The 144179-nt window shown below is 41.2% G+C and overlaps 3 protein-coding genes and 2 long non-coding RNA genes across 6 annotated transcripts in view; 4 read left to right on the top strand and 1 right to left on the bottom strand.

The window, feature by feature from the left end:
* Positions 1-1021, top strand: part of ackr3a (atypical chemokine receptor 3a) — a 5518-nt gene extending 4497 nt beyond the window's left edge. Inside the window, exon 2 of the mRNA XM_003455435.5 lies at positions 1-1021. This exon is cut by the window's left edge and continues 1588 nt beyond it. The gene's annotated coding sequence lies outside the window, so the exon portion shown is untranslated.
* A 25976-nt stretch (positions 1022-26997) lies between these two features.
* On the top strand, positions 26998-31145 carry rpe (ribulose-5-phosphate-3-epimerase). The gene is made up of 6 exons (XM_003455458.4): positions 26998-27175; positions 27528-27607; positions 27685-27824; positions 28005-28139; positions 30288-30374; positions 30477-31145. The coding sequence occupies exons 1-6, from the start codon at positions 27054-27056 to the stop codon at positions 30597-30599; spliced, it is 687 nt and encodes a 228-aa protein (XP_003455506.1). The 5' UTR covers positions 26998-27053; the 3' UTR covers positions 30600-31145.
* Positions 31146-38131: 6986 nt separating this feature from the next.
* igsf3 (immunoglobulin superfamily, member 3) lies at positions 38132-119071 on the bottom strand. The gene is given in 11 exon segments (XM_025903914.1): positions 38132-45079; positions 46244-46690; positions 48415-48825; positions 59517-59942; positions 62450-62857; positions 68949-69335; positions 72343-72549; positions 72552-72761; positions 98898-99278; positions 118114-118269; positions 118358-119071. Coding segments are annotated over 10 exon segments (3168 nt in total). The 5' UTR covers positions 118154-118269; positions 118358-119071; the 3' UTR covers positions 38132-44828.
* LOC112844158 (uncharacterized) lies at positions 57118-59604 on the top strand. 2 transcript variants are annotated; one of them, XR_003216797.1, is made up of 3 exons: positions 57118-57998; positions 58152-58293; positions 59479-59604. It is a non-coding gene; the product is annotated as an uncharacterized LOC112844158 (long non-coding RNA). The 2 variants fall into 2 exon arrangements; XR_003216798.1 differs by having other exon boundaries at positions 57118-58058.
* A 5297-nt stretch (positions 119072-124368) lies between the features above and the next one.
* On the top strand, positions 124369-140473 carry LOC112844169 (uncharacterized). The gene is made up of 5 exons (XR_003216812.1): positions 124369-124480; positions 135153-135246; positions 138545-138603; positions 138744-138795; positions 139760-140473. It is a non-coding gene; the product is annotated as an uncharacterized LOC112844169 (long non-coding RNA).
* Positions 140474-144179: the final 3706 nt, after the last annotated feature.

The raw sequence follows: 144179 nt of genomic DNA, 5'->3' as shown, positions 1-144179 counted from the left end.
TTTTCCTCTTAAATGTCTTCACACACTGATTTCTGCTCAGAGCTCCACTTCATACAGTGCTGCTTCAGTATTTAAGTCCTGCTGTGTTATTGACCACAACCTCTTCTCATATCAGCAAAAAAGCCTACAAATAAGACAAAAGACTTTTTTAGGTTTCTACCTATTAAAGGAACACTTCAACTCTTTTGAAAGACAGACTTTTCACTCTGACTGAATTTATGATATTAATGCTATTCTCACATTTCTAAACTAAACATAAACACAGCAAGTTGCTGATTAGCTCAGCTCAACTTAACCTACCCTCCTACTTTAACCTCACGGCTCAGTTTTATTTTGGTCGTAAATCTTTCCAGACCATCAGTCTGGAACCATCAGCTGTGACTACTGAGCTCAAAGAGGAGATGCATGTCGCTTCTGACTGTTCTGGAAGGCATTATACAGTATTCATTGCTGTCACTCTTATCTTGTATCTGTGCTAGTGAGATACACATGTCCATGTGGTATTAATCCTGCTGGGTTATCACACAGGCCGCAGACAGCGCAAACCTTATGACCAAAATAAATGAAAAGCTTTATTCCTCTCATACAGGCAACACCCAAGTGTTTATTGGCAACCAAATAACAAAAACATCATCATGTTTGCATGTGCGTACATGTGTGTGTGTGTGTGTGTGGAGGTGTCCAGGTATTACAAATGCCTATTGCTGTGTATGAAAGGGCATGACAGCAAAAGATGACATTTTACATGTTATAAAATGTAAATAATACAGTCGACCTGATGTCTATTGTACGAATCAGGATGTTTTCTTTCTTTCTTTCTTTCTTTTTTTTATATGCTGACACAGAGCACATCTTCTCATGTGATTGGTTACATATGTAAGCTGTTACACTGAAATGTTTTTTTCATGTGGCAATTCGAAAGAAGCTGAGAAGCAAACATGTGTCTACAAGAACAGAGGCATTCCTTTGACACGGTAATGTGTAACATGTGTATTATTCTATATTAAATGCAGACAAAATATTTTGCTTCAGTGATTTCTTCTTCACCCCAAATGATTGTTTATTTTTTCTTAAACTTTTTTAAAAAATGGAATGTGGTTGAGAAAAAGCTTTTGCTACACAGTTTGAATAAATCCATCCAAAGAATCATCAATCTTCAGCTAAAAAGACAAGTAAGTATCGCTTTTCATCGTTAATCCCAGCTGCCACGTCTAATATACGCTAAACTCTTGGACAGGCGTGGTTCAGCTATAGTTCATGAGGTACGATTTAGTATAAAAAGGAAAACACATTTTCCAGTTATTGTCATACTGAAAAACCAAAGGAAAAGGAAACAGATTTTATTTTCAGGGTCAGATGAAAAGCCTTGATTAGTTCACGTCTTTTCGCATTAAATGATGCAAGGACAAACAGGAAACAGTTCAAGTCCTTCAAAAATGCCACCAGATTAATATACAAATGTAGATTTAATATCTTTTTAGCAGCCGTGCTGCTACCAAATTGCAAAACTGTTCCAAGATGATGCAAACTAAGCAGTTTGGGGGATTTTCATGCCCAGTGCTTGACCTGCAAACTTCCATGTTCATGCAATAAATTCTTTAGCCAGTGCACACCCCTCTAATGGGATGACAAGCTCATTAAGGAATATCATCTTGATGGCCAAGAGGGAGGTACCTTGGCCAAAGTCAATGCTCATTTTGCCTGAGGGCAGAAGTGTTGATGCAGTTCCTTCCAGTGTTCCCTCCTATCCTGAGGAAATGGATAATATTTTTTTTTCTCAATAGTCACTGATAATGTTATCCTCATAATTGAAAGTACCAAAACTCTAATATTTTTACCTATAACAATAACTCTGTGTTAGCTTTGTTTCTGAGTATGTGCCTACTCTTTCTAACGTTTTAAAACAACTCATCAACCCTTGTCTACATATTTTCAGTGTCTTGACCTCCTTTTATAGCGTTAAGTCACGCCACCAGCTGTAGTAACCTTGGGACAGTGTAGTCTTGCTGACAAGCTGTGTTGCTGTTTTATATTGGGAGCTGAAGAGCAAATCAGCAGTCTACGTTGTTGAACCAGGAGTGCATTTATGTCAGACTATAATAAATGACTGCGATAAGAAAGCTGTGCAGGGATATCCAAAGGTCAACCTAGTCAGTGCTCTGCTAATGATACTCTCCCGGCCTCCTTCTTGTCTGAGAGTCTGCCGTGATCTTTCAGCACTCAGCGTGTGGTAGTCGCCTCACCAGAGCTATGGCCTCTCTATCTGTTCTGGTGTGAAAGATTTTCCACACACAAGCCCAAGCTATCTGCCCTGAACTTTGTCAATACATTCCTGATGTTAAAGCCTAGTTATGGCTCATTTCACCCTTGCTAACTTGCTCATCTGCAGTGAAAGAATGAGACAGCTTCTGACTAACTGAGAAATGGATTCTTTTGTTCTTGATCATCCTGTATGCAGGTCCCGATCAAGCATTTATGAGCATGTGTGCTCCCAAATTTCAATGTCTTGTGAGATGATTTAATTGAAAGGTATTCAGAAACATCAGAAACTAAAGTCGAGCAGTGACTCAGAATAAAAGAGCAGTTGGCTTAAAAAAGAGCTGATTTGGCCTCGCAGTCCTGTAACACTGTCAGGCTCAGGATCAAATACTAGATAACTTGTCATTTTTTTTCCCTATACAATACTATTGAGTGCTAATAGATTTAGATTAGGAAAAAAATTAATGTTGGCAAGGATTGTGCATTTGCTTAACGGGTTTTACAGGTTTTAAACTGTTGGTGCTTGACAGTTGGGGCCTTTTTGTGTAGCGTTTTGCATATTCTCCCTGCACTTACATAAGCTTTCTAAGGGTCCTTTAGTTTCCTCACAGTGCAAAAACCCGCTTAAAAAAAAATTATTAGGTTACATGTTGATTCTCAGTTGGCTGTAGCTGTGGACATGAGCATGAATGGCTACCTGTTCCTCTGCAACCAGCTCAGGGTGCAGCTGGCCTTTCACACACAGTTATACACTGCTATTTGCCCTAGCACCCCCTGCAACCTTAGTTGGATATATGTTTAAAAAACTAAGTGCAAATAAATCAAAAATTTTTTAGCTGTTCCACTTTAAAACACATGCCATTTCCAGATCACCATAAAAGTAATTGCTACACAGTGAGTCTGGGGGTCCCTGCAGTCCTGTGCCTTCAGGTCCAGCTCATTCTGAGGCTATAAACATCCCATGCGCTGCTTACTTGCATGACGGCAAGCAATTGTATTGCCTCGATACTACACTTACACATGGAAGATGGATGTTTGCATAGTTAAGTGCAGTATGTGCAATTCCAGATGAGGCTCTAAGATGTACTGTATATATTTCAGTCCAGTTCCTCAAGCCACCCCGGTGAGCAACACAATTGCTGGCTGGAGTTTGTTATAGGAATCTTTTTTCTTTTTTAATTTACGGGGTTGCCACATTTATGCACTGTATAGATGCAGAAGAGGTTTTATGGAGGGATACCCACACGTCTGTGGTTAGCTTTTAAGCAACAAAAAGCAGGACGTTTAAGGTTGGAGAAACATTGCGGTTTTGGTTCAATATAGTTGAACATGTTGTCCCAATCAGCCCAAGACTTTTCCATATAAAACTGCACCATAATCATTTTTAAAGAGTGCTGTAACTGTAACCACAAGAAAGTTTAGATTACTTTAAACTGGATATTTAGTGGGGGTGGGCAAAGTGCCTGACGTCTTTTGACATCGTACTGATGTAGTCTCATCTAATTAGAGGCAAATACTGAAGCTCACCTTTTCCTCATTATATATATAGTAACATGCAATCCATCGAAATTACATTTCCTTCGTGATTTCTGGCAGTTGGGGCTCCCTTAGAGTCAGAAAAGTAATAATATATATGTAAATTTCCCTTCTAGCACTCTGCAGTAGAGTGTCCTATATTTTACTTGAACTGTGCTTATGCTGTGATCTGATGTGCTTCTACTACTTCTGTTAGATGCTGCTTACACCAGATCTGTCAAACATAATGAAACAGTGCTCTATGCAAAGCCAAGCCCTGAAAAATGTTAAGAGATTCCCCTCTTAATGCTGGTTTTACAAGATAAAGTGTTTGTAATTTATTGTTATCACTAAAGCACTTAGGATACCTCAGATTTGTGCGATTCTCACCACCAAATGGAAAGAGTTACAACAAAATTTATGAGATACAGAAAGCCAATATCCTGTTCAGCCTTTGCTTCTCTTACAGCAGGGTCATATGTGAGTTATGGTACTACAGTACAGTGTTAATGGGGGTTATCTGTTTTAGTTTGATTTAATAAAACAGGTAATGGGCCAGAAATGAACACCATTAGGGGAGTGTTTTTCCTATAGCACCATTGTCTCCATCTCGTGCTGGAAAGAGATAACATTAATGAGTTATGAAACAGAGGGAAGGTGCAGAGGTAGGGAGTAATTTAGAGCATTTAGACATCTTTTTAAAATGCTTTCTATGGGAAACACTTTACAAATGTACATATTTTGCAAATAGTATTCACACAAACACAAAAAGCTTGTGCAGTCACTGCAACTGTCACATCATTTCTGGATTTCCAGGTATTTAAAGTGGGTTCATATCTTAGTCAAGCCCGAGCTTGTTCCATTCACTCTGGCAGGAATTTTGCATGAGGAGTAAACAAGGAGAAGGGGTCTTGAATTATTAATGAAGCAGAATGGGTAAAAAGCAGCTGCTTTTGCTCAGAGGGACTTTTTAGTGCGAACAGAAAGAAAATTAGAAGACCGGGGTCAGTTTAGCGCGTCATGACTTCACTACTGTCAGGAGAGGGCAAGTGCTGTGCCCAGATGTTGGACAGATGGTAAGTAAAACGACCACTGAATGTGATTTTGGTTCAAGCACCACCACATGTCCGTTTACAAAATCACAGCTTATATAACCTTTTGTGATTGCAAAAAAATTTAAGGGCATATTTTTGTGTGGGCTGGAATACAGCAAAAGAAACTGAAAGATAACAAACGCTAAAGTTTACGTTGCTTAGATGAGGAAAGATGAAGATACTGTAACAGCAGCTGGTTGGTCACCAGACATTTTCTGCTTCAGAGCAGAAGAAAATAAATAAAAGTCTGGTAGCATTTCATAGTGTTTACAAAATGTCACTTAATGTTATTAGTATCTGACCATGAATTGTTTGCTTGTTGCTCTTTTAATCTATGCAGAAATTTCTGACTCAGCCAAATAAAATAAATAAATAAATAAATACAAATAATGGAAATGAATCAGCACTTTCAGTGCCGTTGCACTGGGCTATAAAAGACTTTATCCAGAGTTGACTGGGACTACTGATGAATACTGATGATCTGCATGCTTGATTTGGCAAAGATTTTACAACAGATGCCCTTCTGTACACAGGCCTCCACTTTATCCAGGTGCACAGGCTGGAAACCCTCCCACCGTCTATAAATATATATATATAAATATATGTATTGATGCAATATATTAGCACCGTGAGAGTGGAGACCTTTTAGACACTAATTAAAGTTTTAAGAGAGCATTCGTTAGCATTTATGCAAAGATGATGGAAAAGAAACGTCCTTTAGCTCTGGTTTGGTGTCCTACAACCCTTGAGGTAAATATCCTGCTCCTCCACCACATCCACTGACTTGTTGTTTATCTGTGTACAGCTGGAATTTAGAAAGTTTCTTGTTGAAAAAGCTGCATTTTGCTGTTTATACTTCTAAAGTTTATGAAGTTAAACAAAAAAAATGAGCTGAAAGGTGCTTAAAAGTTCTCCCGACGAGTGTGTTTTCCTTGGTTTCCTTTTAGTCACAGAAAAACTGATTGATTTCCTTTAAAATGTAAAAAATATGGAGGACTCAGTGTGCCATACTGCTTGGCTGCAACTTGAATTTATGGAGCAAACACAGATTAGACACAGATTAGAGTGCTCCAAAATAAGCCTCGCATGAACCTTGAATAATGGGATGCGATGTTCTCTCCTGTTACCTACCACTCCAACCCCTCATAAACTATCCTGTGGCTTATTGTTAGTGTGAAAGCTCTAATCTTTTCCAGATTCTCAAATGTAATTGTATAGGCACAGCACACATGGCTGTGAAGGCTTGATCTTTTGGGGGGCTGATTTATACCACCCTTCGTGCCCGAGCTACGGATCCGGTGTTTAGACATCACCTAATTCATTCATCCTCCTGTCGACTTTAGGCGCTCAGCCTGATGTGCAGCTTTAGGTTCATCCTCCACTCGATCTTCTCAGCAGCACGCTCGTGTCAGAGCCGATAATAAAACTTCTGAGACGTGCCAGAGAACTGAAGGCAGCTGCTTTTTGGCTTATGGAGGCACACACATCGATACAAAGCACTTTGCTGTCATATATCTTAAGAGCACCCAGTAATATGTTTGGAGAGAAGGGTGATTATAGCGTCTTCTGAAAGTATGTTACTGAAATGTTTATTTAAATCACCTGCCTTCTTATCATATCATATTAAGTGTTTTCTGTCTCTGCTGTGCTGATAATATGCACAGAATAAAAGGCATAACACTGTAACACAAAGAATTCAGGCTAACACCCGACGCTTACAGATCTTGCTTTAGAAGACAGTGTCCATGTTTATTATAGTGTTTCACGCTGTCTAATCACCCCGTCTTTCCTGGATGGATAATGAATGACTTACCAGCAACACTTTGAGACTGACTACAGATAATGAAAGCTTATTTTTGGTCCCAGAGAGGGAGCCATAGAATAAAGGCGATGACATACCTTTACTTCAACTGACAGGCTGTGTTAACAGAGTTGGCAAGAATCTAAAGCGGGATTTGTGTGCCCCTCTGAAGTGACAAAAACACACACATGGCAAACTTTTGGCTGCGTGTGATGTTTTGTCTGTGATGATGTTTGAGCAGGCAAACGTCCTCCTTTGGTTCCTGTCTGGGGTCAGACTCTGGCATGCCACTGAATACACACGCCTGTTATTTTTTCAGACAAAAGCTGGGCGTCCCAGTCGAGCCCACGTAACATCACTGCACTACAACTCAGTTTAATAAGCTTCATAAACTCGCTGCTGCCTCTTCTTTCTGCCTTTGTTTCTTTGTTAGGCACGCCACATCCATCAGAATAATAGCTTATTTTGGCTTTGCAAAGTATATAAAACCGAGGTCTACGTAAGGTCTTCCTTACAAAATTGGAGCATGGTGAAAATCTGGAAATCCCCCAAACTATAGCTGCCAGTCACACATTAATTCAGCACACAATAGCATTTCAGTACGCCTGCATTCTGATATTCTCATTACCGCATTCTAACCCAAGGTGAAATGTATTATTTGAACAATCCCCGCCCCACCTCGGTTCACCACAGACTACAAAACTACACAGCGTGCACTGCGCAACAGCGTGCGCGTTACCAAACATGTTATTCAACTTATCCGAGTTTTCTCTGGGAATTATTAAATGTCATTAGAACACCTGAATTCTTATAGGAAGTGCATGTAAAGCAATATTCCCGAGGGGGTCATCTTCTAAAAACTCACAAGGGGCGGGATGAAAATGATTGCAGGAATTAATAACTGCATATGCTCATTCCCTGTACCTGCCCTTTCCATTACAGAGCCAAGGGGTGAGTATATAGTATTGTTTTAGCAGAAAAAAAGCTTTGTATTTGTAAAAGGTGTTGACGGTTTCAGTTAACACAACAAGAACAAAGACTTGAAACGAAAGGTCCTGCCAGCAGTCTACAAGGAATTATGGTCTGTGTGCTTTATCGATCTATTTTTTTCAACTTTTGCCGGGATTATGTTCCCTGGAAATGTTATTTCTCAGTCTTTACCCATTAACTATCTGACATGTCATTTGACATTGTATGTTAGTTCAGCGCGTCCTGTCACCGATGATGTGTTTATGCCTGTCTGTCACCGAAAAAGAAAGAAAAACATCTCCATCTCCTTCCCTATCTGCTCCCTTTTTCTTCTTGTCTGGATAGCAAGACAGATAGACTCTGCATGGTATCAGTTTACAGGGAGTTTCTCAAACCATCACTAACGCACACACATACATACACACGTGCACAAAATTTACACCCTGAGGTGAATACGAATGTCTGCGTGTCACTCAGCAGCCACCTTGGAGCGTCTTGGCTGAAATGAGAGGTACTCGTCATCCTCCATAACACCCCACTTACTGCCCCCGCAGGAGTGAAACCTCCACTGCCTCCCTGGAACTCACTCAACTCTTTCTCCATTATGTTGTTTTGCTTGTAAGTTCCCTGTAGCTCGAGCAACCTGTGATTTATGTCGTGTACCCTGCCGCGAAAAGAAGGAATTCATAATGAGTAGTCAACCACAAAAAACACAGTCAGCTACCTTTGGCTGTTTCCCTGCAGGTTCCAGCCCAGGTTCTGACTGTGAAACGTCTGCGTCTCATTGTGTTGGAGGGTTGCTGCAGCTGGCCCCAGTACAATAAGCTCAATACCTACAATAAGTGACGGCTGTTCTTTAATCCGTCTCTTTGTCTGAAAAGGAGAGTTTCCTTGCCACTGTTTTCCTAAGCTTGGTTTCACGGGGCTCGAGATGCTTTTATGTAGCTTAACAAATGAGTTTGTAAAATGGCTCCTGAGAAATAAAACAAAATTAGACTGAGATGAATGGGAAAGGAAGTTGTAGTTTCCGGGTGGGAGTGAGGGTGGTTTAAGGTGGGGAAACTGAGCGCTGACACACCCTGCGTGACACCAAATTTCAGCATTCACCCACACAATTGACCAAATGAAAACACGCAGTGGATTGTATTTCCCTCTTGGCATTCAGATATGAGCGGGAGATTTTCAGAAGCTAAACAAGCTTTTTTTTTCATCCTCTGCCCCCTTTTACCCCCTGCACTGGTCATGAGTTGCTCTGTGTATCAGTTGCTGGTTTTATTTCCTTCAAGTCACCATTGTTGTCACAGCTGCAGCTATTGTATTGTTCCAAACGGAACTTTGAAAGGGAGAGCTGTAGGAGAAACCCGTAAGGAGCTCCAGTCTCTAATATCAAGAGCATGAAGCTGTGGCATAGATGTGGTAAATCGGCCTGATTCCCTGTTCAGTAGGCAGAAAACAGCAGGAACCTTTCACCGAGTTTATCTTGCAATAATGTTTCTAAACTAACAGGAGAGCAATCCAAAAAATTCAAGTTCGGCTAAAAGATAAGGCGAGGCTGGCAGACAATGAAGATTTATTTAACATGAAGACACAGGAAAAACAACCCTGCTGCTTTCTGTGTGATCATTTGCTCCATGATCTAATTATATTACTTCAATAACACAAAGCACCAAACAGTCATGATTTGGTGCTGGGAGCCAAAAAATGCCATAAGTATGACAGCGAAGGAGCGAATGAGGTGGAGAAAGCTTTTTAGTTTAAGATTTGCTCATTTTAGTGGAAACCCCCTTAGTTTCATGTCTGGCAATGAAAGGATGAAAATGACTATAATTTATATCAGGGAAGTTTAATTTTCAGCCTCTTTCACTCTTCTCTTTATGTCTGTTGCTGAATTGCTAGTTTGTGACTAACTAATGACATTCCCCATAACATCAGCTGTACTTTTTTAGTGCTAGTTGGAAAATGTATCACGCTAACAAGTGTTAGGGTTGACCCTCAAAGACATCATCTAGGCCACGGATGTTAAACACATGGCCTGAGGGCCACAACAGGCCCACTGACAATTAGAAAGGGGGGGTAAAGAAAGAGTAAGACTTGTTCAGTTCATCAGAGCCAGATGTCTGAATCTTTCCATTTTACAGCCTTCCTATAGACAAGGTTACACATTTATTTTTTAGGCTGTGGTGTGATGACATGTTCTTTGATTCACTATTGCAACATTTCTTTGTAATGTGGAAACAGTGAGACATTTTATGTGTCTGAGTACATCTGAGGCTGGTCATCTTTATAAACGGATGGTTCACTAAATGGATTCAGAATGAAATGTCTATGCACTAAAAGAAGAAAATATCCTTTAAAGGTAATCACCATATAGTTTGTATTTAGGAACTGTATTTTGACCGTATTTTATCACTTGTGCGTTACAGTGCTTATGTTTTTAAATCCTGTTTTATGTACCTGTTTATTCTACATGGGAAGACCTTGTGCTACATGACCAGTTGTGCAGTGGTTAGCACTGTTGCCTCACAGCAAGAAGGTCTTGAGTTCAATTCCACCATCATGCCAGAGTCTTCTTCTAGTGTTTGCTCTACTTATTCTGGATTTCTCCCATAGTCCAAAGACGTGGGGTTAGGTTGTGATTCTAAATTGCCCATAGGTGTGATTGTGAGTGCAAATGTCTCTATGGGCAGGGGTGTCCAACTCCAGTACTTGAGAGCTACTGTACTGCAGCTTTTAGATGCATCCTTGTTCCAACACACCTGAATCAAATGAAAAATTGCCATCAAATTGGCCTTTACCAAACTTGATGGCATGCTGAAGAGGTAATCCAACCCTTTGATTCAGCTGTGTTGGAGTAGGGATGCATCTAAAAGCTGCAGGATAGTAGCTCTTGAGGACTGGAGTTGGACACCCCTGGTCTAGGGTGTACACTACCTACTGCCCTAAGACAGCTGGGTTAAGCTTTTATATCTCTCAGTTATAAGTCTCGTAATTTAACTCACTCATGAAAGTTTAGTCCTTGCCACAAGTTTGCCTGCTATGAAGGAGGAAATGCACTTCATGTTTGTACTTTACGGTTGCATTCTTGTCTTGTCCTTAGTTGTACTTATTTAGTATTTAGCATTTTACACAGTGTAGGTGGGACTGGAACCCATACATTTCCACATCCAGAATCTGATCTGTTTTCCCCCTAATCCCTGACACTGGTACTAACACTTAACACTTGGAGAAAAAGTATATATTTTATCTACTAGCTTCTAGTTTGTGAGTTTGTTAGAAAACAGTAGTTTTATCTATATTGAAGCACAATCTCACAGAGCTGCATGGCTTTGGACATTTTTTAGTATCATCGGGGTTTACAGCCAAAAAGTTACCAATCAGTTTTCATTCAAGAACACGAAGACGGAAATGACAAAAAACACCCAAAAAAAACAGGGATCAAGATTTGTACTTTTGTTTGTAAGTTATTCAAAACTCTTCCAAATAGAGATGGCTTTGTGGGAATCAAAATTTGTCATACATTTCAAACAACTTACAAGGTATGTAACCGTATACCTGTCTATGCTGTAGGTTGATGGATGAACATTTTCGCTGAGGTTGAAATGTCATGGCTAAAGACCGCAACCCAAACTGAGCTTCCCATCCTGGCCTTACACTTGGTATATGGTTTGTAACTCTATAGGAGGTGAGGGGGGGTTGAACAAACACCTTTAAGGGAGGAGGCTGTATAGGTGTGTGTTTCACTGCTTTCTGCTACAGTATTAAATAGCTTTCCTTCACATGCCTGTCTAATCAGTAATGTTAGAATAACACCTAAAGCACAACAAGCCATCAATAGACATGTACACCCAAACTCATGTACACATGCATGTAAACTCTAAAGCATCGACCACCTGTAACTGTCTAGCAGTTGCTCATAGAGCTCTTCTGTGAACACACTGGAGTTTCTGAGCTTCCAGGCATCATCCATCAACTTGGCCCTCCCACTGGGGCTCCATGGATGAGGCACACAAGCAGCTCAGCCGATCCACCCCAGCTGGGGTGCCCAAATACAAACAAACATAAAACACAGGTCACTTACAGTCACACACAGGTTCCTGCTTTAAAAATAGTTCAGCTCCCTCCCTTTCCTCTCACCCATGTAATGATTTTCACTCCTTAATCCATATTCTTAATTAAATCTTCATACATTTTTCCATTACTTTCAACCCATTCTCTCCAGACTCTTTCTGCTCCCGCTATACGGATTATGTTAGCAGCACACTGTATAAATAGTGCTGAGTAGGTGGCCTGGTAATAGAAACAGAAACACAGAGATATCAAAGGCTTAGACCCATTCTTTTAAATTCTACACTCATTAATCAGGACTTGTGGGTTTCACAGATGTGCCTGAGCATATGTGTGTCTGGACATTTGAGGGTGTAAAGGTGCAGGCATCCATGCGTGCGTGTCTGGAAATATGTGTATGCATGTCACGTAGCAGGTGAAAACACATGGCGGCACAGTTTACATTTTCTCACAGTAACAAGCTCAGTTTTAGGTCAGCTTGAAGATATTAAAGTGAATAGCTCTGTCAAATTACAGATTTGTGATTCCACACAACAACTTTATCTTTAATTCACAAGTTGACTTGTTATGGCCGTGTTCCCATGACGTGGTTCTTGGCAGGGTGCATGGTCTTAGGTTAATGAAAATGCTTTATATACTCTCACTGGCCACTTTGTTAGGTACAACTGCTCATTTATGTAAATATTTAATCAGCCAATCACATGGCAGCAACTCAGAGCATTTAGGCATGTAGACACTGTCAAGACAACCAGCTGAAATTCAAAGTGAGCATCAGAATGGGGACGAAAGGTGAATTAAGTGACTTTGAGTGTGACACGGTTGTTGGTGCCAGACAGGCTTGTATTTCACAAAGTGCTGGGACTTTCCCACCATCTCTAGGGTTTACAGAGAATGGTCCGAAAAGGAGAAAATATCCAGTGAGCAGCCGTTCTCTAAGCAAAAATGCCATGTTGATGCCAGAGATCAGTGGAGATTGGACAGACTGCTACAAGCTGATAGGAAGGCAACAGTAACTGAAATACCCACTCAAAATACCAGGGAAGAGCATGTATGAATGCACAAGATGTCTGTCTGACCATTTCTGCCCATTTCTAACCGCAACGTGGAGTTTTGCATCATGGATGTGCAGCTGAAAAATCAGCGGCAGCTGTGTGATGTTATCATGTCAGTATGGACCAGAGTCTTTGAGGAATGTTTCCAGTATCATGTTGAATCTGTGCAACAAATAATTAATGAGTTCTGGAGAAAAGAAAGGAAAGCACCCAATACTTTAAAAAGTGTCCAAAATTTTCATGAAAGTCTTTGTTTCCTGGATGAGAACTAGAAGATTTTAGCAGAACAGTTCTCTTTTACAGATTTTCTGGAACACTTGCATCACAGTTTGGATGATAACCCATGCCTTGCTATGAAGCTCATACAACACTGGTCCAGAGTGGTGACAAAGGAGAGCCAGTTTTGCCCTTCTTTAGCCCGTCTTTAATAAAAACACATGTTACATTCAGTTAATGACAACAGGGAAATCTGACAATGTCAAAGTCACATTCAGCTCTCACTTCCCTCTAATATCATTGTGTTTTAAGGTCCTGTCTGTGCTGTCATCTCCAGAAGTCGTGAGAGACTCTCACATTTGGTGTATCTGAAGTCTGTCCTGCAGTCCCAGAGTGCCAAAAATAAAATAAACTGTCACTGATTTCTTTCACTCTTAGTTAGTCAGCTGAGTCTTGGCATAGCTGCCACATGCTGCCTGATGAAAACTCAAACCTCTGAACAAAACCATATGGAAAAAAAACTAGAAAAAAAACTACGGGTTAATGTGAATGTGACCTCTTTTGCATTTTTCTCATGCAACGTGATTAGAATGAATTAAGTATGAATCAAGTAAACATAATGTTGTATGAGAAAAATGTGAAAGGAGCCCCTGTTTAGTTAATCATATAGTGACACATACAGCCCAAGTCTTATGAAGACTTGCAAATAGAACATAAATATTCAGAATTAATGGCAAAGTTATTATTAGTTTTATGTTTTTAATTATTATTATTTTTTTTGCTATTTCTTTTCCATGTGGGGAATGAGTACCAGGAGTGGTGAATGCTGTGACGCACAAGAACGAATCAAATAACTGTGACAGTTTGCAATGTGTAAACTTTTGCCTGTTCTGTGCCTTCTTTAATGTCTTGTCTTCTGCGAGTGACAACTGCTGCTCTAAGCAAGCTGAATGCTGTGGTGATGAAAGTAGTGTCACAGTGCGGTGGCTCTGCTGGGACATACTGCTGACTTATAAACCAGAAGCAGAAGTGTGCAAATAACCCTAATCAGCCTCTGGAGCCTGTTAATGTCAACATTTAAGAAGTGGAAAGACACCGTAGACCAAAGAGAGTCATAATACTGCTTGCATATGTGAAGGCCTCACAGAGGATTTCACATATGCGTGATACCTTTGATATGGTGAACATGTCAACACACATTCAGCTCTGTTTTGGATTTCGTCAAGCGTCCATCTTTAACAGCTGTTTACTGTGCTTGAAAAGTAGTGAATGCTTAGTTTCCAGACCTTTTTTTTTTTTCCATAAACACCTTGTCCCTCTGTGCATGCTGCAAAGATAATGATGAATTTGATCCTGTAAAAAAAGCAAAAAAACTAAAATCTACAGTCAAAAAAGTGCTACACATTTTGTGCTGATGTCAATGTGAGAGGAGGTTTACGCACTATGCGTCCCAGCACTCGTGACCCCGCTCTCTTGACTTTACATTACAGCACCATGATTAAATTCAGTGTCCTTTTAAATGACCCTTTTGTAAAGGCAAACTCCATGGATATTATACACTCTCGTGGTCATACGACTGAAAACACTTGAATCCAGAGAGCCAACTGACCTTAAGCAGCGTCTAGCTCTGTGTCTAGAATAAAATAGTACTATTTTACTGTTTGTGGGTATTGGTGGTGGTTTGAGCTGCACTTGTTGCCAAATGCAGTGGGCTGATTGGTCAGATCTATTTATTCGCATCAGAAAAGTCGTCCAGGAAAATCACCCGGTCATTAGAAATGGGTGTATTAAAAATATGTGAGTCTGAAAAATATTTTTAAAACACAAAATATTGGTGTAAAGTTTACACATCCGATGTGTAAAAGCTTCAGGAAGTGTCTCAGTTCTTTTCTGTTGTTATGTATGAGAGGCAACAGTGGGCAGTACCTTCCTCAAAGGCTTGACGACAGCTATAACAGCAGGAATGTGGCAGGTTTGAGCAACAGGTGGCTGCCCTTTCTTCTAGTTTAGCATTTGTTTGCACTAAAAGGAATTCAGAGGAGTTAGCTGCTGTTCAGTTCTGGCAGAAGAAGCTACATTTCATTTTAAGCCAAAACTAGCATCTCATGAGCTCCTAAACATGCTAAACCAGCGCTAGCATTAGCCGATAACTCCACAGCAGCAACACCTTATTACACTTAGCAGCTTAAACAGTTTTTATTTTCAAAAGGCTTTTACGAGTGAAGTCATTTAATTCGTCATCTCCATGAAGTTTGCAGCTGTGCTACACATGGAAGGAAAGATGTCATGCACAGAGAGAATGTATCACAGCGTCCACTGTAACCTGGAAAAACATCTGGACATGATAGCCTACTACCTCATCTCAGTAATGACGCAGCAGGAAACCAATCGTCACACCCGTGTCTCCATTTTCTTGATCTTTGCGTTTCTGAAAATATCAGCCCATCATGGAAGATTTCACACATCTTTACAGAGTCAAGGTGATATTGATTGTAGTCTACATTTACCCATAAATCATCTGGGGAACATGGCTTGAAGACAGCTCTGGACAGAAAGCTGAAAATTGGGCCCTGATGGCGAGCTCATCTTTGGTAGAAAAATAACAAAAGAATCCACTGTGGAACACAGAGGTGCTGCCAAGGCAATGACATGAATCAACTCTTGTTTTTCTGGTGTTTTATGAAAATGTTATTCGCAGGTTTCTCGTATCCTTTGTCTGGAAGTAAACCAATACTCCCGTTGGTCAATACCATAGAACAGTTATCCTGTTTCTTTATGGTTTTGACACACACACACACACGCATACATACAGCATTTCATACATACACACCCAAGGAAGTGGAACACTGGATATGAAAATTAAAGATGCTCTTTCAGATTTCAGATTTTATGTGGATGAACTTTCTCTCACCTCCACAGGCAGGGCAGGGACACAGCAGAAAAAACAGAAGAGAAGGCTGAGGGAAATTCCTGCCAGGGATCCATGAGTGCCTTAATACCACAGGAATGCACAACTGAAATTCACTCGACTGTCAAGACAACTGCAGATAGGGTGCAAGATAAACTCAGGTTGTTCCCGACAGCCTTGTGGTTGTTACTGCTGCCGTTTCTGTTTGTTCCGATTTGTTACTGAACAGCAAAGGACACTAAATGTAGGAACGGTAAAGACTTAAATTTGAATAACTCTGTTGTTTGTTTACAGCCAACAAGTCTTTAGGAAACCACCACAAAACGTGTGTGGTCTCTTATCGTATCTTGGATTATGTTAACATACAACAAGAAAGCAAATTAAAATGCTACGCTATCCTCATAAGCGAGCAAACAAACATTTTCCCAAAACAAACGAGTATTTGTTTGGATCAAATTAATTCCATGAGGAATCTAGTTGTCTAAGTTCAAATGAGGACTGAATACAGTATTAGTGCTGCATTTTCTGTTGCATTCACTTTTTTCTTTTAGGTAAACAGCCTGCATTTACAGTATATTATACATTTTTCCCACACAAGGATTTATACACATACGTTTCTTCTCCTGTCACGCAATTCTGGAGCTCAGTATCTTGCCAAAGGACACTTAAGCATTCAACTTTGATGAGGGGCTCAAACAACAGTTTTCAAAGCTACAACACATCCTAAGGCATGAATTTTAACCTTTGAATCTCTTCCACGTTGCCTTTTTAGATGTCTAACCAGCTCTCCGTTTTGAAGCAGGGCCTCGTATACACTGTTTGTATATTTAGCAGCTTATAAATTATAGATTGAAAGAATATTTTGACATCTTTTGCTCGGTGGATGGGATTTTGCCTCCAGACAAAGACGAGCTAGCCGTTTCCTCATGTCCACGGGCTATTTGCCCCGTGGCTGCAGCTTGATATTTATGACCTTCATAACCTGCAGCAGCTCAGCTGGAGCCAAATCAAAGGAAAACCGCAGCCAGTCATTAACAGCAGGCAGCTACAGCTTTGGTGCTTTGTCGGTCCTTTGTGTTCATCGCCTCGGTGCTCAGCAAGAAAACCAAAGTGCACTGTTTATTTGAAATCCACTGACATTTCTGACAGTATTTTTGGACAATATTATAGTCAATTTCCACACAATCCCAATTTAAAACTTGCAGTTTATTGGTTTGGAAGGCAAACTGTAATGATTCATGTTTCTGCGATAAAAATAAGTTAGAGTAACATAGTTAATTAAACATTTACCCACAGGACTGGTTATTTTACTCAAGGAAAAACCACTCTGATGAACCCAATGAACAGCTTTCATTTTCCAGTGGTAGACTTTATATAACCCAGAGAGGGAACACCCAGTCACAGCCTGAAAAACAGCCTTGATTTGTTACATTGCTGAATTTCATTGCTGGGTGGATCTTCTTCAGAACTGCCAGCATTTCTATTTGTCTCTCAGATAGTTTCTGCATTAGTGAAAAAACTGTTTGTCAAGGCTCGTGTGGATTTGTGGAACTCCCTTTCGTGCCTCCGTTTCTGTTGATGAAGCTGCTCATGAAACCTGTTGGAATAGTGCCCGTTGATCCTTGCTCTTCAATTTTTAGACATATTTTTCTACTTTCTCAGTGTCGGGGCATGTTTCCTGGCAAAAAAACGAAGATAAAGCACTTTCCTCTAAGAAGCTGCTCTCTAGTGTTTGCTCGGAGCAGCCTTCAGGAAGCCAAATGCTCTTAAATATATGTAACTTTTTTTATTATTTGGCTTTTATGGATAGCACTGTGTACAACATTATTCACTTTTATCGCAGTGCTGAGTACATGCAATAATCCAAATTACAGTTTCCTGTCCTGTTCAAATATAGCTGTTTCTTTCTCCTCGCTTTTCTCTCATGTGATGAGCAGACCAGTGTAGCAGAGTCCATTATTAGCTGCTATACATGCTGGCTTTCTGCCAGGCCTCTCTGGTAAGCCACTCAAAGAGGCCAGCAGCAGCCAAAGCCTCAAGCGTTCCCATGCCAAACAAAGATACGTCAGTAAAGTCAATATTAGCCTTTTATGCTGCCAACCAGCAGCAGGAAAAAAATTGAATAAAAGAAGGGGAAAAAAATGTCTGAAAGGATATCTAGAGGCTGAATGAAAACACAGGGATTGTGGAAACGTCAGTGAAGTGCTCTTAAAGGTCTGTGTGCCTCCAGGAGGTCCTGACCCATCACACTCCTGCTCTCACTTCCATCCGTTCCCTGTGTGAGGTTAATTGGACAGTGGGACAACACTCTGTCAGGATGTGTGTATGTGTGTGTATGTGAGTCCACAGAGACATTCACATAGCCCTCTTCTTTTCTATCCATCCATCCATTCGCTTCCGCTTATCCTTTTCAGGGTCGTGGGGGGTGCTGGAGCCTATCCCAGCTATCATAGGGCGAGAGGCGGGGTACACCCTGGACAGGTCGCCAGTCTGTCGCAGGGCCAACACACAACACACTCTTCTTTTCTAATGGAACGTAAAGCAATTTCCCCTGATAATGGTGCTTGGCTGTTACAATGCCAAGCTGAACACTCAGAAATCCATGTTGTTACACTGTCAAGGATCATTGTTGATGAAGTGTATCTGGAGAGTTATTATCATACATTTCGTGTAATTACTTTGGGCTTTCCCTCTCAGCTGAATGTACAGAGAGAGACAGTGTCGTTTACTTACTTGCTCTATGAAACATTAAGACCTAAGGATTTGAGAAAGGATCTGTCTGTTCTTTGCTGAAATTTGCCCTGTGTGACTGTTAAATATGATCTTTCATACAAAAGAGGTATTGATCTCAATGAGATTAACTGACTAAAGATAGGATTAATAAACTGTGGTGAATCTGGAGAGAAAGCCTTGAATGTTTTACTTGGCAACCTGGCATTAAGTGTCAGAGACTGAAAGGGATGAGCATTAGGTACATCAGAAAGATCCTGACATTAAGTGAAATTATCAGTGTTAGATGAGTCATAAGTGAAAAGTACACTAATATTAGAAGAGACAAATATATTATCACCTACTTAAGTTGGTGACTTTGAGAGGCTTATTGGATTTTCCCTTTAGTTTTCTGGCTTCTGCATATAAATACGTTTATTTTTGCTTATGTACAGTACTGTGGAAAAGCCTTTGAACCAACTGTTCTTTATATTTTGTGTCCAAGGAACCAGACGCTCTTGCTATTTTTTTAAAGTGGTCTTGAGCAATAGGTGTCCAGTCTACCTTAAGGTCATCCAACACTGGCTGCAACACTCATTTTCAGTCCAGTGTTTGTACCTTTTGGAATCAAAGGAATGTTTTCACTAATCTATGAATCATGCAAGAAAAAAACAGGCACCTAAGTCAAAGGATGAACCAGTGTTGTGTCTACACATAACTGACAACAGCATAGAACAATTTTCAAATTATATCTTTGTTACAAACAGTCTTTCATAAAAGCATATAATTTATTCATATTTCTTTAGTTGAATCTATGAAAAATGCCAAAGATAACACATTGCTATAAAATAGCAATAGCAATAAAAAGAGCTGTTAGCTGAACACTTGGCATATATATATGATGTGTCCTTCAACAATTTTAAGAAACTGGACAAGTGAAGGGAAAAAAACCCAAGAAGTCAGGTCTAAAAAAGTAACTACAGTAGATGAATGCTACCTGAAAGCCATGACTTTCAGAAAAAAAAAAATCCAGCAAAAACCTGAAACAGGACCTGAAAGATGCATCTGGCCCTTCAACTGACCCATCTCCAGTGGCTGTCAAGATGCTGTCTTAAAAAAGGGAAGGAAGGAGAAAAGGCTGAGGTATGCCAAACTACACAAGAACTGAACTGAAAATCAGTGGCAACAGGTCTTACTGAGAGATCAATTCAATGGTGTTCAATGGGATCATATCAAAATTAATGGAATTTGGAACCAAGAAAAGTATCATCAGATTTTGATCCACCATGATATACCATCTGGAAAGACTCCGATTGGCAACAGCTTAATTTTTCAGCATCACAGACACAGTGCCAGGGTAGTAAAAGCACATCTGGGTAGAAAAAGCACACAATGAAACATTATCAGTCATGGATCGGCCTCCCTAGAGCCCGGATTGAAATGTTCTCAAAACAGCGTGAACAGCAGCCAACATCCAAAGACGAGTTTTGGAATGTCCATCAAGAAGACTGGAGAGCTCTCCCTGAAGACTACGGAGAGAATTCACAAGAAAGCTTGCCTAAGAGCCGGCAGTGAAGACAGTGGTTATCGTTGGTTATAGTAGTCATAGTTTTTATAGTTTTATTTTGAGGTAATTATACTGTTTTATAGGCCCAGTTCAAACCACTTCAGACCCACACTATGTTTTAATGTGTTATATTTTTTTAATGTATAAATTTTTCAAATATTACAAAATAAAATCTTGAAGTCTTAAAATCTACTCCACTTCCTCTAAAACACTGAAAATACCATTTTTCTCAAAGTGAATACTTTTGATGTTTAGAACATTCTGAAGACAGTTTTTGGCTTAAAAACTTATATTTTTTGCTCTTTTTTCCCCCACTAAAGTAGTAACATTCACAAATGATTGTTTTAGGCAGTTTGACATAGTTCACTTACTGCTCTCCTCCCTGGAGAGCCATCATAGTCAAAATCCTGTCAGGAGAGCATTTGACCTGAACGACAGGAAGAGAAAATGTCACAGAGAGTTAGTGTCTGTGTCCACGTAAGATGTGAACAAGTGCATATAGTTGAACTTGTACACACACACATAACTGCATATATATATTCATTCTTTTTACTTACCTTTCCCTGTGCTGCAGTTGAAATCCCTAAATTGCTCCTCGCTGAGAAAAAAGGATTTGGGCGAATTTGTTTAAACTGCTTGGCTCTTTAGAACGCTCCACAGTGGGTCCAGCAGCTGTTCAAGACACCAGATGGGTCAGAATCCATCCTCCCACTTAAATCATGCAATAGTGATGGTTCTCAAATATTTTTCGCAATAAGTTTATTTTGTCCAAAGGAAATGGAAGCTCAGTGCCAAAGAGTTTTCTCCACAGCTGAGTCATGCTTAGCAGCTGATGTTCCTTTTAACATTTAATCTGTTTCCAACAGAGGAGAAAATAGTCACAATTCACAGTTTAGGCAGAATATGGATACAAAAACAAGTTGCTTTATGAAGACCTGGAGGAAAAGTTGGCACACCTTTTTAGAAGAAGAAAGGAATGCTCATATAGTATAGGACTGATCTTGGAAAGCATTTTTATTAGAAGTGGATTTACAGTTTTCATAAACCAAACCTCTGCACTTTGCAGGCACACACTGAGGAAAAATATTAAACTTGGCAGTGTTTTGTTGCATCCAGACTTCAAATATGAAAGATTAAATCAGGTGGATTATATTTTTTTATGAAGTCAGGAGGTGATCTTTGCTTAGATTAACCTCTCTGTGGGCTACTGATATTAAATCACCAAAAATATTCTCTATAAATGCGTTTTTATTCTCCTATAACCCCACGCTATTATTTTTAAAAAATATGCTCCCACTTCTGGTCTTTTGAAGTGACAAGTCCAGCATGAAGCACTAAATTACGACTCATGGAAGACTGCATTTCTCCCTGGAGAGGGGTTTTCACAGGCAATTACTGTTTTATGCTTGCCACTAGTGCTAGGAAGTGTGCTGTGGTCAGGGCACACATGGCGAGGTCATGTCAAAGAATACAAACCATGACGTATGCTGGGTGATGCTGTTTAAATAAAATCCTGTGCACACCCCTCATTTCTGTTTTTCTTTTTTTCCAAGGAGCCAGACTTTTTGGTCATTTTTAAAGTGGTCTTGAGCTTCTAACATTGGCTGCTTTTTCACTATTTTCAGTCTGGTCTTTGTACCTGACCATTTTCAGATCAATGTTTTTGTTTGTTAAGCCACTTAACACTGACCTATGAATCATTCAAGCATAAAACGGCACCAAACTCAAGGGAACCAGTGTTATGTCTACAATAACAGACTTATTATTAGCAAAGAGCCAATTTTAAATTGTATCTTTAGGCACTTTGTTACAATGGCCTGTTGCAAAAACACATAATTTGAAGGCCAAAGACACAGTTTAAAATGGTCTCAGTGGAAGGGTGGCTGTCAAGAAGTCAGTCTGACTGAAGGGAAAAAGGGAGAAAAGACTGAGGTATGCCAAACTGCACAACAACTGGACTGAGAATCTATGGCAACAGGTCTTATGTAGTGATTAATCCAAATGTTAAACCGTTTTGTTTAAATCTTTGTTATTATATAACAGGATATGAGAAGACATGTATAACAGTCAGTGTCTACAGCCATCTGTAAAACACAGTGGAGGCTCTGTTGTGATTTTCAGCCAGTCAATTTGGGGATCTTGACAAAACGGTTGAAATTTTTAATGCAGAGGAACACCATCAGCATTTCATGCCAGCATGTAATACCAACAGGAAATCATCTGGTTGGTAACAGTTTCATTTTCAGCATTAGAATGATCCCAAAGACACTGATGCCATAAAAGCATACCTGGACAGAAAAACACACAATCGAACACCGTCAGCCATGGATAGGCGTCCCCAGATCACGGATTTTAAAATTACTGAAGCAGTGTGAGATCATCTTGACAGAAATAGAACAAAAAATCCAAAGACGATCTTTGAATTCCGAAAAAGTTGATTTGCCACTTGGATGAGTGAAGAGTGAACTGAAAACGCTACATCCAGATGAACAGAATCAACTTTTTGGGATTTCCTTACCTGGTTGGTTCAGCATGCATCAAGACAAGAGCTTTGAAAGGAGAACTATTCCTGAAGACAGCTTAAAGAAATGAGAAAAATCTGCCTACGAGAGCTCAGGCTGTGTTGCAGAATGAAGGTGGTCTTATCAAATATTGACTTTGAAGATTGTTAGAATTACTCAAGCTGTTTTTGTCTGATATACTGTTTTTCTAATGTACCTTTGCCCACATGTCACATAGCATCCTTGTAAAGTGTCTAAACTTAAGATACATACACAAAAGAAGGAAACAAAGTTGATCAGGAGCATTAACCTAGCAGAGGGAGGTAGCGCCCACCCCACCCTTCCCTTTCCACTTATGGACCCCGACCACGATGACATAAAGCCAAGGAAGGGAGAGGCTAAAAAGATATGTTCCACACTGTCCTTCTGACCATCACAAAAAGGCTAATTCCTGTTTGTTTGTTCAGGCCTTTAGAGTTCAACTCCTAGCGAGATGAAGGAGGAAGGTTTCAATCAAGATAATACATAAAAGGTTTGGAGTTGCACCAAGTTCTTAATAATCAACAACAGAACAGGAAAAACGATAAAACACTGAGCAGCATGGTCACCATTTGTTTTCCTGGTCTTAATTGTGGAGGGTTAAGGGTCACAAACCCAGCTTATGCATAAACATGCATATGTGCTGCTGAAATTGCATGCACATACGATATCTGGAAGAGTACTTAAAACACAGACACATGGACTGTTTTTTTCTTTTATGAACACACCATCCCTCCTGCAGATGATTAATTGTTACAGGACAGGCTGTCTTCATTATGTTGTGTTACCAGTATGATGGCATTAGCTGAGGTTGCCTCTGATTTGCTACTGTATATAATTAATTCTGGTACATGATTCACCTCAAAAGGCTGTTAAGCTCTTTAAACACGTTCAGACATGCTCGGGAACACACACTGCTGGGTGCCAGTTAATTAGCAACCTCAACGCCAAAGTCCTAATCTGCAGGGACGTACTGTTATTATTGCTGCCAATGAAGCCGCATGCCAACTTACTGAAAAAGTGTTGACACCTTGAATGCTGATGCGAGGCAAGTTTACTGGGGAAAACAAAGAACATTAATTCCTGTAACTGTCCAACCATGAAATTTCTAAAAATGGCAACTATAAATATGACGGACACACACTGACTCACTAGACCGGGGAATGGAATTGATTAGTCTTCAGCTTTTTTCCACATCAGCTCCTAATTGTCCTGATGTGCTGCTGAAAAGCCATTTTTTTAAACAGTCTTCACAGGCAAGTGAGATGCAGGAACGCATATAACAAGAGAACTTTCATCCACTGGCTCGTTGAGATAACAGCGTGTATTTCACTCACCATGAAGAAGTAGAAAATATAAAGGAGGCTACAGACATGCATTTAAGGATTTTCAGTCATCCAAATAGACTGAAGTAAGTTGTGCTTTGAAGTCTATGGAGAGGTCCACCCTCTCACTTTAGTGTTAAGTAGGTAAGATGAGATGGTGTGGTATTATAAGCAAACAAACATGGCTAATGGCTTCATTCATGCTTTGATGACTACAATGTATCTTAAAAACTTGACAATATGACAACATGAACATTGTATGTGTTGGGAAAATAATATTATTTCTCAAAATGCTTATTGGGAAATTGCATTATATGTAGTGCATAATCACTGATATGCATGTATAATCACATGCATATCAGTGATTATGCACTACATATGTGACATTATGCGGCTGATACAAAGCTGTTTTTTCAACATTTTTTGTTTTGTTTTTAAGAATACATCAAGAATGAGCGAGAACAGCTTGAAAACATCCGACAAATGACTGCAAGTCACATTCCTCACAGTTCCTCCTCCTCTTAACCATAAAAAGGTGTGTGTCCCCAGTAAACAGAGGCTTATGGTTGGCTGAAAGTATGTGCATGGTGTTAAAGCTGTTTAAAAGTAAAGAATGCTTTTCTTTCATTTTTTGTTTTGGTCAGCTGCAGGAAAAAGAATGACTCCCTCTTCAGCCTAAAACACAAATTCATCAGCTGGGCTTGCCGGCAGTAGTTTGACCTTGAGTGTGACCCAAGTAGAAAGAGACTTTTCAAGCACTCCTAAATTTAAATTTTTTCAAAATCACTTAACGAGCTGCAGTGAATCACCTCTCCCATCAGACCTGCTCTTGAGAGAGTGAGACACTTTGCACAGAGAAAAACTGTGAAGGACTGTTGTATGAGCCGACCAATAAAACGCCCCTTTCAACAACTGCACCAGCCCATTATATGGCTTTCAAACCTCAAAGCTTCTTTTTTGTGATGCCTTCTTCAGTTTCTCGAGGCCCCCAGCTTCTCTGCGGCACAAACGTATCCTGCCTGAGCTCTACTTAGAATCTGTGTGTATCATGACCGCTTGTCAATCAGGATAAGCCATGCCTCTAGTATTTCCATCATTGCGGTGGTAATGCAAAAACTTGGCCAGAACTCCTAAATGTCAATTTCTGTTGAGCCTATCCGGGTATAACAGCGCAACTCTTGTGGCTTCCAGAGTGTTGCACAGAGGCTCAGCTCAGCTTTCTGCTTGTTATAAATCACAGCAGCTTACTCAGTCATCTGGAAAAATATTCAAACTATTTTAGGGGACTGCATCCAGAATGGTGAAAGCAACAAACAAATCACACAATTGGGAGCTATAAGTTAACTGTGATGAATTATAACTCATTTAAGCTTCTATACCAACTTGTGCCAACTAACCATGAATGGGGGCATACTTAATGGGATATAACATGTAAATACAATATTGGAGACGTAAGTTTTCTATGCTGCTGTCAGGTCCTGCGGGACATTTTTAGGAGACTTACATGTATTTTGTTTTTTGGTTTGTTTGTTTCATTTTTGCATGAAGTTTTCTGTCTTTTGAGGAACAGAGTCATAAAATATTTTTGGCAGACGATAGTAACTTGAAAGCCAGCCTATTTCAATAATAACCAACTAAACCTCTTTTCTTCACACTAGCCCAGACAGACTTCTATTAATGCCTTCAAACTAGCGATTGAGTCATGCTAACATATATTTATGACAGACAGAGGTCTTAAGAATACACTTGCTAAATCTAAGAGAGATTCAACCATAAAGCAATGGTAAATTGCAGAGAGAAAGACGGGAGCAGAAAGCATGCTAAACAATCAGAATTCAGAAAGGTTACAAACAACTTAACAATTTCAGGCCTTTTTTACACCATTTACTGCATCCAATTACTTTTTACAGCAGCATCCAATTACTTAAAGTGACTGGGGCAGCTGCAGATCAGGAGGTAGAGTAGGCCGTCTACTAATTGGAAGGTCGTTGGTTTGATCCTTGGCTCCCCTAGTCTGCGTGTTTAAGTATCCTTAGGCGAGATACTGAATCCCGAGTTGCCACCAATGCATCTATGTGAGTCTGTGCGAATGTTAGGCAAAGCACTTAGGCATAGAAAAAGTGTTTGTATGCATATGTGTGAGAATGAGTGAATGAGGCTTGCAGTAAGAAAGCAATTTGAGTGTGCAAATTGAGTAGAACAGAGCTATCTAAGTGCAGCCGATGTACTAATTTGTGTTTGCATAATTATCTGTTGTGATGTCTCAGGAAATGCATTTGCCTTGTTCTAAAAATATACCAAAAAAAACCCCTCCAGATTTGCTAGAAATTGTTGCACCTAGTTATTACATTGTAGGGGAAATAACTATTATAGTTTTTTTCAACCATTTTTTTAAAGAGGCTTTGCTTTTGTGATCTTCTTCCCCCAATCAGCCCTCTGCTGTTCAGATAAAGGCCGCTAATATACGTAGGAGCTCGTTGCCATGAGCTCTGCGCCATCTAGTGTCAAAAAGCACACATTGTCTTAACCTGAAGGCGGAAGTGTGATAACAAAACATGTGAGAGAAAGTTATCAAACTACCCATTGACACTTAGAGCAAAACAGGAAATTAAAAAAAATTAAGATGTTACAAAAATACGTCTTTATTCATTCATGATTTTAGTACTTTATAAAAATGTGAATAGTTGCCTTAAGTTTGTTTAACCATAAAATGTGCTAATACATACATCAACCTATAGACATCGAAGATATAAATCGACAGGTCGAATATCACAAATGAAAAGACAAACGTCTTAAAGACAGTCACACGTTTATCTAGCTTCTTCTTAGCATAAAACACAGACTTGCATACTTCGCTAGGTATTCCAAGCTGCACTTGAAATGCCTAGCGAAATATTTTTTCCACGACACGACGTTTCGCTCCTGTTCTTGGATTTTATTTTGAAAGTCATCAGCGGAAGTTGAGTTTTACGCTACGGCGAGCTTGTCTTGTTAGGTGCCAGGCTGCATGCAGAGCACTACAGCATTAACAGCATGGCTTACAGTGCGAAGATCGGTCCGTCCATCCTGAGCAGCGACCTGTCCTGTTTGGGCAGCGAGTGTGTGAGGATGATGGAGTGTGGGGCGGATTACCTGCATCTGGACGTCATGGATGGGTCAGTTTGTTAGCATGTATTTTACCTGTCGTGCTAGCTGCTAGCAAGCCAATTACAAGCTCAGTACTTGAGAGCCAAAGTTGGCTAACATCAACAAGCTAACCTAGCTTGTCAAAAGTTAAGCTGGGGAGGCGATAGTTGTGTAACTGGTTTAAATGGAAGGTTCAAACCTCCTGGGTGCTAAACTACTACACTACTGTGTTTAAAGTGTTATTGCCTTGTACTTCTCCGTGGAAGTTTTGACATTGTTAGCTTTCTCCACACTTACGCAAGACGTCAGTGTAAGCTTTTTATGCAAGATAAAGAGCACAACAGTTGCAATCTAAAAGTTTCTCTTTGTTTCCTCTTTAAGGCACTTTGTACCCAACATCACGTTTGGCCATCCCATGGTGGAGTGTTTGAGGAAGTCAGTAGGCCAAGACCCGTTCTTTGGTGAGACTTAATGATAAAACAATCACTGTTATTGTATTGTTGTGCCGCACAGTATTGGGACAGTGTGAATGTTGCAGATATGCACATGATGGTGTCTCGGCCTGAGCAATGGGTCAAGCCTATGGCCGCAGCAGGAGCCAATCAGTACACCTTCCACTTAGAGGCCACCACCAACCCTGGAAACCTCATTAAAGAGATTAGAGAGAGTGGCATGAAGGTGAGGAAAAGACCCCAAAAGAAGAGACAGACTTGCTTTACTTATTTACTGCCTTGACAAAAAAGACATCTGCATAATTATAGTGTAATTGTATAATTCTAGTGATAGGGAATTATAAAACCCCGGCATTTGTTATAAACATGCGATTGTTAAAGTGACCCTCGCTCACTTGTATTACAGGTGGGTTTGGCTATTAAGCCTGGTACTACTGTTGAAGAGCTGGCTCCCTGGGCTAACGAGATCGACATGGCTCTGGTAATGACTGTTGAACCTGGTTTTGGGGGACAAAAGTTTATGGAAGACATGATGCCCAAGGTAAGGTAAAGCAAAGATGGAGGAATGACCTTTCTAAAAAAAAACAAACAAACAAAAAAAAAACAACATTATACATAACCAAAACAGAACAAATTGGGTTTGTCATACTTACTGAATTTACAATTTAGCACAGTGCAGTTTCTATACTCTTCATTAGGATATGAGGTGTGAGGTCATTGTTTGTCTTATTTGAGAAGTTTAAGAAAGAAAATTAAAGGAATATGCATTAAAAAATCAGTGTGCGTTTCTCTGTACACTACCCCTAAAATTATCCAAATAAAAATACATAGTAAATGGTCATAGCATTAAAGACTGCACAGGAGAATGTATAATCATGGTAAAAAGAAAGCATGCACTCATACTGCTTCCACATGAATTAAGAGGGTACGTAGCAGCCAGGTGCTGCTAATTAAACATACTTTATTAACCGACCATCAGTAAGTGTGAGCACCTTTGTAAAAGTGGACATTTTGTTAATTTGTTGGTCTGGAGGATTCAGGTGTGTGTTAATTCAATCTCTAGGAGGAAGGATAACAGCATGATCTTACAGAAACGATTATTGCCATCCATCAATCTGGGAAGGGTTATAAGGTCATTTCCAAACAATTTGAAGTCTGTACAGGGAGAAAGTTTACTCATAAAAGGCAAACATTGAAGGCACTTGTCAATTTTCCATTAGTTGATGTCCCAGCAGATTTATCCCAAGGTCATAGAGTGCAATCCTTAAAAAAATTGCAAAAACCCCAAAAAGCTACATCTTAGACTCTACAGGCCTCTGTGAGAAAGTTCATGACAGTAAAATTAGAAGATTGAACAAGAATGGGTTGTTTGAACGGGTTGCCAGGAGAAAGCCTCTTCTCTCTAGAGAGAGCATGACAGCACAGGTCATCTTTGCAAAGTTGCATCTGAGCAAACCACAAGACTTCTGGACCAGTGTCCTTTTGACAGATGAGACGAATGTGGAGATGTCTGGCCAAAGTGCACAGAGCCACATTTGGTGAAAACCAAACACATCATATCAGCACAGTGACAGAGGGGTGACGATTTGGGCTTGTTTTGCAGCCACAGGATGTGGAAATGTTGCAGTCACTGAGTCGACTATGAACTCCTGTGTATATCAAAGTATTCTAGTCAAATGTGACGGCATCTATCTGACAGTTACAGCTTGGCCCAAACTGGGTCATGTAACAGGACAATAATCCGAAACACAATAGCAAATCTGCAACAGAATGGCTGAAAAAAGAACATAATCAAGGTGTTGCAATAGCCTAGTCAAAGTCCAGACTTCATACTGATTGAAATGCTGTGGTGGGCTTTTTAAAAGAGCTGCACATAAATTACCCACAAACCTCAAGAAATTGAAGCAACATTGTAAAGCAAAATGGGCCAAAATTCCTTCAACACTGTACGAGACTGATAAAGTCATACAGCCAACTTCAAGTTATTGCTGCTAGAGGTGCTTCTAAAAACTACTGAATCATTGTCACACGCTGCTTCTGTATTTTGGCTTTGTTTTTATTAAATGAATAATGACACAGTATATTATGCAGTGTATTATTGCTCACCTGAGCTTGTATTAAAATAATTGTAAGCAAGGATCAGATCCTTAGAACGCTTAGAACTGATAGTGTATTTTACCATGACTATTCCTTGTCGCCAGCCTGCTGTGGGCAATGCTGGTTTTCCACAAGCATAGCCCACAGCAGGCTGATACAAAATATTGCATTGCAGACTTAAAAAAAAAAAGCAGTGCAGTGGGCTCAGGTATATGTGAAGTATGTGGTGTATAAGTGCTGCTGGGGCTTTGTAATGATCACATACAGATGCTTTTCAGATGAATCTGTTAGTTCCATTTTGAGGAGGACCTCTTGTGTGGGTGAAAATTGGGTGTAAAAAGCAAAAACCTGATCCAAGGCACATGCTGTATGATTTGTGCAGACTGTTGGTTGTTGACAGTTCTGAAAACATTATTCAGTCATTATTGAAGCAGATATTTACCACAATATAGTGGTTTTGTTTGGCCTGTGGTCTGGTTGAGGAGGGGTGTATGTTATTAAACTGGTATTACGGTGTGCCTTTGCTCTCCTACTAATCTGTGAAAATTGTATTTGGCACATTTTGAGTTCTTTTCTGTGTATGTGTGACCAGGTAAGCTGGTTGCGGAGTCAGTTCCCATCATTAGATATTGAAGTAGACGGAGGGGTCGGTCCTGACTCTATTCACAAGTGTGCAGAGGTAAATGACGCAAACATGACAGGCTAATCAAATAACCATCTAAAATAAAAATATATATGCTTTAAGGTTTTCTTACATTTTGTTTGCTCCCATTTGCTCTAGGCAGGGGCTAACATGATTGTGTCAGGCAGTGCTGTGATTGGCAGTGATGACCCTCGTTCTGTCATCGCCCTCCTGCGCACCGTGGTGGCCGAAGCAATCCAGAAACGCTCGCTGGACCGCTGAGATGTTCTATTTATGGTTTTCACAGGGTTAGTTTACTCACCTGTCCCAGCAACACCACCACAGCAGCCAGCAGAAAGGAATCAATATGGACATTTCTGGGTTAGAGGTTGAGGGTCCAAGTCTGAACAGGGGGCTTCAGTGGAGGGTGTGTGTTGACAGCCAAATCCAAATCACTTTGATGGAGTGAACTTGCGTCGTGCCTCCTAAAACTTGAACTTCATCCTTTTTGCCACAGTCTCCTGAATGGTTAACTCAAAACGAGTCTCACCTCAGCATAGGAACATCTATTTCAGGACTGGAGCTAATGCTACTCTGAGAAACTCTGTAAACATTCCTGAGTATTGTTTTGATTTCCACTGTGTTCTCCCTATGAATCACAGAAATAAAATGGCCCAGATATCATGGTTCATACATCAAAAAATAAAATTTTGACTCGTTCATTGTTGTTAAAATCACAAGCTGTTTACTGTTATACTGAGAAGTATTGTACACCACTAAATCAAACCATGAAATTTGATTTTGCAGATTAAAAAGTTTTAAGTGAAAGGTAGTGTGTGTTCTTTGCAGTTTGACCATAAATGTGTATTATACATTAGGTGCATTCTTCATTGGGTACACTGCGTAACAACACAAATGCCTAGTTAGCCAATTACATTGTATTAACTCACGCATTTAGGCATAAAGAACTAGAATGAGTGAAGAAGAGTGATTTAAGTGACTTTGAACACAGTGTGGTGGCTGGTGCTAGACTGGCTGGTCTGATTTTTTTTTTTTTTTCCCCCCTCCACAAACTGCTGATCTACTGGAATTTTCCCACACAGCCAACTCTAGGGTTTTCAGGGTCCAAAAATATTCAGCGAGCAGCAGTTATCTGGGTGAAAGTGCCGTGTTTGTGTCAGAGGTTCGAGGAGTCAGATGGCTAGACTCATTCAGATTAGAAGTCTGCATTAATTTAACAACTTGCTACAATCAAAGTATGCCGGAACATTTTTTTTCAATGCACAACACGTCCACCCTCGAAGTAGACAAACTATAACAATAGAAAGGCGTACTGGGTGGTGCACCTGTCAGATAAGAACAGGAAACTGATGGTAGAATTCAAACCTGGTCTGATGAGTTTTGATTTCTGCAGCAACATTTGAATGGCAGGGACAGAATTTAGCATAAATGACATGAAAGCATGAATCCATCCTTCGTCTTGATGCATGCTTAATCATCCAGGTAAGTAAACCTCCAAAAGTTGATTCTGTTCATCTGGACGTAGCGTTTTCAGTGGGAGAAACGCTTCGTCACTCATCCGAGTGACTTCTTCAGTCTCAGCTGACTGCAGGTTTCCCCAGGTTTCCCCAACGCTACGTGCAGATGAACAGAATCAACTTTTGGAGAATCCATCCTTCGTTGCATCAAGAATACAGGTATGTGGTAGTGCTGAAATGGCGGGCGGGGGTATTTTTCTGGCTCATTTGGACCCCTTAATTCAGTTGAGCATTGTTTAAATACCACAGCTTACCTGAGTTTTGTTGCTGACTATATGCATGCCTTTATGACCACAGTGTACACATCTTCTGACAGCTGCTTCCAGCAAGATAACACATCACAAAGCTCAAATCATCTCAAACAGCTTTCTTGAGCAGACTGAGCTCACTGTACTCAAATGGTCTCCACGGCTACCAGATCTCATCGGCATCCAACTCGGTGCTAGAAAAGTGTTGTAGGTTGTGATCCTGTATAAATGGTTGAAACTCTTTAAGCAAGTCAAAAATGTGAAGTACACTGAATTTTATCCAGCAGGCACTTCTCTCTATTTGGGCAAATAGAAGGATGTCCATGTTACAGGCTACTGCAAATCCAGTCTAAATACAATAATTCAGTGTAAAGATGCATGTTTCAAAGTAATGCCTGCAGCAGTATGAAAGAGAAACAAATGTTAATAATTTAACACACTGTAAATATTTTAGATATAAAATTGGAGCTGCCTCAATGAGACAGAACTGTAAGGTGCGCCTTAAACATTAATCTTGCAGCAATAATCTTGAATTCAAACCCCATTTTATATTAGTGGAGTTGATGAACAGCAGGTGAACATATTTCAGTTCTTGGGAATGAGTATCGCAGAGAACCTGTCACTGCCGGCACACACCTGCCTGGTTAAGGACGCTCAGGAGTGACTGTACTTCTTAAGAAAACTGAATTTTCATGTCAGGTTCTTGTTAACTTTTACTCAGGAGCAGTGGAGAGCATCTTAACTAGAAGCATCACAAAATGCTTTGATTTTCACCAGCATCCATCTATTGAGCATCACTGTTAACAGTGAGGTATCTGCACACAGCCCAAAGGATACTAAAAAAAAATACCCACCACAGCCACAGCCTGTTTACCCTGCTGCCATCTGGCAAAACGAGGAGGGATCCAATGCTGTACTACCAGATTTCAGAGCAGTTTGTTTCCTTGGGCAATTTGGTTATTATTCTTTGTTAGTGCGATACATTTACAAGATTTGAATTTGTCATAAAACCTTGTGTTGTAAGTTGACAATTAAATCTTACATTTCACTGCAGCAGCCTGCTCGATCTCTTCTACTATTGATATTAAGTCTGTTTTATTAATCCTCACTCAGGTTTTCAGTGTTAGACTTCTGCTTGTCACTGGGTATATTTTCCACAGCTCTTTTAACTCAAGTGGAAGGAGATTAATGGCTCCTCCACAGAGAAAATATAGAGTACATGATCCAAGCTGCGTGACTGGCTTCCACTGATTTTTTCCCCCCTCTCCCATTCGTACACTAGATGGCGAGTTTGGACAAAAACCTTTTTGATTAAATAGTCAGGGGTGTATTTATTCATTTGCAAACACGAACAAATATTTTACAAGCCTCCAGATTAAAAACTCTGTGCTGTAATCTATGGTGCATTCAGGCTTACTAGTGGGAACAGCAACGCTACAAATTCAGCAGATAATTGGACACAGAGTGATTGCTGTGAATAAGAGGAGCCGTCTGTCTCTGTGCATATTGACAACACTGCTTTAACCTTTGACTGCTTTTCAAAGACTTTTATTGCCCTGTCAGTTTCAATCATTACGCTGAAAAAAGGGGGCTATTTTTTTTCAATTGATTTCTGTCTCGCAGTGGTGCCAGTGTCTGATTTGTTTGAACAAGGAGAAATGCAAGTTTACGAGCAGGATGTGTTTCCAGGAATCGATACGTAGCATTGCATTTGTTCGAGTCGGATTTGGATGCAGAACCTCGTTTTTCCCGCACACCCAGAAAGACCAGAGACATATCTGTGGTTTCTCTCATCTCTTTATCTGCTGAAAGAATCCCTCCTGTCAATGAGAATCACCCATGACATACTTCAAACTGCAAGCAGCTCACTCTTAATAATGCAGCATATGTCTTGGAGGCAATTCACAGAGCTGCTGAAATATTGATGCCTAAAAATCTGTATTTTTATTTTAACATCACAGATAACGGCAGATAATGTCATCATCTTTGCTTACAGGGTCGATGCACACGTGTATATAGAGGTTTGCATACTGTGCGAGCGTGATACAGGGGAGTTTGTGTATTATATGTGTGTTTGCACATTATTGGGTGAATCTCCTGTGACCGATTTCTGTTCTAATAGAGGATGACAGCCGTTTTGTATGCCTGTGTTGCTGCCACTTGGAAATGAGAGACAATTCAATGTGAGTGAGTTGTCAGCACCTACATATGCTCCACACTACTTAAGCCATGTCGTAGTGTCATTATTAGTTAATTGACAGTTGCTGTTTCGCTCTCCACACTATCTACATACCATTTGTTGATTTGTTACAAAGTTATAAAAGCAGAGAGAGAGAAATGTAGGCAGCAGCAGTGGGAACAAGGACAGAACTGGTTCGCGGGGGTTACAGGATGCTCAAAGAGGGACACATGCACACACCTCACATACTGGCCCTTAACTTATAGATCAAAGTCAGTCACGAGAAACTTCCTTCTCCGGTGCCATGACAACAACATCCAGAGGTACTGTTATTTGTGGTTAAAGGCCATAATAGATGGGGAATGACTCGGGCACAGAGAAGAATGATCCCAGATCAATCAGCCATTGGCTTGTCCTCCTAGTCACATGTAAAGTACCTATGCCTTTCACAGCATGCTACTGGCCTTGTGCAAAATAAAACAATGGACACACACAGCACACACTGGGAATGGCTGAGAGCGCCCGCGCGAGCAGGTGTTGAAAGTCCACAAAACGATTTTACACTAAAAAAATGAGTCAGACAGCCGTCATGCGGAGCTTTTGATCTTCAGAGAGCTGAATGTCTCAATGCCTGGCAGAGGTGTTTGCAGACTTCAACAGAGTACCACAGGGTGTACAACCAAACAGTGAAGGTGGTCAGATCAGCAAACAGCATGTCCCTCCAGAACCTGTCTTGATAGACTGCAGTTCACAGAAACACATTACCACAACAGGGTTCTGCTTTAACACCTGGTTTGAGTATGAGTATCTACATCTACATCTGGAAATTTTACCCCAGGGTCTCAGACATTCTGATACCAGTATCTCTTACCATATGCATGATCACGAGAGATGAAAAACAAGATAGGAAAGCCTACTACATGCTGTCAAATACTCAACTGGCTCATCCAGAGATGCCCTTTGAAGTAGCTTGCTTGTCACAGGGGAATATGTTTTTTATGTTTCTGTATTTTCCTCTCCTACTCTTCTCTCTGCTGCCATTTATTTTGTTCCATCTATTCCCCGCAGCACCATCTTTGCCTCCTCACTCTTTCCTCCTTTTCTGGGATTATTGTATAGCAGAATTATATCTTTCTGCTCCTCCAGTCTTCTTCAGCACTAAAGGCACATTAGTGAACTCGCTTTGCCTGCTCCTGCTCATTCATAATTACTTGGCATCCCACAGGAGAACAAGATGCACATCACTGATTAGCTTGCTGTTTACCAACTTTACTTATGCATAAAGGGCTCATCTGATTGAACGTGCATCATTATATTAACAATTAAAAACATCTTGCCTAAGATAAATTTACAAAAGATGTTTTTTGCTTCAGCTCTCATCAAGGTGGGCTACTTTATAGAATATACTGTAAATGTATAATGGATATAATGGATAATGGTGGAGGTATGGGTTACCGTTGTTGCCTCCCAGCTCCTGCTATAGGACCTACTGATGTGTGAAATAATGCATTTTCTGGAAGGTGACAATTAGCTTGCATATAGCTCTTTTTTTTTTATATATATATAACTATATGTACTGCCTATGGTCTTAGCTGCCTGGTGTCAGGGTACTACTAGATAGACTGCCATGAAATATTATAATTAGACCCCAGAGAACAAACCCTAGAGACCTAAATGACAATTTCACAGATTTTTGCACTTCCGTGATTTTAACATTAGTGGGGAATGATGAAAATTGGAGAGGAGGAAAACCAACTTATCATGCTATTTTACACTAAGGAACTTACTCTATTTCTACATTTTAACGTTCAACAAAAGATTAAGTTAGATTAAGTCTTTTAGATTTCATTAAAACTGTTATTTATTGAGTTCTTGGTGGGAATGCTTGATGTGTTGCAATCTGTATATGTAGTTTCTGAGTCTGAAAAGTGAAACCAATGCATTTTTCCAAATGGCCAGTAGGAGGCGAGTCTTCTGCTTGGTTGGCTAAATTGATCCACAGCCTCAGAAAACATTTTAATAATGACATCTTCTTTTTTAGCTCATTAAATATAACATATTGCTCAGTTCTAAATTAAATGACCCCATTATCTTGCATTGGCCTTCTCTTATTCAGTCAGTCTACCTCTTACTCATCACATTCAGTTTAAAAATGGTGGTGTAGGGTTATGTCCATCTTTTTATATGCACTGTTTAGTAGGGTTGGCCAATTCCTTCTTCCAAAAGGGTCACATGAAAAATTTGGACTGTTTTCTAAAGCCCCTCCATAACAGTCTCAGCTGTGACAGTAGAAGCCAGCAAATGATGACATAGCAGCCAGTACGTTATGCAAAAAATGCATCAGCTCTGCTACAACAAGCTAACTGCCCAGTTGATTAATGCAAGTAGCTAGCTAACGCTAAAAAAAGAGAAATAAAAATGAAAAAAGAAATGACTCCATAGAAATAGGCCCAAGCAAAATGTAGTTTTAAAATTTTTTTGCAAGTTACAAATCACGACTCTACAATTCTAAATGTATTTTGCTTCTATGTCTCTACAAACATTCATCGCACTCACAGAGAGTGTAGTACAGAGAATCAGTAACATGCTGTCATGTCAATAATGTATTGTGGCTGTTGATTGGTTAGGGAGGATTTTTTCTGTTGGTGCACTGTTGTGCATGTCATGGCATGCATTAAATTAATGCAGGATCCCCCTTCAGAAGGACAACACGAGCTCCTTCTTACATACTTAACAGTATATGCAGAAAAGTGCTGAGACACCTACACATTACATCTACAGGAGCTGCTCGGCTATGGAAATCCATGCCATGAAGCTCTAGGGCACAATTTTTGTGCTGATATTAATGCCTGGAGGTCTGGAGTTCTGCAGTTATTGAGTAAGCAGAGTGTTGGCGATTTTTATGGACTATGCCCCTCAGCATGATTTCAACGTTATCTGCCATATCCTGACTGAATTGCTGTGGTTCCTGAACACTTTCACTTTGCAATGAAACCACTTAACAGTTGATTGAGAGATATCTAGGAAAATATATAGGCCTTATTGCAATGATGCCATTTTATTACAACTACACACACTGAACTTAAGTGAGATCTTTAGAGCTACACATTCTTTCACAACTGTTGTAAAGCCGAACTGCCTGGCTTGGTTTATTATATACCCCAATGGCAAAAGGACTAAAAACATCAATGATTAAGAGGTGTGGTCCATTACCTTTGCATATTCAATGTACACACACCCATGCATACATGCAGACTGTCGTTTCCCCTCCTGCCTTCCCTGCAGGGGTTAAAACAAACATTTTAATCAAAAGTGGAATGGATTATGTCTAAGGAGCAGAAAAAAATCTATAAATTATACTGAAATTTGGGTAATAGTTTATTTCAAGCAATTACTCTTTCATGTTTTGATCTCCTTCATGCCTCTAGAAAACAGAGGAGGAGAAATCTCCTCTGCCTCTATTTAGCAGCCTCCTCTGGCTGACACAGTTTTTATTTTAAACGAAATGATTTTAAAGCTGATCAAATTTGTGCAATACATGCTCCCGCCAACCTCAGTGCACTTGATTTAGGCGCTTTTCATGGTGTAAATGCGACACTAAATGTGTATATAGTAAAGCTTCACCTAATATTTTTGTTGTATGTTACCACCACTGTATTTCCAGCATCATAAAATGGGTAGCACTAGTCTTTTTAAAAACTCTCTCAGCGCTACCTTCACCCCTGCTCTTCCCGCTCACTAAGGCTTCGTTCTAAAATACATCTAATAAACACACCTTCTGATAGTCAAAAGTCCTCTGTGCTTTGAAAAGCTCAAGAGATTAAGTGGACTTTCTTAATTTTTTTTTTCCACAAAAACCAAATATTTTGCAAGGCAATTCCATCCATCAGGCTTTAAAAGCTCATCTTAATTAGGTCTGCATCTGAATCTCCCGGCTTCCTCTGAGAATTGAGAGACTAAATGCTGGGGTCCCAAGCGAATGTTGCAGCAACCTTAGCACCAGTTTACTTCATCTTAGCCGAACCAGTGGAAGTACACTCATTTTGTGTGTATCAATTATGAATAAGATGAGAATATTTCAGAGTGTGTTTGAATGTTTTATATCTATAATGAATGATCTGGGGCCATCGGGGTTTTTGTTGTTGGTTTGTCAGTAGAGGTGTCTTGTTTTTTCTAAGCTGCATTACATCATTTGCCTGTAAGTGTCCATGATAATCTCTTGACCTTTTTCCCCCCAACGGACAACCTTTACAAACACGTCTTGAATGGAGCTATTGATTCTTTTCTCAAGCAGCTTTTACACAGATCACAGATTAAAGACTGCTGCTGAGGCATCAATAGCAAATTACAGTGCAATTTTCAAGAGTACAGGTGGCACATCTGTTTTCTACTTTTACCTCCTCTTGTCCATCATCCACGCTAATGTATCATCTCGAGAAGTAAATGTTACTGTATGCAGATTAACATTTCATGCCTGTTCTTTCTGATTCACCCTTATATCACCGAGTGAGTCATACTACACAAAGCAATGTGGTATCATACAACAGTGAGTGCAACAAGCTGTACACAGTCCTCCTCTACCAATCACCCTTTACAGGGTGTTAATTTTGTAGCTCTGCCTCCCTCATGTCTCTTCTCTAAGAACCGAACAACCTGTCTGTAGCAGATACTAAGCTCCGTGATTAAGCTAACATGTTTTTGCACACAGGCGAATATTCCCTGCAGAAATTCACACATGATCTGTATCCATCTTCAAACATTTTTATCCCTGTCCTTGTTTTTTATGCATCCAAGCTCACCATAGTGCAAGCAGAAGAGAAAATGTCCTTTCTTTGCATTCTCTCCAGCACTTTCTCTCTTCTATTGGTAATAAATCATAATATATTTGCCCGACTACTGCCCTGCTGCTCTGGATCGTTAAGTACTGTCTGCCCAAGTGTGCCCTTAGGTGTCTAGATTCTCTGCAAGAACTATGGATTTGTGATTATTGGTAACTTGTATGCAAAACACATCTTTCCTCATAGAGGGTATGCTTGAGAAAATGGAGACAGACAGCAGAGAAATCCTGAAGGAACTGGGACAGGGAAATAGTGCTCAAAAGGGGACAATTGGTGTTTTGCATCCTGTGAAGTTGCGACACAGCTTGCCAGAAAAAAACAAAAAAACCCCAACAATCAACAACGTGTTAACTGTGTGCTAGCTATCTACATCAACAGATCTTTAACGGTGGCCTCCCTTTCAGGCAAGTTGGGAATCTGCATGAATAACAAACCAGATGAAAACCAAACCACAATTTTTTTTCCCCTCACAGTGAATTCTTTTTCTGTGGCCATGCTTTATGGAAAGAATTTCAGAATTTATTCTTGGCATCACTGGGTATTCTTGTGCATTATAATAGGTAAATATGAATTTGTGAGAAAGTGAGAGAGAATAACAAATGGCATCGACTGACTGAAGACAGTTTACTGCTGCAGTGTTTGAGGGAGTGATGGTAAAAGAGTGAGAAATTCCACCTGTGTTGGAGTTATGTAAGTGCAGAAATGGGTTTTTTTTTTAAGTTGCTGGTTAATTTGCGTGAGGATCTCCAAGAATAACTTACAGTTATGATACAAGCTTTGTAATTTTGCCTCCGTACACCACCACAACACGTTTTTACTATAAATGTGATTGGAGTGCAGAGTTTCAGCTTTAATTCAAGTATAGAACAAACAAAAGTATACAATCCTTTTGAAGCCTAGAACCCGTGGACATCAACCAATCCCATGTTTACTCCTTAAGATGCTTTGCTAGATCTTTACTGCATCCACTTTCGGTAGGTGCTCATCTTTCTGCCTTTAGTTCTGTCTTCAGTAATTGAAAGTCATCCTCTGTTGGGTTTAGATCAGGTGACTGATTTGGCTATTGAAGAACATCACATTTTTTTACTTGATAAATTCTTGGGTTGTTTTGCAGCATGCTTTAGGTCATTATCATTTTGCACTGTGAAGCACTTTTTAAAATCAGCTTTGCAGCTGAATATGAGCAAAGAGCTGTAAACTTCAGAATTCATCCCATCACTTTCACTGGTATTGGCAGTCATACATGCCCAGGCCAAAACACTGCCTCCACTATGTTTGATTTAATGTGGATTCAGACCATGAGCAGTTTCTCTCCTCCACACTTTTCTCTTCTCATCATTCTGGTACAAGTTAATCTTTTTGTCAGTGGTTTCCACATTGTTGTAAAATCTGTATTTCCATTCAGGAAAGCATCTCTTGACTGTAGATTTTGACAACAGTGTTAGGTTTGTTTTTTTCCTCATCCTCCACTTATATCTACATCTTTATGGACCTCACACCTTGCATATATTAGAATTTAAAAACGATTGAACAGGTCATGAAATAGCCTGTCAATTGTCCACTTATTTTTGAGCATCTGACAATATAGGACTTTTGTATAAAACTGGCTGTAATTCCTAAACAGTTAATGCTGTGCATTTGACAAATCAGTTGATTTAAAGCTGAAAGTCTGCACTTCACTTCCATCTTGATTGTTTGGTTAAAATCCACTGTAATAGTGTACAGATGTGAAACTACAAAAAAAGTGTCCAAAAACATATCAATCTACAGTAGATATATACTTTAACATGCTGATTAAATTCCTTTTACTCACAAACTGAAATGAATAAATAAACATTCATAAAATAAACACAGAACATACAGAATACAGTAACTCTTGCCTGGCAAAAATCAAAACCTTACACCAACTACACAAAAACCATGCCTCCTGTAGAGCTAGTATCATTTAAAGCAAATGTAGATGTTTTGCAAGGGTGTAGAAAGCAGTTCAGTAAGTTGTGGCTGTTGTGAAAAGAACTGATAGATATATCAGTTTAATGACACATCTCCAAACACTGCAAAATGTATATGGTTGGAAGCAAAACAGGAAGAGGCAATCAATGTATTTTTATTGCAATAAACTGACAATAGCTAAGTGTCTCTTCAATGGTCACAATGGTAACTATTCAATAGAATAACATAAGGATAAAATAAATTAACCATGGTCATATAAAAATACATCAGTGAAAATAAATCATCACTGAACACATCAACACACACTGTTTTACACCTAAATCCGGAGCCAGCACACAGCCAGAACATGCAGCCCTCAAAACACAGCTACAAGACTGTCAGAATGTGTGGAGAAATCTTGGGAGGCAGCTATGGGTGGTATTATTACCACAGAAACACTAGAGACTGACTGTACAGCGCTATTGATGGTAGTGAGCAACGTGACATGAAAAACCACAACCGCATTCTCCACTTCCTGGCTAAAGTCTAGAAAGATACAATTAATGTTGCATGAATTAAGTCTCAGATTGTGGGATTTACACATTAAAGCCGAAGCAGCTGTTCTGTGGGCACCATTTACCCATCCAGCATCCCTGGAAATGTCTGAGATTCATAAAAGGCGATCACTCAACCAACAAATGAGTTCATGTAGACTTTGTTTTTTCCTTCTTAGCTTTCGATTTAGCGCTGATGGTAACAAGCCCATAAGAAGTGGAAACCATTTTTGTCAAACCACACCAGTTATTTATGTCACTGACTTCCTTCCTGTTGTGACTTTTTTTTTAATCTTGTCAAGAGATGTAGTCGTAAACAAACACAAAAATAATAAGGCAGTATTTTGACCACCGAGGTCTTCGTTAGGCAAGCTCATGTGAGAGAATACTTAGAAAATTAGGACCATTGAGAAATCATAATGCAAAAAAGGGGGAAAAAATCTTTCACTGAAGTCATTCGCTATGTATACAAAACAGGACAGTTTTATGCATGTAGAATTTGCTTAGTTTCAAAAATCTAAATGTTGCCTCGTTATATTGCTGGCCTTTGAGCTGGTACTACTTGTCTCGTTTCCACTGTCCCACTTTTTCCCCCCCCCGAGCACTTTGCACCTGACCCGGGATCGGATATGACACGCAAAAATGTGTTTATCCAATCGTGTTGGCATATGCATAATAATGGATGGACGGCTAGTTGATGCTCCAGGTTCTGTTATGACACTGATCAGGTTAGTTGTAGCTGTATTTGCTGCACATGCATCACATTTCTAAACCCAGCCTCACTCAGATTAAAATGGTATTGTTTACTTGAAAAGGATCATTTGGAGAAAATTAAAAGAACGAGGAAGCTGTGTAGCTTGTGTCACAGTATAGGAAACATACTTGTAGCTTCTTTTTTTGTTGTTTTTTTGACATAAATATGTTTAATGAAATGCTGCATAAAAGCAAAGCATTAAAAAGACCAATAGGAGCAATAATATCAAACACAGTCTCCACAACATCCATTCTTGAAATGGTCTACTTCACAGGCTCAAAGGGCATGTAGAATTGGCAGTCAGATATCGTAAATGATGACTGGGGCCGGGGCTTCGTATTCACTCTTGGCTCAGGAAGTTTGGGGTGGGGCGGGGGCGGGGACGGGGGAGGGGCTGGGCTGGGCTCTGTCACACGAACACAATTCACAGAGAGTTCGAAGTTTACAAAACATCAAATTTCCTCCTGCAATATTGTCATGCAATATACACGTTTGACACGACTGAGACGACAATAATGTCACGTTTCTCAAGAGTTCTCATGTCCAGTCTGGCAGTGAATGGGCGTCAGGCCCACGTTGGATAGAGGATTTCACACCTCCCCTGGCACTCCAGAGAAGGCAACAGAGGTTTTCAATCCTTCTCCCTTGCGTCAGGGGAGCTGAAGAGGATGCCTTCAGCCAGAATCCTTGATTAGAAGACATTTTAAACAGTTCGGCTGTCTTTGACCAAACATCCTACCTAAGGTGTTACATCACACTTCACTAAATAAATGCGACTCGAGCAACAAAAAAACGAAAGAAAGAAAAAAAAAATAGAAAAAGCATTTACGTGAATCTATTTTTGTGACTTGCCTGGTCAACTATTGTACATTTAAAGCCACAGTAAATTTCATTATAGTAATAGATATACAGTGTTTTGACACTGACCGAACTTGACAACCTGGTATGAAATGCTACAGACTGCAATGCGCAGGACAAATCTAGCATTTCTACTTCTACCACATTGTCAACACACAGGCTATTGACATATGTGCTTGGTGCAGTTGCCTGGCAACACAAGCAGAAGCAGTTTTTTTCTTTTTTGAAATTCAAAGCAAAAAAGAAAATCTTACAAAGCTATGCAAAACAGTATAAAACAATAAATAGAAAAAAAAACCTTAGAATAATCACAAAAGTCAAACATTTGTCATCATAAACTGGTCTTCTGATGTGCAGATAATGTGTTTAGTGGTTTATGATACATCTACACATTTTTAATCTTCAGTGTGGCGCTATACAAATCCTTTAAAAAAAAATATGCATCTGATATCTTTTAAAGATGTAGGACTTAGTGGTCGTACGGGGGAATTGAAAGAAATGTGCAAGAATTCAATTTCAGTCAGGAAATGAAGACTGTGGAATTCAACCAGGACAATTCAACTGATTCAACATAAGTACATTTTTTTTGTTTTGTTTTTGCCAACAAGTCCCATAAATCCACAGCAGGAGGTAAGAAGACGTATTTACAATCTGCCTCTGAACCACCCCCCACCCCCCCTCTTTAAAATTTCAAAGAGTAGCTGTTGAGGAAATAAGGAGGACTTGGCACTGAAAAGAAATCACTTGTGTTAAAGTACATATATCCTCAGCAGGAGGGAGCTGTTCATTTATTTTCCATAATTTCCCCATCTCCCACTCTTTCGCTTGCAGTTTCTTTTCTGGGAGAATAAGAGTGGGACAGTCTCCCACTAAGGCCAGAGTGTCTGGCAGTGTTTAAGTGGCACACCAGGACCTGTTTCTGTCTGCCAAGCTAAACTCATTGTGAAGGCAGGTGGGCCAACACACATACACACATCCTCACTTAGGACACAGACTTGTGTGTCCTAGCCTTTGTCTCTATGCAGCCTGGCAACCAAGTCGGCAGCTACGAAGTCAGTGGGCGCAGAGCATCACTATGGCAACCAGCATAGTGGGCAAGGCTGTAGCTGCTCCTGGATCAGTGCGGAGACTTTTTTTTTTTTTTGGCATACTCTTAATGCCAGAGTTGATTATAGAGTTCCTTCTCTTAAATGTTCTTCCTAGATTGGCCCGTGATCTCATGTGCACAGTTTTTTTCCTCCCCGCACTCTTTCGAAAAATAGACGAATATTCAGAGTAAGAAAAATGCAACTAAGAAATTAAGATTCACAAAAAAAAGACAAAACAAAAAGAAAATGAGAGAGCCTCGTGATATTTCCTTTCCCACACTTTGCACGTGCACAGTTAATTGTGCTTACACACTAGACACAACCTCATCCACACACACACACACTTTTTTAACATAAAACAGACAGCCACCAGGGTGTGAATTTTCAAACTGATCAACTGATTGACTAATTCAACACAGCAGTGAACGACAGTAAGGTCTGAAGGTGGAGTCCAGATCTGCTCCCTGGCATAGTGTAGGCTAAATCCACGATTTAAGCGAGGCAGTCGGGCAGGACCCTTGCTTAGTCGACCGAGCCGGGGTGCAGGCTGAGAGCTGGCGGGTCCAGGCAGGTGGGAGAGTAACTGAGGTGAGGTTCTTTAATCCACAGTAGGGGGGCGCCGTTCTTGCCTTCTTGGCTCTTGCTGTTGTTGCGGCTCTTGTAGCGCACTAGCAGCAGGGCGATGAGGAGGATGCCAAAAATGGGGAAAGGATAAAAAAAGACAAAGTAGAAGAGGGAGCTGTTGGAGCACACCACTGACTGGACGGTGGACACTGTTGGCAGAAAATAAACACGTTAGTTGTTTTATTCTTTCAAAAGTCCTTAATTCACGTGTCAAAATATCACCATTTGCTGATATTTATACATACGTATTATATTTCTTACTTTTCCCGGAAAAGCTGCTGTACCAGCATATGTAAGTTGCTATGATGTCACATGAATGAATATGTGGTTATGTGAGAATAAGTAGGGAGCAAAAAAGAAATTGAAAAGTACACCCCTCAGAATTTGTGCAAAACAATAATTAACAGGATTTCCAGCTTTTAAAATAGTTTTACCAAGTTTTGGCCAAAACAGAAGGAACTTAGAGGTTTCTTAGATAAGCTCAGTGCCTTTTTGATCAGCTAGTCTATATCTGGAAGTAAGGAAAATGATGTGGCCCTCTGTAATGGAGAAAAACAAAATGACCTTAATAACTGTAAATAGAGAACATTCAGTTTTTCTCTTTTCTGTCTGTAGTCATAAACTTTTATAAGTTCACCTGGTGTCACTGCAGCACAGATATTTGAATAGGCTAGAATTTACTGAATAAAAGATGTATATAACCAGATTGTACTTGTCAGAAATGAGATTACGCAAGCATTTTTACACAATGAAACCAGGGGAACCAGCAAACAGGACAATGTGAGTCAGACTTCAGAGGGTTAATAATAAACATAGCTGAGTACTGATAACTACAGAGTGCAGGTCTCTTACAGCTTGCACTTTTTGCACTTCTAAATCATCTTCTCTTATTTATTGAGCCTTGTAATTGGATTTATTTTACTGCTTTAAATACCAGCACAGTTTTTGACACTGTAAATGACTCAGCTTCAGTGCTAAACAGTAAGCAGCCATGTCTGGCTCTCATTTTTACTTGTTAATTGGAACTGAGGAAGCCAGATCCCACAAGAAGTTAGGAGAAAAAAAAGTAACTAAGAGCTGCATAACTTGCCTATTATTAGTTTCCATTTGCCTGAACCAAAACACATATTAGGAGATATTAGGACTGCACAGTGTCACAATACATACGATAAGCCTAGATTTCCAAATAAGCAGTAGCTAATTGGTAATAAATTACCAGTATGCTGTTAGAAGGCAGCCAATGATAAAAGTATAGCTTTGTACAATCTTCAGTGTCACGACAGATCAAAAGATTTTGTCTTTTGCGAGCTTACCTTGTTGTAATACATTGACAATAGTGTACCCAGAATTGTTGGTGGCCAGGCGGTACCATACGTTGCGGGGGTTGAGCAGCCACTCTTCGACGTGGCAGTAGTATCGGCCTCCGTCTGTCGGCCGGGCTCCTTGAATGGTCAGGCTGTACTGATCAGAGGCCATCCTCTCAAACTGCAAGCGAGAATTTGGCCCGGGTTCCTCTATGGGGCTGCAGTTTCCATTTCCAAAAACGGCATCATGTCCAATGGAGAACACGCACTCCCGGTCTCCTTCTTCTTCCCCTGGCTGATCCTCATTGTTGTCGTTTTTAGGGCGCTCTACATACCAGGACACGGAGAAGCGGGAGTTTCGGGACGACTGCGAGGGAATGCTGCAGCCTAGTCGGATTGGACCGGACTCTTCCACAGTCATGTTTGACTCCAGTTCTTCGACCTGCAAGCGAACCTCTGCAGGGGTCCGGAAAATAAACAGAAATTGAAGACATTGAAGCTCTCCAAGAAATTTCTAATAATTTCAGCTTAGTTCAAGTTCAAATACAAAACAAACAAATCAGTCAATTAGTAGGTTACCATGCTGCTATTCTGAAGATGGAGTCTTCAGAATAACAGCATATTAATATTATCTTTCCCCATACAAAAAAGGCTTCTGTGATGATGATTTTCTTTTTCCTTTGCTGTCAGTTTGGCATTCGGTAGCTGTATTTCAGTGTTTTACTGATAAAATCATGAAGAGATGTTTTTTTTAAATTAATCAAAATAAATGCCAGTCATTGCTCTAATTTGAACAAATCCAAAGAAATTAACACTACAAAACAGCAAATGATTCTGAAAATGGGACACTAAACTTCCCAAGTGCACAAACAAAAAGGAAAAAATAAATAAATCTCAGAGCGCTGCCCAGAGCTATCACTAGTCTTTCAGCTTCCCAGCAGGGTTGGATCCTACCCCAAGGCTACTGTGTCTGGTGTGCGGGTATACTACAGTCCTTCAGGGGTGGTACTATGACCCAGTTCCACTGCAGTTTTTAAAAAAAATGACAGTACAGACTTGGCATGCCTGGACTCCTCTCACACACAGTTTGGAACGGTCTCCTTGTTAAAGCATAATGAGAAGCAGAAAGCACAGCAGGAAAGCAGGGGGAAAAAAAGGAGAGTTCTGGCACACGTCTCCCCTCATCTTTTTTCTCAACAGGCAGATTTCTGGATGACTTCCTGGGTGAATGTTTTAACACCTTAATGAACATCTACGAAGTTTATACCGCAATTTATATTTAGCTTATGAAGATGTTTACATGTCCATAAAAGTTGAAATCTATAGGGTCATGAATAATAAAAGTTACAGTCCATGTTGCACGATGAGTTTCCATATATATTGTGTTAAATCTCTGAAGCATGAAAGGGACGAGTTATTCTCCTCAAAACAAGCCTTGTATACCATGCACATATTTCAAAATATTTTCATTTGCGTGAGTAGCTGAGTGCTTCAGCTATGCACTGGTAGACCAGATTCAACTTAAAAACATACTACTTTAAGCACTTTTTACTCTACGGGCTTATCACCAGGTGTTTTCATCCTCACATTCTAGTTGGACAGATGCCTGATCAATGATATGAATTCTGCATTGTAAACAGCACACCTGGCAGATGAATACTGCTCCCCGAGTGCCTGAAAAGTCACCTTCAGCAGGACTGTTCAGTTATTATTGGCATTTATGGGGTGAGACAGAGAGTTTCTTTGTATATGAAGAGTAGGAGGGTTTAGGTAAATGAGAAAAGGGAAAATTCAGTTAGGGAGAGGAAAAAGATACAAGTTGGAGTGTTCCTAAAATAACTGTAATGAGGTAGGATGTCAGAGTGTGGGTGGCAGTTGGAACATCATAGCTTTAAGCTGAAGTTTTTGAATTCTGGACAAGAGGATTAGGGTTTTCCATCAGCTGGCATGACTTCAATCCATCTTTTTCCACCTGAGCTCTGGCTGGGGCAGGTGTAAGGTCATTGGAGTGAGACATAGCATGTCATAGAGGGAGGAAAGCAAGTTGGAGGAAGGATTGAGTTAACAATGGTTAAGTGGTTTAAAGGATCACAAAATGTAGGGCTTAAGTGGCAGCTGCTACCTCGCTGCAGTGGGAATAAACATGGATTTGGTTAAAGGGAAAAGCACTGCTTGCTCACCTGGTTTTCTGACCAGAACCTGCGTGAACCCTGAGGAATCCCGGGAGAGTCGATACCAGACTCCATCTGGGTCACTCAGCCACTCTTCCACCAAGCAGTAGTACGTGCCAGAATCGCTGCTTTCAGCCCTGTTCAGCGTCAGCACATACAGACGGGGTGACAACCTCTCAGCCTGCACACGCCGTCTCAGTCTCTCCTCATCTGCGTAGGCGCCATATTCGAAGGCCCCGGAGCGTTCGATCCTCAGCAGGAGCTCGTCAGCCTCCGACCCGGTCGCTCGTCTCACGTACCACATCACGGTATGCTGGGAGTCCTGGTTGGTCTGGGAGGTGATGGAGCAATTGATCCTGACACGGCTGTCTTCCAGGTACACCTGAGACTGGTTGTTCTTTTGCACTCTCAGCTTACTCTCTGCAAGGAATGAAGGGAGATGGGGGGGAAAGGGGAGAAAAGGAGAAGGAGCAGACAGTCATTTCTATGGGTATAGGAAAATGTGAGCGCTGGTGACAGGTACACAATGCAATTTCTGTTTTGTGACAGACGACATGTTGCTAGGTTTATTTCTGGTGGCACCAGGGCAGGAAAAGATAGTGATGTGTGGGTGGGTGCAGCGGTTGATGAAGAAAGAGAGAAAGAAGGGAACGGGAAGGAGAGGGAAATGTCAAGAAAACCAAAGCTGCAGGGATGGGAGGTCTGCTGGTATCAAAGTAAAAATGTATGATAAGATGCAGAACAGGAGAAGAGACAAGGGTGAATGGTAGTGGGGTGGATTGTAAAGTAGGGCTACTTTATTAAGTAAGATATAAGACAAAAGCAGTCGGGGGGTGGGGGTGGGTTGGGGTCTTGTCAGTCTGCCAGAAAGTAAACGAAGTAGGAATCCATTTATAAAGTCAAGCAAGGAGGGAAGAGAGCAGATAGGAGAGGAAGGAGACGACAGTGAGGTGTGACTGAGATGTCAGGAAGGAACTGAGGCTGCCCTGAGTGCTGTGACAGGATTGGTTACAGTGACATCGGTTGTGGGATAGGATTAGCTGCAGGTACATCAGGTGTGACCGCAACCAGAGTCCCACTGTCAAATGCCTGGGGGGGAAAGGGATTAGTTGAGCACAAAGCATGTAGAAAAAACCCCCACACAAATGTGTGGAGACATATACATCCATGTCATAGGATGTATGAAAACACAAGGACACAAATCGTGTGTTTTCATACATCTTATGTCCACCTGCACCTCACAATTCTCCGTTCCTGTCGTGAAAAGCACATTTTTTCATGATGTAAGAGCTTCTGTAATTTACATGAGACATGAAAATACTTGTTATAATGCAGTGAAGATCTGTCTTCAACAATCATAACAACAGGGGTACTTACAAGCAATCAAATATGCATACATTAAGCCAAACAGGTCTGCATAGTTTTGCATTTATAGTTTATTTTTTAGCAGTTTTTCCCAGTGGAATTGGCACACCACCTCTATAACTAGTTTTAACCATCTTATCTGCACAACAACAATTTGACTGGTAAAACTCGTGTGTAGGGAAACAGATTTTTGTACGTGTTGGCAGCTATAGACATGCAACTTGAGGAAATGCCATCCTTCTTCACACCAGAATGAGAGTAAAACACATTTTGGGGTATCAGCTAGCATTATCTAAAGGACATGGGTGATTTCTGGATGGATTAAAACAGCAGTTTTAAAAAACTACCTGTTGTAATGCATCTATAGATGCAGTTTTTATTGTAATTAACAACATAAAGATTAAACAGACACAAAAAAACCCAAAATTGATACTTAGATATCATATACTTGAGGTAACAAATAGCACCATGGATTCTCAAACCTACAGTTTTGGCAATGCTGCAATGCATCTGTTCTACTGAATATCAAAAACTGTCGAGTACCTAAAGCTGGCATAAAATGCTGGATGACATCCATATTCTTTTTGCACTTATCCTCCGTCCGACCATTTCCAAACCTTTTTTATATTTTGAGATGGAAGCACAGTTTGACATTTGTTTTTCTCCCAAGTTAAAAGAAAGATTTTATTGAAAAATTTGTTTTCAAAGGAAAATTTGGGTATTGATGCTTTGAGAGGCAGGCATATCTGCAAAGAAAACTGTAAATAAAAACAGATATGATGTGCAATATACAGTGCATTTGTATTAATTAGATGTTAATGAGTTGTCATGTACATTTTGTTTCCTGTTTGATAACTTGAACTATATCTGACCTCCTTTTAAAGCTTCCTAATTCCTTTTTATGTTTCTCCTTTGTAAAACAACCTTCTGTATCTCCAAATTCATGCACTCTTCTAGCTCACGCTAGGCTTTGCTATGACTGACTGAATGATTGACTGCCTAGGGTCATAGCCATCTGCCTAGAGAGGCTCATCCTTATCCACAGATTGGCAAGCATGCTAAAATGAGAGCCGTTTGTGATATTTCAAAGCTGCCGCGTACATTCAGTATGCGTGTGTTTAGCTGCATTCAAAAGACGCCCGTCTACAAGGCGTTGTGAGACCACCATGTTGCATAAGAGTAAAGCTAGCATCTTAAATTAGTCATCATCATTGCCTCTTTACCTCTGTACCCACTAGACTTGGGAGGAAGCCCGACAATGTCCCTATCCGGAATTGCTGTAGAGCCCTGTGGAATCCTGGCAATCCTTTTTTCTATTTTTTTTTTCCAGGAGAATTACTTCCGAACCTCCTGAAGTGGAACCATGCAGGATTGGATTGGCACAGGACAAAGCAATTCTCTGCCATTTCCATTCTGAAGTTTGAATCGGCAGCCAGGAGAAAAACTGGGGGCTGAAAGCCTTTTTTCGTACATCAGTGTTTACAGATATGCCGTTTAAAAATCGAAAATAGGCTAATTATTTGAGAGCTATTAGGTAGCATCATGAGCTATTACAAGTTATTATTGCTCACTCAAGCATACACTGAAGGGACAAAAACAAACAAAGAAAAAGAAGTAGAAGAAAAAGAAAATCTGAGAACAATGAGCACAAAAGGAGAAAGAAAAATTAAAGGAAAGGAAATGCATCTTCTCATATGCCAAAACAACTTAAGTCTCCGCTCCCTGCAGAATCCTCATGCTGTGAAAGCGACTTCACAGATCAGCCTGTCAAATCCTGACACGTGTCCATTCCCACAGAGAGCGAGGTTCCTTCTGTCAGCTACACTATAGCCATTCCTACCAACAGTGCATGTGCTGACGCAAGCAGCAGACGAGCTAAAAATTCAGTATGATGTACGTACAGTGTGCAGTGCTTTTTTATGTGCAGCACTGATGGGGGAAGATTCATTATGTTGTGGGAAGAAAACCAGCACAGGGAGGCAGTTCAAGCGTTGATTGTTAACAAGGATGCTTATCATCTATGTGCATTCCCTAAACAGCAAGAGTAGTTCTGCATTCTTGTGTGTCAGCAAGGCTGTCGATACCTTTTTTAACTGTCATCACACGTTTTTTGCTACAGCGTTTCTTTAATAAGCCTCAAGGGTTCATCCACGAAGTAAGACAAATCCGTAATTGGAAACACTTGTTCTCACTGCTCTGCATTAGTTCACGTGCCAGTCAAGTTGTTAGTCGGGTGTGAACAGCAACGCACGGCATTCTTTATGTAGCAACACTTGAATTCTCTTCTTTAGACTCATGGAATAAACATCGCTATTTTTTGTTTAACCTTGAGCATTAACGTTGACAGCATCTCGCACTGTTCACCTGCCTCTGTGGTTTCCAGGGCAACGCTGTCTTCATGATCAACAAGGGTGGCCAGGATATATTTAAGAATGTCACTGAGCTCATCCTTGAGTTAAAAAACCCCACAAAAAAAAAAAAAAACCACAACTCAGTTAAACCTTACATCAGGATCCATGATTGAATACGTTTAATCAAAAAGTCTGATTCTTGCTCCACAGAAAGCCTGAAACGAATTTTACTTGATGAAATGGAGATGTAATGAGAGACAGAGCACGGCTCAGTCCACAATTGTCTCGGCTCTACTGGAAATACTGTGTTTCAGCAGTTTGCTGGGCATGTACAGTCATTACAGTACACACAAATCCACACAGTGCAGTCACTAATTGGCTCACTGAACCCTCATCTCATCCCTTCTCCATGTGTGCGGATATTGTCTGGTTTAATAGCTACAGGAAAGTGCAGAGTTGAGACAAAACTGTCTTTATTCCATTTAGTCATCAGTGGAGGCAAGTACATAAAGGCTGCAAACAACAGCCCAGTTTTGATACAAAAAAAAAAAAGGGGGGGGATAGCAAAGTGCACTGCAAATCCCAAAAGCAGCACTGCACAATTGTTGTTTATGAAGCATAGCAGATGAAAACAAGTTTGAGTCCAGGGGGAGGAGAAGTGTACAGCTAAGGATGCTACTGTGGCACATCAGAGCATACCAACCACAGCTCACACAAGCACATGCTCGTAACAAAATTTTAGGATAACTTCAAAGGATCTACAAAACTGCCTGGCCGAGCGCTCAGAAGAGGAGAATACAGCTGGAGATGGTAAATCAAAGAAAAAAGTTATCCTTTTTTCTTTGTCAAGGGAGAAAATTTCAGTTCATTTTCCTTTTTTTTTTCTTTTTTTTTGCGTGTGTGTTTTGTGCTGTCGCCGCTTCAGGTGAAGTCTTTTAATACAGCGGGTTTCAGGTTAAAAAGAAAAAAAATCTGATTCATCCTGTGCCTTCATCACAGTCTTTGTATTGATCAGTCATCACCTCTTTGCCCTACAGTCATTTATGCCAGTCTCTCTAATCACCTGATGCTTGCATGAATATTCAACAGACTAACCTGTAGATACATTAATTTTAATGAGGCATACAGTAAATGAAGTGTGAACGCCAGAGGTGCTGCTGGGTCTCTGCCTAAGACTTTGGCTTCTTTTTTTTTTAAAATAGTCTAATGATTACTTAATGACCACTGAGCTGACAAGCTTTCTACTAGGCCACAATATAATGCCTCCACTTTAAAGGGAGAAAAAGTGGGCAAGAGACAGGGAGAAAGAGCCACACGCAAGAGGAGTGAATAAAAGCAAAAAAGGGCGAACATGGAGAGGGATGAGATTTTTTTTCTTAAAGAAGACAGGATGAGAGAAAAATGGAAAAGTTAAGGGATAAATCATCAGCTGAACAGATATTCACAAGACAAGTGAAAGTGAGGGTGCAGAGGGAGGAAGAGAGCCTGGAAAAGATGAGAGAGATGTAAAAGACAGAAAGTGAGAACATGCTCCTGGGGGGATTTTGGAAAGCAGCAGGCAGCCTCTCCAGCTCCACTCCAGAGGACTTATAGTCTTAATGGCTGCCTGCTCCGCCTTTAGCATTAGCCTTAGCACAGCCTGGGGCTTATCCACAGCCAGGACACCAAGCATGTCAGGACTGAAGGCTTTAGACACACCCCAATCCCCTGCAGGACAGCACGCTTCGGCCTGATGCTACTTGCCAACCCCTGCCACTTTACACACACAACATAAAACGCTGCAAATGCCAGCTTGTCTGGACCTCTGTCAGTGGGGGCATAGATAAGAGTGTCAGAAACAACGAGGGAAAGGCTTCACCCGACTGACAATTGGCTTCTCTTCTGAACCAGGAGGCTAATGTCTATGCTAACGACCATGATATATCTATGATCCCATTGTGTCAAAGGGATATTACCACTTCTCAATTCTACTCCACAACTCCCCCTGAATAATTTCATTAAGACTGGGCCTATTATAGGGATATCGGCACATAAGGACAGCCTTGAACACATCCACATACAGGGCACACAAACCCATGCAATCTATATTCATTGCTAGTTGTAAAACACAATGTCAAACCAAATTCATTTCCTACTTCCTGCCTGCCTGTCTGAAAGACTGACTGTTGTAAGCAGGCTGGACAGCAGGAACAGGATGCACAAGAGGTGTACATCCTCTTGGGGTCAGGGCAACGTTCGGGACATTAATGACCCAGAAAAACTTTGCACAAAGGGGAGAGCACAAGATGTATCAGACTGAGCCATGTGTCTTCATGCTTGCCTGTGTGTGTGTTTGAAAGGGGTCTGCCGATGAGCATAAAACACATTATGCACATTAAACCACAGAACAGTGGTCATTCTGTTAGTGCAGGATGGAGGAGGGCGAGAGCAGGTGTGTATTCAGGAGGCAGCACTGCAGGGCCGTTTTCTGCTCGCTCCTACTATTAGCTGCTGATTTACATGGGGAGCAGCAGCACTGTATCTAGCTCTGAGTTACGACTTCAATTACAGCAGCAGCAGGACACACACACACACACACACACACATATACACACACGGGTGCTTATGAGAGATGGAGAGACACAACACAGAGAATCTCATTGTGTCGGCAGATAGGGCCGAACAAGGAAATGAGCCCGAGATTGGATTGGGTTTGACAGAAAAATGTGCCGTTGTGAGTGCACGAGAGAGAACGTGACGATTCGCTCGCGTGAGAAAGAAGAAGACGCGATCAGAGGGAACCTGACCTTGAATGTCTGAAACAGACGTGATTAATCAAAAAACCTTTTTGCGAAATTATTTTCCGTTTCACCACACCCCTCAAAGTCTCTTAATTTATCACACATCACGACCTTGCGCGTTTATGCGCGTGTGTGCAGACAAACGGCCCATGACTGCACGTTGAACATTTGCATATGCAAAGAACACATTTTGCGTAGAGGAGGCAGGTGATGTGTTGCAGAAATGGATGCAGCAGCCCCGTACGCAGAGTTCTGCCTCAGGTGAGCTTGTGGCAATCCCAAACTACATCCATCGCAGGCCAACAAAAAAAAGAAAAAAAAGAAAGGGACACAAAAAAGATTTACAACCCTGTCACCAGCAATGACACTGTGGTAAAGCCTCTATTGTGCACAAACAAGCAGAGCTTCCATATCCTTATTATACAGGAAATACTAACAATGGTGAAGAAGCTATCTGAAGAATTATGAGGAGGAGGGAAGAAGGGAATTATAAAATATTGAAAATCACAAGACTGAGACAGAAGCTGGGGGCGTTTGCAGGGAAACATGCAGCTAAGTGAGAGTAAAGGGGAAAGAAGACATTAGATACTTATGGGAAGAGTGAGAACACAATATAGAAAGAAAAGGAAGACATGAGGGTGACAGGCCAGGCCCTAAGACAGACAGCTCCCATCTATTCCCTGATGCGCAGCATTCTCCAGTCACTGCAGTGAAGGCAGCATTATCAATAAAAGCCTGGGAGGCAACTACTTCAGTGGCATGAAAGGAGAGCGCACGCGGCATCTCCAACTGCTGGCCCACAAGGCGGGACATGACGGTATGAGGAATATATTCTCTAACTCAAAGCGCAACCACAAGGGAGCAAAACAAGAGAGGAGACTAGGAACAAGCAAAAATAAAAAAGGAATCCATTCCTGCACTGCGATGTTTGATCATGTGAGCGAAAGGTAGCCAGGGAAACGCATGTGTGGGAGATTAGATGAGGAGAAACTCTAAGTGGGACACCCCACCCCATCATCACCATCATCATTCTAACTCAGCCAATAACCAGGCGGCCTTAATATCCCGCTCCTCATACCAGACACACGCACGCATAAAAGTGCACACGCACACACTACAGTGATGAGAAAAATGTATTGATCTCCCCAAATTATCATTAATCTAAATTCTCGTTCCATTAGGGAAGATTCAGCATAATTAGTTTTGTGTTTTTTGCGTACGAGTGTGTGTGTGTGTGTAGTCTGCGTTATGAGTAGATGATATTAGATTGTGTTAGAGAGACTGAGGCTTCCCCGGTGATCTGCCATGCTGAACATGTGTTTGCCATTATTGCGTTTCAGAAAGATACAAAGAGAAAACTCAATCAGGTGAAATCTAATATTACTACCACTGTACGTGAAGCTGTATAGCCACGGCGTGTTTATGTTATTTCCGTTTGTTGGCAACTATACTCTGCTGTGGGGGCTAATACGGAATCATGTTCCATCATAAGATAATTACACTTTTGCTCAGGGAGACAACCCCCCTCCAAATGTGTGTACACACGCACACATACACACTGTGCTCTTGTATAGGATGATGATGGTTGTGCTCCTATGTGAGCAATGGTTTTCTCCATGTAGGTGGTGGATAATTCAAGCCAAACTGCTGCACAGAGTTGCCTCTCACAATGAACATATTAACTGCATGTGTGTGCAGATATGGTGGTGAACTTGTCTGATATGACCCATGGGACAGGCATCGTACTGTTAATGAAATCTGGAAAATGAAGTAGGCCTGGACTGGGCTACAGGCACCCCACTAGTTTGACGGTGTATGACGCTGACCAGCCTACTCCTTCTCAGAGGGTTTGCTCCGGCTTTCATCGACGTCCAGCATTTTTATTTTCTTCTGTTGATCAAGGGCAAACAAGTTTTAAGTCCCTGCTTTTGAAGTTCAGCAGTATTTTAATGAAGAGTGCCATTTCACATATACAAACCTCCCTATGCTTGGCACACACGTACCTTTCTTCTGAATTAAAGATAGCGGTATAATAGACCATCAGAAAGCTGAGAGAAGCTGTTTCTCTGTTGGGTGATTCTTTATACATTGGTAAGCCACTAAAAAAAAATTATATATTATTATTTATTATTATTTGAATGTAGTGGTACATCAAAGTAGGTCAAAGGTCAAAGTAGCCAGATTACAAGGTTTCTTAACAAGTTGATCGGTGTTAATGAACAACCTGTCAGGTATTAAATCTTGTGGATGTTTCACATGAAAGCTTTCACAAGCTGACCATAAGGTGTGCGGCATGCCCATATGCAGTATGTATGTGCGCTGCCAAAGCAGCTCATACATATTGAAAAAGTACCTCTGGAAGCATGGTTTAAAGTCTCTCAATTATGTATCTGGTCAGATGCTGTGTTTGCTCACACCTCATTACACACACTCTCCTTTATCCCACTTCTGTGGGAGAGGAACAGTAAATGCCAGCCGCTCATTTAGCCAGGAGTGGTTAACATTTAGGAAAACAGTGAGGAAAAACAGATGGTGAGGAGAGGCGTGAGGCAGAAAGAGACGTCCTACATTTTGACAAATGAATCATCGGCCTAAATGCAGGTCTGACAACACAACCAAAAAAAGAAATGTAGAAGAAGAAGATAGAAAACCCCATAAGAGGCAGTGGACATGAACACGGTATGACCATGACTGAAATAAGCTTTGCCAACCAATGAGATAAAGGAAATCAGTCGCTCGTCCTCCCTTGTGTGACAGTGCCCTCATGCACAGAATGACTGCATCGTTACGGTTACTGATTGGATTGAAGTCGGCAACTGATCACATCGTCATGGTAACTAATGGCATTACCAAGCTAACTGATCACTTTGTCTTAGAGACAGACACCGCTGGAAAAGAGAGTGGAAGGAGGAGACCCCTGATTGCTATGAAATGTCTGTCTCTGTGTGTTTGTGTCCTTTTACATTTTTCTGGTTATGGATAAACAAAGTAAACTGCACACGGGCGGGAGGTAAATGAGCATTCAGGATGATAAGTCGATTTCCAAATAACTTTTGAAGGGGCCGGAGATGCTGGGCGTTCTGCATGAGCGGTTAAGGTCAGAGCAGAATCAGTCATGCAAGTAAAGCACCATCTCTACACTGTGGTGTTTCTGTAGGTCTGTTTAATATGTGTTTGCATTATGTATTGCTGCATTGTAGATAATAAAACGGAACTCTTATTGCTTGTATTTCTTTCTTACATGTTTTAGTCCCATCTGCACTCATCTGGAGGTGCATGCGTGGGTTACACTGAGGACTGCAGCGGGAGAGACATTAAGTCTGAGTTGAGTTTGAGAACAGGAAGAGAGGTGATGTTCAGCTGGGTCATCTTGACCTTGGATCAAGTATGAAGTGAGTCAGTGTATTGTACTGACTGACAAGAACATGTGCTGATGAAAATATGATTTTGCTGAAATTCTACTGGATGTGGGACACTTGGTCAAAACAGCCAAACTGACTTTCACCATAAGATGCTTTGCTAAAGAAAAGTTTCATCTGTTGCAGTATGACTTTCTGCAACAGCAGCACGGAATGAAAGACTATTCATACTATACATGCGACGACATTCATCTGGCCCACTTGAAAAGTGCTGTTGATCATCACAAAGTGCCTCTGAACTCAATACAGCATCTCACTTATCCCCACCTGAACAGGTGCCTGCAGGCACGCATTGTTCACGGTCACATATAGAACACTGCAGACCAAATCTTTGTATTTCACTTCAATGATTGCTGATATTATTTCAACACGTTGAAAGCCTACTTGTCATCCCACCCACACATCTCGCTGACATTCTTCCTGCTAAATCCAACAAATCTGATCCCCTGTTGTACAGCAGGTGCAACAACGCTTAGTTGGACTGCTTTAAATCCTATGAAAATAGTGGGTTATTTTATCAGCAGGATGAGCTTTTTTACGGAGGTAAATTCACCTGAATAAATGAAGTATCATACTGTTAAGGTACACCAGACTGGGCTAAATTGGGCCAAAGCGGGTTTGTGCTTCTTTGTGGGGTTTTTTGTTGGCATTCGCCCACTAATTGGGCTGTGTCTGAATGGGTTCTGTGCGTGCATGTGAGTGCGCCTGTGAAGCACAGAAGGCCAATGAGGGCAGTGTAGACAGTTTAATGCCTCCGCTGAGGAAAAGGGTTCAAGGACAGATCGCTCACTCCCTTTATCACACTTTCTCTCTCGCTCTGTCTCTGTCCTTTGCTACTTTCTCTCCTCCCTCCTTCACTCAGTTTTCCCTTCCTGTGGGATATTTAGCAATCCATTCACTGCGCTCCATTAGGAGGCTCCACCCTGCCCTGCATAGTCAGTCATACACACACACACACACAAGGACATCCATAGAAACTCCAATTAGTGGCTAAACCACAGACTAAGAGCAATTAGAGCAGGTAGAAATCCTCTAAGCTCTGGTGCCTTCACCCTATTTGAAAGTGTATAAGTCTGTGTGTGTCTGTATGTGTGTGACTGTATGTCTGAATCTGTGTTTATCCCCGTTTGTGTGCTGGTCTGTGTCCATTCCAATTAGGTGTGTGTCAACCTGGCAACACAGCCTTGCAGCTTTACCTGGCTGTAGGACACTGATGCCAAGTGGGTTGGAAGTGCGATTGGCCACTCTGCTCCAGCTGTTGTCGTAGTTCCTCCTCCACAGGACTGCAGTGCAACGATATTTGCCCGCCTCACGGCGCCCGGCCCGGGTCACAGACAGCCAGAAATTGGTGTGGGAGTGGGAGCGGTCCACGGTGGTGCGGGTGCCCAATCCCAGCAGTTGCTCCCCCCACTGCAGCGTGCCTTCGCGCGTGAAAGTCACCAGTTCTTTGAACTCTCCCTCAGCCTCGCCATCGATTTCTGTTCCAGCTGGCTTAAAGTGCCAGGTGACGGAAGTGGGGACGCGTGGGTTATGGCGGGGCTTGACCAGGCACAGGAGATCGAAGGAGTCTCCGAAGGTTATGGATGGTGTCCGCGATGAGGCCGACACCGAGAAGGAGGACTCTAGATGATGGACGGAGAGGGGAAAGAAGGTTAGGCTGGCACACAGTCAAATGGGCTTTTTATTTGACTAATGATAAATCTTTACATAATAAAGTTTAAAAAGTAATCACATTCTGGAAAGAGTTTTTTTTTTTTCATCATAGGTACCAGGAGGAAGAAAGTCCACTGCTGAAAAAGACCATATTTATCTAAGAGTTCACAGGTAAAGCATTTCTCAGTCTCCAAGTATTCTCCAGCATCATTACGGGGCAGGTGTCAAAAGACAGCTGTGTGTGTGCGTGAGTGTGAATTTGTGTGCTTGACTGTGAGAGAGCGCCTCAAAATTAACGGTGATGCAACAAAGAAAACCCAGGGGAGAGATTTCCTCTAAGCGCCGATGTTCGATCTACGCTCAACTGCTTGCCAAGTCTAAACTATCCTCATTAAGCTAAAAACAATCTCCCAACTCCTTATATTACTGCCAACAGACACCTACACTGGAAAACAAGAGTGATCAGAGAGGGAGAGAGAAAAGAGATAGACTGGGTGAAACAAACAAATAATAATAATAATAATAAAAAAACAATCCCTTTTCTCTCTGGCCCCGCTGCACCTATTTCATGGCACTCATTGAATGTGACTGATTGCATTTGAAAATGAGAAAGATGGCCACACACAGATACAACACCAACAACAACTAAAAAAGAATGAAAACGTGAGGTGGAATGAAGACATGTTGATGAAGTTTGACTTTTGCCAGATCGGATAATTCGTTTCCTTGAGACTTTGCGCATTCTCCATTATGTTCTTGTCGACAGCATCGTTGCTTTCTCTCCGTCCCTCACCCTCTCTTGTCCTCTGACAGTCATCATCCTCAGCGTCCTTCAGGATGTAATCAATGGCTTTCTGTCCAGACTTGGCTACAGCTGGGACAGCCGCCTGGGGCCATAATTCTCTAACAGACAATAACTCTCCCCTCTCACTCCATCTCTCATCGCCTGGCAACCCTCTTCCATTTTCCCCTCACAGTCTGTCTGCCTCAGTGACAGAAAAGAGGATTTCACGCTGATCCATTTTTTCCCCATACAACTCTCTGTTTTTGTGTGAATAAACATTGTGTTTCTTTCCATTACCGTACAAAGTGTGTTTGATTGTTTGGAGCACCATGTGTGTGAATATCTACCCTCCACTGTCGTTTGTGTCTGCTTATGTGGGCCACCTGAAACACCGTAAGTGCCCCTAAGGCCAGTCAGCTGGAAATAAGGTCTCTACTGAGAGCCTTTGTCTTCACTGTGGCAACAGATACACAAAAGTCCCAGAGGACATCCACTTGCTATTCTCAGTGGGTCTTGTCAGGAAGCAAAGGGAATTGTGAATAAGGATGATATAGAATACGGTATGGGCACAGTGGCCGCACGAAATTTCACCGACCACACTGTCAGTCACCGTTTTTACAAGCAGTAATCAATCCTGTGTTTGTTGTTGTCAGAGGCTTGGTGGGACAAACCCTGCGAGTTTTGAATGTCCAGTATACATGTCCAATGGTATATCCCTTGTCTTAATTGGAAAATGCTACTATTGGCCTAATTCAAGCTCAGGAATGGAAGCGTAAGGTTTTCGTTTTCTTTTAATAATATTCTATTTAAAAAAAAGAATAACGCTTAATTAAATCAAATGCTCCATTCACATGGTAGGTTTAGGTCCAATAAACATGCTTTTGGAAGCTAAAGTGAGGAAAAACACAGGCCAAGACAAATCAGACATAACACACGTATTGACCGTCACGCTATCATGCCCATTTAGAAAGCCTCTTAATCAGCAAGCATGGAGGAGAAGAGGGTTGTCAAGAAGTGTAACTGAAGAAAGATGAGAATCTTTGGACTTCCTTTTCCTGGATTTGCATAATATGTCCCTTGTTCCTCAAACAAATGTTTCTGTTGTTGCCCAAACTTAACAAATGGCCACTTAAAAACTGACATCTCCTCTCTGCAGCACCACTGTCTGCTGCTGCAAGGAGCTAATCCGTTAGTTGTGTGTCTATGCGTGTGTGCGTGCTGCACCCGGTGCTCCTGCCCTGCCAGCGCCTCACTGCTCTGCTCCAGTGGCTTCCTCCGCCTGTACTGAGGATGTTCAGCTTAAGTCAGCAATGACAGAGGAGACCCACAGACTGTGAAACACATTTCCACTGCATTTCCATTCTAATAATTCTGGCTAATCCAAGTGTGTGTGTGTGCACGTGTGGGTCTATCATGGGTGTCATGGAAGCACTGCTCTTGACATGAGGCAGGTGGTGTGAGTGTGTGTGTCATAATAGCTCTAGCCCCTAAGCAGTGCATGAATAAAACATGCTTTATTCTACCATGTGGCCTCCTGTTTTTCCTGAGCCATTTGTCAGTCTTTAGCAAATCACAAACCATATGCGTCCCTTTGATTCTGTGTACAGACATGCTGGAATTGTCAGGGCATTTACATGCCTCACTGACTTGAAGATATTAGAATACAGATCAGATTGGGATGACATTGCTCACCGACAGTTGTGACATTGACCATCTTGGTGTCGGATCTTTCTTCACTCTTCTCCCAGTTTAGCTCAGGTTCAGAGCCGGTGTGAAGCCACTCAGTGGCTGAGCAGCGGTACAGGCCCCTGTCCCCGGGTAAGGCGTTGTGGATGGAAAGAGAGAATGTGTCAGCTCGAACCTTCTCCACGCGTATCTCCCCATAACTGGCACGCTCTCTGTAGCTGGGGCTATGCCATATTGTGCCATCCCGATCAATGGACGCCACTTCCTTGGTCAGTGAAGCCGTTTTGCTGTCTGTCCACTGCCAGGCAACAGACACGGGGCCCGTGGTAGCGTGGACTGTGCAGGTCAGCTGGATCACGTCACCCTCTAGGACCACTGAGGAGTTACTGGACAAGAACACTGTGATGTTGCTCTCTGAGAGGGAAGAGAAAATACAGAGATAGACAGTGAGTTGATTGTGATGCAGAAAGAAAGCTGACTGAGAAAATATCCACACGCCCATTTACATAAATAATAATACTAATAAGCTGGAGGGGGTGGCTGGGGAGAAGGAGGTCTGCAGTTCTCTGCCTGGGATGCTGCCCCTGTGACCCGCCCCCTATAAGCAAAATAAAATGGATGCGATGGATTACTAAATTCAGAATTTTGCAAAAGTCTATTCAGCATCGCTTGCAGTGTTTTTCAATAAGTTCATGTCTTAACAGACTTAAAATCTGACATCTTCAGGCCTCTCCACGGGTAAACTGTGGTTTTTTAAACTGTGGGCTGTCACAGGGCCGCTCTGACGAAAGAGCTGCACTTTTGTCACATCAGACCAGAGAAAAGTTTTCTTCAGCCCTTTCATCAGAGTCTGTTTGTCATGTCAAATTCCAAGTGGGCTCTAATACATCGAGTCACAACATTTTAACTGCCTGCTTAATATTGTGTAGCTCCCCCACTGTGTTGCGAAAGGTGCTCCATATTGAGGCCATTAACGTTAAGGCTCAAAGTTTGTTCATCTTATTACAAAGCAGAATGTTATTCACTTCACTGATCAGTGGTACTGATGTTGTGGCTGATCAGCAGTCTTTAACTCATGAGTGGCCTTTAAACAACAAGGGCTGTCAAGGTCAGTCATAGAGGGGCTAGCTCCAAATCATGGTAAATATTTTATTGAAAAAACAGGCTTAAATTGACCCATGATTTTTTTTTTTTTTAGAATTATTTGTATTATGATGAATTATTCATACAGAAATACAAACTCTAACTCTCCTACAACATCTTAGAATTAAGAACACTTATATCTAACAAACAAACGAGAAAATGAGGAAAAAAAATGAAAGAATGTATCAGTGGAATTTATTTTTGATGTATTTTTCTCAATATGCACTTTTTTCTGAGTCAATTCCAGAAAAAATGTTTTCTCGCAGACTATTAAAACTGTTTTTTCCATGATGAAAGTCTAAAATTACTCAGATTTCATTAACACTAACAAACAAAACAACATTTTAATGATCAATCTGTTGAAAGATTTAAAAAAAGAAGCATATATATTTAACCACACTTTGCTGTGATGCAAAACAGCTTAAGCCAGATGCCTGGTCGTTGTTTTTCTCTTCAAACTGCAAGTTCAGTGTTTGGTTCAGGTTCTGTGCTGTGAAAATTTTCAGGATGGACTGAATGTGTGCACCAGTAAGAAGACTCCTGTGTGGTGTTCGTCTTTATCACAGAGGAAAGAAGCTAAATACAGTTAAGTGCTGCCAAACATGCAGAGCATTGGAGCAGCTTGTGTGTACTTGAGTGTGTGTGCGTGTGCTTAAAGGTGCTTTTTAACAGTCAACTGCAAATGGATTGCTGAGAAGTTCAAACTTGATTTTCTGGGCTCCAAAGTCAGAAAACTCGCTCTGAAAGCTCGGTTTTCTTTGCTCAGTTTCTCAACAAAAAGTGTAATGGGCAATGCAGCGGTACAGATCTGCTCCATCATCGATTGAAAGCAAGTGACTCGGGTCTCCTTGTAACATCTGCGTCTCCCACGGGGCCAGATTGGCTTTAAAAGCTCTCACATGTTTCCTCGTCACATGGCCCTACCCCTGAAGCTGCCCCTACCACAGTGAACTGGTATTTCGCACCAAAATTCAAACTCACACAGCCATTTTTCATCCAGGAGCTCTTTGGCATCTTCCCCTTTGCTTTCCATAAACTGAAAAGTCTCCTCAACTTGAAACATCTTTCCAGCACTTTCTCTTCATTTAACCATGATGCTTCTGTGTGATAGGGCATGCCTTCATGTACAGACATCATCTCTTAAACCGTTGGTTCATATAATGATAAATGTTGGTGTTACTGGGCTAATTACATGTTCCACTTTCAGGGTTTTACCACACAACACTTACTGGTGTATAAGGCAGTGATAAACTGTGACTTCACCAGTGCGTCTTTCTCCCACACCCTGTCCACTAAGCCACTCTTTTCACCACATATCGCAGGCGGTCCATCTGTTGTCATTCCTTTGGCGTTCCCCCAAAGCAGCTTCATTTAAGTTACGCACTTCGATAACTTCTTCAAATATGTCTTTTCCCGTAGTTGTGCCATTGCATTGATTTAATTCCCAACAGTTCCCCTGGAGTCAGCTCGAGGCGTGAAGATTGAGAGCTGGGCAGTATCAGCTGTCTCACAGGAAGGGAATTTGCTCTCCTTTTTCCATCAGCTGTTTTTGCAGATTGGTGGCAACCTCACATACACAATCGGTAACAGTATTCCTAGTATTTAAAAACGCTCGCTTTTTGTCTGGGATTGCACACTTTAACTATGCAGCGCTTCAAAAACTCTTCCTCGCTTTGTCACCGGGCGGATTTTGCCCTTGCTTCTGCCACAATAAAACTGGCTTTAACAGCAGCCTCTCTTTGAAATTTTGCTTCTGTGAACACAGTCTGCCATGACACCAAACTTCTTTTCATCTCTTCTGCCTTCTGAAGATTCTGCTGTTTGTCCAAATCCTCCTGTTTGTCCTGGTGTTTTGTTTCATAGTGTCATCTTATGCTATATTCTTCAATTATGGTCACATCGGCTCCGCACACAAGACAAAGAGGTTTACCCTTTGATGTTAGTGATCAGATACTCTGCCTCCCACTTCTCTTGAAAGCCACCGGGCCCTTTTGTTCTTTTTTTTGTTTTGTTTTGTTTTTAATTTGACTGGAAATGACTGGTTGATCATGAGGCTAACGAGTATATCAAATCAAGAGGTGTGAGGGGAAGCTGGCACTAGTTTCGACTGACATGCCAACGTGTCAGCCAGCTCGGTGTATACATACTTCTGCTTTGTAAAGCACTTTGTGAATTTTGTTCTTGAAAAGTGCTATATAAATAAACCTTACTTAAAAATCTTATCAGTTGGTAACTAAGACTGATACCAATACCGAGACTTATATTTGTAGATTTTAAAAAAAACTGATTTTCCCAATATTTTTATTTTTAGAAAAGGGATGTTACTTGTAGTTTTAGACATTTAAATGCACAGAAAGCTTTTTGAAAGAGAAAATGATCAGAGCTGTGAAACTGAACTTAAAAAGTTGTGTGTAAATGATCAGTATTCATTCAGTTCTGGAAAAATATAATATAAATAAAATTAAATAGTTTTACTTTGCATTTGTGCGTGGATTGAACCACACATCTGTGAGTACTCAAAGCCTACACATAAATTACTGTGCACATTTGTAAATCTTTACACTTGTGGATCATAGCATATGCATTTGTACATCTTTTTAGGCGTACTTCTCTCCACAGGTTTTACTCCCATGCCAGAATTTTGCTACAATCTCTACACTTGTGTAAAGTAGAGGTTTTTCAGAACATTTTCATCTTTTTTCCACTAGTGCAGCGCTGGGTCCAAATCTGGAAACCAGTTCCATAGTAAAAAAAAGACTGGGGCTGGTCATTTTGTAGTGGGAATGTTTTTCCTTGTATGAAAATTGCTGTATAATTCATGTTTAGTTCCCAATCCTGATAAAATATTGGCTGCTTACAAAACACACATCAAGGCAGAGCTATGACTGCACCAGCACAGTCACTGTGCTCATAGAAATTAAATGATGGAAATTAATGATGTGTAAGTGTCGATTAGGGTTTAAATACACAAAAAGACCAAAAAAGAAGAAGAAAGAAAGCGAGAAAAAAAGTAAAAGTGATCGGCTCTAGATACTATATTTGATACAGATTTTAGGACACAGGAACTTATCCAAAATCTTAACTCCTTCTCAAACTGAATCCAAGAGATAGCTAGAATAACTCTTTCTGTGTCGAACAATTCAGAGAGCAGAGGTGGCCACGGGCAATAAATCAAATTGCTGAGCCTTTCCCTGGAGTGCAACACTGCAAAAGTGCTGTGTGCGTCTGTTTGCATGCTTATGAGTGTGTATGGAAGCATGTGTGTGAGGGTAAGATACTGCAGTTTTGTAACTGGCCCCAGGCACATCAGAGTGACAGCCACAGTAGACACACTGATAAGTTTTGTGTGTGTGTGTGGGTTGAGATTCTCTTCCTGAACCTTGTGAAGCTTGTTCACCAAGTCCTTAATACGCACAGGAAAGAAGGTTCAGATCACAGGGCTCAGTGGCACTTCAGAGGAGAAGGATAAAAGTCTTTACTGACTCTTCTGCTCTGTTTTTCTGCTTTATCTAGACTCACATCACTTCAGCATCCATCAAACATCACGGAGCTCTGGTTGACCCATAAGCTCTCCTCCCCTCTGCGGAGCTAGTGCGCTCTCTTGGAGGGGTGTGGCTTAAGAATTCTCACATTTTTTTTCCTCCTTCCCTTAGGCCAAGCTCTGCTGCTTCCCTCTCAGCTCACCGGCCCTCCTAATAAGCATGAGTCCTCTGTGAATATGAAATGAATTCAATTCTTATTTCTATCAGATTCACATTTGAAAACAGCGAAAATGCTTCATCCTTTTCTTTTGTCTTTCATTCTTATAGCTTCATAGTTTTCTTACACAGCTAAGAATAGATTGTAACATGTAGATATATCTGCCTGCCTACTCTTAAAAATCTCTTGGTCTAGTCAACTTTCCTTTCCCTGTTATTTTATTTTTTTCCAAGTTTTTTACCTACCAGCTCCTTCTCCTTTGTGCTGAACAGAATGCATTTTTCTCTCCAATCCCAAAGAGCCCCAACTCTCTTTCCCCACCTGTCCCTTCCATCTTTATGATAGAGATTCAGTCTGGCAAGTGGGCTCTCCCTCCCTCTCTCATTGCAAAGGTAAACTCCATCCATCAACATTCATTTGTCATGAGTGTTTACCCCTGTTCTTCCTTCGCTGTAACCTCTGCCTGCCGCTGAATCATCAACTATAAACCCCTGTCGCAACCCATTAACAGCTCTCCCCCAATTCCACAAATTAAAGTGATGAAGCACATCTTAGAACTGTGTGTCTGTGCCTGAACGTAAGAGAAAGGAGGCATAAGGAAAGTCTGCGTATGACACACACGCTCCCCAAACACTACTGCTGTGTTTCATGAAAGTTCTCCACCAATAACCATGCCCATTATCTTGTGTAAACCCTATAAACATCCTTTATAGGGCATTAGGGTCTTTTGTTGGAAAAACAAACCTTCCATACAGAGATATTCCCAAGAGACTGCTGCAGGCTCTGGGCCATTGTTTTGGGGTGATTTAACAGGAGCTGCAGAGCGGTCAGAATAAGGTAGCATCGGCTGCTTGAGCAGAGATACTACTTTGTGGCCATTATGTTTTATTATGCTGGTATCAGTTGGCTGGCTCCATGCACTGTTCTAGTCCTCAGAGGCATGGTAGCACAGAGAGACAAGGGAAGGCAGCATATGACACAGATGCTATGAGTGTGTAGAAGAAAAACCACCAGAAGTGATTTGGGAACAAGGTTTTAAAGGTTTAACTGTATATTTGTATCAATCAGCTGCAAGGCTGACATCACCCCATTGGCTAGCCCTGCTTAACCCAGCTGAGGAGGTTTGCCCCAGCAGAACACATTAATTTAGCCTAGGGAGCCACTTAGAGGGCCCTGGAGAGCTAGATGCCATTCTCTGCTTCTTTTCTTTCTCCACACTTTCATTTCATGGCTGTTAGCTCAGCCTCCTTCACTCAGGACTCTTCTGCTCTCCATTATCCTACTATAGTGTTACCCACCCTCCCCATCTCCCCCACTAAGCCAAGGAAATGGGAAGGACCATAATGCTGCATTACCAATCCTTAGCAATCCACTCAAACAGAAAATACATCAGGAATAAGAGTAGCATTATCCCATTCCCTCTTACTCACAGCTAACAATAGAACCTCTGCAGCTATCCGTTATAGCCACCCTTAGAAGGACAGGACACGGGGAGGTGGGGTGGGGTGGCAGAGAAACGCAGCAGAGGATCACAGCACGATATTACATGTGGACTAAGTGAAGATAAAACAGCCATTATCAAAATGTCATCATTCTTAGTGAACTTGACAACTAAGGACAGGACGGCCACACAACTGGCTTCAGTGAACAGATTATTACTCACTCAGTGCCTGGACTGTGATCTGGACATTGCGGGATCTCTTGCTGCGGTCGATGAAGTCACCCGTGGGCGTCTTCTCCCGCTCTGTTACGCGGCAGATATACTTCCCGGCATCTTCAGGGCGCAAATGCTGCAGCTTGAGCAGGTGCACGTTGACGCTCTCTTTGCGCACTGTCATTTGACCGGCGGCCTCCCGGGCGACATAATCGGGGCCCAGAGTAGGCACGGCACTGGGGCCCACCACGGCCACCGGTGAGCTGCTGAAGACCCACGACACCGAGAAGAAACGCTCGGGGACATTCTGCGCCTCAATGGTGCAGCGAAGCTCCAGCGGCTCACCGGCCGTGAAGGACCGTCGCTCCGTGCTCACCTGGATGCTGAAATCTCGGTCTGAACGAAAGGAAAACAAATGAAAACAACAAGGTTAAAGGCTAGTAAATGCACAGAGATTTCAATTAAAGCAGCTCGAAACCGAAGCGCACAGCGCTGCTTCATTTTCTTGGTAAGCTGAACATGCATTACCCAAGAGAAAGGGGTTAAGAAGACTGAGCAGTGGGTGGTAGAGGTGGGGTTTGATGTATTCAGGAAAGCCATGGGGCAATAACATGGCATCAGCTCGTGCAGAGAAAAAGAATATAAATTAGAGATGGCTGAGGTCACTCTGTGGGATAGTGGCATAACAGACAGGCCTGCTCTCTCCTCTCTGGTTTTCACCTCTGCAATTAGGAAAAAAACCCACTTCTAATTAAAATTCTCGTTAGCTGTCTGAAACAGAGTCAGGCACGCTTTTGCTTTCCTGCACGATCTAAAACAACAGAGCAGAATAAACACTGGTAGGGCCCCCTACCTGGCCAAATCATGCTTGTTGTCTCTGCATGTGCAATTGCATTTGTGTCTGTTTGTTATATTAATGTTCAGATGCTGAGTTCTGTACGTATCGGAGACAGCTGCAAAACATCTCAGTGAGTTGGTAGCCCCAAGCAGTAATTACAAAGACTTTAAAGTGAATTTCTGAGAAATGCACTCGTGTGGAAAAGGTCAAAGCCTGCCCCTAGTATGGAGCTAGTTACGCAGAGATAATTATGATGAGAGATAAGAGGATATTGTTGACACATACAAAACATGAATGTGTATGAATCTGCCTTCTGCCATGTGTTGCTGGCAAAAAAATCCAAATATATTATTAAATACATATTAGGAAACTCTAAGCATTCATTATTGGGATTATTTTTTAATTTAATACAGTATAGATCTGGTAGAAGATCATCTTAAAGAGCCAACACATATTCATGTTGGGGTGTAATTAAAAAAAAAAAAAGAAGTAAATGCTAAGCACAAGCAGCCGAAGTGACGAGGAGAGGAGGAAGGGAAAAAAAACTGCAGTGATGAGCAATGTTTGCAGAAAAATGAGAGGTTATGTGAAAGAAGGGAACAAGGAAGGAGATGAGTGGAAAGACCAAAAAAAGATAGGTATGGTGGAAAAAAAAAAGGGGTGGGGGGGAGAAAGAGTGAATGGTACATTAAGATTCTGTCTGTTGCTCATCTCTCTGATGCCGGCAGTGGGTGATTAGCTAGTGATGGGGCTGTCTTGAGATCCACTCCATCTTTTATAATAGGAGTCTAATGGAGAAGCTGCTCCCTCTCCTTTCTAAATTTCCCTGGCTCTCTGTCAAATATGCACTTGGACAGGTGGAACGTCAGATACACCAGTTCAGCCTTAAGGCGTGCAAGTGGCTCCTTCGTCATGCAATAAGCACGTGGAAAGAAAACCAAAATGAATTTACGCATTACACTGAGTTTGAGCAGTTACATTCATAGCCTGCACAACGCAACTGCTTTATTCTCTTTGTCACGCAACAACCCTGCATCCATTATAGATTATAGGGAAGACAGAGAGTGACAAAGGGTGTTTAGAGATGAGCTCTTTGTGCCTTTTGTCTCCTCACTAAAGTAGCAGGAGCTCATCTGACAAACCTGCTTTACATCTGAGTTCTCACTCTCCTTCTCATCCACGCACGACTATCTGGGGCACCATCAAGTCGCATTGGTCCAGAGCGGATCTGATGCTTAATGGAGAAAAGCAAAATGACTCCTCTTTGAAGTGATTTACTGGCATGAGACATTCGCCACTGCGTGCTTTCTTGGTAACTGAGCTAATGTCAAAGCAGTTTATCACCCATCTCTTTGGCCCTTTCTTGGAAGCATACAAAGGGATACTTTATGTATGTGGAGCGCAGGACGATGAATGTGAAGGGCTCGAGTCGGGTGAGAAGCTATAAGGACATGTGATGAGATATTAAGCTGCCTTTTTTTTCTCATCTTTTTGGTCTAGAGGTTGGCTGCCTATTAAATAATTATCATATGAGCCCACTCAACACATTCTTTGTTTCTCCCACACACTTGCACATCACGCAAACCTTGTTACTGCTACCCCCGCTCTACCTCCCTAAGCTGGAAACTCCCTTAATGCTTTCCGCTTTCCATAGGTCTCTTCCTTTACATTTGGCAGAAGCATTAAAAGAAAGCTCTGTCTCTCTCATAGCAGTGCACTCTAGCGCAATCAACACTGGACAAACTGTTGGCAGGAAGTGGCTGAAAAACACATTCTGCCTTCTGAACCATGGGCCACATGTTGCTGGGGAAGCTGCTTATGTGGAAGCCATAGGTCTCCTGTGTCAAACACCCACGCTATTTGGAGCTGGTTACATTTTTCTTGGATGTGCTTGTAATGTTGCCCATCAAACAGACACAAATACAAAAGTAGGGAATCTGCGGAGGTTTAGTTAAGCCCTTTTTAGAAAGCTAATGAGCTTAGCCGGAGATACTGATCAGCAATCAGTGGAACCCGGCCCACATGCATGAGTGTGTGCCAGTCAAGAGGACAGAGGGGACTGACACTAACCAATATCTTTACCCTGCCCACCACCCCTCCTTTTCTTTCCCACAGAATACGATCCCTTTGGCCTATCTCTGAGGTGCAGAGAGAAAGGGAATTAGGTTTCACACCAATTAAAAGGTCGGTGGTTCAAACCCCGGTTCCTCATGTCCGTGTTTCTAAGTACCAACTCTGCCAGGCTCAACTCTGTTTTAGGGTGTTCCATTAGATGATAGTACCTGGTAACAGGTACCTTTTTTAATATCCACTTGGCTGGGGTTCCAAACGACCTGTGTTGAGCCCACCCACATTGCGGTGGTACTCACTTGTAATGGAAAACGACTGAAACAGAGTAGAGTCGAGCCGAGTAGAAGCTAATGGAGAATAAGTATAACGGTCTTGTTGGACGGCAGCTTCATCCACTGATAAATGGCTCAGTGAGAGAGCTGAATGATAGTTGCACTGTGTATGCAAAGGTAATTTTTTTTTTTTTTTAAAGCAGTCCATTTACGATTCACTCACCAGTGGGCTGAATACGGAGCTGAGTCTTGTCGCTCTGCTTGCGGGTCATAGCAAACCAGCTTCCATCTGGGTCCTGAATCCACTCAGCAGCCTGGCAGTAGAGCAGCCCCTGGTCGACTGGCTGCAGCTTGTGAATGGTCAGCCTGTAGGCTGTAGCGCCAGTTTTATCCAGCCTGAGGTCCCCTGCTGCCATTCTCTGCCGATACGGCCCCCAGAGCGCAAAACGAAGTCTCTTGACAATGTGACTAACTCCTGAGGCGGGGCGGTTGGGTCCTCTGGGGACCTTAAGTACCAGCCTACTGACAAGTGAGTGTGCTGCACTGTGGTCCGAGACACCTCGCAGGTAAGCTGTAGCGTGTCGCCTTCCACTTTGGACAGAGTCTGGGCCGGAGCCGTTACCGTCAAAGAGTCAGCAATAACTGAAAAACAAACAGAAGAACAGGGGCAATTATTACTTAGAGTGTATAATGGTAATTATTCTGTAATTACTCAATTTTAGAATAGCATCATCTGCTTCCTTAAATAATATATGAACCCTTCACCTCTCTGAAAAGAAAAAAAAATACCTTAAAAATAGAAAGCTGATTAATAAGGAAAACCAAATACACTCAAAAAGCCATTTTGGGGGGTTTTCAGCTATTATACATGTGATAAAGTCCATTCCACTGTTAGCTATTAATTTTATGCGGTGTGAGAAAAGGTGTAAATGCAGCCCTGCTTTTTTCCTGAGGTGACTGCCCTCCATTTCCTCTTCCATATATGACTTTCACATGTCACTGTGTGGTGATGGTATTTTTTTTTCATCTCACACAGACAGAATCCTCCAGAGACCCCTCTGGCACTTCTTTCAGACCGATTATATCCCATATGGCTGGCTACAGAAAACATAATAAAATGTCATCTTACAGCATCTCACTAAACTTTTGGAACATTTGGATCACGCATAGTAAATATACAAAACAGCAAGACATAAATTTACTGTAATAAATTCAGCCCAACCCCTTCTATCTACAATACAACTGAGAATAAAAAGGATGGGATCCAAGCCAGATGGTTGAGAACAGAAGAGATCAGAGGGGGGGGGGGGGGGTGAAAGGAAGCAGAAGATACATCAAAATGTGATAATTTGAGAAAGGAAGATGGAGTGACTCTACACACCGACAGAAATAAACACGTATAGCCTTAAAAAGGGAACCTGAAATAGCTAAAGAGGTATTTTTAGATAGGCACCAGAGCAAAACATTATGTATGTGTGTCAGGAAGACTGAAATAGAGACAGCATTAGATCTGAGCTTCCAAAACTAAATGCATTACAGACAAGCAAAAACACCAAAAGGCAATAAGGTCAGTCATAGGGTATGCAGGCGGATCACGCTAGAAATAAAGGTTACTGGACAAAATTTAATTGGGCAAATAATTCACACAGAGGATTCTGCGCTTTGCCATGCAGGGACTGTGACCACTTCTTAAAAGCCAGAAAATTGAAGTGCATTGTGTTTGGCTATTCACGCTCCTAAGGGAATGTCACTGTGAAGATTACAATTCAGCATGTTTCAGTCTGCCTCTGCTCAGTAACTTGCTGTGTCTAAGCGTAGATGCACGGGGAAGAAAAGCTTTACTCTGGCATTATTTTGAATGTATGCAAGTAGAGGCCACTATGGTGATGTCTGTCTTGTTTTTAAAAAAGAAAGACAGATATCAGAGGGACAAAAGTGCATAGAAGCAAAGAGGATTTTGAGAGAGACTTGATATATGGTTACCCAGAGTTTAACAAAGCACTCAAAGAACAAGAAAACAATGAGATAGAAATGGCACAAAAATACGGTAAGTAATCAGGTGGCCACAATCTGATAAGATGCTGCCTCCTGAAATGGATTAAGTAAAGATATATAAAAAGTCCAGACGAGAATAAACAGTTTCTGCTTTAGTTTGTGGCATACTTACAAAAACACAGACAAGGTCTGACTCAAGGTAATTTGGAAGTGCACTAGAGGTCATATTGAGTGCTTGAAAAACCACCTAGCAGCAAGGGATGCAAATGGGAGCCTTGGGCAGGAATAATGAAGCTATCCTGCTGATATATTTGTTTGTTTCTTGCAATAATAAAATGACTGACATGGGAATCTTACTGAGCCTGGATTAGTGTTTATATTCAAATACTTTATTTGTAACAGTTTTAGAAACAGAGCAATTAGTGGTAATGATGGTAACTGCTGGGAAATAATTGTTAAATATTATCAGTTATGAACTTCAGCAGAATCACTCTGGTGTGATCTTATGGGACTCTTCTAAAATTTGTGTTGTTTGAATGATGGATTCTCAAAGATGAAATTAAAATATAAATTAGTAGCTGATTATAAATTTTGGAGTTGGTTAGTTAATTTGGACATCAGTTTCATAATCCAGTGCAAGTTACTCCCCTAACATTAATAATATCTAATAATATTAATAATATCTAATATCTCTTCTTTGCTCTGTGGTGTTTTCAATACATGAAAGTTCTGCACTTCAAACACTGGTTGTAGCAATAGTCCTCTCACTCTGACACTCCTGTCAACAATGAGTGAACAGCAACCTCACATACAACACACCTACGCTACAACCTGGCATTGCCATAGCAACCCTCCTACATGGTGCTGAGGGCCTGTGAGAACAGTCATTAGTTACTATAACAACCGCACCCACCAACACAATCCAGAAACCAACTTGCATTCCTTCTGTAGACACACTAATGGACGGTGAAAGCAGTTAGCTGCTTCCTCCTGTCGGATGGCCCGTTTATTGTGGGCATATTTTATATTTTTGACCTCATCTCAAGGCGTCTGAGCCAATCAGAGCCCTACACCAGATATGTCGGGAGGACAGAACAAATCAGATAACACAGAGCCAATCTCAGCCTTTCCAGCAGTCGGGCTGAAGTTGTAAATACACCGGGATCATCCAATAGTACCACTGACCTCAATCTGCAAAGGATTAGGAACAGCGTGAGATGGCATTCTCTGGCATACATACAAAAAACCCCCCAAAAAACAAAACGTGCATGCACACATGCACACACACACACACACACACTTCTGAGGACTTATTTTACCTGTTCTGTCCTTAATTGCAAATATTACAAGAGCCTTTAGAAATGAATCTAAGGACATTCTGTGTTTTTTCTTGAAGACCACACAGCTCAGAAGCAGAATTTGTGAGTGTAGCCAAAGCCCAGCGCTTGGGCAAATAACTCGTTTTATTGAAGAAAAATATTGACTTCTTTTCACTTCAGAAGTTAAAGGCCTCAGTTGTTGTCTGAGCTGTTATAACATCAATACCCACACTTTTGGACCAGGCAAAGTATTTTCATCACAATGAACACAGGCACTGGAGTTCATTTAAGGGTGTCTAGTTTAGTTTTGTGATATTGTCTTTATTTTATTGATTTTTTAAATGTATTGCCAACAATAAAATAGTACTAGCTCAGCTTTTGGGATAAATAACAGTATTTCTTAAAAAGTGAAATAAAATACACATACATATAAATATAAATACAAATACACACTATATCACCAGAAATTATTCAAATGTTTCCTTAAAAAAAAAAAAAAAAAAAAAAGAAAGAAAAGACTTGCAATAACAAAAATTACCATGTCACATATATCCATAATACCAGCATCGTGTTTTGTGTGATGTAGAAAAAAAGAACGCGTTTTCTTCATGATATCAACAATATGAATGTTCCCTTGCTTCCACAGCACCAACACAAGTCCAGACATGTCTGAGAACAAACCCAAAAAGGAAGCCACTTCAACAACCTCCAGCAAAGCACAAAACTTGGAACAAACTTTCACACAAACAGGAAAACTGTTCCTGAATATGGAAACAACAAACTGAAAGCAAAAATACACTGCCGGATACAACTAGGCTATGAAGGCACCCAAGCAGAAGATACTAGCAGCAGGTGACGTGCGACCCTGAAATTAAACAAATGACTTAGACGAGTATTTCTGGAGCACTCGATAGTTATTGGTCTGTATGACGGAAAGATGGATGGAAATTGCAGATGTGGTCACACTGTACAAAAAGGATGGCTGGTTTAAACAAAAAATACAAAATATCTGAATCAAGATATAGCCATGTTAGAAAATACTTTTTAATTTCAATTTTATTATGTGACAATATTTTACAGCAACTTGCTACTGGCACCTTGTGGCAATAGTTTCACACTTTGAAATAGACAGTGTGTGGTCAGTGGCAGTAAAATGCACATAATTCTGTTTGCACTTACGCATGCTGATGTCAGTAAGCTGCAATCACCAATAAAACAAGTTTTTTTCCCCCCTGTATCTCTACAAATATCACTATTACAACTTTCCCTAAAGTGTTGTGGTATCATTTTGGCTATGTTGTCAATCCCACTCATTTATATACTTCAGTACTTGATTGGGGATCCTTTACCATAAATTGCTTGGTAAATAGACTGGTTCTTATATGGTCGTTTAGAACTCAATCTGCTTTATGCAACATTCATGCAAGCACTTTTTTCTGTGTGCTTTCTAGCTTTCTATCTAACATTGACACACACATTCAAACCTGATGCATTGGGATCAACTCGGGGTTCAGTATCTTGCCCAAGGATACTTTAGCATGCAGACTGGAGCAGCCAGCCTACTAACCTACCGATTAGTGGACAACCTGCTCTACCTCCTGAACCACATCCACCAATTTTGGCATCAAAGGAGAGTGGCACCGTTGAGGTTTCCCAGGCTGCTTTGCAGCCTTCAACTCTTCTGTATTTTTGTGTTAGGTGTTTCTCATATTCCACTCCATAGGTTCACATGGGGTCAGGCAAGCGGGCTACCCCAATCAAGCACAGTAATAGTAAAAGTAATAACACGGTCACCAAAAAATTTGGTAGTAGTTTTGGCACTGTGGGGAGGTGCTAGGTCCTGCTGAAAAAGGAAATTGCCATCTCCATGAAGTTTGTCAGGAAGCATGATGTGCTCTAAAATATCCTGGTAGATGGGTGGATCGACTTCGAACTTACAGGGGACCAGCTACTACCGACATCTGCAGGTGACCTCAAATCATTACAGACTGTGGAGAGACTTCACACTGAACTTCAAACAGACAGGATACTGTGCCTCTCCCTGCTTTCACCAGACTTTGGGACCTTGATTTGTAAAAGAAATGCTAAATTTACTTTCATCTAAGAGGACTTTGACCACTGAGCAACAGTCCAGTTCTTTTTCTCCTTAGCCTGGATAAGATGCTTCTGGTGTTATCTCTAGTTCAGGAGTGGCTTGATATAGAAATGTGACTCATGAGCTGATGTGTTTCAAATAGGATTAATACAAACACATGTAACACGCACATACTAAAATTTGAAATTTAAATATATTATAAATATTATAAATAAGAAAATATCTTTTAAGATATTAATAAACTTTTTAAGAATTTCTCTTTTAACCCTGGTAAAACTACCAGAGATATGAGGCTGACATTGATGAGAGTGACTCATTTCAATTCATTATTAACATCAAAACATCAAAAATCACATTCAGTCATTTCTCAGCTGCAAAACACTCTGCATGTGTTCCCTGCAAATCAGCCTTTATTATCATAGGATGAATAAACATTTCAGTGGTTTGTGAAGGATTTCAGATACCCCCCACCCTCTGCAAAACATTGACAGAGACTGGATTTCCAAAAAATGCATTTTTCACCAGTGAATCAGGTAATCTTACATTTTGAGATGAAGGTTTTCATGTGTGGATGGTTTGCATTTCTTATCCTTTTTTTTTTTTTTTTTCTTTTTGACTGGCAGCGAAGCTGTCAATCCTCGATAAATCTTTAAAACTACGCTCTTCCTGCTTTACCTCATCTGCAATTTTTGCTTTCATCTCCCTCCATTCCAGATCTTTTCCTACTCTTTCAGCTCTCTGATGTGAGTGACGGTTGTCATCCCCCAAGCTAGCCTTTTAAGTCCAGTCACATAGAGATAGAAGTGGGGGGTGACATGGGGACACACCACCATGGGGAAAAGGATTTCACAAAGATGACACATGGAAAAATAGATGATAATTTATGAAGCCTGATCTTTACATTTTAGGATGGATTTGGAAGTAACAGGACCAGAAAAGATATCTCACCGAAAGAAAGCAGCAACAAATCAAACAGCAGTGTTGTGCATTTGTTGTTGTTGTTTTCATTTTTACATTAGAGTTGTTGCGGATTGTAAAGAGCCAACCATTCAGCACTCCATGCTGGAAGATACAGAAAAATCTTCAGTCCTCACAAAAGCCTGCTTTCTATTCAGCAAATAAAATAACCCCTGCATACACGCACAAAGATACCATTTTTAAATCATGGGTGCCAGTGTGCGACATCTTCAGCTTTTCTTTGAAGGCATTGTACAGAGTCATAAACGTTACAGAAACATGTTTGCATGATAAAATCTGGGTGGGAAAGTGAAGCGGTAGTACTTGTCCCACCCACATCATCATCATCATCAGTGTTGTGCTCCTAATCCCAACGCCTCAAGTGTAGCTGGAAGATCAAACTGTGGTTCTAATGAACAGTTTCCATTCAACATTGAATTACTGGCTAGTAATAAGGCCTGACTCACTGTTGTCATCACTGATTGCAAATAGTTGAGAAGACCAGCTGGTCACCCAGAGGTTGAGGGTTTTGGTTACAAGGTTATTGCCCAGGTCACCCGCTGCGCGGCAACCTGTCTCAGTCCGACTGACTGACTACAATCAGGCTAAAACAGATAATTGCCATCTAATTTATGAATGCAGACACACTGCCAACATGTTGCAATCAGTCGAGTCAGTCCGTGCCAATGAGCGCAACTGGTCTGCTCAATCAAATAACAAAACACCCAAATGTCAGTTATTAAGGTTTGTGGCAGGCAATTTACTGTAAATTGAATTAAATGTAACACCAAAAAGCATGTCTTATTTTACGGCCAATGCGTGTGTGATAGTTGCTGCTAAAAGTGTGTATTTATTTGGAATGAGAGGGGGAGATATTATCAGAAACAGTGCGTAACTGGCACAGTAGGATAGCTCAAAGCTGTGAGTTCTGCCCCGTCATTCTTTACTCAGTGCTCACCTCTGAGCATTTAGAGCTGAACCGCACGCATTTCTGCTCCACAGTAATATTGGTATTTTATTGAAACATATCAGAACTGAGCTGAACTCCACAGAGCATTGACGGGAGAAAGGAAGAGAATCCCAATGCAAGACAGATACAAGGATACATCCTGTTTTCTTCTTTAAAGTTAGTAGAGCGGGTTCCAGTGTTTCAGGCTCTTAGTCATATTTCTACACAGAGATCAGCACACAGTGAAAACATCTCTCTCTCGCGCGCGCGCGCTCTCTGTCTGTCTTTTACTTCCTTCGATAGGCGCTTTTACATAACATATGTCTGTCAAAATGCATTTATTAGCTGGATTGTGTTAGTGTGATTAGATTAGTCTCGGCGCAATGTTCCCAGCATCACACTTTCCTATTCAGACACTGAGTCAAATGCAGCAATACAAATACTTCAACATGCCAGAATCAAATCTCCTGTCTTACTGATATTACCGACTAGTTTTGCCTTTACCATTTGTATTTAATTTGAAATAATGTCTAAATGCTGCGCAGCACATTATTTGTTTGTTTATTTTATAAACAAACAAAAAATGTTGTACAGCATCATGGACCACACGTTCCTACTTTAAATGATGGTGAGATTAAAGTTGACCTTCTCACTCAATATTGTGGCTGTTCCTTTCTATCAGCCTATTGCAGTAGCTGCACCATGCTGCCAACCCAACAGTTTATTCTTTTGTTAGTGCAAAACTGGCCCAATCTCTGAGAGTTGTGCCCTATGTGTGGATTTTGTGCAGTCCGCCGGTGCGAGTTCCCACAGACTCCACTATAAATCTGATGTAACTAGCAACAGACGGCAACAGATTTGCAATTCATCACAGTACATTATCACAAACAGATTGCATGCAATTACCAACTTGACCCCATTCATTTGAAAACTGATTGTAGACCGACTCCATCTTATTGCTCTTCTGTTGCCATCTTAATGCCCCAAAGATGGTTTGAAGACGGCAACTGACTACAAGTGGTCTCAGATCTGGTCGTCATCTTTCAATTAACCTTTTCAAAAGTAGGGAGATCGTAAGGTGACTGCACACAGTCGCAATAATTTTGGTTGTGTCGTGGACACCAATCATCATTTTCCCTAGCATGACTACAGCTAAACTGAAACTAATTATATAAAACACACACAAAATAGTTAAATAAATAAATAAACGAAACAAAAAAAACCCCAAAAGCAAACAAAGTGTAACCATAAATACTTTTGGCACTATATTTTATGTCAATCACAAGTGCACTGCAAGACATAGCACTAGAGATGTTTAGACACAGCTGAAATGGTTACCACTTTTCAGTGGGTAAAAGCTTTAAGAGAGAGAGCGAGTGTGTGTGAGTGGACGTGTGTGCGTGCATGTGTTGCTGCAAAGCAAATGGCCATTTGGCAAAGCCAGTAGGGTAATTATTGTTAATTACTCTCTGAAACTAAGAGTACTGCTGAGAGGAAAACAAAGCAAGTGGGCGAGCTGCCGCTCCACTTCATGCAAGTCCAACCTCCTTGCTGAACAGACGTCACTTGCTGACCCAGTATGCCTGCTTGTGTTGCAGGCATACCGGGTCAGGAAGTTGGAGAAAGAGATATAAATACAGAAGCTGTGCCTACACCTGTCTTTCGTATTCCTATTACCCAACATCCTGCCCATTCACATCCTCCACTCCTTTGTTATTTTCTGTAGAGCTGTCGATGAGTCAGAATGAGGGATGAAGAGGTTCAACCAAGAAAATGGGAGAGAGTAGATAAGAGAGTAAAGTGGGAGGAAAAAGAAAGACAGCAAGATGAAGACAAAGAAGAAAATCGAGCAAAAAAGCAAAGACAAACAAAGGGACAATGCTCTTTTGGTTGATACACCCAACCACATGGATCAGCATCAATGCTTTGTTATTTCACAGCAAGAAGTAAAAAAATAAGCAAACAAAAAACAGGATAAATAAATTATTGTTTGTAGCCTATATTTAAATAGTGTACTTATCAATGCACAATTTCAAGTGCACCAAAAACAAAACAAAATTTAAAACAAACAAACAAACAAAAACACACCGAGTGCACTCTCTCGGGAGACTAGAAAAAAATCAAGCAAGTTCATGAAGCACTGCACAACTAGCAAACTCTGACGAACTCAGGCCTACACATAGTCCCCAAGAGTGCACTGATAGTAAGGATACGATACAGAACAAAACAAGGAAGCAAGGGCAGAGAACGGATCAGGACTGGGAGGGAAAAAGAGACACACAAGAGCCCTCTTTATCCGAGAGGAGGGGTGGAGCATGGGGGAAAAAGAAAGAAGAAGAAGTAGACAGGAGTCAAAGCCTGTCATTTTGGGATCTGGGTCCACAGCAGGGGGCACATCCATAATACAACATAAGCTTCTGATCAGATGAGCCCTGTACCTAATTGAATCTTAGATATGGAGCAAGCTCCTTCCACCCATTCTGTTTTCTGTTTTTGCATATTCATGTGTTATACAACACAGGCCTAAAATATCTTGTCCAAGGAAACTATTATGTTTCTGTGTTATACTTTTTGTTCAGTAAATTTTTTAAAGAACATTGTTTAACTAGTTTTTTTTCCATGTAAAATGTTAATTTAATAGTTTTCTGGAAATGCATTTCCTGTTCTATTACTAGCATGGTCTGTTTTTGGTTTTCAGGTCATGTAATGGCAACAGCTTAGAAAACGATTTAGTAGCAAAACGCGTGTTGGCAATTTTAAGGGAAAAACTGAAGGAACAAGGGCTTTACAAACTTTCCTAACCTGACAAAAGTCAGCCTAAAAATATCTGTTTTAAAGTCTTTCAGAACTCCTTTGCACCATCTTTAAACATAAATTCAGGCATACAGATTAATGAAACTGGATTCCATATGTAAGGGTTAGAATTAGGGATTAGGGATGTGCTCAAGCTGTTACTACCCTGGCTTGAAGATGGAAGCGCAATGACTAGCTGCTTGATCTTTTCCCCAATTGTATCCCATTAAAAAAGTGATACTTTTTCCTCAAAAACTGCTAAATCAATAATTGTTTTTTAAAAAAAGAAAAAAGTAATTTGGGTCATCTATTAAGTGTTCGGCTGGTTTTTTGGAAATGATTTCTACCTTAATAAGATTTAAAGATTTGTGTCCTGTGACAGCTGTGACAGCTGTGACTGACAGGCTCATCTGCAGCTCACACAGGCTTCTCAACTAAATTTTGGAAGTTTCTGTTTAAGGAAACAGAAACGTGCAGTACTGACTGTTTACATCACCCCGATGCTAACGTTAGCTCAGCACTCAACCACCTCCAACGTATTATCAGTAAACAGCAGAGAGAGCATCTAGAGGGTGTCTGTATTGTTGCTGGGGACTTTAATAAGGCATGTTTGAAATCTGTTAAGTGTCCTACCAGGGGGACAGGACACTGGACCATGTGTAGAGTAACATCAAGCAGACCCACACATTGACAACCCTCCCCCATCTAGGACAATCTGACCATCTCTCTTTGCTCCTCATCCCTGACTACATCCCCCTTAGGAAACAAACTCCTCCAAGCACCGAGGTCATTAAAACATGGCCAGATGATGCAGGAAGACCTACATGAGGATGCTCTTTGTATACTACAGTGTTCAACACTATAATCCCAGACATTCTCACCACCAAACTGGACCACATTCAGACCCCCTCACATTTAGCTGCTCCTGGATCAGATTTCCTAACCAACTGGCCTCAATCAGTCCGACTTGGCCCCCACTGTCACACAGCACCGGATCCCAGCAGGGATGCCTTCTCAGCCCTCTACTTTACACCCTGTACACATATGACTGTACACCAACCCACCCAACCAACGTCATCATCAAGCATGCCAATGACACCACCGTGGTTGGGCTCATCAGGCTCAGAAAATAACCTGAAGCTGAACGTCCTTAAAACAAAAGAACTCATAATGGACTTCAGGAGACACAGACGGGTCCACTCCTCTCTAATTATAATTGGAGAACGAGTGGAATCTGTCTCCACCTTCAGGTTTCTGGGCCCCCACATGTCCACTGATCTCACAAACGCCCCGGTAAAGAAGGCCCAGCGGCGGCTACACGTCCTCTGTGTCCTGAGGAATATTAACCTGGACCGGAAGCTGCTGCTGGCCTTCTACGGCTCCTCAGCGGAGAGCGTGCTCTCCTACTGCGTGTGTGCAGCTTTCCTGTTCTCAGGAAGTCTGAACACCACATTTGTAAATCCAATAGTTGATAAAGCTAAAGTCAGAGACATGTAAATGTTTTTTTAAAATAAAATGATCATGTATATATATGTTTTCCAATAAAACAATATAATTTATAAAGTATAATTTCAATATAACAGAAAACATTATGTTTTTCATAGTGTTTACTACCACATAAGTGTATGAACATCATTTCTGAGCTCATAAGCACGCACAGAATTTTTGAATCATCAAAGTGCTGTTTAAAAAGAAATGTATCAAACTTCTGTTAACTACCATTATATCCTCTACAGATGAACGCATTGCATGTTCTGAGCTGAGTGTGCAGAAATAATATAATTCATATATTATAATGAATGCATTAACCATTGTTTATTATCACAGCTGACAAATTGCAGCCCTGTAGTGTAAACCACCTCATTTGGAAAAATTATTAAAGCAGACAACAAATTAGTCGATAATTTGCTTTTCAAATCAGGCACTATGAGTGGAATATCTCACGCTATCTTGACCGATCAAAGAGGCCTCCGCACTGCGCTATTATATCACACCAAATCCAATCTTCTAAAAATGTGAAGAGAGATGAAATAGAAATCAGGGGGGTGAGCTGAGAGGGGTAAGAGGATATGAGAGATCTTACAGATGCTGTTATGAGATTTTCAGTGAGGAGTCGGTGCTCTACCCCTATTGGAACATCACTCTGGGTGGGTGTTTGAGCGTCGATGTGTGTCGTACGCTGTAACACAAAGGTCACGGTGACCGAAAGGAAAAAGGCCTCTTCGTTTAATAAAGGGGTCTCTCAAGCATTCTTTTGTCTCTCTCTGCCATGAATGTCTGGGCTCTGTCCCATTTTTTCTCCTCACTCAAGTTTCATCCTATCTACACACCAACACCTTCACTCTAAACCCTGCTCCCTTATGCCCTCTCCACCACACGATCTGGTGAGTTTCCTTTTGCTAGACAAGTTGCTTGTCAGCACCTAATTATCACTTATTTTCTTTCTTTCTTTTTTTTAGCTGACTTTCTCCTTCAGCTCATCTTTTTCATGCTTGCCTTAGAAAACAGGAAGGCATCTCGATCCCACTTAAATAATTTTTTTTACATCACGTAATAATCAGTTCCTTTTTTAAATTCTTGTGTATTCTAAACTAGTTAATGAGTGGCATCCTCTCAGTATGACACTGTGCAAAAAAAAAAAAATCAGACAAGGAGAAACAGAGCGAGGCCCCTGCAGCTATTTCAGCTCATTATACCTAAAGGTGGAAGGGACATGCACATCAAAGATGGGCGGTCTCTCTCTTTCGCTCTCTCTCTTGCTACTTTCTCCCTCTCTTATAAACTCACCTAAACACACAGAACGTCAAGCCTGAGGGAACAGCTGCTCTCTGACACACATAGATGGGGATAAGCGACTGAGGTATTCCCCTCTGTGTGCCCAAACATTTCCTCCAGAGCTGTGACTCAGCAGTGATGGGTCACTGAATCATGCACAGCACTAACGGGCATGATGCACATCAACATAAAAATTTAGAAGAAAGTGTAAGTTAATATCAAAATTGAGTACTTCATACCATGAGTTGCTTTCCAAAAGCATGAATCTCCTGCCATCTGTGCAACAACCACAGGGGTTCTGATACCAAGAATGTGCAATACAAACGTCCACGGTCTCTTGTGAGTTGTAGTCTTCCCTTCTTGTAATAACCCTCTACCTACACCTCTGCCCCACCTGCTGCCTCCACATTGCTCCTCGAGTTGAGCTTCCATTACATGACTAATAGAGGAGTCAGGACATACACACCTTGTAAAAGTTAAGAGCAGCAATTCAGTGTATGAATGTTAACAGAGACAAATCAGGAGGAGGGTTATGCAACAGCTATGGCTAAAATGGAACAAATGGTAGCCAACTGCAGGAGCACAAGTTATCTGCTTTTTGTTGAAACAGATCACTTTTTAACTATGAGTCTCTTGCAATATTGTTGGTTAAACAGCATGTGTGTACATAAAAGTTGAGTAATAGCATTTGAGAAATAGCAATTAGCATCTATATGTATCAGAAATCTCGAGTTCTCACTCAGAATTTCCATCTTGATCTCCCCCTTAAAGTCCAAATTCACACTGAAAAAGGTCACTCTGACCTCACAGTTGAAGATGGCAGCAGTGAATGTAAACAGTTGGCCAATAAAACTGTCGAACTTGTAATATGTACTACCACTGCTGTGGTGTGTGACTAAATAAGGACAGAAACGAGAAAGTTCTATTTGTGAATGTGCTGATGAAAAGTTTAGCACCTGTGATGGCTGAAAGACTCCCGTTTACTACTACAACTACCACTACTACTAAAACAGCATCCCTCCCAGCTCTACTTCCACAGACAGTAGAAGAAAAACATCATCCACTGGTTTCTGAAGTCCCAAACCTCTGCCAGTGCAGTTTCAAAAAGAAAAAACAGATGTGAGGAGGAGGAGCGGGTCTCACTGTAAAACTGCTTGCTCATTAGTTTATATCAATCAAATTGTTGGCCTATATGTGCATGAATATTATAATAGATAAGGCACCTTTTTAAGGCAGCATGCCCAGGATTTACAAATCAGTTAGACATTTTCAATGCTATAACCCAAAAATGAGTAAACAGGCCAATAAACTGAGCAGGAAATTGTTTCCAGAGGTCAAGTCAGGAAGCTGTTTTCCCATAAACATCGGAAGTCTTTTTGCAGCCACAGCTATTGCCACCCGGAGGCTTTCAGATAGACTGCAGGTTTAAGACACTTACAGACTGTTTTTTTTTTTTTTGGTTTTTTTGGCTGGCTGGAAGCTGCATCCATGTTTTACACTGTCTAAGAAAGGAACACAGCACTGGTAGTCTGGTGAAAGCTGTGGTATTTAAGATTTCTCAGGTAACAACTGAACTGGAAATATAACCACAATATCATGTATGAATAACAATATAAATAATAATTAGAATTATGGAGTTAAACTTACAGTCCAGCAATGATCAAGTGATTATGCCTGGGGTAAAAAGATTTTTTTTAATTTAATTTCATCTTTTTAATGAACTGAAACGGTGGCCTTAAAAAATCCAAGCACCCCAACCCAACAGTGAGCCCTCTTTCAAAGACACTTAGATCTTTTCCTCAGAACCAACAAGGCATGCTCGGGATTATTATACGTGCCACAGAGCATGAATTAATGTTAACTGCTTAATTGTACCATGTGGGCTCCTGTGTGGAATCATCTGTGTTCATTGTCTTTCTCTGCTCATTTATTTAAGTTCTTTCTTCAATTTCGTCTGGTATAAATTCACCAGTGTATCTCGCTAGTTTGCTTTTATGAGCTTTATGTGAATTTGTTCACTTTCTTGAGCTGTAGAGCACGGGCATAGAGGGAGTGGAATAACAAAAGGAGAAAGTGGGAGAAGAAAAGAAAGACGGGCAGTGAGTGAAGGAGTGGGCTTTGTTATTGTAGCGGGAGAATGGTGACGTAGAGTTAAAAGGCTGAATTTTGCGATAAGAAAGGGATCCACGGTGAGACGAAGCTTTCAAATACGAAACGGTGTTTACACAAAGGCAGAAGAGGGGGATTTAAGACTAACTAAGATGCACAGGAACACGCACGGGCACACGAGCGCATACATATGCACAAAATATGACACTACCTCTTACTGAGGACCAGCCAGGAAATGAGCCTGAGTGAGTGAGTATGGAAGATGGAGAGTAAGCAAGAGATTAAAAGGCAAGGCGTGAGAGGAGGGGTAGTCTGAAGAGGGGTGGGAGTATGAAAGACAAATCTTCCTAAGAGCGTTTGAGAAGAGCTGTGTGCAAAGCTATCGTTGACTGAAATCCTTTAGCGCATCAAAGATTTACTCATCATGCCTAAACACATGAAATATTCCTTCTACCCCACCCCTTCCCGATTCGGTATCAACCTCCTCTTTTTCCCCCCCGCTTTCTCCGTGTTTCTCTTCTTCATCAGCTAAAGACCAACTTTATATGTCTTTCCATCTGTCATACGCTTCCTTTAATATCTTCCATCTGGCCATGTATTCAAATAACATGAATTACAGCAAACACTCTGCACCCAGAAAACAAGAAATATAAACAGACACCATCCCAGTGAGGGTTTGTTAGTTTTTATCCGTTGCTACTGTCCTGAAGGTTGTTAGCACATGTGCAGGCTTTTGCTCTGACGGCCAATAACATCCCAGAATTAAGAGCACTTCTACACACAAACACAGATGCTGCCACGCAATACTCTGTCTACCTACAGGCACACATGAGTGCACCCGGGCAAAGGAATACAACATGCGCAATTATTCACGCACCTTTTCCTCTTGCACACTACAAGCGGCTTTCATCAAGCATATTATGATTGCAATATTACTGGAGGTGGAAGTATTAAAACTAATAGGCTCCATCCCTGTCCTGCACTAGCTGTCTTTTCTACTCCTGCCTTACAGGAGCTCCCACCATTTTCCTTCATCGTCACTCCAGCCCCAGATGGTAAAGCACTGTGACCAATTAAAGACTTCCCTGAGGATAGAACCAGTTATAGCCCCAGCCATCTGACCATTTCTGTTTTGTAGTGTGTGTATGTGCACGTATAAGCCTTGCAAGAGATATCAGTGCTTTTTAATCAGACTACAAAGCCTTGTTTTTTGGCCAGTTCCTTACTCCTTCTCACTTAAAAAGCATATACTGGCATACAAGTCCAGGAATAGTCATCTAGAGCCTTTGCTTGGCTCTTCCTTTGTGGCTCCTGTATCACCACATTGAATCAAGCTAAAGACAGAGTCCGGGTCTATTAGTGGTGAAAAGTCTTAGCAACTGTACATGTGTTGTGTTACCATTTCAGAAATGGTATCACTGAAGGAGATGGGTGACAAAGGGAGGCGGGCAGTGCTCAATCACTAGGCACCCATCCAGCAGGGCAGCAGATGAGGGAGCAACTGTCTGTATGAGCTGCCAGCACTGAGGGAAATTAGCCATGTGCCAGCCCTGCCCCTCTCGCTCTCTCTCACCCACATGCAACACACCCACACGCTCACACCCACTTCTTTCTGCACACATCCCAAGGTGGCCACCCAGGCACCGGGGCACAGGTGGCAGCATATGTTTGTCGTCTGCTCTGAGGTCAACTGAGAGGAAGAAACCGACTGCCTCTGTCTGTTCATGTGTGAAGCGTCAGTCCGTACTTACAAAAGCTTTTAGATACTTGCAAGTGTGCGTGCGTGCGTGTACATTGTTAGAATCTGTACAGCAGATTTAAGATAGTGTTTTGTCCCTGAGTTGGAATTTGAAGGCAATGAGCTTGCTTGCCTCGGTGCTGCTTCACTAAATTGAGTTAAGCCTCCCGGGCTTCACTTCTACACCAGCACTTAAAAAATAGCCCGTGGCATTCATCCTACACTCAAATCCACTACATCAGACATTTTAACTAAATCTCTGTTTCCCATTGCAAATAATGAGGCCGTGATTAGCATGCTAATGAGGTGGGTGTGATGGTAATCTTTAAACCGGTATCCATGAAGTCCCCATCTCCTTTAGCCGTTCTTTGCATATGCCTGTCAATAAGGACTGCTAAGAGTATACAGCACTATAAACAACAGGGTTACCCATGAAAACTTAAAGTAGTGCAACATCCTTGTCAACTTGCTCTGTGCAGATAACATTCTTAGAGCCTTTTGATTAAGTTGATACTTAACATAATCTACAGCTTCTTATCCTGCGTGGTCTTTCTTCCACGTACTTGATGCTATGTATGAGCCATCAGCATGGAGGCCCAGTCACGTTAAGTGTAGCTTCTGTGCTTGCTACTACAGCCAGTTGTGCTGCACAAATGGTAAGATCGTTGCCAAAGATTAGTTGGCAGAGCACGAAAAATTTGTATGGGTGGAGTAAAGAGTAACTCAACAATGCCACTATTCTACCATTGCACACACAGGACACAGTATGTCTTTTACAGTTGTGTAAGTGTTATGCCCTGCCACATGGCAGGCCGTAAGTGCCAGTATTTGTGTATGCTCTTGTACATAAAATAATGTGTAAATACATTCGGATGGTGGTGTGCATCCATATTAAAAGGGGTTATCAGATACTGAAGTGAGAAAGTCCCCCCCCTTTATTCTCAGATGAGGCTTCCAACAACCGCCAACTTTAAACAATGGAGCAGAAGCATCCTGGAACGCACTCAGAACCGTGTGACTGCTGGAGGATATTACACTAGAAGTTCCACTCTTTACCAACACATTTTAACAACGTGAATGCAACCACTCGTTAGCAAATTCATTCACATCCATATTCATGGTGAATTCATATTCAAACGGTGGCTGTGCTCCGTTAATCTCACAGAGGAGGCAGCAGGCCCCTGAGGGTTAGCGCTTAGCTAAGCTAATCAAATCAACCAGAGGAACGGTGGAGTATCTTGAGCCCATTACATAAACATTAATACACACAAATGTATGTGCATCCACGTGCACATGCATTTGTGTGCATACAAACATGCATTTTGTAGTTTTCTAATTTGTTGACACACGAAATCCTTTCTCATCTGCCAAACTCAGTGGTGTAGGGCAATGAGCTAAATGCAGAGCACCACTGACATCGTTAATATTTTTGTAAGTGTTACAGTCAAAATCTGCAAGGCAGTGAATGTCTCAAAATGTGTCTGTAGGCAATGATGGTTTTCAGCTTTATAACAGCAATAGCTGGCCCATCCTACACCTTAGTAGTTTTCACAGGTACAGCAAGTCCCTTACATGATCCAAGACCTGATTTGGTCCAAATCTTACTCACTGTAATAGGGTAGAGCAGTGTGAACAGAGCCCAGCTATCATAATGTTCCCAATATAAAATTGCTGTTTCAAACTTTGAGTACAGAAAACATGATTGTATTTTTTAAACAGCTATTCTCTTCTTATTTGTTTGTTTGACACTATTTTGGGTCAGGTTTGTTATCCTGTTTATTTAGACCGTACCAATTTTAGATCCCTTCTTTAAAAATAATGTTATGGAAGTCAGGTTCCAGTGTTTGATCCGCTTGCATTTGAGTCTAAAATATTGGAACTGTTGGAACTGCAACCTCATTAGTTTGGTCTTCTGTGACTTTGGCAATGTACACAATTAATTTGTCCGATATCCAAACTGCTTTCTAACTGAACGTGTCTATTCAGTGTTTCAAAGTCACTCGAGTGTCAGACAGTTGGCAGGACCTAAGAGGCATCTTAGAGCGGTACCTAGTGTCAGAAAGATGTGTGATCTTGACTGTTTGGGAAAGGTCTGAAGATAAATTTAAAATGTAGTTGCTTAACTACAGTTTTAGAGCCATACATTGGTAGGAAAATATAATTTCAGAATCATTTTTATCTACCCATTACACAGTTTGCACATGTACATACAATAAAGTCCGACTTGTCCTACATGACTACAGAGAATCAAGGTATCCTATTCAGCACTATTATACTCAGTGCTACATGTTCGATTCTGTGGTTGTATTGTCTAACATGGTGATCCACCGGGTTGTTAAAGCCCTCTTCACTGATGTTCAGTGGAAAGCGTGTCCTCCAATGGGAGCACTACAGCACCATCCCTCTCAGACTCAATTATGGGTGCGACATCTGTCCTGACTGACAGCTCACAACAGTGTGTGACTGTGGCTGTGTTTGTGTTTCCAGCGTGCATACATAAATGTGTCTGCGTATGGTGGGTAAGAGTGGCAGTAATGTTATCGAGCAGGAAACCCCGTCCGCTAAAGTGGATGAGATGTGCAAGAAATTGCAAGCCAGCCACAGTGATAAAATCTCTTTCCATCTGGAGTCCTGCCTGGTCGGCAGCTTAGAGCCAGTTTGTGCATGCATACGCACACATACACACATTTCTCTGTTTTTGAACACACTTAGCCAGAATGCGTAGCTTCTTCTCCTTTAACTTTTTAGCCAAATCTTTGACAACCTTTGCACTAGCCTGAAAACCAAATTTAACCCGCCAAAAAAGCCATTTGAAGGTCACAAAAGGAATGCCTTAACTGTGATGGTTCACTCGCACAAAGACCGGAAGATCTGTATAAGTGCAAGAGGCGTGCACAAATGGAAGAAAAGGAAATCTAATTAGAAAAAGAAACAGAGGACTGTTAAGGCAAATCTGAGGGGAAGGAAAGAAATTTAGGTGTCACTGCAAGGAGAGACAAAAGAGATAAAAAGCTCCAGTCACATTCAGGCCTGCGCTCCCGATCAATACCAAGAGACACAGAGATACAGCTTCCCCTGTCTATTCATCTTCTCTTTCTCTCCCCTACTCGCCCCTTTCCCCCCAACAGGCAAACATTTTACTCTTCTTTTTTATTTTCGACACAGGGCTTCATCTTCCTGTTTTCCCTTAAAAAAAAGAAAAGAAAAAGAAATTCCTCCCTTCATATTTTTCATCCCATTTTTCCTCATCAGCCTTTATTCAATCACGGATTTCCTACACAATCTTGCGCTTCAATCACCCTTACGGCTTTCTCCTGTGATAAAGCTCAGTGAACAGCTGTATTGACAAAACCATATACCTGCATGACAAACATGGGCTGGGGGGGCTGAAGTCTGGAGTAGGAATTGACTCTGTAGATTGATGGAGCGAGCGGGATTCAGATGGGGAGACGGCACAGAGAAAGGGAAAACAGGGGAGGAGGGGGGGGGGGGGGGGGGGGGGATGTCTTTGTACGAAAGATAGTGAGATGACATTTTCCTGTTCTGTCTATCCCATTAAGTGAAGTGCAGAGGAGTGCAGCTTGGCAGCATCGAATCCTCTGCGAAGAGAAAGGCAGGGGAAACGCACAAATCAGACACGTGCACAGTGCTGAGCTCAGCACAGGCATGATCCCGCCACTCTCATTGGGAACGTATGTTTTTAGCAGTGCACAGTCTCAGCAATGCTTCCAAAAATCTACACTCCTCTTTTCCCCTTTTCCTACACAGAAAAGATAACTGCATTATGACCTTTGTTGGGCATCACTTCACTACATAAGCACATTTTTTACTACCAGATCAACAAAGGGGAAGAGGTAATCCCCTTCAGAACCTACATGCAATGGACATGAACATGCTTTTTTGCAGATTAGTTTAATCTGCAAACCAATAATTGCATAAATTAATTATTTGAACTGTGCCTGTATCACTGCTCACTAACTATTATTTCTAATACAATGGTACTTGTCAAAGATTGGGAAACATTAGCAAGCAAAGTTAATCATGTTTAAAGAGGAATTGTGAAGGATATTAAAGGGACAAATGGTTATAGCTAGACAAGTAGGTCAAAACATCTCCAAACAGCAGGTCTTGTGGACTCTTCCTAGTATGCTTTGGTCAGTACCTGCAAAAAATAGTACAAGGAAGAACAACCAGTAAACTGGTGACCATGACTGTGACCATGAATGGCAGAGAATGCCACCAAAGAGCTATAACATCACAAACTGCTAAAAACAAACTGTGGCTGTGAGAGAAAAAGACTGCAAAGCATGCAGAAGACTACAGACTGCTGGAAGTGACAGTTAATGAGCGCAAGACTGATCAGAGTACCCGTGGTGACCCCGTCCACTCCTAGAATGTGTACAATGGCAGACATGCATCTGAAGGGGACCATCTGCTGCTACTGCCTTGGTATTTGATATCACAGGGCGCCTTCAGAAGTGTCCATACTGTGACAGATCAGCTGTTTATTGTGGCTGGTCGGTGTACAGGGAATTATGATTAATAGAAACAGGCTAACAGACATGTAATGATAACCGACATTCACCTGTGCTTTGCACCACGCTAAAATAGCCTTGAAGGAAACTCAACAATGTAGGAAAAACATCAAATACACACACTGGTAACTTTAAGCTGGGAAAATAAAAAATGAGCCTGCAACATACGCACAAAGATAGTAAAGAGAATACAAGTGTTCAGCATCCTATGAACTCACTTACACAGATGCAATGTTGGCAGTCTTTTTTTTAATATTTGTTCAGTCATGGTTTAACTTATAAAGTTATTCATTTTGCTTTAAAATACTGGTTAACTGTTTTTTAATAATGTTCATTTTTATGCCAGAGAACAGAATATGAGCTGGGTAAGAGAATACACAGCAGAAAAAATAAAGAAATTAAATAAATGAAATATGAGCCATAAAAATAACCAAAATAAAAACTGTGGAAAAATTGGGTATTTTGCTGTGGTTTGTTGTGAATTTGTTTTTGTTTTTTTGCCCAACAGTATTTGAATAATGGGAATCTCCAAGGTCTCAGCTCTAGTCTTTTACTTTTTCCTCTTTCCTTCTCAGACGCCTCAATTTGTGCTGGCTAATTGCATTTAGAAGTTGCATGGCGGTTGGTAACTGCATTAACCTCGGGAGTCACATCAGGCAGAGACTATTTAAAAACGCACCCCTATAGCGCCAGTTGTATTGTGGGTAATGCCTCTAGGAGGCGTAACCAATCACATCGGAGTGAGACGAAGAGCTCATCATTTATTGGTCACACAGTCTTTTCAGCAGCGCTTCACTACCTATTCCCTATACTGCCTGCTTCGGTCCCTGTTCCCACTCTTTTCCAATTTCCTCATGTCTGCCTTTTTTTCTTATTTTATTTTTCTTTAAAAACACCATACATCGAAACTTTTACTTCTGTATTTTTTTCTGATGTTACACAGAGGACTGGAGGCAAATAACCGAAAGCCATTTGTTCATAAACTTACCATGGCTTTGATTATCCATCTTTTTTTACTCTGTTACTACAGTCCTGGCTTCTGCCAAGCATGGAGGCTAGAATCTGTATATGTGCCAGCACAATGACTCCTGCGTGTTCTATGGCAGTGAGGGTATATGGAGAGCAGCGTGTCTCAGCGAGGGCTTGTTGTTCTGCTAGTTGTTGGACAAGCTCACACACAGGCTGGTGCGTAGGATAAGGACAACCGTGACGGCCATGTCAGGCTGTTGTCCTTTTCTTCTGCAATCTGATGTGTAGGAGGAAGTCAAACAGGCACAAGCACACACACACACATAGAAAAAAAATCACACACAAGAGCATACACCCAAGTGAAACAGACTGAGCTTAGTCAGCCTCCAACTTAAGAGAATGGAGGTGTACAGAGGGCAATGCCAGGTGATCTTTGACTTTATAAAGCTTCACATCACTCAGGTTAAATGCACGCCTTATTGTGATATTTGATAATGACAGAGGAGCATGCATAAACAACGAGCACATGATTAAAAAACGGAAAAATAGGACAAATGGTGACGCATATATGCGACATACACCCTTCATTGTAGCAAAATTGTGGTTCACTCAACCCAGTTTTCTAATCTAGTAAAGCGGTGTGAATCATAATTACTGCTCTGTCAAACAGTCATGTGGAGCTTTACATCTGCTACTGTCCAGACTTCCCATCAGAGCTGCCCACTGAAAGCTGAAGGTTTGAAGCAGCAGGCGAGCATTCAACATATAACAACACGAGCAGCGCTCCTGTTTAACTGATGAGAGAAACTAAATCATTTACCTCATCACAGATGTGGGAGAACCTGCAGCAACTGTGAAGTGCATGCAGACAGCTGTGATTAAGCTTCTGTAATAAACCCTTAAGTGTTTAGACGTACTTAAGTTTAACACTCCGGCTAAGACAGACTAAGGTAAAAACAGAGAAGCATGGTTGGTTTTTATTTTTAAAAAAGGAGATAAAATCATAAGCAACATGCTTGAATAGAAAGACACAGATGGTGTTTCAACCATGACTCTAGTAAATTCATATTGGTGACACAAAGGAGCAAATACTCGACTCATAATAGTAAACTACTAAATTTGATTTCACTAACAGAATTCTAAAACATCCCACACACATTTTCAACCCTGCAACAAAAAAAAAAATCTACAATTTTAACACAGTTGGGTAGCTGCGATGAGTGTACCACCAATTCATTAAATAAAATGTAAAACAAGATCACAGTCCCCTTCTGCTTGTGTGTTTAACAAAGGCTAAAAAATATTTTTAGGGTGTTTTCACACTTTAACCTCTTGGTTTCGTATCCTTTCACAGAAAGACAAATCCAAGTGAACAAATGTCCCACAGAAGTACACTCGGTCTGCTTACTGGCCAGAAGGGTCTCAGAAATAAGCAACAAAAGTAAATACAGGAAGACTGTGCTGTGTTTTTGATTAGTGGATAAACAGAAAATCTACATTTATTTCATGCTACAGTTTGTGTACATCTATAGAACTTTTCCAACAGCCAGATTGCTGTATGTTCAAGGATGCGGTAGTTATTTAGTTCAAATATGTAGTGTACGCCCGAGCTGGGTCAGATCGAGATCACGTAAGCCAACCCTTTTAGAGCTCAACTGGAACCAGACTGAGAGCACCTCCTCCAAAGGGCCATGATGCGGTTGTGCTGGTACCATTTTTCACAAAGAGGAAAATGAGTCTGAATTCAACGTAACTTCTAAATAGCAAAGGTGTGAAAGAACATTATCTTGTCAAAGTCAAGCTGCATTCCCAATCCAAATGCACAGAGGAAAATAATAAAAATGTCAAATCTAACCTTTTCTCCTACATACTCAGGATCTTCCTGCGGTTTGGAGCCATTCCATAATTTAGTGGATATAATCCAGAATGTGTGCAGTGGTGGCTAATTATCATTTGCACAGGTGAAATATTGGTCTTTTGGGACCAAGCAGAGAAACCTTTTCAGTTGATTAATTGCTTTACCTTCATGGAGGATAAAAAAGTCACAAACTTTCTATCTACCCCCTCCATACAAAAAAAAGAAACAACCCCTTTCAGATAAAAAGAGAAGCAGGTATCACATTTCAAGTAGTCAATAACACACAGTTGTTGTATCCATCTGACAGACAATACAAGACGTTAAACAAAAGGTCACAGTATCGTGCAGAATAATGTCCAGGTTCATGACTGAAACTACTTCCCTTTAGGCAGCAGGTATTAAGTTCCACATTAAAACCCTTCCCTGCTCTTTGTACAGAAAGATGACAGTGGATGAAACATATCACCTTGACTAAGACTTAATACAGTACTCAGGGCACAGATTACTGTGCAGCCTTCTTCCCCTACAATTAACCCAGCCACCCCACTGCCAGACACTCACACAGGCATATCCCTTCTGTCTCCCACTTCCTACATGCCTATATGTCTTTCATAATACTCCCTGCTTACGATCATCCTTTGACACTACCCTTGAAACACAATTCCTCAAAGGCACCATCAGCAAAGGGGTTTTTTAAATACATCAGAGGGAGAGCAAATTAGAGAAAGGGGCCGGGGTTGATGATGAATAGAAACAGACACGTGACAGTATGAAAGCCAGACGAATGTGCTATAGAAGAGAAATAGGAGGGTAAGAGGAGGGAGAGCAAGGTATTGTTTGCTCACAGCGGTCCAGGGAGGTAAGCAGCTGCCAGGGGAATACACAGGGACTCAAAAGCACAGCAGAGGAAAGGGAAAAAAAATGGAGACCCTGCTGCGTACCCCTGACCCTAGAAACTGGGTTAAGAGGTTAGAGACACAGAAAGAAGCTCAGATAACAGTCCCTCAACACCTCCGCTCACATACTCTGTCTAGCTCTCTCTCACACACTGATCTATAAATACTGTGTGCTATCAGCACTGCTGTTTCACAGTGCCCTGCAACTGAGCCCTGCCCCACATTCACATCATACTGCTCATGCTAGAAAATACAAACCACTGAAGTCCTAATAATAACTTATTTAGTGAAAAAGAAAGCTAAACTAACCATTGATCTTCTAGGCAAACAATGTCTTTGCAATGGTGACTCAAAAAGTATGCAAATATTTGCATTTCTCAGCTCGCAGTGATACTGTGCTTTCATCCCATCGGAATCTGCTTTGACCTTAAAAGGAAGGTCAGTCGTGAGAGAAATAAAGGCATGAAGTTATGGGGGGAATGGAGTGACAGCTGTGTCTTCAGTACTGCCTTTTGGGTAGATGTGTGTATGACTCCGGAAAATAAGGAGCGGGAGAGGGGAAACTACTGACTGCTACAGTCTCACATTCTGCCAGTACACTGAAAGAGCCCACGGCAATAGATAAATGGGTGGTGTGGGAATACCTGTGTGGATGCGTCTTGGTTTTCCCCCTGTTCAAAACAGGTGGGAAATGTATGACAATGTAGTGGAGGGGAAAATCTTTCAATGCATGTTTCAGTGTGCGCAGGTGCTTTTTTTACCATTATGATTATCCCAACAGTCACTGATCAAACTGTTATATCATTACGCCAAAATGGATGATTTTTTGTTGCTTTTTATTTTTTAGCTAATTTGATTTAATAAATTAAAGTTTTCAAATTTCTGCTAGCAGTTAAGTCTCTCATATGTAAACATCATAAGCAGTAGAATATACAGTAATGTGAAAAAGTCTTAAGCCACTCCACGTCTTTATATTTGGGTCCCAAGGTATCACACTTTCTTCTATTTTTTAAAGTGCTCTTGAGCAAAAGTTGTCCAGCCTTTTCACCAATTTTCCATCCAGTTCTTGTACCTGATCATTTTCAGGGGAATGCTTTTTTTTGTTTGTTAAGCCACTCAAAACTGACCTACGAATCATTCAAGCATTAAAAAGGCACCTAACACAAAGGATGAAATCATCCATCATGTTCATCGATGGGCTAGCCTCCCTAGAGCACTACATTACTGAAGCAGTTTGAGATCATCTTGACAGGAAATGGAAACAGAAGGCAGCCAAAGAAGAGCCTTGAATGTCTCAAGAATGCCTTGAGAACTATTGTTGAAGATTATTTAAAGAAATGACGAGAAAGGCTGTGTTGAAGAATAAAGTTGATACCATGCCAAATACTGACTTTCAAGATGTTATGTGCACACGTTTCAATAAATCGCTGCATCTAGTTCCCAATTTCCTAGCAAAATATAAAGAAATGAGGGGTGACTCAAGACTTCTGCACAGTACTGTATATCTGTGAAGTGGCACATAAACTGCACTGCTGCAAAGGTTAGATTAGTGCTAATGAACCTCTGTTTGAAAGGTGCAAAGCAAACCTCCTCTGCCTAAGCTGAATGCTAATTCAGTATAAAATCTTCCTATTATGTTGCTGTATGCGTATCACAGATGTCACATTAGCTGCATGCTCATGCTCAGCTACACACAGTTTTAGTACCTGTGGTACCGAGATGTGGTTTGACTGCGTGTGTGTGTGCATAAGCCTGTTTCTGTGTGTACACGTGCGCTCGTAGAGACTCACCAGTGAGGTTGGTGCGTGCACTGTAGGATCCCAGGTACCGCCCGTCTGTATTGGGTGTGTAACACTCAAACAGACCTTGGTCCTTGGCCTGCACTTTGGTGATGTGCAGCACAGCTGAGTCACTGCTCAGCTTCTCCACGAAGATCTCCCCACTAGTCACCCTCTGGGAATATACAGCATAGGCATAGTTTTTCGTAGCTGTGCTCACAATGCGAATCTCCCGGTCTGGTACTGAAGGGAGGTACATGGACCACTCGAAGTTCTGCTCCGTCCCCTCTTTGTAGCCCGTCACGTTGCACCAGATGGTCACGTGTGAGCCTTCAGTCCGTACGAGCGGCCCACTCTGCACCGTTACCACTCGCTGAGCCACAGCAACACCGGCTAGAGATGGAGAGGTAGTGGGAGCAAGGGGGGAGTGGACGGGGTGAAGGCAGGGAGAGAAAAGAGAGCGCATGGGTTACAAAACTGCACTTTAAATATTTAGCATTAACAGAGTTTATGCCCCCCACATCTCCCAGGAATACAGAAACAGTGTGACATGTGCAACTAAGCATTCACGGGTGTGCTTACCAAGGTCGAGGTGTGCACACAGACTCACCCGAACAAGTTTTGAACACCAGTTACCACTTAGAAAAAAGAAAAAGAAAAATCACAGTAGCTCACAGCTATAATCTAATCACGCTCACGGCAATCACACACACTCGCATGTTAACCCATCCCCAGAAGGACAGCACCGCAGCTGTACTACACTGTGGTGAGAGGCGGCCATCTGGGAGTCAGGACGGAGGTCAGTATGAGCTGGTAAAATGCGTGTCAAGCTGTACAGACTACAGCTGTGGTTGAAATGGATAATAAACACTGGTTGGCCTGATGCATCCCTAATCTTTAGTCCACATCACGAGTAGAGGTGTGAGCAGACAAAGGATTAGAATCAAGCCCATAAATCATAAATTTATATGATCAAACAAATTTATTATGAATAACATATTGGTATCCATGGATACAGTGGTTGCAAGAAATTTTAATACAGGAACGCCAAATAAACTATTTAGAAAATAGATGTCGTTACATTTAGTAGTTCCTCCACCAGAAAGCACCGATAGAAATAAAGCTGAAACAGTAATTCTCACTCACTAGGGGGCGGGGATTATAACCTGGTGTTTTATGTTTATGTACAATGCTGCTCAAGTCTTTAAACTCTCTGTGAGTAACTAAGCATTTTATATCCTGCAAAATATATACGTGGCCATTACTTTGAATCATGAACGTTTTCACTGACATTAATTAAGTTTCATAAAGTGTATATTAATTACGCACATTAACATTGAAATGTCTGAGGTCAAATCATACAAGATTTATCCAGTACCAACACTGTTCACCATGTTATTCTACTAGCCTGTCATTTGCTAAGAAGGTAGCTTTAAAACATCTCCCCCCTGGCGACACACTGCTCTCATTTAAAACAAAAATAATTAGTGAACTAAACCATCACAGGGCACTGAGGACTGCAACAAACTGCGAGCAAACCAAGCCCTTGTCAAGACCGATTATTATCACTCTTTGTAGCCTATATTTAGGCGTACAGCATATGTGAAGTTTGCCTTAACTCCTTATACACCTACATGCGCACACACACACACACACAACCACACATGGCAGACACACACACAGAACATTCGCCATTCAGGGAACAACTACAAACATCCCTCTCATTGGGGCCAGAGACAACAGAGCATTTACACATACCCCCAAATCCAGACAGAGTGACAAGTACGCTGTTTCCTGTCTGCACAAGCAACTGGGGATTGCAGCTGTGTTTTCGTGTGTGGGTGCATGTGAGTGTATGTGTGTGTGGGCATGTAAGAAAGAAAGTCTGTAAGAGGCTGTGTCTGTAGGCACAATGCTCAGCATTAATAATTCACTAGAACAGCTTTTTAACTTTAACATCCTCACTCTTACCATAGTAACTTTCTCTCACACTTGCACTACACCCGTCCTTTCATTCACTGTTAGCGCGGGACCATTAACACCCATGTTTGCCTATCCAAGTGATCCACTGAGCACGCCTCGCGACAAAAAGGTCAATCTTGTAGAAAAACAAAGGTCCTTTTGCAAATCGTGCTCGCAGAGTCTGCGAAACGTAGACGAACGGGAGGAAAAGTTACGATGATTTTGCTGTAGGAGAATACTTTCAACAGAGTCGGAGCAAGCATCGTTATCTATGCGAGGAGCTCGTGTGTTGTTTTGTTTTCCTTGCTTCCTGAGATTCCTGAGCACATTCCACAAATGAACAAGTTTTACAAATCTATTATTGTGAGTCCCTCACTTTATTACTCTATGAAATCAGTTAGACTGAAGGGAAAACTGATTAAAATAATCGTTCCTCAAGGCAAGGATTTCAACATTGTATGCCTTCATAATTATGAAAGCAGCCACTGTAGATAGGTTGACCTTTTCTTTAAAGAGAAATGAAAAACAAAACGCAAAAAAACTAGAGTTTAATTGTTCAAACAGCACAATTATGTTGTGATATTATTGTGTTACTATAGAAACAAGATAAAAGTTCTGAATCTCATTGTAGCTTCCGGTAAGGTCACCAAGCCTTTGCTACGTTCCTGTGCGAATATTATAGAAATACTATACAAGACTTGAAATGACAAACTAGTGTTCCAATTCCACTCTTAATAATGCTGCGCTCGTAAGCAGTGTTTGTGGGGGTCATAATCATATTGACATTTTGAATGCGGTCTTGAGTCATTTTTCATAACACATCGACAATGATTTATTTACACATTCAATCAATAACACACAACCCATTTAGGCAAGTCATCTTTTGTTTGAACATGGAAATGGAAAGGAATTAAAAAAAAAATTAAAAAGTCACTAAGCAAAATATTTATCCCCGGATTTCTGTGGAGCCCCCCTGGGGGTCATGTGGTAGAAGAAAAATAATTAGATGAGGATCCACAGGAATGGATTAATAAACCGCGCACACCAGTCAGATAGGGAATTCAACATGTTTTCATTTATTATTTATTATATTTTCGTTGATAAACTTGCATACTTGTTTATCCAATTTGTATGCAATCTGTGCCGTCAGCTTTTTTCTGCTAATCTGCCAGCTTTGCACATCTTTTTGGACCTGCACATACTGCTGTACCAGACTGCAATGAATCATAACCATAACCTGTTAGAAATTTGGCAACTGACTTTTACTTGATATAAAAATGTTTCTACAGAGAGAAAGCATTAAGCACTGAAGACTTAAAACAAGACAGAGCGTCTACAATGAAATGTGCTGACAAAATCTGGCTGACCACAGCATGGAATGTAGTATGTAAGAGCAGGAGCCATCAGTAATGACTCAGACCTTGGTTCCCCCAGTGTTTCTTTGCTGTGATGTCAGTGTGCTAATCTGGCGGCACCCGGTCTACCCAAATCCAAGTCTGTACTGCTGCATTAGTGCTCCTCACGCTGCAGCTTCTCACCTAGAACTGCTGGAAACATATTACTCATACATCCAGAAAAAGAAGGAGGAAAAAAAAAAAAAAACCATACGACTCATACTGTGTTGGTGCACTAAGAGCTTTCCTCCACTTGCCTGTCTCCTGTCATCCTCATGAAACAAGCTTCTCCTCATTTCTGATTACGCTCACTCCCTTCCTCCATGTTTCACCAATCATCAATCCTCCCCTTCGTCCTGCCCCTGCAGTCTCTCTTTCTCTGGATATTCCTGTCTCTTTTCTGTGCCTCACGCTTCTCTGCATCTTTTCAAGCAGGATTTAAGCAGCTCTGTGAAACTTCAAAGTGCCCATCGCTCTGCAGGCTGTTTAGAAAGGCTGACAATGACAAACCAAACCCTGCAGACCTTCAACTGATCGCTCTATTCCACCACCCTTCCACAGTAATCCTGAGCCCGCAACCTCCCCCCCACCTCCCAACTTTTTCACCTCTGGCTGCGCTGCCTTGATCTCCAAGTGCCCATATTTGTTCAACAAGGCCTCAGATATTCTATTATTAACGCTCATCTCCATCTCTGCATACCGCAGATGTCCTGCTTTGCTACCTTTTTCCTTCTCTGGTATTCCTTTCCTGCATCTCATCCCTCATCATAGCTGGCCCATTGCTTCCTACACAACTTTGGTGCAAGCAGAAACATGTGTCCCATGTCAGGTGATGAAGAATGACCACAAGCAAGCTGACCTTCCTGTTGATCGGTTGGAGGATACAGCAAATGGGAGCAAATGATTGCAAATGCACAGACACACACACACACACACACACACACACACACACACACACACAAACAGAGAGAGAGGGAGAGAGAGAGAGAAAGCTGCAAAGAGGATTAAGCTAAGAAGAAGGGGGGGTTAAACACTAATCCAATCATTCGTGGCCAGTGTCTTATTCTCAGCGGAAACAGCAGTGAGGCCACTCGCATTCATTCATACCTACACCTCACATCATCACTCTTCTATGACACATGATAATTATACACCTTGAAAGGTGTATAATAAAAAACACTGTAGGGCGTAAGTAATGTAGAGGGCATTTTCACAGCGGTGCAAACACATGCTAATGTAGAGAACCGAGCTGTCCATCAACGATTCTCACTTTGCTTCCATTTTTAATTACATACCCACACGTGTAAATACAGATTATATTCTATATGTGCACCCAGGGACGCCCATAAAAAGTTTAAGCAACCTAACAATGATCAACCTATCGTAGTTCCTTTATCCCAACCGCAGTCAGGCTGTCCAGTACCCACGCAGTATAAATACTGTTTAAAAATGATGTATATTATTATCACTCCCACTGCACTTTACGTTTATATCAAAAAGAAAAATCTTGGTGTATTTTACTGTATGTAGTAACCATCTGCATCTCCAATTCACCTGTTCTTCCTTTCCCTTTTGCTGCTGTAACAAGTGAATCTCCCCAGTGTGGGACTGAATAAAGTATGTCTCTGTTTATGATATAAAGGTGAGGCATCAGCCTTGCTTTACTAATATAATATATGAGGCTAAATTATTGTGAATTCATAACACTTGATAAACTGCTCTAATACAAAAAAGTAGATTAGACTCCTTTTAAATGCATTTATTCAATTGCCTTATTCTGAGTGAGTAGATACTATCAGATTTTCTCAGCTAGAATAAAAGCTCTGGCTTTTTCACATGAGAGGTTTTTATATTTCTGTGTTGTTTGTTTTGTTAAGAGTTTTACTTCTCTCACTTGAAGCAGGTTGTTTTTCAGGTGGAAAAACGTGGTCACAACTCCAAACATCCATCCATCCATCCATCCATTTTCTTAACCGGTTATTCAATTCTATGTCGCATAGGGGCAGGAGCCTATTTCAGCTGTCATCAGACAAAAGGCAGAGTACACCCTGGATAGGTTGCTAGTTGATTACAGGGCTAACACATAGAGACAGACAATCATTCACGCTCACATTCGTACCTATAGCCACTTTAGAATCACCAGTTAAACTAACCTACTCAGAGCCCACAGAGGCGCAGAGAGAACATGTAAACTCCACTCTACCACAATCCCACCATATAGCTCCAATCATTTCTTGATGCAGACAGAAGACTTTTTTGTTGTTCTTCAGTAGAGATAGAAATCAAGGCGTAACAATAGTAATATATGTTCACAATAATGATGACATCACAACACACTGATTCTGTATTCACTGCAAGAAAATCATCTCTATAACTGAAGGAGTAAAAAACAGCCTCAAAAAAGGCAAAAATGTATTTTTTACCCTTTGCACCACTGCATCAATGACTTTATGTATTATTATTAATTAATTTTAATAACGTGTCAGTTGAACTTCTCAGTTCTCTGATTAGCTTCTCCCCACACTGACTGCTGTTTCCCCTATGTGAGTTCCTTGTTTTTCTTCACAGCAAGTTGGTTTACTTGTGTTTACTTCACCTTCAATCATTTGGTAATCTCCACCACAAGAAATCATGAAATATTGACTAATAAGGTTGCAACTTAGCATGAATTATTAATATTACAGGGAGATACGCAATGCATAAAACTAAATAAGTTCTGTGACTATTTTAGTTTAGCGCACAGTGGTTTGAATCTTAAACTGGGATTATAGCCAGTGTTTGAGATACTGCCAGCCCTTAAACTTCACCTTAATGCTTTTCGGCAAAAACTATTTAGGAAAGTTGAACAGGGGACCGTCTAACGATTCAGCGAAATACGACTTAAACATATGAACATGCTACATATAAAAAAGTGGAATACATCAGTGTCCAGTTTGCCCAAGGGAGGTTCACAAAGCTTTTGAATATATATTTTATTAAGTACACCTTTGGGTTTGGACCCCCTTTTGCCTCAGGAGCTGATGATGTAAATCTTCTGTTCCACAACATCCCAAAGGTGCTCAATTAGATTGAGATCTGGTGACTGTGGAGGCCATTTGAGTACAGTGAACTCATTGTCATGTTGAAGAAAGCAGTTTTAGATGGTTTGAGCTTTGTGACATGATGCAATATCCTGATGGAAGTAGCATTCAGAGGGTGGGTACACTGTGGAGCTATACTTTCATGTTTTAATGCCTAATTCTGATCAGACCATCTGAACATTGTAGGAGAAATCGAGACTAATCTGACCAGGACACATTTTTCCAATCGTCTAATGGCCAATTTTGGTGAGTTTAGCCTTAGTTTCCTGTTCTTAGCTGATAGGCGAGGCGTCTGGTGTAGTCTTCTGCTGCGGTAGTCTGTCTGTTTCAAGGTTCATCACTTTTTGCATTCAAAGATTCTCTTCTGCATACATTGGTTTTAACAAGTGGTTATTTGAGTTGCCGTTGCCGTTGCCTTCCTATCAGCTTGAAGCAGTCTAGCCATGTTGCTTTGGCATCAACAAGGCATTTTCATCCAGAGAACTGCTGCTCACTTGAGATTTTCTCATTTTCAGACCATTCTCTGTAAGCCCTAGAGATGGTGGTGCAGGAAAATCCCAGTAGATCAGCAATTTCAGACTCAAACGAGCCCATCTGATCCTAACAACCATGCCATTCAAGGTCGCTTAAATCACCTTTCTTTCCAGTTCTGATGCTCAGATTGAACTTCATCAGGTCATCTTACCATTGTGCACATGCTTAAACGCATGGCCTAAATGCTGCCATGCAATTGGCTACTTAAATATCTGCATTAACCTGCAGTTGAACAGGTGTACCTAACAAAGTGGCCAGTGAGTGTGTAGGCATGCTGCTAAATAATGTGCTTACAGAAAGAAATAAAGACCAAAGAGCGATGACGAATACTTTCCTGTCCACTCTTCCCTGCACTCATTAACCATACTCCAAAATCACTCTGTATATTTCTCCCTCTAGGCCCCTGAAAGCATTTGACCCTGTTAACATCATTACCAGAGACAGCAAGAGTGCCAAAGACACAGAGAGATTCCAAGATGAGGCAAAACAGAAGGAAAGAAGATCAATGAAGAGAGATTTTTTTTAATGCAAGAGGGGTACATTAGCAGTCAGTAAGGGTACGATCATCTTACAATACAAATTCTTCCCTCTTTCCCAAAACTGTCCAACAAAATAAACCTTTACATGCTAAATCATATCGTGCGCCGCAAAGAGCACGAATTGTATTTTTGTAATGCCTTTTGTAATAGTGTCTGTGCAAAAGAAATGTGATTTAACAGACTAAAATTCTTCCCGTTGCCTCTGCAGAAGAAATTTAACATTCGGCTTGTCAGGCTTTCCACATGGCACTATGTAATCATCCAAATGTAAACCCAGCAATAGATTGATGACAATACCCGACTTTATTTCCTATAGTTTTCTCATCGTATCGGAGAGGCTCTAGACAGCATCAAATATTGCAATTCAGGCCTCGTCCTCTTACTCCTCTTGCCATCCGTGTCGTTCCTGCAGTGATAATCATGGCGTGTGTCAGATTGTAGAAATCGCTGCAGCAGGGCTGTTATTAACAACCTCTGACCCTTGTTCCAGCTTCAGAATCTTTAATATTGACAGCCTCATTTATTAAGTGGGACTTTTTTTTTTTTTTAATGACAGAAGAGGGAGCGTCTTTTCTTTTGTACTTAAGTGAAAAACTAAATGTTTTCCCTCAAGGCACCGTCGAACAAACATCTGAGTGACAGGGAGAGATGGCAAATAAAAAAAAAAATGAAGAAAGAAAAAGCAAGTGTTACGTCTTCCACGAGAGGTCAGTTACATAGGCCGGCTGGTCAATCCAACTGCTGACAAACAGCTACAACAACTGCCCATTACACCCACACACTTCTAATCACAGCGAGAACGACAGAGTGCAGGATGTTCACGGGGTTGGTAGAACAGCAGTTCAACTGTATGTCACCATCTTGTCTTTGTATGTGTCAAGTAAAGAGACAGAGGTGATGTTAGTAGTACATAGGAAATGATTGCAAGATTTAAAAAAGAAAGAAAAGACCAATAATAAATAACAGATACACAGGGCCGAATTCACTGAGGGGTAGATGTGTTAAATGGGAGAAAACAAAGCCAGAGGGCAAGAAGAGGATCAGATGTAAACTAACTTGCACATTTTTGTATATATGTAAGTGAATAAGTGTGCACTTCAATTCTGTGTACGCATTTATGCTCCCTCTAAACTTTGCGCGCAAAGACTTCACAGGCAAGTATCTTGTGTAGTCTTGTTTAGTTCTATTTTTATTTTGTATATATGTTTGGGTTTTTTTGCAGGGGGGGAAACACAAGTGAGACGGAGCCAATTTTTGCAAGAAATTGTTTGACATTTCGTGAAATACAAATATGTCCGTGTGTGAATGAATACTTATTTGCTTTCCTGCTCTTTCAGGAGACCTGAGGTAAATGTGGTGAGCATAAGATCGCAGGCAGCAGCCAGTTAGGTTAGTCTGACTGTTCGGTTATAACAACAAATAAAGCTCACAAATAAAAACAAGTTACATCCTTCAGACCAACGCATCACAAAAGAAGCCCAAATTGCAGTTTTCCAGAAAGTTGTGTTACATCCTTTATTTAAAAAAAATATATATCTGGTAGTAGATTTCAAAACCTTGTATCATTATTATTATCATTATGTGGAGATGAAACATAGAATTAATTCACCACTAACAAAGTTATCTGCTATGCATTGCCTAGACAAATAGCCACTGGATCCAATCTTGTATCCGGATTCAAAGACAACGATTTTAAGACAATCGATTTTTTTCTTATGCCATTCAAGTCTCACTGCATTCAAATCAATCATGCAACTCCCATCCAAATCTCAAATCTCGGTGTAAACTAGGACTCCTGCTTTGAATCACACCTGGGTCATGCTGTCCTCGCGCCTCACTATGCTAACTAGTTCTAATTTATGGGCCTCCTGGGCTGTAGCAGTCATGACCCCACCTGCGCTGTTGCTCGTAACAGCTGGTGAGACCAGGATGGAAGCCGAGGGGGGGTTCCTAATTCCTACTTCTGCGTCAATATGGTACTGAATGCTCGAAGTGTGAGTGGCCACTACACTATAAACGGAACCAAGCATTAAGGATACGCCTGCTTAGCTGAAATGTAATTTTTCAGTGTGTGGGCTGATTCATATTTTCTCCTCTCCATTTCCGGTGCTGGCATTATTCGTCAGTAGTGTCAACAGCGCAGAGCAGATCACAATCTATCCTTCTCGACAGAACAGCTGCCTCTTCATCCTCCCTCCTACACCCTCAGCTGCTTCGCCTTCTTGTTGGACCACGTCGGAAAAAGAGCTTTTAAGTTTTATTGTTTTATCCAGAGAGATCATACGGAACGGATAATCAACACACCGTCACTACTGTGACATACACAGCTAGAGCAGCAGCTTGACATATAAATTTAATTAAAACCTTAAACGTGTGCGTGAAGGTCATTCCTTAACACCGGTGCATAATGATTAAAAACAGAGCTGGCTAGTAATGCTTTCTCTTCCACTCTCCAGCCAAGGCTACAGTAAATTCAAAGGAACCTATTATGCATGCATTTCCTAATTTCTGTCATAAACCTTTATAATAGTGGATGCTCACATAAACTCTTTCCCCGCCAAAGCATTGTTTACCAGTGACTCACGAATCGCTAATGAGTCAAGGTGTCTTTGCTCTATGATTTATGATTTATATCACCAAAAAAAGAGAAGGAAGTTGGATTTTTAACACTATGTCATGACATGATTGCTGTAACATGTAATTACTGGTGATGATGGTGTTTAATGTGGTCAAAGGATCAGTTACTCACACCAGCCTATGTACAAGCAATCCCTGTGACCCAAAAGCTTCAAACTTCCCTAAATGCTTGGTTCCCCGTATTTTTTCCTACTCTTGGCTTAGAGATGATGACAGAGAGCGTCCTATTATGGTCATCTTGGTTCAAATCTGCTGTTTATGAGGGAAAGCCATACAGAAGGCAGTTAACTTGAAAAGGAGGGGGGAAAGGGGCTGCAACAAGGCCCAGAATGGGATAAAGATGGATTGTTTTAACTTTAAATAATGCAAGCAGAGTCTAAGAATAAAAATATGCTGTTGGAAATTATATAAATATAACAGGTCCACATCAGGTGTTTGAAATGCTCTTCTGGAAATGTGCAACTCCTGAATTATGGAATCTGGGTTACTGAAAGGCAGGGTAAACACATACAGTGTAACAGATGGCTACAGTCAGTGTAGACTGATGAACAGAACTTGAAGCAGGGCCGTCTGTGCCACATTGAGGTGTCTACATTAATAGCTGAAAATGACAATTTTTACATGGCAAATACAGCCATAATTCCAACTACTGTTTGTCACTGTGAGGAAGACAAAGGCGTCTGGACAGGGGACAGAGGTAGTCTGTCTGGGCCATTCATATCTACGTGTACACACACAAACACACCTTCAGTGCACTTAGTGCTTCCATCTACACCCCACCCCAAATGCATTAACTCTATGTGGACACCTGCTACCACACTAACCTCCTCTTCCCCAACCCCCCAGTCATAACCAACCTGATTCCCTCCTCCCAAACCCACAGACACACACACACACACACACACACACACACACACCTCCCCCACCCGGTCTGAATGACAAAGCATTGTGGTCTCAGACCTACGCCCAAACCAAGCTATTCCTCCAAAAATAAGACTAAAGGAAATATATAAAATAATAATAAAGCTGTACACAATATATGCAGTCGTGACTAACTCTTACAGAAGAGTCGAATGTTTGCGTTAATTGTCGCAAAAGAAAATGTAGCTATAAAAACCGCACAGCTATCTCTGGTCATTATCCATCTTGTACTTGTGTACAATTATGCCTGACAGCTGCGTCTACTTTATGTACACTGGTTAGTTTTTTTTTTTTGTATGACTGGCAACTTGCTATCAGTTCCCACGTTTGTGCATTAAGCCACAGATTGGAAAGAAAACTAATTAACTATTAATTACTCTACTTCAAACAGACTTTTTCTGCCATTGTCAGTCATTTTGCCTCTCAGGCAATGAAAGACATGCGCTTGTAAATTCATGCATTTATGCATAAGCAATTAGACACACAAACACACACATACACGCCAGCACATCTTTGGTTTTATGTGTAAAAGCGAGCGCCGTAACAGAACATAGCGGCAAAGGGAGTCAAGCGCTCTTCATTATTAGGCGGGGGGAATGTTGAAGGCAAAGAAACGTTCATATAGACATTTAATTATGTGCACGTGCTTCTTTAAACGCGGGCATAGAGATGAGTGTCTGTCAGACGATGTGGACGTGGTGAGGGGGAGGGGGGGGGGGGTTGCATGGGGAGCGGTCGCCATAGTTACACCGCCTGGTGTGCATCCCACCCGCGTGGGATCTGCTCGGGTGGAGGATCAAGCAGGGACCAGGGGAGTGTAGCAGCGTGGAAGGACAGCAACTCAGTACTGTGGGTACTTGTACGTACGTGTGTGTGTGTGTGCGTGTGCGTGTGCGTGTGCGTGTGCGTGCGTGCGTGCGTGCGTGCGTGCGTGTGTGTGTGTGTGTGTGCGCGCGCCCCCATGTGCAGGAGTGAAGTGGAATCCTCTTGTCAACCAGTCATCATGACTCCTCACACAGAATCGCAAAACGGGAGGAGCCGGCAAAACCCCCAGGGATTTGGGGTGGGGGTTTGTTGGTTTTATAACTAAGCAAGAATGGTGCATGTAAATAGACCCACGTAAATGCGATTGTTAAACATAGCACCTTCCCCTGAAACTCCAAAGATAAATATCTGGTTTGGATCACACTTGAGGGCAGTTTCTAATTAGTGCTCTTTGAAGAAGGGGTGGGCTGGGCACAGTATTGTTTAAAATGGAGTGGGGGATGGAGGTCAGGGGCTATTCACTGGAGGAGGAGGAGGAGCAGCAGGAGGAGGAGGGGGAGGCAGCTGGAGTACCTTTTAAGCGTGTGAGTGAGGAAAAGCAGAGATGCACGTATGCAAATCAGCCCCAAAGAACACTTAAACAGTTTACAAACTGAATGGCTAAAGGGGTGTTGCTGGGATGTTATCGCAAAGCACGAGATTGGATCTGAGGCGTGAAAAAGCGAACAGGCCCGGCAATGAGAATGTGGCAGAGTTATGATGTAAGGAAAGGCCTGACAGTTTACCAGAGATACTGCAGCAGAGTTAAGATCAGACACAAAGCAGACGCTGCCTCTGCTCTGTCTCCAGCTCCAGCCACTTTCCTCATTCACTGTGGCAGGCAGGAAGTCTCCCACAAGAACTCTGGTTGTCTTCAGTCACTTATCTCCCCATGTTGGAGAGAGACAACTCAGATGTGGGTCACGGGGAGGTGGGGGTACGTATAGGGAACTTTTGTTTTAAATGTATTGTGAGCACTAAAAGTTTGTGCAGTTTCCTGATGTCTTTCTAATGTTCCCTTAGAAGGAAACATGAGTTTAATTGCAGCTTTTCACCACTCAGACGATGCAGACAGAGGAGGGCGAATGACAACAGACAACATTGATGTTGTAGGAAAACTGTGGTCACAATTGGGTGCGAGCAAATGGGTAGTAGACTGTGGAGTCTATTACAGGGCAACAATTCCTTGGCCTGAGGACATGCTTACCAGCCAGTATCTGACTTGCTTTTAGGTACACATGACACAGGAAGTTCCCAGAAGACAAAACATTTCCATACTGGCAGAATCACACCACTCATGCAGCTCTATTGATCCATGCCTAATGAGACATCTCAGTCATAATGTTGACCGACGAATAGCTTCTGTTTTCATTATACATCCCAACTTTAATGAATATTTACTGGGAACTTATCACACAGTTTGTGGATGATAGCCAAGCTGTCAGTCTTGTTTTTGCTTTGGTAGTTTTTTTTTCCCCCCTCTGTCGAGTCAACAATGTTATGATATGAAAAAACAATAGCACAAAAGGCATCCTGTCATGGGTATACACAAAGAGATGGGTCTGGTGTTTATGATGCAAACAAGCGTGCGTGCAACTACAAAATACAGCAGGCACAGAAAATAACAAGGGGAGCAAACAGCGCTGCAATCAGACAGCTGCACAAGCTCATATTCCCCCTAACAGAGAGAAATTGGTCCTCTGACTCTGGCGACAACAGCAGGGAAAAAAAAAATAATAATAATGAGGAACAAATCTTGGGACTCGCACCAAAAATTCCCATACCATAAACATAGATCAGCTATGCAAACAGCTAGCCGATGAGTTATTGCTTTCTGCCTCAGTGTCTAGACGCCACTGTCTCTTGTGTCAGCTGAGGCTTAAACACACATGAAATGCATTCCCCCGTGCTGTAACAGCTGAGTCAAGGTGCTCAGCATGAGGACGCACTGGTTTGACCGCAAACAGGCTGTAATGCGCGTAATTTTCGGGTGGGGGGGCTTTCAGCTGTTGTTCTTATTCGGGACAGAGGAGAGGCGGGGTGGGCATCAGGGAGTGGCACGGCAAACTTTGAATCCCAACAAAATTTGAAATGCCTGAGTCAGCATCAGTGGCATTAGCACGGTCCTTGAAAGCGTGGGAGTATAATGGATCACATTCAATGTGTATAATCTGTTTAATGAGAGAAGATTACATTTGCAAAAGATGTGTTGTTAAAATATAGCTATATGATCAAGGATTACTTTCAAATGTGTCCATTTTTCATGAAAAGCACTGCTATTAATTGATGATGATGATTAATAATGTAACAATACTGCTTCTGTAAGGATAGTTTGAATGAATCAAGAATAAAAGATGAATATCCAAGGACTTTTCTTTTTGCTCTTAATATAGATGATTGAGATTGTTACAAACAGAAAAGAAAATGAAACATTTTGTGGTTTCATCAATTTTTCTACTAAAAAGAAACTTTTTTCAGTAAATCAAGTATTCCTCTGACAACTTTTGTTTTTGACAATGCGGTTCAATCATATTATTTGTAAACAGTTAATGATGCAATGATGTAGCATCTTACTTCTCCTCAAAGGGAACCCATTATTTACATATATACTGTTGTAATGATGGATGCTTATAGTAAACAAGGCCAGGGTTTCAAATAATGAGGTCAGCATTATGTATAAGTAGGCCATATGAGTCAAAAGCTCAAGCTTTAGACTAATTTAAATGTTCAGTTTACAGCAGATTTATTTTCTGCTCTTTGACCTGCATGATGTCGACATCCTCTTTGGGACATGTACTTCTTCCCATTAATCTGGCATCTGAACATGTTGGCCTCATGTATGAATGTGTATCTTGGTCGCAGTTCAGTGAAAGTTGAAATGGCAATGTTATAGGTTTTGGAAGATGATTTTAACAACTATGTCATGAAAAAAAACAAAAAACTTTTGATACAAGACACCCGTTTTTGGTCAGGCTCAGAGGCTAACTTTGTGGAAACTAATTTCAAAGATGGGAAATAAACAGGCAATTTATTGAAACATGCAATGGAAATACTACATATAAAGCCATAAACAAGTTGGTATAATTCTTACAAGCTTGAAAGTCAACACAGGCACAATAATTGGACTGAAATTAGTGAAAACACAGCCAATGTCCAGAGAAAAACTTTGAAATTCCTTCAGAAAGTCTGGTGAACAATTGCTCAAGAACACCTTAAAAATCTACAGGAAGTCTGGCTTCATGACTCCATATAGAGAAATGAATGATGACTTGAGACTTTTGCACAGAAGTGTATCTGCTGTTCAAATCTTTTATTTGCAAGAGGTAGCCAATCTGAATAAAGTTGGCTTAACAGGGAGGATGACTCTGAAGACGTATGATTTAAAATGACGCAAAGATTCTGGAAAAGAAAGTAATGGGTCCCTTTGAAACCTGCATCATAATATCACTTATAACAGTTATGTGCAATTGTCTTGATGAGTCAATTTCATATGCAAGATTCCTAATTTCTTTCTCTGTTAATTATACAGTTTGTTCACATTAAGAAATGCAAACATTGTAATGAGCTTGTCTGGAATGAAAAATGAGATCAAAGTAGAACTACTTTCAAGCATTTGCGACAATTGTCACGGCACCATATGGACAATCAAATCTGCACTTGAATGGCTGCAAGTACCGCCCTCCTATTACTGTTAAAAACACAGGGGGGGAAAAAAGGAACACTACACATTAGATATGTCTAAACTGATAATGAGCTTATAAGTACCTTCATGTTCTTTGATTGGGCTGGTTTTAGAGGGCCAGCTTGATAAAGAGTCGGCTGATAAGCACAAAGTTTGATGGTGTTACAACAAGTACTTAAAACTTTTCTCTTTTCAATCAATAGCACTGTAATGAGCCTGGATAACAGGCTATGGTTTCATTTTCTCTACCGACTTGAAACAAGTGATCAAAAAATAGCATCAAAATCCTCACAAGAGAAGAAGGAAGATGGCTCAAAGGAAAAAAGAAAACAGCCGCCACACACACCACCATCATACCATCACTTTTGAAAGTTTTACTTCCTCCACTAAAACTTCATATTTCTGCTGACCTTTTTCCCAAAGGATACCATTTCTGCTTTTTGAATTTATTTTCCTTACAATGCTAATAGCAGAAGGAAGTGACTGTTGAGTGAATGAACCTCCATTATTACAGTCCAGTAAGGAGAATTTACTGTAGTCAGACCTGAAAAGCTACTTTTCTGTGTTTAAAAATGAATGCAGATAATACATGATTAGCATGTCGATGGGTTAGGGGAAAAAAATTAAAATGAGAAGAAAGAGATAAAAAGAAAAAACACCAAAGTCACAAAACTGTGATGCTACAGCAGGGTTATACGTTTAATGTTGTGAAGCAAGTTACGTTCAAGTGCTCCCTCTTAAGGGCCCACCGCAGTGGCTAGATCAGCATATCTGAGATATATAGCACACTTGATAGGCCAATGTGTAAACCACAAATGTTTAAACCACTACACTATAGATCCACTTCTTCATAGTTTGTAGGGGGTGAGCTAAAACATAGATCGCTGGTATGGAGTTTGTAGTGCCTGATGTGAGACCCGGACATAGCTATACTAGGTATACTACACATGAAAAACCTGTATCACTCCCTTCCCATCCCCATAACTAACGGTCTCATGCAGGTTTATGCAAAATTCATAACATGTTTAGGGATCATGTGAACAAGGTAAAAGCAGATCTTGTTATGCAAGTTGGAAGAGATATTCGACAAATACAGAGACACAAAATGTGAAACACACACACAGGCGTCAGGATTTTGCTCTGAACAGTGTGAAGCTGCTCTTAGACCAGCTCAACAGAACCAATGGCAGCTCATCAGAACCTGAGCATCCACTGGCCGCTCTTCTATCAACCCAGTAAACGGAAACCACTGAGGCATTTCGCAGTTAAACTAGCCAGCCTCGCACATATCACACTTTCAGTTTAGTTACATAAACTGGAACATCTTGGATACCAAGTTGGCTGCCCGGTTTCAAACATACTCACACAAACAGAAGAACGCCCGCACAAAGCGCACACACTCTTACACCACACCAAAAGCATGACATCTTTCTCGCTCTCTGTAGGAGAGAAGGAAGACATTCTGTTTGTAAAGCTAATAAATATTCGCTCCTTCAGGCGACTCCTTTTATAAGCTTTATATCATATACCCTGGTGCCACAAATAAACACACACACACACACACACACACACACACATTCGTACCTGGTTGCAAACTCAGCAGCATAAATAAGCCAATATAAGATTTGCCTGCCAAAAAAATGTGTAAGTGGCACCTCTGTCTTTAATAATGACTGATACAGCCTTCATCTATCACAGCTGTCAGCCACCTTTATTATGTTCTTCTTTATCACACACACACAAACAAACACAAAAACATAAAAAAAGTAAGTGCAAACATGTGCTTGCTGACACACTGCGAATGAATCACACAGCTGATCACACAGTACCTCTAACCTACCACAGCTGCTTGTGTATGCAAGTAGATGACAGACAGACAAATGATATGAAAGTACATGGCAGTGCATATGCTAGTGATGCATTATCAATATAGCAATACCAGTACTGCTCATATGAAATATAAGCATATATTTCCTTCAGACACGTTATTTAGTTATTTAGTTCATGGCTCTGATGGCTCTCAAAGTGCAGGACAGGTATAGAATTTGAAATCACTGTGAACAGAGATGATCCAAGTAGGAAAATAAAAAAAAAAGTTCCTGATGCCATCATGCTGATTTAAATTACCACTTCTATTTTGGAATAACTGAACTTGACTGCTTGCCGGTTGATTGCCACCCCAATATTTTTTTTCCTGTCTTCTCGAGGGGGATTGGTTTATAATGTCAGCTAACAGTGAAAAATACCAATCACAAGTTACCAAAGCCTAACGACATGTCATGCTTTTGTTTGACTAGCAGTCTAATCCCACAGACATTGTTTACAGAACAATCAGAATAGTCTGAAAAGACTCCAATTTAAAGAGCCAGAGCCAGAGAATTTTTGTTAACACACTGGTTCCAGATAATTTACTCTGAGTCTACAATTTTTCAGTTGTGGTGATTTCCTGCCTTTGGTTTGGACTATGTCCCAATTGTCAGGTTCACATTACTGATAATGTTGGCAATAATAGCATTAGTATCATGTTAAACACTGTTACTTCAACAGGAGCCACACAGACAGTTGTTACATTTTACAGTCTCTCTCCTTGCACCCAAAAGCTTCTTCGCCACCTTGAAGAGCTTCCAAATTGAATCATGATTATGCTACATGAAAACCCCTCTCTTATCCCTCTTTACCACCGATATCTCATCTGTACTGTGACCGTGTGAAGGCCAACGCATCTCGCATTCGAATTGGGAAAACCTCCACAGAGACCCGATCCTAGTGAAAGTGACTCACGATGTGCTGAAGGGGGAAGAGAAGCAAGGCACAGGCTGGTAATCCTCTTGGCCAAGTGGGGGCCTCCAGCAGGCCGACTTCCACTCCCACTCCCGCCCGCCCCTCCTCTGTGCCCCCCCTCAGCAGTGCTGACAGGCCACCCAGTCCAGGAACAGAAAAGCCATCTGGTGTTTGTTTGGGACAGTTCACAGGCAGGATGAAATGTATATGTGTGTGTCAGCAGTGATGTCTGCATGAATGTTTGTGTCAGTGTGTGTGTGGTGTGTGTGTCATCAATGTGTGTGTGGTGTGTGTGTCATCAATGTGTCTAAACTTGCATTTGCAGGAAGGTCTCATAAATTACGTTAAGTGACAAATGGGTTTTATGATGATGACTTACTGTACAGCAGAGCAGGCACTGGGTGACATCAGAATCTATTATGCACAGATCCAGGTGTGCCTATATTATGTGCATCTATACGGGATGTATTGATACACGTGTGTGTGGCAACAGCAGCTGGTTGCCTATATGATCAATCCATTTAACACTACAGGACTGTATAAGCTTAGTCTCTAACTAAAGACCAAATATCACATTAACCTAGTTCACCGCGTACACACACACACACACACACACACACACACACAGCTGTTCACGGGCATCTGTTATTATTGCAGCGATTTAACCGATGTAGTCTACTTCCACCTGACTCAGAATGACTACTAGCCCAGTTCCTCTGCCTGCAAAGCCGTTTGATTGACATGTCTCTTACAGGTGTGCCTTGACAGAGAAACAGCAGATGCCGATATTATCTCGGAAATCTGAGCACTGATAAAAATAAATAAATAAATATAAAATCAGATAACAAACGCAGTCTGGAAGCTTTTTTCCCCTTCTTTTTTCAGATGACTTACCAAGCAGCGCACAGACTAGAAGGAGCGCACCGGTTGCCATTGTATGTGTGTGTTGCTCCGCTGATCCACTTTTAATATCCCCTCCTTTTAGATGAGAAGCCGGTGGAGTCTGACAGTGTGGTCAGCTGCTGGTCCTGAATCAGAAAATAAGGAGGTCTACAAAACCCCGGAGGCAAGAGGAAGAAAAAAAAGCTTCCTTGAGAGTCAAATCCACAGCCGGCGGCTTTCCAAATGTGCGACCCACCTCTCTACAACGTCCTTCTGTTTAAAAAAAATAAAAAATAAAAGCCTTGGATGTCGTTTCCTCTCGCCTTTACCCTCACCTATCTGCTTTTATCGCTGACGATGAAGTGTGCGTATGCCCGGCGCCTAGGCGACCCAACCCACTCACTCGCAGCACCGGCTCACTACGCATCCGAGACTGCGGAGGCGATTCGCACTCGCAGCCTCCTCAGTAAAAACTAAAAGTCCGGCGTGACTCCTGCGTATCTGGATACCCGAAGGGGGGCGGGGAGTGCTGACGGTTTTGGGAGTCAGACTGGAATAAGTCCCGGATAATTTTCCTTCTCCTTCACTGATGGGAGCACAAAATCACGAGCAAGCAGTCCAAGCAGGCTCTGTTTTTTTCCACGACAAATCCCGTAGACCTTATAATCAATCTCTCCACTATCGCTCCGCAGAAAGCCCAATGGGCGGGCGCTCCAGATGAGGCAAGCAAGGCTTTATACTCTGTATAAAAAACCAACATCAGATTGATCACAATACTCTAATCCAAAATAAGTGATTTGAAGTTGTTACTGCCAATTCAAGTGGGCATTGTGTCCTAATTTCAGACACTATGCGTCTAAATCTTGACAAGATTATTAAAAGGTTTTACGAGCTCAAACAAATGAGACAATTCATCCCCAGAAAGAAACGACCCAACCCGTTGCTTGTCCTCTCTGGAGGTTATTTCCTTGTTTTCTGCCTGACCAAGCACTTTGCCAGTTTGAAAACTTGAAAGCGTGCTGCCTTGCTCCACCCCTAAAACCACGCCCCGGCCGTGTGGGTCTGGGGTGCAGTGGGACAAGGACGCATTTGCATTTGTTTATTGAAATTCTAGGGCAGGCCGTTGATAGACTGAATAGGTTAATCGGAGTGGAGGGCAATTAAGCCCCTTAAGCTAGCTTTTCCAAGCTTTTTATTTGCAGGGTAGAGTTCAACCACTTTTTTGAGGCAGACACGAATTGTTCGCGCAACATCTGTTTACTGCATATTAAACGCATGATTATCACTTGAAAAATAAAATATCAGGCTATTCTTTGATGGTGTTTGTTTATTTTGCGCCGATCACAAATGTCGCCTTCTCATGTATAATTTACAAAGCAGTCTGCGTGTTCTAGACAGATTTTGTACCCTCACCCCACTTCTCCATACACCACCTGCGTTACACACAACTGGCAATCAACATAATGAGGTGCCACTCTGGTTGGGAACTGCAGAAAAATATCTGAGAAAAAAACGCAGTTCACCTTTCATGGGTTGAAACTCCATCCCTCTTTGAATCAGATTATGAGAACATAAACCACGCATCGCTTTGACATAAGCACAGATTTATTGATTTTCGTGACGCTGCTGCATTATTAGCAGGATCTAAAATAGACAGGGTGAATGGGAGTTTGCTGGGAGACAGAAAATAGCACAAGTGGAATAAAACTGCTCGGGTGAGAAGCTGTGAAGTGAGAGAGCTGCTCTCTGAAAAATTGAATTGAAAAGCCCAAAAAGCTCTAACTTAGTAAAACTCTAAGCTCCCTCCTGTGTAGCACATAAATAAATGAGCAGGCCTTTTGCATGTGCGTACAAAAAAAAATGCAATTGCAGTGGACCCATCTGTTATTTTCTTCATCAGCTGGGAATTGCAAGTTCCGAAACCGCCTGAATGCAACATGAAAACCTTTTTTTTGGAAAGCAGTAAAAATGATTCTCTTCTCCTTTCGCCTTGGATTTGAGCTCAAATGAAACTTAACGAACAACCAGTGACACGGGTGTGGGCCCTGAACAACAGCCAGAGAGAGAGAGATGTTTACAGAGCACAAGTGCGTCAATAAACCGCAACATGACATCTAAAAGACAAGAGTTTAATGGGAAGAATACTTCTATTTGTCTCTCCCTCTGTCTAAACTGTGTCATGGCATTAAGAGGGAAAAAAGAGACATCTTTTAGAGTGCTTATAGAGCAAACAAAGGCTTTAGCAGACGGTGCTGCCAAGAAAATGTAAGTGAGAATGGGATTAGACACTGCTAAGAAGCATGTGGACTACTGCTTCAGCTTTTCCAAAGGTCTGTCCAGGTCCAGTGCTGCTGAGTTAATGCACATCCAAACAGAGCCGGCTAGGTAGGGCATGTGTGTTACTCCTGATCTACATTTTTGCTCCACACTTAAAATTAGCTCAGTTCTCTGCAGAGCCCTTATTGCACAGCCGAGTGAGGCCACGTTTTTGTACAGGCAGGCAGCTATAAGCCAGAGTAGCATTGTTTGAGCCTAGCATTATGTCAGCGCTAAAGACGAGTTCACCTTTGACCCAATTGCACCTGTTTTCACAACTGTCGAACACATGCTTATAGAAGAATAAAAGCTTGAGGGGCATGTTGAGTATAGTATGTGCTAGGGATCACAACAGGTCTCCATGGAAACAGAGAAGTCTGCATTATGTGTACTTCATAACAGGGCCCTTATAGATGATGCCTTGAGAGCCACAGCTTTCTCACTAGTATCTTTCAGTTGTTCCGCACTGTTTGACACTTGTACAGGCCCACTTATTATTACTTTTATTATTATGGACTTACTATTTCAGTACCCTGTGGCGTTATCCATTGAGCTGGTGTCAGCAAGGTTACGTCGTATAGCTGGGAGGCACATTGTGGGGAACGAGGGAGTTTTGTTCACTTATTTCATCATACTCACATTTTCATACAACGTCTCGAAAATATATGAATGATTTATTAGGTTTCTCCGAGCATTTTTTTTCCTACTGCATCATACGAATGCGTCAGTATTACAGAGATGATAGTGTAAAGAGGCAGTTCACTCACACACGTGCGCGCAAACATTTGGATCCTTTTAATGGAAATGCAGGCGCGCAGACGTCGGTGTCGCTTTAAATTACAGAAGAAAGCTGCTTTTTGGAGATAATAAACTTGCATTTGAAAAGAGGAGTCCCATACTAGCATGGAATCAGATGTGCACCCACCCAACTTGCTGATGAATCCTGACTGTAATATGGGGTACACAGAGGATACACTGAATCTGGTTACCTAAATGATCTTTGACATAAATGGGAATGGGGGGAGGAAAAAAGTGCTGATGGAGTCAGAAAGCATGTGCAGTAAACTTTTGAAACTACTTCTGCTTATAATTATTTTGAGAGGCTTCCCTAAGAGGAACGAGACAGAGACAACGAGCGAGGCAGAAGGGGAATGGGGAAATAATCCAGATGGGTTAAGATCGAGGGAAAGATAAACAGAGAAAGTGCTCTCTAACATTTCGTATGCCAAAAACAATTTAAAAAAGAATGCTTTGTAATATTTGGCTCCCAGGTTCAAGTGAGGAAAAAAGGGGGATAAGCTCTCCAGTTTGGTCAAAACAGTTAGATTCAAGTGCCACTCTTCCATGTTGGATTTAATGTGGGTTGAGTCACTGCACAGTCAAAGTAATACTACCCAATTTCTCATGCCACACTTCACATCGGCTTGAAAGATTGCATACTGCTTTGTCAGATAACCTGTTATTATACTACGCAGTGACTGGTGCAGTTAAAGATGTAATTTTACCTTTGTGTTATAAACCAAATGTAATGCATGACTTATTTATTTTTTTATATCAAGCTAAGGTCTGCAAATATACAGCCTCATGCTCAAACTTAATACTCATCAAACTTATTCTGTGTACATCCACAGACTCAGTCATAGGGCTTTATTTTACATTGCATTAGCCTGCCAGGAGCACAAATCACTACATTTTCCTGCAGATTAATTATTCATCATAGGGGCTCTTAATGTAGAGTATTAATATGAAATGACTGTCAAGCTACCAATTTTTTTGGGCCTTCTATCTGTCTGTGTCTCCTTTTCCATCCCTCAGCTTTCTTAGACTATTTCCCTCCCTTGCTGCATTCTCCTTGTGGGACTTTATGTCCTCGCTTCTTTACACTTGCTTTGATTGCCATGATTGCTTGATAATATGTACTGGTGCTTATACGTGTGTTAGAATGAGTGTTCATTTTCTTATGAACATGCTTGCTTGGGTGAACACAGGTTCGCAGGGGCACATGGGTTTTTGTAGTAATTACTATAATAGAGTGGAACCATCCACTCTTTACCTTTGCAGGTGGTTCTAACTACATGAGTACATGTTCCCTTAATCCCCCTTTGTTTTCAAATTATCACAGAGGTGACACTGTACCAAGGACCACATCTAATTTCCATAGTCCATACGTATCTATCTATCTATCTATCTATCTATCTATCTATCTATCTATCTATCTATCTATCTATCTATCTATCTATCTATCTATCTATCTATCTATCTATCTATCTGCTCCAAGTACCTGGGGATCCCACACGCAAATGGGAATCATGAAGACACTGCTAGGAAAGCTGCAACCACCAAGTACCTGCAGAGGGTCAGGCAAGTCCTGATCAACGCCTATCAACGCCTACACCCTGCCCATGATCAGGTACCCTGCTGGGATAGTAAGTTGGCCAAAGGAGGAGATAGAAGCCACTAAGATCAAGACCAAGAAACTCCTGACCATGCATGGAGGGTTTCACCCCAAGTCCAGCACCCTGAGTCTGTATGCGAAGCTGAAGGAAGAAGGCCGGGGACTAGTGAGTTTCAGTACCACAGTCCAGGATGACGCAGTGAACATCCACGAATACATCAGCAAGATGGCTCCAACCAACCGTGTGCTCAGTGAATACCTCAGGCAGCAGAAACCCAAGAAAGAGGAGGCACCATCATGGAAGGACAAGCCCCTGCGTGGTATGTACCACCGGCAGATAGAGGAGGTGGCTGATATCCAGAAATCCTACCAGTGGCTGGTCAAAGCTGGACTGAAAGACAGCACAGAGGCACTAATCATGGCAGCACAGGAACAAGCTATGGATCTTGTGCTCAGAGCTTGTTCTTGTGCTGCCATGATTAGTGCAGGCTGTGTAAAGATGTCCCCAAGACAATCCAGCACATAACAGCAGGGTGCAAGATGCTAGCTGGCAGGGCATACATGGAACGTCATAACCAAGCATAGTATGCAGAAACATCTGTGCCGAATACGGCCTGGAAGTCCCGAGGTCAAAATGGGAGACGACCCCAAGGGTGGTGGAGAATGACCGAGCTAAGATCCTGTGGGACTTCCAGATACAGACGGATAAAACGGTGGTGGCTGACGAACCGGACATAGTGGTGGTAGACAAACAGGAGAAGACGGCCGTAGTGATCGATGTAGCGGTTCCCAATGACAGCAACATCAGGAAGAAGGAACACGAGAAACTCCAGAAATACCAAGGGCTCAGAGACGAGCTCGAGAAGATGTGGAGGGTGAAGGTAACGGTGGTCCCCGTGGTAATCGGAGCACTATATACATACATACATACATACATACATATATATATATATATATATATATATATATATATATATATATATATATATATATATATATATATGTATATATATATATAGTTAAATATGAATCGTGATTGTTATTGATAAAATGAACAAATCCTTGGACACCACAGTAGCTGCTTTCACCCAGCCTGGCTAGACTAGTCTGTAGGTAAAATTACACAGTATTACACCAGGTGTTCACATACACACATTGTCAGCAGCAGAACAAGTCAAATACAATTACGGTAGTTTCTGGCAGCAGTGTGGATAAAAAAAAAAATCCTCCTGTGTCTCAATGAAGGACAGCTGTGCACACTCGTTCTTCAATGCAGGCAGCAGAACTCTTTTTTTCTGGGATCTTCATTAAAAGTAATTGTAGTAGGCTTCATGCATTTGTGTTGCATTCATCTCTTCTCTTCTCTCTGTCTGTCTTTGTCTTTCTTTCTCTTCTTGATTATGTGGGTGTTGCCCAACATGCAAACACAGATGAATGTCATGCATTATTCATTGGTTCATGCCCGTCTCTCTCTTATGCACACACACACACACACACACACACACACACACATACACAAAGTGAGGCACACACAGGCGAGATATTCTCAGGGAATAGCTCATGAAGGCAGGAGCATCAAGGTGAGCTCGGGAAATCATTGGACTTTACGCCCCAAAACACCAACGACATTACACAACAACACACGCGTTTCATCATCATCCCTCGCAGGTACAGACTTGTCCTTTTTCTTTTCTTTTTTTTTTTTTGCTGTTGGGTAACAGCAACAAAGGCAGATGCTATCTATCAACTCCAGGCTACAAAACATTATTTGCTCGTCATGGTCACATTTACTGGAGCATTTGCTTTGCAGAGCAAGGTAACTCATTCACACCGCACAACCCATGTAAAACTGACATGACTCATGGCTGGAAGAGAAAGCATGTGGGCAATAAAGGCTTTTGGAGGCAGAGTTAATACAGCACCAGATTACTGAATCACATCATTATCCAAGCTGGTAACAAAGGAGCAGCACTCCATGCAAAATGTTATTAATTTTTATAGACACTGAGGATCATCCTGAGAGCTGCATTCACATGTATCATTTACCTTTACTCTATATTGTGTTTACTACCTACATTCAGTATAAACCAAGCAATAAATTGTATGTACACTGCAGGTTATTCTTCAGAGTTGTTGGAGAAGTAGCAGTCAGATTTAGGATTTCTAATAATATCTGAATGTCTCACAACGAACAACTCATTCTAATATTAACATATTGGGCATTGAATGCATTTAACACTGTTTTACTTTTTATGAAAAGGTGCTAACACATGTTAAAACAATAATTATGGGATTAATATGTGCTTACCAGAGCAGCACTTCTACCTTCAGGCTATTAGTCTGCTGCTGGTCATCTAAACCATAATTGTTACTGTTCTCTTGCATATTTTAACAGGTTTTTAGAGGCCTTTTTTAACAGATGAAAAGAATAAAGTAATTCTTACAAATATCTAAGAAATAAAATTGCAGCACTCAGTGTTAACTGGCTGAACACTTTGGTAGAGGTATGGGAATTGTGTGTAATTATCTCTATGGAACAATGGTGGGCATTAGAGTAATGTCGCCTACCCTTGACAGCAGTTTCATTGGTAAATTGGTCAAATTGGTTTCAAATAATCCTGTGTTAAATAAAGGGTCTGCACATGAAAGTGGTTTAAGGGGTTAATTTGACAGCAGGAACATTAAGTACTAATTATGTCATAGCAAGCTGGCATGTAATTGGTGAGTGTGAAATGGCGATTACTTCTGTCTCAAACAGCATGCTTTCAGGTCGGTATCTTTATTTTGCCGCATGTTTAATACCTGTTTGTATTATAAGGGCGGTGCAACCAATTCTGGCATTCATTGCCTGTGATTTCTTTTTCCAGTCAAATTTTCAGTCCATCAAAGTACTAAGAGACACAATGGCTGGGAATCAAACCCACTGCATTTAAAAGATCCCATGTAGCCACTGAGAAAAGCATATTAGCATATTTGCCACTGCCATGCTGTATGTAACGTGCAATAAGGGATGATATTTTGATGAGTGGTTTAATTAATTTTTTAATTAATTAAGCTTTATTTCTTTATTTTCAACTTATATAATGTGAGTTAGCGACAATATAATCTTAAGGCATTTTTTTTTATTCTATGTGAAAGGCAATATTAAAAAGGGAACTCCAACAATCCAAGTATGAGGTTTGGATCACTGGGGTTGTGGTGTGGAGGAAGAGTTCCCCGGCAGAAACAGCCATCAAAGACCTACGTCCGATTAAAAACAGCAACCTGCATGTGACCAAGATAAACTGGTTGTATGGGAGTAAATGTGTTGAACTTTTTGCTGTTAGTAGTAGACTAAGTAGCAGCTGTGTTGACTGACTGGTCAGCACAACAATTGAACCATGTTCGGTCTCTAGGTGATTGGATTGCATATGGTTGTGCTTTGGTCTATAACCACTGTTTTCCCTACTGTGTCTGTAGCTTAATACAACTGGTTGGGTGGTGAAGAGAAACAAAAGGCAGAGGAGCACAGAAAGATAACAAGTTAAAATGCAAACTGTGTGAGAGAGAAAGCAAAACTGAATGACATTCAGTAGTGGCATCTGATAACTGAGGAGTGGAAAACAGGAGAAGTGTTCAGTGCTTCCTGGGAGGTCCACCTGCAGCCTAAGCCTATAGCAGCAAATTAAAGGGTGCTTCAGGGCCATCTAATCCAGGACTAGCTATAAACCTTGTCAACAATGAACGTTTTAAGCCTGAGGTGGCTCAAGTTATCAAAACCAATGCTAGCAAGTGTTTTAGAGAGGTGCATGGCTCAGACACAGATACCCGCTAATTAGTGCTTAGTATAAATACAAGTGTTTCACTACTGAAGAAGACTTTGCAGATGGGCTGTTGCTTCAGCATTTGATAATTGCATTAAAATGATCCAGCAACACAAATAAAACAAAATCATGCCTACTATATCTTATAGCAGAATGTATATATATATATATATATATATATATATATATATATATATATGTGTGTGTGTGTGTGTGTGTGTGTGTGTGTGTATATATATATATATATATATATATATATATATATATATATATATATATATATATATATATATATATGTACCACCGTACATACCACCACGGTATGTACCACCGGCAGATAGAGGAGGTGGCTGATATCCAGAAATCCCACCAGTGGCTGGACAAAGCTGGACTGAAAGACAGCACAGAGGCACTAATCATGGCAGCACAAGAACAAGCTCTGAGTACAAGATCCATAGAGGCTGGGGTCTATCACACCAGGCAAGACCCCAGGTGCAGGCTGTGTAAAGATGCCCCAGAGACAATCCAGCACATAACAGCAGGGTGCAAGATGCTAGCAGGCAAGGCATACATGGAACGCCATAACCAAGTGGCCGGCATAGTGTACAGGAACATCTGTGCCGAGTATAACCTGGAAGTCCCAAGGTCAAAATGGGAGATGCCCCCAAGGGTGATGGAGAATGACCGAGCTAAGATCCTGTGGGACTTCCAGATGCAGACGGACAAAATGGTGGTGGCTAACCAACCGGACATAGTGGTGGTAGACAAACAGAAGAAGACGGCCGTAGTGATCGATGTAGCGGTTCCGAATGACAGCAACATCAAGAAGAAGGAACACGAGAAGCTGGAGAAATACCAAGGGCTCAGAGAAGAGCTCGAGAGGATGTGGAGGGTGAAGGTAACGGTGGTCCCCGTGGTAATCGGAGCACTAGGTGCGGTGACTCCCAAGCTAGGCGAGTGGCTCCAGCAGATCCCGGGAACAACATCGGAGATCTCTGTCCAGAAGAGCGCAGTCCTGTGAACAGCTACGATACTGCGCAGGACCCTCAAGCTCCCAGGCCTCTGGTAGAGGACCCGAGCTTGAAGGATAAACCGCCCGCAGGGGCGCGCTGGGTGTTATATATATATATATATATATCAGATTTTACTCATGATTATTTCTGCTGTAAAGTTTGGCAGTTTACAATATAATGGACTGAATAGGGATTTTTGTCAGCCTCAAGTGCACATTTGACGAATTGCAGTTGTTTTGGGACTTCAGCAGTGGTTCTTTTTTTCAGCCCTGGAGGTTGCTCTTGATCAAACACTTCTCTCCTGAAATGAAAGAAGACTAAAGCCAGCAGGCAGTTAGCTTAGCTTAGCATAAACATTGAATAAGAAAAAGCCTGGCTCCATCCAAAAGGTAATAAAAATCAACCTACCAGCACGCTGAGCAGAGTAAGTAACAGATGATTTAATCCTCCAAACAAACAAGCCATAATGTGCTAGCTAATTAGTGAACTTTTGCTGAGCTGTTTCTCCCTGCTTCTTGTTGATATATTAAGAAACGCAAACTGCTTGCTGCCTGTAGCTTCATGTTTAGCATGCAAAGATGAGAGCAGCATCAATCCATTATCTCTGCAATAAAGGAAAATGAATACTGACTTAAACACACTGTCACCTTAATAGCTTGACAATTTATCACTGAGCTACTAGGTTGCATCAATTATCCACTCCCTCATGCTAACGGACAATGAGTAAGTGACAACAAGACTACAAATGGAAGAGGTTATGTGTCAATTGTAACAGCTGACACACAACTTCCTGCACCTACAACCAATTCTGAGTCACCAGTTGACGTATCTATATACTCCACCCAGCCAACCAACAAGCTGGAACCACCTGCCTTTAGCACTATGGCTATTCTTATGCCTTTCTTGTACCATAGATAAAGCAAATAACCAAAAACTATTTTGCAAGAGTGCCCTGGGCCCAGATGGCAGCATTAACCAAGCAGGTTTTTCAGGGGGAAACTTAATAGTAACCAGCTTTCAGTAATGGATTCACTTATCCGGGAAAGCCTCTGCCTGAGTTTCCTTGAACCTAAAACCACAAAAGTTACAAATTTTGCAAGGGCATGGCTGTGCCAGCCAGAAAACAATGTGACATCATCATCAGTGGTGAAATCTGACTTGGTAGACTGATGACAGTGCCATGGTCTCACTGTAGTATCTATCTGTCCGTATATCTGTATATATATTCTTTTGGTTGAGTTCATCTGAATCTGTGAACTGATACTTAATCAAACCAGTCACAGGGGAGTTAAACATTTGCAGATAAGGATTTCTGAGTTGGCCGTGTTTGGTTTTTGGCAGAGGTAAAGCCCAGGGCTTCTTAAATGGTCAGCTCAGTTCGATCTTATCTGTGCTGCCTGCCAAGCAGAAGAAACATGAGCTGCCTGCCTACCTCAGGCTGAGTCATGCACTTCACTCTCTTAAACAAACACACTTGCATATTTATCTGCACGGACACTCATGGTGCGCAGACGTTTAGGGATACACGTACATCAGCTGTGAAAACCACAACAAAATTCTGATGCAAGCATTATCTCATGCTAATCACTTGCACACAAAAATGCCTTCCCGATCATGCCTTCGGGCCTGCTCTCCTTTTTCCTTGCTCCAGCATCGATTAGTCACGTTCATATGTGCTTTTCATGTCCCTCCACAGCCGTAAACGGATTCACACAATGTTGTATTTTTGCTCCCGGTGAAATACTGTTCTGCAGGGGGAGAAAGGGTGCAAAAATACGAACATGTAACCATCGTGTGCAGACCCACAAACAGTCATGCATGGCTACATGCAGGCTCATTCAAGTATGTGTTGACTGTGCTCAAAATCTGATCTTGCCCAAACACACCTCAAAACTCAAAGCCTTCTTACTGTTAGCACTTGTGCAACGAGGACTCTTAATCCGATGAAACATAGCATAAAACACTTTGCACGCCTTGACATTTTCTATTTGCAACTCGATTTGTTAGCCCTTTGCACCGAATGTGTTATTTCAAAGAAAATAATGACAGTTTATACTAGTTAAAGGTAATTATAGGTTAGGATTAAATAAGCAAATATGATTCTAAATCAGCATGAGCAAAACATGATATTAGTTTAAGCATATTAAATGTTCCTGGGGATGTTAGTTCAAGGACTTGCAAATGCTACAGGAAGTTCAGATGAGTAATTAATCAGATTGTCATTGAAAAGATTTGGCTTGGATTGCACAAGTGATAAGCATTAGTTGCAACAATCAATGGAGGATTAAGACTAAAATCCCCTTTCCCTTTCAGCTTTTGTCTGAGGTAATGACCGTAGATTTACTTAATCCCTGTGGCAACAACAAACTTACAAACAGGCTCTCAACCTTTGTAAAAACTGAAAAAATAAAGTGTCAAAAAAAATCAAGAACTGGGCATTATTCAGCTCGTGGCTCATACGTGCATGCTTTACTGTAAGCATACGGCACACACGAAGCAAAGAAAAATGCTCCAGCCAAAGTATCTGAATCCAGGACCCTCGGGATTCTGTATATCTCGTCTCTTCTACATTCTTCAAATGACTGAGTATGAAAGAGGCAGAGAGAGAGGGAGGGAAGAGTGAGAGAATTAGTTTTCCTCCTTTTGAACCAGGCAGGGCTGTTAGCAAAAAGGTTTTAATTGATTTTGAAGTAGTAGCTGTTGGGAATGCCTCTCACCGTTTAAAACATGCTTGACACACAGAAATCAAAACAGCCTATTACCACATCAAAGGGGCGACCACCCTTGTGCCATTCGTGGAAAGTGAGCAGCCAATTTTGATGACATGGACCATTTAAAAATTTTAATTTATAAACTTCCCTTTAGCTTCGTTAGGGTCATTTTATTAACTATGCTCATAATATCCAAAAGCCATTATCTTTTAGAGAGGGATTGTTGTTATGTTCAATATGGATATTATTGCAGAATGTGGGGAGAAAAACAAACAAATTCTTTCCCAACAGAATGATTGAATTTTGTTAGTAAAGTATTGGAGTCTTTAAAAAAAAATCCTGGTAGGTGTTTATCGGAGTGATATGTTGCTCACTGTACAGGTTCAGTCGTGTGTTTTCTGCAGCTCTGATATCAGACTGTCTCCAGCACAGCGTGAGGCTGAGCTCTGGGATAAGGAAGCTGCTTACCAACAGAAATACCAATTACTGCACACTGCATCATGACGCCTAATGGGCCTGCTGTGGTGGAGAGATGCTCAGGATGAAAGGCTTCTAAGTTCTTTTGCAGTGAAACCTGTATCCCAGCCCTCACCAAGTTGTTTAAAGACCACTGGCATTATGGTTTTGAACAACCTAATGTTCATGCTGGGTTGATTTATTTGTATATGTATATTTATGGCACGTTGTTCAGCATGAATACAACCCTAATATACTGCAGATGCTTCATTTAAACAACAGAATTTGCTGTTAGACAAGGATTTAAACTTGGATGAGCTTTGTCGGTTTAATACTTTCACCCAGAAAAGCGAGGCTAAGCGTGACAAACATGCTATGGGGCCATATCTCCTGTTTGAGATTTGCCAGGCGTAAGCTGTTTATGTTAGCTGTGTCTGTGCAAGATTTCGCTATTTCCACTGTACACAGGTTATCAAATATATCCACAGCTGTAAAGCAAAGTAAAAATGTGATTATATCCATGCACTCTCCCTACAGTCAACAACACAAATCATAAATTCAGGTGCATGGGTTATCCCACATCTTTACCACATTTAGATTCATTTTCTTTGCTGTTTAGCACACAGTTTAGCACAAATAATTTAGATTTATTTGTTTGATTCTACTGACATCACAAGCAACTTCATTAGATATGGATGTTTAAATTAATATTAATGCAAATGTCTAATCAACCAATCACATGGCAGCAACTCAGAGCATTCAAACATGTAGACATGTCGACCTGCTGAAGTTCAAACCGAGCAAAAGAGTAGAGAAAAAAGATGATTTAAGGGACTTTGAATGTGACATGGTTCTTGGTGCTAAACAGACTAATCTGATTGCTTCAGAAGCTGCTGATCTACTGGGATTTCCCCACATGAAGCTCTCTAGGGTTATATCCAGTAAGCGATGGTTCTCTGGGTGAAAATGCCTTGTTGATGGAGAACGATGGACAGACTGCTTTGAGCTAATATGAATGCTACAGTAGCTCAAATAACAACTCGTTAAAACTGAAGTAGAATAAAGCAGAAAAACTTCTCAGAACAAACAATATGTCTAACTTTGAAGCAGATGGGAAGACATCACCTGGTGTCAGTCCTCCCAGTAAAGAACTGGAAACCAAATTCACACGGGGTCAGTAAAATGGGACAACATAAAATTGGGAAAACACTGCCTGGTCTGATGAGTCTCAGTGTCCCTGTGACATTCAGACATTCATAGTGTTAGAATTTTGTATAAACAATATGAAAGCACGAATCCATCCTGCCTGGGATCAGGCTGCTGTTGATCGAAGGCAGAAATGGTGCGGGGGATATTTTCTTGGAATACTTTAGGCCTGTTAAAAATACAGAAGTGTACCAAAGAACTTTGTTGTTCACTTCTTAGCTGTAGTAATGGTTTGATTCAATAGTATTTATGAATTGGCTGGTTTGGTTAGTTTACTTCAAGTTTGAGTTATTGTTTTGTTAGCAGTATTTCCAGGTAGCATTCAGAGTAGTTTACCCATTTTAAAAGCTCAGCTTCTTCTTGAAGTTGCTTATTTTTATTCCCGGGCATTCTCTTTTTACATTCCTCTCATGCCCTTGAGGTTGTGGGGTAAAATAAAAACCCTCTTAGGCAAGCTGTAAATAACTAACTAGTCAACATATTCACCATATTAAATTCTAATTAAGAGAAAAGAAAGGATGAGAACATTTATTCTTGTCTAAATTGTTCAGGACATGTGTCTAAGGAATTAAACTTTGCTTAGAAATTCACCCTGAATGAGAGAGTAGAAACTGCTGCTGAAATGCTCTCTGTGGGCTAAACTGTCAAGCTGCTACACTCTTGGCCACATCCCAATCAGTAATGTTTTCAATTAGCAGCAAAAAGAAAATCAACTGCATTTACATCTCTAATTGCAGTTTGCTTACAGATGCAAAGCGATTCAAACTTTCCCTGCACTGCCAACCTTCCTCCCTGTGTGAATCAGCATGGATTATAATGACAATAAAGAGAGAAAATATAGATCTATAGAATTTATAGATGAGATAATATGACATTCACATTTTTACCTAGCTGATAATGAAGGAATGTATTCCAAACAAGCAACAAAGGTATCATGGGATCTTTTGTTAGCTCCATTAGGACTTTGAGCAATCCTGTTCCATATACTAGGAAATATGATATACCTACATGTGGACTTGGACCAGATCATGTCTCTGCCCTAAAGCCCTACTGTGCTGCTCTTTAAGACTTTTACAATGTTTGACAGGACTGCATGCTTCATTGTCACATCAATCCGCTGCTCAAAATGTGAGCGCAAGTGAAAGAGACAGTTACAGAAATATTAAAAGATATAATGGTTTATATTTCTCCATTTATTTGACCAGTAGTCCAGGGTATAAACAAAGGAATCACAGGAATCATAGATGAGATAAATCTAAGATAAATGTCAGTTATAAATTACTGTTTAATTTACTTTATGATTTGTTTTCTTCACAGTTACCCTTAATATTCTCAAGGAGTGGGTTACCATAGTAGCCACTGGGTGATTTAAAATGGGGGATGGTAATCAGATCCTCCATCACAGAAGAGATGATCATGCATACTGAATATCAAAGGAATATAGTGTATACACTTTATAAGGAAAAACCCTATAAATGCTGAGTAAATTTATGTGCATATGTATGAATGCATGTTACCTTTTATGGCCATGTGAATGCGACACTGCATACGTGAGTTTCATAAGTAAGTGCACATTTTGGATATTTGCATGTGGTTGCTGATGTATACAAATATGTGTTGTAAGATGCCAGCCCCTCCATGGAACAGCACTGTTTGTCAGCTAATTAGCAACATGAGTTAGTGCTACAGCAGTTGGGGGAGTGCCTCACATGCAGAGAAAGGCTGATGGGAGCTGATGGGCGCAGCAGAGCATCATTTCTGGTGACTTGGGAGGAGGGTGGGGGGGTAATGCTTCTAAACCACTGCTAATGAAGACATCAGCTTGTTGGCACAGCCATCTTAGTCACAGGCGAGGCAGCCGTCAAAACTGGCATTATGGCGTAAATAAATTGCTCAGACAGCGCAGAATCGTCAGACATTCAACATGCCAGTGAGGAGAACAGAGACATTTGTGCCTCTGAGCACACAATTATCCCACTCCAGTAGGGGTGTCGGTGTCCTGATGGCAGTGCACAGCTACTCAAATGTTCAAAACTAAAGTAAAGAAAAAAGTAAATACAATCAGATTGGCTCTGTTTGCTCGGTGGATCCGTCTGATTTGAGCTTTGAGCCGATTTGTGTCATCTCAGTCTTTGCTGCATATTTTGGATACACAAGCAAATACAATAATCCACAAAGACTGGAATAGAGTGGCTCATAAGCAGCAAGGGCGACTGAAAGTTTCTATTATGTTTTTAAGTTTCAGGTGGCTGTTGTTATGCTTATCTCTTTGAATTATTATGACAATTTAGAGAGTACGGGAAACAGTTCTTGCATCTCTTAAATGTGAGTTTCAGTTTGATGTAGGTTCACATAATGGTGAAAAAATAATTATGTATTCCTGAAGGAAAAAAATAGGGTTTGAAATTATAAATAAGAAGGACGTAAAGAAATATATTCGGTAAAAGGGAGCTATATTAAGTTGCATGGAGCAGCAGACAGGTTTCACACATAATTTGTGGTGGAAGGTGGCAAACAGACACCACGGGTTCCTCAGCCAGATTTTCCTAGCAGCTAACGCCAAAAACGGTGGTAGCAATCTCATTCTCATTCCTCTAAGAAAATTTGTAGCTAAAGCATGTAGTCGAAGTCAAACTGACCATGACATTTCTCGCCTTGCTACCTTTCAGGGAAACATTTTGGATGCGAGACCCTGTTGGACACTGGTTATGAGGAAAGCCTGAGTGCCAGAGGGTGATGTATCGGCTGATTAGCAGCTTGGAAGGCCGCTGCTGATAGGCTTCCCTGATAGCTGCATTTGTTGCCCTGCTCTGAGATACCAGCGAACAAATGTTTTGGAGGCAGCTGACATTTTTCTCGGCTCTCATCCTTTATAGCTAAGAGGCCTTTTCTCTGTAGCACTGCTGTCAGTATTGAAATCAGATAAACTGTAAACAGACAGTGTTGAACCAGCTTAGCCGCTTTCCCATTTTCTCACCGCAGAGAGTTCTCATTCAATAACTTCAGTCAGAATCCAATTGTGTGCCATTATGTTGGCTTTTGCTAAATGTTTAGAATTTGCTAAGAGTTTTGCTGCCTTTTCTTTAAATTTCCCTGATCTTTTTACACCTTTCTAATCAGTTGAATTTATTTATATATCGCTTGTTTGCAGCGGTCATCTCGAGGTGCTTTAGATTGGCTTCTATATTCTGAAGATCTAAAAGTTTCTGGAGAAGAGGACCCAAGCGTAGGAGGACGAGGAAGTGGTGAGTAAAATCCTAGATGTAAATTAGACAGTCAGTAGGACAACCAGTTCCAGCAAGAAGCAGGCAAAGTGCATCGTCGAGGCAAAAGGTCATACACCGGGAGAACTCCACTAAGAACACAAGGATATAAAAATACACAAGAAAAATCTGAACTGTGAGAAAAATAAAAGAAATGCAAAGAAGGAATCTGGCTAAAAATCTCAATTAATCAAAGTCTCCTTAGTTAATCAGACTTTTGTTAGCAACATGTATCAAATCTGACATATACCACTGATTATAACTTAGTACACTGCCCAAAATATTAAGAGAACAGTCGAGCATCACTACGTAGCACAAATCCAGTAAAACTTCAAATATATCACTCTCCTGCATGTTTTTGGCCAAGCTGTCAGAAACAGACTCCATGATGGTGGCACGAGCTCACGACGTCTTTTCTGTGCTCTCAGTCCAGCACTGTGCAGCTTGACTGGCATTTGCCAGCGAACACCAGAACTGGCTGGGCTGCCACTGGCACCTTGTTCTCTTCACAGATGAGAGCAGGTTCACACTGAACACATGTGACAGATGTGGAAAAAATCTGGAGATGCCGTGGTATCGCTACATGAGTAGCCTGTTGGAGGACCTTTTTTGGCTTTCGCAGCGCTCCTCCTGTTCCTCCTCACACAAAGGAGCAGATACTGCTGCTGGATCATCGACCTTGTCCAGCTCTCCGTGTGTAGTGGCATATGTCCTGGTGTCCCTGCTAAGACTGTGCTAGGATACACAGCAAACCCTCTTGAGACAACAGGTCTGGATGTGCCATCCCGGAGGAACTGTGCGACTTGTATGACCTGCAGGTGCTATCTCATGTTACCAGTAGGGACAAAAATAGCAGCAAAAAGAAAAACGAGAAAAATCAGTTAGGATAGGAAGAGAACAATGGTCTGTGGCTACCACCTGCAAAACCACTTCCTTTTTTGGGGATTGTCTTGTTCTTGCTTCTACAATAAACCTGTCGCCACTTTTATTTGCACCTAAGCAGCTGAAATGGATTCACAATGGTTTACGCTCCCTAACGGGAGAGACGAATATCTCTGAAATTTAACTGACTTTGTGTTCACGATCGCGTGTCCCTTAATGTTTTTTTAAGCAGTGTATTTTCTAGCACGAATGCTGATAGTCACAATAACAACCAAGAGTAGCTGCAAGGCTCGCACCAGAGGAAAAGCCCCAGCAGTCCTATAAAGACACAACGACAGGGCAAGCGTTATCATTTTATCAGCTCTGGAGGGTATGTAGCATATAATCCCCCCAAAAGCAAATCTATTTCTTGTTTGTCAGTGGGAAGGGAATGTCTGATTAAGTGAAGTGGTCTGTAGAGAATAGGCGAGATGGAATGATAAAGAACAAAAATGCTCTATCAAGAGTCAGTTAGGATTCATTGTTTTATTCATGCGCCAACAGCATGACAAAGGAAGCAATAACAAAAATAAATATATAAAAAAAATGTGCCAAGAAAAAAAATGCAAACTCAAGTTCATTTTGACACATGAATCAATGCTTCGTGGTGCAGTTATAATGAAATTTGAATTTGCTGGATGTGGTTTTTTTCTTCGTTCTTGTTTTTATATCTACTGTCAGGGGAGGCAAAGCTATTTCTAACATGATTAAAGGTTTTAGTGACAGCACATGCACATACATGTAGACAGGCAAACATGACAGACACACGCTGGTAAGTTATACTATAATAACAGGAGGCACACAGATAAAGCAGCTTTGGGGTATTCATTCATGCAGTTCTAGTATGTGAGAGTAAAGCTGTGAAATAAAAAAAAGAAAAAAAAAGTGAGTTCTGGGTTTGTTGAGAGCTCCCTTGACAGGGAGCAGAACAGGCTATTACTTCATATTGCACCATTTAAGCTGTTTTTATTTTGGACTCTCCAGCTCCTTCTACCAGCCGGCACAGTCTCTGGGGATAATAATCAGGCCTCAACAAGAAAAAGCAGACAGCTCTTAACAGTTTAGAGAGTTGTATATAGTTTGTGTGCCCACATATCTGTGTGTTGTGCGGTGGGCCTGGATAAATGAGGTAATACTCTGTGTGCTTTTGTGAAAAGACCTGTCAGTCACGCTCTGTTAGCAAGTACTTTCCTAAATGCTGTTTCAGGAGACAATGTACAGCTTGAAGTGGCATTACATCCTTAGACCCATAAGGGATTTTCACACATGAACTCCAGACCATGTCGGTAGAAAGAGGTCATTTTTCAAATGTCTATCCCTGTTTCTCATGTAGCTGACAGTGTGAGACACTCTGCTTCAGATGCATTCTCACCATTTGGTTTAGGCGAGGGTGCTGCTTGGGTAAAGTATGCTGGAGGCTTGACATAGAAAAAGCACTCAGTCTGTATGAATACACAGAACTATTACCTTCACAGTTTTTACAATGGAGCAGGGAGCTGACAGGTTAAAGACTGCTCAATGCCAGTTCCAACTGAATCTTTTGCATTCACTCATGCATGTCCGCTGGGTAGGGTCTAAAAAAGTTCAGGGCTATAGTGCATGTGTGAAAACAGCTATAGAGACTATATGTCTCTCTGCCTTCATGCTTTCTTGCAACTTTGCAGACAGTTTTCCTCTATTCTCTCATATACACAGACAGAAAACTTGCACACAAAGCTCCCAGCACCAAGAGACCTCAAATCAACAAGTGAAAGGAGAGAAAGTACTTGACAGTTTTCAAAGTCTTGCATTTTCAGATTGGGTGCTACAATGACAAGCTGGCCAGCACTTCACTTCTATGGTAACGGGATGACTGCTGTGGATCTCTGTCATTCTGGGTGACAATAGCTCCCTCTGGTGCTGACGAATAAGACTGTGAGAGAAAGAGAAAGAGAGAGGGAGGGAAAAGTGTCTGCAAGTGAGAGGGAGAGAAAGGGAGAGGGAGAAAGCTTTTGGTTCAGACCGGGAACAGAAGGCAGCTCTGTCAGGCTGTGTCCTCTTCTTGTGAGAAAAGGGAATATCAAAGGCAAGACAGGAGTCATGAGGGAGTAGAGTGGAGTTGGGGGTATAAGCAAAGAGATTCAGCGAGATGAGGTGAAAGGAGGCAGTGCTTCAGAGAAGACTTTCAGAGTCGATGAGAGGCGTTACGTAATTTGTGCAGATGGCAGTTTGAGTGTCTCTCTCTCTCCTCCCTATGTTATATCCCCACCTCTGCCAGGACACATTATCCTCTCATTCAGGAGGGTGTTTTAGGTCTAACTTTGATCATTTGTGCTGTTTACGGTGTGTGTGTGTGTGCATGCGTATGTGCATTGGATAGGACACAAATGAACTTACGGAAATACCACATCATACACAACTACTGGGAGCCTGGTTCAGGTGAGGAAATCTAATGTCAACTCCCATTCGTGTTGTTTTAGCAGATAAAATATGAATATATTACCTCACTTTCTAACTGTTAGTGAATTAGCATGCAAGACACTTGTATTTAGCATTAATGTGAATGTCTTTTCTTGCAGGTTTCGGGTTTTGACCTGGAATCTTCATCTGTCAGATAGGCAGGCTGTTAAGGTCATTATTTTGAAACTGATGGTAGCACTAGAGACAAAAAATCCAACATAGCATCCAGATTAAAAGTCAGGGGCTCAGCACAGCAATTAGTGTTCTGTGCACATCATGATTATGTGTTGCACATTTTATGACAACGTTGTGGAGATGTTTCGCCAGAGAAGAGGTCAAAGGATCAGCAAAGTAAAAGTGAAAATAAGAGTTTTGGGGATTTATCAGCATTTATTTTGCCACTGTGCCATTCACATGCATTGATAAACTACACAGGCACAGTACACAACTGTCTTTTCATTGTTTATGTATGTAGGTAAGCACAGAGGTGTTGTTTTTGTAAGAGGAGTGCTCTTTTGATTTCTTTTCCCCAAAACACGTATTTATTGCAGCACCAGACACCGTATACCCAATGCTGTTGTTTTATCACTATTACTGTCTGCTATTACTATCTATCACTATTACTATTGCTATTATAATTTACATTTATGTGGGAAACCTTTCAAAGCAACGTTGGTGCTGTTCCTGTATTTAGAGAAGTTGTAATAGAAAAATGGTTGCACTTATGTCATAAATCAAGTGCTTTCATGTCACACAAAAGGCCAGAGCATCAATCTGATGTCAAATTAGATCTGGAATGAGACTGCAGCAATAACGATAACCAGCTCAATGTATTCAGCTACATGCAAGCAAAAAGTTCAAGTTCAGAAAAGTGAGGGATTGTACTGTGAATGTGTTTTAGTAAATCCAGGCTTTTACTTTACACTGCATGCAGCAGCACTAATATGAAAGAAAAAATGGATGTAATGACTGTTTAATATGCTAATGTTTGAGACTTTATTAAGGCAAAGAGCATGAAGAGGGAGCTCTAATGGCTGCCGCTCTGGATGTGATTTTGCCTCTGCTAGTCTTTGCTGCATAGTTACAAGCATTGATTTGCCTCCCAAATTCAGTGTTTCTTTGTTTGCACTGACAGGCATTGCCATGGAAACACAAGGGAGTGAAATTACAGTAAAGTTAAGAGGGAAGCTGTACCAAGGAGCCCAGTCCACCACTCTGTGAAGTGCTGGTAAAATTCAAGACCAAAGGCAGCACAACATCATCTCTCTGGGGCTGAGAGAACTACAGTCTGCCATAAAGTTCCTGAGTGTTCTTTTAGTCTCTCACATCTTTCAGAGAAACACTGCAAGTTTTACCCCAACTTGTACACAATCACCACACAAGAGCCTTCCTCAGCATGACAGTAATCAGATGTCTGCAGTTGTTTCCTCTAAAGTAAAAGCAATAAGTAGATTCTATTTCAGTCTCTAAAACAGATGGGGTGTTAAAGATTTATGGGGCTGATGAAGGAAAAAAATGAGTCAGGAAAAGGGAGGAGAGAAAGAAGGAGAGTGTGAGACAGATGGAGGAAAAGCATCAAAATTTTGATTGGATTTATTCAGTTTTGCAAGTCCAGAGATTCGGATCCACACTAGCATTTATAGGCAAATATATACAGTGCATTGCAGTCTGTGAGTATTTGCAGAGCAACACATTTTTATTTTGGCACATTGGTTTACCACAGTGCTGACTTTATTCTTTAAAATTATTCCCAGCTGCACTGAAAACATGTAGAGCTATTCCATGAACTGCTATGAACAGATACACTGAAACAAGAGTGATTTAATTGGAAAATGTGAGTTAAAAGAAGGTAAAGTACAACTATTAAAATCTTTTGCATACATTGCATCACATAGAAAGAAGGTCTCTGCTGTTCAGTCGTCTCCACCTTGATTGGTGTTCAAAGGGAGCGATTCACCCCAGCGAGATGGAGTTGACTTCTTTCCTTCTGAGCCTTTACGTCTGCACATCTTGAGCATCAGTAGCAATATGGCCACGACTATGAAGATGAGAACTGTAATAGTTATTTTATAGGTACTTATGTTGCATTCAGAGATGTGATTAGCAAAGAAGAAGACAAGGAAAGGTATTTCCACATGATCTTCTTTTGATATTTTCTGAAAGAAATGACATTGTATTAAGGTACATTAATGATAATTGCCTTAAGACATGCCTACCATCTGTGAGAACACTGACATTCAAATTCCCTGACTTTTCCACTGCAACTTTTCTCCACCCATGAGACAGAAATACAGACCACTATTTTCAGGACCAGGGTTCAAGAAGGTGAGGCTGAATTGGCTGGGGTCAGGGTGGTCGTATCTCCAAACCTCCCCAAGTCTCGCACCCAGTCTCCCCAAACCTGTCTTGTAGAGTTGTGTTCCTGTAAACTGTGAATATGGGGCACTGTTTAGTTTATGATTTTTTCTGCCAAAACCATGTGACCTGGAACTTGGATTCACGGCTGGGTTGTTGGTTGATGTCACAGGGGATGATGAAATGTTGCTTTCTTGTTCCTCTGCTTTATCCCTGCTTCCTCCTTTGGAATAGAGAGACTGTTTTCTTTGAATAAGCACAAGGGTAAAACTTTAGTTTAACAGACCTTTAATAACAGACCAGTCAGTGAAACTTAATGAAATTCTGGGTTATACTGGCAGACAAAAGAGAAAGGAGATAAAAGAGAATTCAGGAGGACTTGTAAACAACCAAACTGAGGAAAAAACACTGTAACAATAGGCAGGACACATGCAGCTTGCACACAGGATAGAGACAGAATAAGAAATGACTCCATCAACATCAAAAAGAGAGATGGTGCAGACATCAGCTGTGCCCAGAAGATGACCAAGAGAGGTGGCATATTTTGCTGGGTTTTGGGAAATATGCTTGTTTCTTTCTTACAAGGAGTTAAATCAGATGATCAGTGCAACTCTCAATGCTATGCAACAGAAACAAAGCTGCAGCAAGAAGATATTAGATTAACTGTAGCTTCTTATGCTCATTTTCAGCTCCATGTTTATTAACTGATTGTATAAAATAGCTTTGCATGCTTCACAATGCAAAAATGTATCCTTTTTTAACTCAAAATGGGTACTTCTTTAACTTCATGTGCCTGAATCTGTTTTAGCAGAGACACATCGTACCTATAGAAATCACAGCCAGGCACAAACTACCAATGTAACAGTGAGTCTTGCTATTGGGTTTCTGCCCAGACACGGCTACATGGGACATTTTGACCTCATCAAGCTCTAAGGTCAGCTGCTGGACGCATCACCCTCACTTTGCGACTCATGAGCTCCTTTGCTATCTCTGTAACACCCTCCCGACTTATACTGATGATCTTGGTGAACAAGGCCATTGGTGTTGGTTTGTGTTGCCAGGTGACAGAGAGCTGACCTTGAACCCCATCCACTTTACTGGAGAGATGCAGCCCGCCCCCTTCAGTGACATTTACAGCCTGCTGCATTTTTAGTGTCAGCATGAGGAGATGAGGTACCAGACAAATAGTATGACTGTGTTTGAGAAGTTACTCATGAAAAAGTAATTTTACTAACAGAAAACAAAATAAATAAGCAAAGTAACGCTTTGTGTAAGTCTTAATAACAACAGATAAAATTAACAATGTAAAAAGTACACTGAATTAAACCCTGAATAACTGAATGTGCATGTGTTAATTCTGACCCGGTGTGAACTGGAGTCTTTGGCTTCTCCCTCAATAAAAGCATCATCTTGGCCTCTCTCTTGAGGCCAGACTGTACAGGTATATTCTCCCTGGTCCTCAGTTCTCACTGGCTTTAAGATGAGACGGTAATCTCTGTTTCCAGTCCAGGCAGCTCTGAGCTCTCCATTTTTCTGACGAACACTGTACTCCGGCGCCACAGTGAACACACCTGTGGGACCAATGGGAGCCAGCTCCACACTTTCATTCAGCCATGCTTCAGAGAAGAATCTTTTCTCCACATTCTGTGTGTTTATGTCACAGGACAGCAACAGCTCCTGCCCCTCCTGCAGCGCTGCTGGCTGTGCTGAGATTTCCACTGTCAGAGACGGAGACGATGGCTCCACCACCTCTACTCAAGATAAAAATGAAAACAGTGAGACATCCACACAGGTGTCTATAGGATAAGTAAACATTAATGTGCTGACCAATATCAAGATGTGTTATTAATATAGCACGACTGAGTAAAATCAATGAAATGCTTCTTACCTGTGGCTTTTAAATTTTTTTTATTAAGGAAACTGTGGTTTACCATCATGAAGAAGTGGCTGAGGCAGTGTGAACACATCTTAACCATTTTCTTTTGGAGTGTGGCTCCAAGGCTCAGTCTTACTGTTTAAAGAAGAGGATAATCCTACAGTAGACTCAGAAAACATGGTGTTAAATTAATAAAATGTTCATGATTATCTTCTCTCAATGCAAGTAATAAGAGCGTGTTGGCATGATTCACTTTATTTTCCGTCATGCAGGAAACAGTTTTCCCCAAAGATAGCAAACACTTATTGCTACTTTTTCATAACACGTGATTCATGAAAATAATTTGGAGTTAATTTGCGCTTTTATAGCAATTGGACTGATATTAAAATATAGAGACCAAAGAAGAATTCTCATTTATGAAACAGGGAGTTTAATCTCTGAGGTTTTTGCTAAATGCAATTTTATAAAATTTGAAAGGCAAGTTGCACACAACACAGACAACATATTTACTGATGGTGATTCTGTGTTTATCTGTATTTTACTAAACAGCACCAATAGCACTACTTACTAACTCTTTCCTTTAAAATTTACTTTTCAAGCTCATCATTCAAACCTTCAGCTACAAGCCCAACAATATTTCCTCAGTCAGTGTAACTGTATCAAAATCTGTCTGCGCCTTTTCACACCTTGATTTAGACTTCTGTGTTGAATCTACCACAATGGGCTCCCCTCACAAAACCCTGCGGCATAAACTGAGACAGGCAGCAACAGTTGCGGTGCAGTTCAGTATAATCGACTCCTCCTGTGCACTTTTTGAATTTATCAGTGAGAGAAAAAGAATCATGTTATCAGTATAATAAATTATAAATCATAGCATGAATCTCCAGAGAAAGACCCCCAAAGTTTAGCTTGAAGTTATAGCTTTGTATGTGCATCTTTCACCTTTTCTTGATTCGATTACACATCGATTCAGTTTATAACTTAATTACGTAACTTGATCATGACCATACAAAACAGCTTGAGCGATAAAGTAGTTGTGGGTAATTGTTTGCCCCTTTTGAACCGATTTGGTTGACTGTTGCTGTAGATTAATGAGGCAATGGTGCCACCTGGTGGAGAACATAAAGAAGTACAGTTTTACCCAGTGCAATTCAATGTGGTGGGAAACTTTATTTTTAGATATAGAAACGCATACGGCTTTAACCTGTTCACAACATGTACGAGATAAACTTTCTGTCTTTAAATTCTTCAGTCTCGTTTTTAGTTGCTTTATTTTTTGGGATGTTTGAAAGGGAGCAAAAATGTTAAGAAAGATTATGTCTAT

Source organism: Oreochromis niloticus, linkage group LG16 (genome assembly GCF_001858045.2).
Source record: "Oreochromis niloticus isolate F11D_XX linkage group LG16, O_niloticus_UMD_NMBU, whole genome shotgun sequence".
Lineage (NCBI taxonomy): Eukaryota > Metazoa > Chordata > Actinopteri > Cichliformes > Cichlidae > Oreochromis > Oreochromis niloticus.
This window is presented reverse-complemented; position numbering and strand designations above follow the sequence as displayed.

Coding starts and splice junctions, on each gene's coding strand:
- rpe (XM_003455458.4), top strand. CDS start 27,054: ATGGCTTACAGTGCGAAGATCGGTCCGTCCATCCTGAGCAGCGACCTG. Junction 27,608..27,684: donor AGGCCAAGACCCGTTCTTTG/GTGAGACTTAAT, acceptor TGAATGTTGCAG/ATATGCACATGATGGTGTCT. Junction 30,375..30,476: donor CTATTCACAAGTGTGCAGAG/GTAAATGACGCA, acceptor CATTTGCTCTAG/GCAGGGGCTAACATGATTGT.